The sequence below is a fragment of the Haliotis asinina genome, chromosome 1 (assembly GCF_037392515.1).
Source record: "Haliotis asinina isolate JCU_RB_2024 chromosome 1, JCU_Hal_asi_v2, whole genome shotgun sequence".
Taxonomy (NCBI): domain Eukaryota; kingdom Metazoa; phylum Mollusca; class Gastropoda; order Lepetellida; family Haliotidae; genus Haliotis; species Haliotis asinina.
Window position 1 is genome coordinate 54,829,743 of NC_090280.1, and position 140,995 is coordinate 54,970,737.

At 39.2% G+C, this 140,995-nt stretch overlaps 8 protein-coding genes and 1 pseudogene across 9 annotated transcripts; 6 read left to right on the forward strand and 3 right to left on the reverse strand.

The window, feature by feature from the left end:
* LOC137273875 (gustatory and pheromone receptor 39a-like) overlaps nt 1-1,164 on the forward strand; it is a 4,678-nt pseudogene extending 3,514 nt beyond the window's left edge.
* Nucleotides 1,165-5,999: 4,835 nt separating this feature from the next.
* Nucleotides 6,000-8,473, forward strand: LOC137285883 (uncharacterized). The gene is made up of 4 exons (XM_067817764.1): nt 6,000-7,055; nt 7,846-7,914; nt 8,048-8,137; nt 8,324-8,473. The coding sequence occupies exons 1-4, from the start codon at nt 6,000-6,002 to the stop codon at nt 8,471-8,473; spliced, it is 1,365 nt and encodes a 454-aa protein (XP_067673865.1).
* Nucleotides 8,474-19,700: 11,227 nt separating this feature from the next.
* Nucleotides 19,701-24,530, forward strand: LOC137285867 (uncharacterized). Its single transcript, XM_067817763.1, has 4 exons — nt 19,701-20,747; nt 23,913-23,981; nt 24,106-24,195; nt 24,381-24,530. Exons 1-4 carry the CDS (start codon nt 19,701-19,703, stop codon nt 24,528-24,530), a joined length of 1,356 nt encoding a protein of 451 aa, XP_067673864.1.
* A 15,698-nt stretch (nt 24,531-40,228) lies between these two features.
* LOC137285933 (uncharacterized) lies at nt 40,229-42,757 on the reverse strand. The gene is made up of 4 exons (XM_067817767.1): nt 41,702-42,757; nt 40,942-41,010; nt 40,522-40,611; nt 40,229-40,378 (listed from the first exon to the last, which is right to left on the reverse strand). The coding sequence occupies exons 1-4, from the start codon at nt 42,755-42,757 to the stop codon at nt 40,229-40,231; spliced, it is 1,365 nt and encodes a 454-aa protein (XP_067673868.1).
* Nucleotides 42,758-57,902: 15,145 nt separating this feature from the next.
* LOC137294095 (zinc finger protein 658B-like) lies at nt 57,903-72,202 on the forward strand. Of its 2 annotated transcripts, XM_067825048.1 has the most exons (3): nt 57,903-58,080; nt 58,572-58,713; nt 69,849-72,202. In XM_067825048.1, the coding sequence occupies exon 3, from the start codon at nt 70,328-70,330 to the stop codon at nt 71,573-71,575; it is 1,248 nt and encodes a 415-aa protein (XP_067681149.1). In that variant the 5' UTR covers nt 57,903-58,080; nt 58,572-58,713; nt 69,849-70,327; the 3' UTR covers nt 71,576-72,202. The 2 variants fall into 2 exon arrangements, with proteins under 2 accessions (XP_067681149.1, XP_067681157.1); XM_067825056.1 differs by lacking the exons at nt 57,903-58,080; nt 58,572-58,713 and adding an exon at nt 59,017-59,074.
* A 5,534-nt stretch (nt 72,203-77,736) lies between these two features.
* Nucleotides 77,737-105,783, forward strand: LOC137294134 (medium-chain acyl-CoA ligase ACSF2, mitochondrial-like). Its single transcript, XM_067825116.1, has 18 exons — nt 77,737-77,852; nt 79,721-79,901; nt 90,912-91,046; nt 93,042-93,092; nt 93,331-93,407; nt 93,831-93,872; nt 94,589-94,712; nt 95,366-95,461; nt 95,999-96,171; nt 96,956-97,047; nt 97,568-97,638; nt 97,892-97,999; nt 98,729-98,877; nt 99,236-99,383; nt 100,774-100,826; nt 102,056-102,113; nt 102,913-102,984; nt 104,833-105,783. Exons 1-18 carry the CDS (start codon nt 77,818-77,820, stop codon nt 104,887-104,889), a joined length of 1,722 nt encoding a protein of 573 aa, XP_067681217.1. The 5' UTR covers nt 77,737-77,817; the 3' UTR covers nt 104,890-105,783.
* A 6,212-nt stretch (nt 105,784-111,995) lies between these two features.
* LOC137281067 (uncharacterized) lies at nt 111,996-114,414 on the reverse strand. Its single transcript, XM_067812213.1, has 3 exons — nt 114,107-114,414; nt 113,470-113,544; nt 111,996-112,734 (listed from the first exon to the last, which is right to left on the reverse strand). The coding sequence occupies exons 1-3, from the start codon at nt 114,387-114,389 to the stop codon at nt 112,268-112,270; spliced, it is 825 nt and encodes a 274-aa protein (XP_067668314.1). The 5' UTR covers nt 114,390-114,414; the 3' UTR covers nt 111,996-112,267.
* Nucleotides 114,415-117,356: 2,942 nt separating this feature from the next.
* LOC137294382 (uncharacterized) lies at nt 117,357-121,663 on the reverse strand. The gene is made up of 3 exons (XM_067825388.1): nt 121,344-121,663; nt 119,551-119,616; nt 117,357-119,230 (listed from the first exon to the last, which is right to left on the reverse strand). The coding sequence occupies exons 1-3, from the start codon at nt 121,600-121,602 to the stop codon at nt 118,764-118,766; spliced, it is 792 nt and encodes a 263-aa protein (XP_067681489.1). The 5' UTR covers nt 121,603-121,663; the 3' UTR covers nt 117,357-118,763.
* A 17,560-nt stretch (nt 121,664-139,223) lies between these two features.
* LOC137273903 (uncharacterized) lies at nt 139,224-140,162 on the forward strand. The gene has a single exon (XM_067806806.1). It carries the CDS (start codon nt 139,224-139,226, stop codon nt 140,160-140,162), a length of 939 nt encoding a protein of 312 aa, XP_067662907.1.
* Nucleotides 140,163-140,995: the final 833 nt, after the last annotated feature.

The window sequence follows — 140,995 nt, forward strand, 5'->3', positions numbered from 1 at the left end:
TGATATGATAAGTGAAACCCGTTGAAACTGTCATTAAGCAGTTCATGGGTTAATAAATATGCATATAATATCAAAAACCCTGTCAACGAAGGACAGCAAAACTAGCTAGCGTATATCATTCACGTGAAATAACAAGTTAACGTTGGCATACGGGACGAATGTATTTAAATCGTACAGTGGAGTTTATTCAAAGTGGACAGATTTAACATGTTTCATGAGACAGTCCGTTTTATCGATTCTGATTGTTAATGAGAGGTGTCAAACCACAATGACTTGTTTCTTAAATCTTCTGGTCTGTATGTACAATTGTAGGATACGGCATTATTCAAAAATTGCCCAGCAATGTATGGTTTGGTAGAACATTACAGAGCTGGACATTCAGGGGTTTGATGTATTCCACAGTAACATTCACGGACAATTGGAAGCATTTTTTCAGGTCATGCACACACTTCCTGCATTTGTGATCGAACCATTTGATGAATGATTTATCCATAACACAAATGGATCACTGATACTGTCTCCAACGTGTGTTTATTACAGGCACATACTGCTCTTCAATCCATGCTAAAGATCCCAACAAACGACCACAACGAATCAACCATGAGAACAGTGAGTACGAAAATGTCTTCCCAATGCTCGATTTGAGTAAGTGAGTAAGTGACTGAGTGACTGAGTGCACTTTACAATAAATATATTTAATGATGAGCTGAGGTGTTTGAGAGTTTTTCATAACCGAGAACATTTCCGTCACAGGTGAACCAGTTCACAAGCCTACTGACTGGGACAACAATTGGGTACAACGTGTATGGCCTCTTTACTATCGATCAGTCCACCGACTCTGCTCAGTGTAAGTGGAGAAGATTTCAAAAAAGTAGCAAACATGAACTTTGTTTCACGTGGAAATGTTTTTGGTATTTTCCTCATGTTTATATACAAAATATTTGACAATATGTTTCTGTAGATTTGTAATTTACCGGTCATGGGTGCTTGATGAATACTTTCGTATTGTTACAGATTATTGGAACTTTGGTAACCTACGTTGTGGTGGTTCTGCAGTTTCATCAACCGGACTCTCAGACAAGCCTCAGCACATTGTGTCGAGATCTACTAGCTAATGTTACTCTACTGTTGGAGGATATTCTCAAAGGATCATCGGGTTCATAAACGTTTTATCATCGTCTCTCAACATGGATCCACTGCCGTCCTGAGGTTTCAAAACGTCTGAATTATGCTCTATATGTGTAATGGAACATCACCCTATGTAAAACCGTTTTCTGCCTTTTTTGTTCTGTTTGTGTGACGTGTTATTCTCAGTTGTTACATGCCGTGGTTCACGCGTCAGACAGCTAAGAAACTGTATGCTGGACAATGTGTAATCATGAACAGACAGCTGTGCGTGTGTCCTCATTGATGGAGCATATTGAACACACGAGTCATACAGATGAATGTTAGTCTTGCTGTCAACGGTTAAATAGGTTGTTCGTAAAGTTACTGATGATATATTTCTATAGATGTCAAAATATTTGCTTTCAGGAACATGTAAACGCATACAGTGTTGAAATGTTTCTCGTGTGAAAATGTGTATTAAAAACCAGATCTTTCCATAGAATTCCTATAAGACAGGCTCAATTTAGATTCCTGTACTCTGTTTTCCCATTTTAAACATTTTGCATTAGTCTCTATTTTAGGTCTGAAAACGAAAAGGTATCTGTGTGGCTTATTTATTTTGGTGTTAGTTTCACTATGTTTTTACAAATGCTTTAATTCAGATTCGCAGAATTAACACAGGTTTCTGATCTTGTTTATGGAAACAAAACCAATGTGCAATTATGAGGGGTCTTCCTTGCAAGTTATCTTCACAATGATATCAAAAGCGTTGTCTGGAGCTGAGTAACGTCTCGGAAGAATTTTTGTTTAACGCTACCGTCAGTTGACCGATGTTCAAATGACTCTGATGAATGTATCTAAATATCCTACAGAATTTCGCAGCAGGATAGATAACACCTGAATTTGTCGGAGAAGCGGAGAAGATGTATTCACATATGTTATGAGGACGTGTTATTTTTGTGTGTGTAAAGTTATGTCTCATTAATCAACTTTTAATTGTTATGGATTTGAACTCAATTCATTTACTTGTAGCACTTAAGAGACCTACGACTTGTCTAACATTAAACTTTCACGCCTGTCAACAATCTTCAATCAGTGCACCCGTCTTTACTTGGGAATGTCGATAATGGGCGAGTTACATTGTATAGTCATTCATTGTAAACTTGTTTATTATTTATTCAAGATATTATTGCGCATTACAGATTGTCTGTGATCTATGTTGGTGGTTTAAAGGAGAATTACGAGCCTTTTAGCTCAGTAATTTCAAAACCGTAACACATATGAGACAAGAAAAGACGAAGAAAGTCTTCTACTCCAAACACCGTTTAATGGATGTTCAACCGTTACTTACATAGGGACATATACATTCCCGAGACCATTATCGCTGTTAACTGTTGTGTTCCTCTGAGGATTTATCAATGTAAAATTGACTGGAACTATTCCGGGCCCGGAGTCATGACAAACTTCACCACTGGTCATACAGGTCACAGGTCAAGCGGCATTTAGGGTAGACCTCATGTAAGGAAGAATCGCAAAGCGAGTAACACTAGAACTGTAGCTACACGGCGTTGAGTGAAGTTTCTTAGAACTAAATTGTCAACCAAAAGATATATTTACACACACACGAAAGTCACAGCTGACTTCCTAGACATATATTAGCGAAATGTACGAGTTTAGTGTTCTCTGGAAAGCCACAAACAACTATCCTAATACATGAACAGATGAGTATGAAATTAGTCTGTTCAACTGTTTGCGTAGCGCAAACGAAAGTGATAGATATGATGGCCCCTGAATCCAATCATTTCATACTCAGGAAAACTCATGTTCCAGTATATGTTTGTGTGTAAGTTATTGAACGTCGTACTCGGCAATGTTAAAATGTTTCAAAACGTTCCATGGAGGAAGTTCACATAGATAGTCCGGAACCATATGGTTTACCATTTCGTAAAATAGTGTTAATTTAGAAATTTGTGTATATATATGGCTATGGATGTCAAAAGGTCACGTTATGGAGCATTGCTAATTATATGCAGCATCCAAACGTTGTTAAAATCTAACTTCTTAACATGTAAACCATTATAAAGATATAACCGTACATTGCTCTCGGTATTAAAAACAAGACAGGAATCCTCCGTCCGGCGTTATCTGTCGGCACATCAAACAAACCGGACAGGTGGGACTAGCCCTAGCTGCTGTACACTATTTGTATGTCCGCCTGAGAATTAAGGACGAGAATCACATCGATTCCGTTCTTACAGCAATTTAGTGTCGTGTCATTCCAGATGACCTCAAAACTAAAGAACGAATCAAGCTATTGATTCATAACATTATATTTGATTGGAATTTTCGATACATTTACGATTGTTAAGTCTATTTTTATTTAGTAATGTTGTGTTTTGTAATTAGAGGTAGTAAAACGGGTTTATGATAGCTGTAAAGTCGACATGTGAGGATGCTTTGCAAGAACATCGCAAGTAACATCGCCATTAATTTTGCGTAGGTAAGCTTTCAATAACGAACAAACACGAAACTTCCGGAAGTACTAGTGTACCGTTTCGTTGCAACTGGTAACTTGAGAAGATGCTGCGGAAAACCTTCTAAGAGTTTGTGTGAGATAAACCTGGTTGTTTGACTAAGACACAGTAGTGGACATCTACCAATTTGCAAACCGAAGTGTAGAGGTGCCTTTCATTTCAAGCGCCTTGACAACGTTGTGTGGCATGTCCACATGAGACATGAAAACGACATTGTCTTTGTCGAGGATTCCGAGACAATTTTCTTACATTTTCACAACCTTTCATACATTTTCACAACATTTGTGGCCACAAATTAACAGGAAGGCAAACCGTTTGTGTGATGTTAACAACAGGAATGTTTTAAATAGTCTCAGTACTAATCTAACCATTCATATGCATATGGAGTGGTGGCTTTCGGTCAGCAGTCGACGGTGATGTATCTTACACTATTGGTTCAGAATCAGGAGCTTTAACCTTAACAAAAGCTGACACCTGGTTTTTATAATTACGGAACATATAACGGTTAAACTATTTAAAACATTTGTGTTAATATTATTTACGTTTTTATATTTGTTTTCTTGCTAATGAAACACTCAGACGATCTTTGTGCTTTTTTTTCGATTGAACATTTTGCTGTGTTTGTGACGTAATGTGTACATACAATCATATCATTCTGTCATTTGCGGATGTAAACAATTGAGTTTATTGTTAAATGCACTATCAAAAGCAGATGAGACAATTGCAATAATTTGTTGTTGTAATGGTAGGTGTCTTTTGTGTCGTTTAAGTTTGTGGGCAAACGAAAATCGTTCCAGACGCAAATTAGTATAAATGCTCAGTGGAATATCGAGACGTTATTATATGCTAGCGACATAAAGAAACCGTGCATTGTCAAAATATCATCCCACTTGATAAGTACGATAACGTAAAAGTACATATAAACTATAATGGAGGGATCATGAGACCACAACAAGTTGGGAGAATTTCAACTCAAAATGACGTCACGAGTCCAGAAGCGGGATAGGAGTCAAAAGACCATGTCACAAGCTCAATAACGGGTATGTCCACCATTGGCATTGAGAACACCCGTGCATCCACGACGTATAGAGTCAATAAAACGTTCCAGGAAGTCCTGTGGGATATCACGCCAGATTCTCTCAAGTTTTGTTGCAAGGTCAAGGATGTTATCTGGCGGATGAGGGAGATGGCGTAGACGTCGATCCATCTCGTCCCAAACAGGCTCTATTGGGGAGAGATCCGGTGAATTTGCAGACCAAGGCAGTAAGTCAAAGTTGTGGTGTTGCAAGAAATTTATAGCAAAACCTGCCGTATGAGGGCGGGCATTGCCATGTTGGAATGTTATCCCAGGGCCAGGATTCAGTCGCATGTAACATGCAAACCAACCATTCTTTCTGCATATACCTTTCCAAAAACCGACCGAATATTTATTGTTTCACAACATATACCATATATACACATATATCATGTTTTCTTCTTTTACACACACACAAACACACACACATACACACACACACACACATACACACACACACACACACATATATATATACCCCATGTATAAGTATGAATGAATGTCCATGTGTGTGTGTTGTTTTGTAAACTAAAGCAATACAGCATTGTAGCTATTCTCCACACTAATTGTATATTGATTATGTATTTCAGGTTTGGCATTTCTTATCCTATCCGATGACATGGACACCATTATAAAATATTTTCGTAAATTTCCTCTAAGTTATTTTTCTTTCAATCCCAAATATGCTCCATTTGCATTGCTGTTACCGTCAGACATCCCAGAGACAAAATTGCATTAAATCAAGCTTGGATGAAGTGTTAGAGTGAAAGTAAATATCACAAGACCTTCCTACAAAATTAATACTTTATCAGGAAGCATCTATGTACACATGTATTACCATAACAAGCACATAACTAGTCAGTATTGTTTTTGCTGAGTCATTTCATTTGACATTTGTCGCACTTGAACCTAATATTAAATAGTGCTCCATCAAACATCATTTTAACTGAACTTGATGCACGTTCGTGTTCATGTCATATTTCACTGACAAAATGTATATCCACAATGTGTTTGATATTTGTGCAAAACATTTGCTTTTGGTTGTGATCGATTTGTCTATCCTATATTCATAAGTAATTTTTTCACTTACACCACACCAGTACTTCGAAGTGGAAAGTACACAAGCAGCACTGCATCATGCATACATACTGAGTACATTCCATTTGCTGAGTCAGTTATATTAACTTAACATCACCTCATTCAGCGGTAAAAGTCGGTATTTGACGTGACAGAATCAGACTTCTGACTGGACTAACGTGAAAGCTACAGTTCTGTCAGTAATCATGTCTCGTGTTCAGCCACACCATGCATCGATTTCGTCTGATGAGAACAAAGAAACAACGATGTCCAAGTCTGTTCTACACATTCTGAACCCAGTGCTAACCTTCATGCGTATTTGTGGAGCATGCACTGGTCCAAATGTTACTGTGGAGAATATTGCATGCAGTGACTACCGTTTCAGGCTTCGTCACAAAAAGAACTGGTTCCAACTACTTTATTGCGTTTTCGGAAACTCGTATATTTGGATTTTCACCGGAATGCTCGCTTATAAACTTGTATTTTTTAAACCAATGTCAAGAGAATGGATCATAGCTTTCCAATTTCTGGCTATGAATATCACAACATCTAGTGCTTATACATGGTCCTCAATGAACTTTCGGGATGGATCTTATCAATCTTGGGTGAAGGATTTCTACTTGTATGAACAAAGCTACGGTGTTCATGAAAATATGAAAAATATGGTTAAGAAAAGTAGGATACTTGTAGCGCTTGTGATGTTCTTTGGGATTTGTATACCTGGTTTCATGTCAACGTATGCCCTGTCCATCCGCGAAGTTGGAGATATTGTATGTGTTGTCGATGGAACTTTGAGTTGGTGGAACTATTTAATACCAGTGATCAATTATTTCATTTTGTGTACTACACTGTCGAGCTCTGCTATTCAGTTAGTGATTGGATCATACTGTCTGTGTTCGGAACTTGACGTGATAAACACCAATATGGAACGATGCGTTGACCAATACATAAAGCGTCAAGAAAGCCAGAGAATCCAGTCACAAACTGCACCTGATTGCCACAATGAAAGAAACGAAGAACTGAAGGACATAATAGGAAGACATAAGCACATGAGCAGTTTAATATCTAGATTTGGTAACTTCATTGCCTTCTACGTGTGTATAGGATTGTTCATGTCACTCCCTCTGTCATGCTTTTCACTTTATGTCATTATGACACGCGTGGAATCACAAAGTAATGTTGCTCTGTGTACCTTTATCCTGCTGGTCACTGGCCTGGGATGCATCACTTTTTCCATACTAGGCGCGACAGTGAACGTAAAGGTGAGTATGTAGATTGACTTGGTGATCCTATGGGACTAAGTTATGATGCACTTTTGTTTAGACACCTGTGGCAGGACCGCTTCTCACATTCATGCCACTTTCCTATAAATGATATCATTGAGTCATCATTACTTGCCACTTGAATATTTCCATTTACACCGATTAAACATTCCAAACATGGTTAATCACAAAATCATGTCTAACGGTTTTCTGATGGACCGAAGTTGCTAAAGTTTAAATGAACATATGTAATTTAACTGATAGTACGAATGTGGGAACGTAGGTTGGGATTGTTAGCCTCAAATTTTGAAGTCCGTTATTTATTTTTCTAGATCCATTAAGTCGACCTCTTGCAAAGGATAATTTGCTAATATATGTTAAGAACATTGCGTAGTAAGGGAGTCAGTAAAGATTCAAATCACATCGGCAATAGGTCAGCCATATCCGGACTGAAACTAATTCTAAATTGAATATATATGCATATAATATCTAAACCCCGTCAATGTCTTCTTTCTTTATCCTTGTTTTGTGATCTGTGTGTACAATTGTAGGATACTTCATCGTTCGATGTTTCTGTGGCAATGTATGGTTTGGTAGACAGTTTTGGGAACAGTACAGATCTAGACATTCAGGGGTTTGATACATTACATAGTAACATTCACAGACAATTGGAAGCACGTTTTCAGGTCATGCACACACGTCCTGCATTTCTGATTGAACCATTCGATGAATAATTTATCCATAACATAAATGGATCACTGTTACTGTTTCCAACGTGTGTTCATTACAGGCACATACTGCTCTTCAATGCATGCTGAAGATCCCAACAAACGACCTCAGCGAATCAACCATGAGTGCAGTAAGTACAAACAATCTTGACAATGCTAGATTTGATTGAGTAAAGTGACTGAGTGCACTTTACAATAAATATACTTAATGTTGAGCTGAGGTTTTTGAGATTGTTTTCATAACTGAGAACATTTCCGTCACAGGTGAACCAGTTCACAAGCCTACTGACTGGGACAACAATTGGGTACAACGTGTATGGCCTCTTTACTATCAGTCCACCGACTCTGCTGACTGTAAGTGGATTTCTATGGGGTTTTCATAAGATGATTTCAAAAAAGAGCAAACATGAACTTTATTTCACGTGGAAATTTTGGGTATTTTTCTCATGTTTATATACTGAAGTTTGGACAAAAATGTTTCTGTAGATTTGTAATTTAACGGACGTAGGTTACAAGCTGCATGATTCCGTATTGTTACAGATTGTTGGAACTTTGGTAACCTACGTTGTGGTGGTTCTGCAGTTTCGTCAACCGGACTCTCAGACAAGCCTCAGCATTTTGTGTCAAGATCTACTGCCTAATGTTACCCTACTGTTGGGGGATATTCGTAAAGGATCATCGGGTTCATAAACGTTTTCACATCGTCTCTCAACGTGGACCTACTAACGTCCTGAGGTTTCAAAACGTCTGAATTATGCTCTATATGTGTAATGGAACATCACCCTATGTAAAACCGTTTTCTGCCATTTTGTTCTCTGTTTGTGTGACGTGTTACTCTCAGTAACAACTGTTTAGGAGCTCTGAAATGGTAAAGAGATATGTATGACGCCGTGGTTCACACGTCAGACAGCTAAGCAGCTTTGTGCTGGACAATGCGGCCTGGATAATTTGTAATCATGAACAGACAGCTTTGTGTGTGTCCTTATAGGTGGATCATATTGAACACACGAATGAAACTGATCAGTCTTAATGTTGTCAATGGTTAAATAGGTTGTCCGTAAAGTTTTTGATGACATATTTCTTCATGAGAATCGATGTCAACACATGTTTGCTTCAGGAACATGTAAACGCATACATTGTCGAAATGTTTCTCAAATAAACATGTGCATAAAAACCATTCGGCGTGATTCCTGCACTCTGTGTTTTCCCATTTTAAACATTTTGCATTTGAGTGAAGTCATCTGAATGTTACATTATTGTTCTTGACAAAAATTGTACACCTTTCAGAGAATAAGTAATTCCTATCAGCATGTTTACAGGTTGTGAACTGACTTAGAACTGGTATTAATGTATTATTGGTATTAAGTTTAATTGTCATCTGTCAATTCGAATGTCAAATATACTTACGCACAGTTGACACAGGTTTCTCATCACGTTTATTCACACAAAAACGTTCTGTAGTTATGGTGGGTCTTGGTGGCAAGTATCATCAGCGTTGTGTGGAGCTGAGTAACTTCTCAACAGAATGTTTGTTTAACACTACCGTCTGTTGACCAATGATTCTGTTGAATACAACTAAGTATCCTACAGAACTGCCCAACAGGATGGATGACACCTGAACCTGTAGGAGAAGCGAAAAAAATGCATTCACATATGTTATGAACGTGCATTTGTGTGTGTAAATTTATGTTAAAAAGTAAGCAAAATAATTTTTAGCTATTATGGATTTGAACTCACTTCTTGTACTTGTAGCACTTACGAGATCTACCACTAATCTAACATTAAACTTTCTTCGCTGTCAACAATTGCAATCTTCAATCACTGCACCTGCTTTGACTGGGGAATGTCGATAATGGGTGAGTTAATAGGTTAGATTTTGATAGACGTGTATAGTCATTAATTGTAACTTTGTTTATTATTTATTCAATATAATAATGCACATTATCGATTGTCTACGTTCTATTTCGCTGGTCAATCACAAGTCTTATCTCAAGACAAGAAAAGGTGAGAAAATGCCCAAGTCTTCTACTATAAACACCTTATAACAGATGTTCAACCGTTACTTTATACAGGGACAGATACATTTCAGGTCACGGGTCAATTGACATTCAGAATAGAGGGACCAGACTTCATGTAAGGAAGCATCGCAAAGAGAAAACACTAGAAATGTAGATACAAGGCATTTAAGGAAAGGTTCTTAGAATTAAATTGTCAACCAAAAGATATATTTATACATACACGAAAGCCACAGGTGAGTTTGTAAAGATATAATGGCGAAATGTGCGATTTTAGTGTTCTCTAAAGAGCCACAAACAACTACCTTACTCCACGAAATGGTACGCATGAAATTCTTCTGTTCAGCAGCTAATAGCGCAAATGGAAGTGACTGATGCGATGGCACCAAGCCCCTGTATCTAGTAATAGTCAATTCATACTCAGGAAAACAAATACATGTTTGTGTGCAACTTGTTAAACGCCGAACTTGACCATGTTAAAATATTTCAGTGGATTCATTTTACCATTATGAATTTCCGAATGCTGACACAAAAGATCAATGCATTTAATCAACGCCAGAAAACATTGTTCAAAATAGTCCTCAGAACGAAACGAGTGGATCAACAATACCGGTAACATGCTTTACTCGAGACACATTCTTTCATGTCACATGACTCCTGCGAAGGAATATTTGGATCCGTGCATCGTACTTCTCTGTCAACGCAAGCATTGGAGCATTAGGAACCATTTGGAATTTTGAAACGTGTGAGACACATATGCGTATAGTTCCATGCACGAATGTTGTTTGAAATGTTGCAACAAACCCATACCTGCTTACTGTCGACCTGAAATACAGTGTCGTCGTCCATCACCTGACAGTTGAGATGCGATATGTTAAATGTTTACAATTTAATAACAACTAATTTGGAGACATAGTTGCTCACATAGTTTCATCCCAAAAGGTTCTTTGTGCTCGAATGCTTGCTTTGTCATGATGATCAGTAGAAATCTTAAAAATGAAATTTTGTTGAAGCGTCTTACATTGATAGACGTAGAGGCATTATGGAATCTAAGGGAGAATGTGTAGACTGACGATGATGATCGTATGTACATGGCTCATTACAATCTCAGAGAGTAACAATTAACTCTAAACTGAACATTAAGAATGAAAAATGGTTTTAGATGAAGCATGTTCTGATACACATGAAGCATAATACAAACATATTGTAACTTCACGATACAACTGACCGTCACTATGTCCAAGATGATACACTATATGAAAACATTTATGAACATGATGATGCGTTGCGCATATCTTCCAACAACCGAGTAACATTATCCACTAGGTCCTGGCACAATGATCTAAGACTTGTCTGAGAGTCCAGTGAACGAAACTGCAGAACCACCACAACGTAGGTCACCAAAGTTCCAACTATCTGTAACAAGATCAAAGCATAAAGTTTGAACACTTCACTCTAATTGTAACGAAGGTCTACAGAAACACTAGTCACAGTTCCAGGTAAAGTTCATTTTATGTCTGTTTTCTTTTGAGATCGTCTGATAAAATCATGTATAAATCAACTTACACTGAGGACAGTCGGTGGGCTGATAGTAAAGAGGCCATACACATTGTAACCATTGTCCCAGTTAGCAGGCTTGTCAACTGGTTCTCCTGGGACAAAGTTATCACCGTTTTGAAAATAATCTGAAACTCCTCAAATCATTGTGTGCAATAAGAAGCTGAAATCACATCGAATATATTTCGGTTAATATGATTGCTGAATGACTATCACCATCCACTGGCACACAAGAAATGACAGAGTACTGTCATGCGTAAAAAGAGCAAAGGACTCAACCAGTGATTTTTGTTTTGTCCAATATATATTTTGAAAAAAAACCAACAGAATATTACTAAAATCAGTTTTTACGGGAAACGAGCTTTAAAGTTCAAAGCAGAATGAACAAAGAAAACCGTACAAGAACACATGCACTGAAATCTAAATTCCGAATTCCTAAATTCTTTGTACTCACTGTTCTCATGATTGTTTCGCTGATGTGAACTGTCGGGATCTCTAGCATGTGAGCACACTCACTCACTCATTTTATCATCAGCCTAGCAGAGAAAACACTGAAGAAACGCTCTTGATCCACGTAAAAACAGAGAAAGTTTGACCAATAGTAATCTCATGCCAAGACCATTCGGTTACAAGACAGGTCTCATATTTTAAATTCAGTGATAGTGCAACACAATTATAGCAGTTAATCTATTAATATAATCAGGTTAATCTATGGTGATATTGTCAAAAGCGTTTATAAAAGCGTTAGGAAAAGATTTATTAAGTCACATTCTCATTGACCAACAACAGTCAATGTTACTGTGGCAATGCTTGTGAAAATTTTTCATCACTTCCTAATGGAATGTAAATTTTGCAACATTCAAAGAGAGATATTAATGTTAAATCTAAAAAGTAGAGTAAAACATGACTTTCCAATCACACTGCCACTGATATTATATGGAAGTCCTGATAAGACACCTGAACAGAATAAATACGTTTTTAAATGTGTGCAAACTTATATTCAACAGTCAAAACTTTTTGTGCGATTACATAAATTACGTTACTTTCATTTTCACATCTCTTCTCTCTATTCTTTTCTAAGATGTATATATTTAAAACTGTACGTATTTTAAGTTGGATACCTTGGATACCTTGTCCCCAATCTCGTTCACATTTGGGAATATGTTTAAATCAACAATGTAAATTAATCTATAGAAACATGTTTACGACAAGTTAAACATTTTTTAAAAAATTGTCGAATCTACCCTTGCTTCCCATCAATACAGTCAGCAGTCTGATTAAGTCACACCAAACGCCGACCTTTATCGACAAACGAGGTAATGTTAAATTGCTATTACTGACTCTGAAAAATATCTCTTATGGAAATAGGATGGCAAATTGATCAGAACATATAAGTGTTTTGAAGTAGGCTATTTTGTAATCTCGTAGTATTTGCGCTCACTCTAACACTCCATCTGGATCCATGTAATACACGTTTGTCCCTTGGGTGCCTGGCAGTAATATCAAGTCCTTTGGAGCACATTGACGACTGATCATGAATGAGCAATAACTTACACTGAATGAAAGAAAGTGGTTTCGCGTTGTCACGTGTACAAACAAAAAGTGTGGGGACACTCTTAAATTTGATTGTCAGATATATACATGGTGACGTCATTTAAACTCTCAGACAAATGCAACCTTGTCTGTGCTTCATGGACACTTTAAATGGCATGTTGGAACTTGCACTGAAGAGACCGATTCAATAGTTATTGACTGCGTCAAATGAAACATTATTGAAAAAAGCAAAATACAGGGTGCTCAAACACAAAAGCACCATGTTTGATTGGGTGAATCGGTTCTTCTAAAATAATCTTTTATATACAAAGGACATCTCCCACATTCACCATAGACCACACATGTTGGTGTTGACTGCCCAACACAAAGAAACCTTTTACACGCTAGTAGATGTATTTTTTCGATGCTTTCAAAACGCTGGAATCGCAATATGTCGGATATGTAGAGTAAGGTAAGCTGTATTTGTGAATCAAATATCTTAAAAAATATTTTAGGTGTCAACATGCCAAAGTTAGGCACAACTGTCAATGAACTAATTAATGCTTTACTTGCTCGCAATGCCAGTTCAGCAAATCAACTTTTTCAAATTAATGGTTGTATTAAACATAAAACCTAGATATGTGTACTGATTTCTTAAACTTGATTATCAAAACTCCATCTTTCATTTGATCATATGTGTTTTATCAAGGTTCACGGATACGTTCCATGTCTTTGTGTAACGTCCTAAAATATTTCATTGTGTCTGAAGTCCAACAACTGATTCTGATAGAAGAATAACATCATCGGCATATTAGATCCAGAAACACTTGGACACCATGCTTTCCATTTGCAACGATTTCGTAGTATAAGTCATTGATAAAAAGGATAGGGCTGAGAACACAAAACCTTGTCTCAGTCAAAATGGTCAATGAAATCATCACCGCAGCATACGCAAGTTTTCACATTATCAGAACATTGCTTTCAGAACATAGTATATTTTCCCTTTAAGCCCAGAATTAACTAAACAGTACCAAAGTTTTGTACGATCAACAGAATCGAAAGCTCTCCGAAAATCAACAAAAGCAACATATAACTTCCGCTTTTGGAAGCATTTTTCTACTTGGACAAGCACAGTAAATATATGATCTGACGTTAAGTATTTTTCTAAAACCTACATGCGATTCAAGAATAACACCTTTCATATTTGTCCATTTTGATAGTCGTATTTAGAACAGTATTACAAGCTTAACCGAGAATATTCATAAGGGAGATACCTCTTATTATCAGGATTGGTACAATGCCCCTTTTTATGTATAAGGTTTAAAGTTTAACAGTGTGACAAGGGAAATTTACTGAGAGAGCCTTTCTTAGATTAGCGTAGACTTTTATGTATCATGTCATTTATATTGCATCTCGCGTGAATCCGAACCTATTCTCAAGTAAACTACAGATTCGACGAATCATAACCTTAGTCAAATGTTCAGTATCAACCTGGATCATTTCATCCATTCGTCCTGCGAGTTAATGTCACAGAGTGTCGCAGTTGGTTAACAGTGATGTTCGGGTCGTCTGAGGATATGACCGATGCGAGCCATAATGCAGTGGCTCTGTTCTCTTCTCATGGTGTGGTTATGTCATCCCGAAACGAAGTGACGTTCGTGATAGGCTTGCCAATTCGTAAACAGACAACAACTGGTCAGTGCCTTTTAATGTTAGGGGCAATTTTACCTATTACACGTAGTCTGTGTCATAAAGTGGTATTTCACGACTGTAATAAAGTAATAAAATGGAGTTAAAATAGCCATGAACTAAGCAAAAAACATTCACTCTAACGTGACATTTAAACATTTGCAATTGGAACTCTCTCCTTAGTCTGATTTCTCGCATCCCATAGCAAGTGGCATCAGTCATCAAGGGGTAACGGCTGGTTAAACTGTTAGTACCGAAAAAATAAAAGTTAACAGAAGTAAATGTTTACCGTGACTTTGCAACTGGATATTTGCAAACATGCAGCAGGAGAACTTCTAACAGACTGCAAGTTCCATTTGGTTTTATGACTGTGATGAAGTAGTGGAAATCTGATTATTGACACCTTGTAAAATCGAAGAGCTAAGGTGCTTTGACTTCTTAGTGATTTCACGCCCCTGTACTCCGGCGTGCAACAGAAGAGTAACTGTGGTTTTTACTGTGGTTATTGGTGAAATGTGTGGTCAACTTCAAATCTGTCGATAGAATTGACATTTTTGATAGTCTTTGTGACTTTGTGTCTGCAAAGTGTACTAAATTAAAGCACATTTGCTGGCATTTTCTAGAGACTCCTAAAAAAGGCTGGATTGGTGGGGATGGAATTTTGAGACATGAAACAGGATACCATTGTCTGTGTCTAGGTAAACCGATTCCGAGTCAGTTTTCTTGCATTTCACAACCTCATTGAAGACAGCCTTCAGTGAATGCAAGTGTTGTATGTGATGTTTCCAGCAGGAATGTTGGAAATAGCCTCTGTGCCCCTCTAACTGTCTACATTAATGTATTAATGTTGAGTAAAGGCTTTCCATCAGCGTTCGACGGTGATGTATCCTCCGTAATTGGGTCATAAGCAGATATACCAAACGACATCGAATAGCTTCAACTTTTTCATGATTAGGAAACCCATAATGTCTATACATTTACTTTAACATATTTCTTCAGGCTGATGATATTTTTGCCCAAAGCAGAAGATCTTTCGGCTTTGCGCTATTAAGTATTTTCATGCGTTTGTCAAGTAATGTGTGCATATGATCATCTGTTTCCGTGAATTGCGCATGTGAACAGTTGAGATAATTATCGCTGAATGCATACTGGAAAACAGATGTGCAATTCCCCACAGATAGACTCAATAGCCCGCCATTGTATCGGTAGGTGTGTTTGGTGTCTCCCAGGATTGAGGGTAAACGAAAGTTGTTCCAAATCACAAACTGGTATGAATGCAGAGTAGAAAATCAGAAACGTTATTATGCACAGATTAATAGATAAATTAACCAATCACAGTCACGTATATACTGAAAACATGACAGATGATGAAATGTAAGAATATATTAGTTACTTCTTCGTGTACATGTGTTCATAAAAAACATGTGATAAAAAATTGCAAGTGGTTCAGTCGCATGGGACATGCTGACCAAATACACTCTTTTGGTATATATTTCCAAGAACCGAACATATATTGTTTCATTCATTGTTCGCGTGTCTCTGCAAAACACAGTTCAGTTCGTAAAATTATAATAACTGTTTTGGTTCAAGAGACTTCATTGTTAGCAAAATCACATCCCTTCTATGTGTCAGTGAGGGAGAGTTCACGACGACTGTATGAGCAGTATCAAGATGGAAAAGTGAGTAAAGAACTACGTTTAGTACCGGATGACAGACCACACAGCCAATAGTTACCCCCACTTCGTATATCATTTGTTGTCATCTAGAGGACCAACTCCTGGTACTAAACAATACATCGGACTTTAGGTGGCAGGCTGTTATCTACAAAATCGTGTTTTATATTCATCAGAATTTATATTTCTCTTAGTTTGCACAAACTCAATGTCTGCAAAACGTTGCCTTTCATTCTGATAAATTTGCTTGTCCTATATCCATTCGTGGCGTTTTTCAAGTCCATCATGCTTTAAGCTCGAGGAGTCATGTAAATGCACAGCACGGAACCATCCATGTCCCTTGACTACGTTCAAATTCCAATGTAGATCAACTTAACATCTCTCCATTCCTCGATAAAAGTCGGCATTTGACAGGACATGATCAGACTGCAGGCTGGAATGACGTGGAGGAAGAGGTCTATCTACATTCATGTCGTCTCGTGTTCAGCCACAGCATGTATCCACTTCGCCTGAGAAGACCAAAGAACCAACTAACCCCAGGTTTGTTCTACACATCCTTAATCCAATGATAACCAGCGAATCAAGTCAATCTGTCCAGATTCCTCAATACAAGTCGGCATCTGACGTGATATAATCAACCTCTTGGCAGGAATGAAGCAAGAAGACTCTCTACAATTACTCGTATTATGTCTCGTGTTCAGCCACAGCATGTAATACCTTCCTTCGATGGGAACAAAGAAACTACTAACCCCAGGTCTGTTCTACACATCCTTAACCCAATGATAACCTTGATGTCTCTTTGTGGAGTATGCACTGGTGTAAGTGTTACTGTGGAGAACACTGGGTGTAGTAACAACCGTTTCATACTGCTGCACTGGTCCATGTGTTACTGTTACTGTATTTTGTGACTTCACAGAGAGAACTGGCTCCAGACACCTCAGTGCGTTCTCGGAAACTCGTATATTTGGATTTTCATTGGAATACTTGCTTCTAAACTTCCCTTCTTTGAACGAGTGTCAAGAGAATGGAGTATCGCTTTTCAATTCCTGGCTCTCAATATTGCAGCATCTAGCACTTGTACATGGTCCTCACTGAACTTTCGGGATTGATCACATCAATCTTGGGTGAAGGATTTTTATTTGTGTGAACAATGTTATGGTGAAAATAGGAAAATATGCTGTTCCCATCAGTTTACTATCGAGACAGGTAGATACATAAATAAGCCTAGATATTACAGGTTATGTAATATGTATGATAATTGATATATTGAAGACGAGTATCACTTCATTTTAGTGTGTACTGCGTACAACTCTTTGCGCACTGCACTAAATGCATTCCTACCAAGTTTTATCCATATCCTTCTCTGCTGAATTTGAATACATTGATGTCCTCAAATAACACATCTGTCATCAGTCATGTAGCAATGATTATCTATCATGCTGTAAAGCACCGTCAATCAAATATGGCTGCAAGCAAGTAATGTTGTGTTATGGACCAATTGCCTACACACATTCCGCGAATAAAGAATAAAGAAAATATGAAAAGGAAACATGGTTAAGTAAAGTAGGATACTTGTAGCGTTTGTGATATTCACTGGAATTTGTATGTCAAGCTATGCCCACGCCATCCGCGAGGTTGGAGAAATTCCATTTGTTGTCAACGAAGCTTAGTGGTGGTGGAACTATTTGATATCAGTTATCAATTATTTCATTCATTTCATCATAACAACTTGGGAGAATGTCGATTGAAAAATCAATCAATGACGTCACGAGCTCAGTAACGGGTATGTCCACTATCGGCATTAAGAACAGCAGTGCATCGACGACGGATAGAGCCAATCAAACATGCAAGGAAGGCTTGTGGGATGTCACACCAGATTCTCTCAAGTTTTGTTGCATGGTCAAGGATGTTATCTGGCGGATGAGGGGGACGGTGTAAACTTCGATCCGTCTCGTCCGAAACATGTTATCTCGGGGAGAGATCCGGTGAATTTACAGGCCAAAGCAGTAAGTCAACATTGTGGTGTTGCAAGAAATTCATAGCCACCCTTGCCGTATGAGGGGGGGCATTGTAAAGTTGGAATGTTATCCCAGGGCCATGACCCAGGGTAGAAAAGGAACTGCCACAGGTCGAAGAATCTGATCCCTGTAGCCCACACCAGTTACATTGCCCCGAACAATCACCGAAGGAGATCGGTGGATCACCGAAGGATCGTCTGGCGGGACGTCGTGGTCTGATCCCGTGATGACGTTAACGTTGTCGAACTTTGCTGGGATGATACGCGGAAGTTCTGGGATGGTCCGGGCAGTCATCACTGCAGTCTGAAACCTGTGGCAAAGATGGGACACCCTTATCCATCTGTCCTGTCTTGGCGTTGTTACACGTGGACGTCCAGAATGTGGAAGATCGATTCGTGTTCTGGTACCGTCTCACCAGTGCAAAAATGGTGTTCCGGTGGCAGTGGACATGTGCAGCCACTTGTCTTTGAAACATTCCCCCAAGGACCATAACAAAGGTCTCATGACGTTGTGCAAACGTTAGCCTTGGCATACTATGCGTTTGAATAGTCGTTAAATGTTTTGAACGATCGCAAGAGCAGGGGTTGATCTTTCCAAAGTGACTGTATTGTGTGGCATTCATTTGCTCTGTTTCTTTTTACGGGATGCACGTCTCAAGGACAAAACCACTGACGTCACTTAACGTGGCATGTGCATGCACGTTGGATACATGTCACTAATCTCTGAGTTTGAATCCTTAAGTGTCTACACAGGTTTGATAAATTTAGATTGTTTGTGTCTGTGTGTTATGTTTTCTTATATTTCATGTACTTTATTGTTCTTTCAATCCTCAATATGCTCCATTTGCATTGCTGTTACCGTCAGACATCACAAAGATAAAAGTGCATTAAATAACGCTTGGATGAAGTGTTAAAGTGAAAGTAAATATCGCAAGACCTTATTAAAAATATTACTTTATCAGGAAGCATCTATGTATACATATACTAACATATCAAGCATATACCTAGTCGGCATTGTTTTTGCTGAGTCATTTCATTTGACATTTCTCGCGCTTGAACCAAATGTCAAATAGTGCTCCATCAAAGATCATTTTAACTCAACTTGATGCACATACGTGTTCATGTCATATTTCACTGACGAAATGTAATCCACAATGTGTTCGATATTTCTGCAAAACAATGGCTTTTGATTCTGATCGCTTTGTTTATCCTATATTCATACGAGGACTGTTTTACTTACACCACGCTATTACTTCGAAGTGGAATGTACACAAGCACCACTGCATCATGCATACATACTGAGTACATTTCATTTGCTGAGTCAGTTATATCAACTTAACATCACCTCATTCAGCGGTAAAAGTCGGTATTTGACGTGACAGAATCAGACTTCTGACTGGATTAAAGTGATAACTAGAGTTCTGTAAGTAACCATGTCTCGTGTTCAGCCACAGCATGCATCGATTTCGTCTGATGAGACAATGATGTCCACGTCTGTTCTACACATCCTCAACCCAGTGCTAACCTTCATGCGTATTTGTGGAGCATGCACTGGTCCAAATGTTACTGTGGAGAATATTGCATGCAGTGACTACCGTTTCAGGCTTAGTCACAAAAAGAACTGGTTCCAAATACTTCACTGCATTTTCGGAAACTCGTATATTTGGATTTTCACCGGAATGCTTGCTTATAAACTTGTATTTTTTGAACCAATGTCAAAAGAATGGATTATAGCTTTCCAATTTCTGGCTATGAATATCATAGCATCTAGTGGTTATACATGGTCCTCGATGAACTTTCGAGATGGATCTTATCAATCTTGGGTGAAGGATTTCTACTTGTATGAACAAAGGTACGGTGTTCATGAAAATATGAAACATATGGTTAAGAAAAGTAGGATACTTGTAGCGCTTGTGATGTTCTTTGGGATTTGTATACCTGGTTTCATGTCAACCTACGCCCTGGCCATCCGCGAAGTTGGAGAAATTGTATGTATTGTCGATGGAGCTTTGAGTTGGTTGAACTATTTAATATCAGTGATCAATTATTTCATTTTGTGCGCTTCAGTCTCGAGCTCTGTTATTCGGGTAGTCATTGGATCATACTGTCTGTGTTCGGAACTTGATGTGATAAACACCATTTTTGAACGATGCGTTGACCAATACATACAGTGTCAAGAAAGCCAGAGAATCCAGTCACAAACTGCACCTGATTGCCACAATGAAAGAAACGAAGAATTGAAGGACATAATAGGACGGCATAAGCACATCTGCAGTTTAATATCTAGATTTGGTAACTTCATTGCCTTCGACCTGTGTACAGGATTGTTCATGTCACTTCCGCTGTCATGCTTTTCAGTTTATGTCATTATGACACGCGTGGAATCACAAAGTAATGTTGCTCTGTGTACCTTTATCCTGCTCGGCTGTGGCCTGGAATGCATCTCTTTATCCATAATAGGCGTGACAGTGAACGTAAAGGTGAGTATGTAGACTGACTTTGTGATCCTATAGGACTAAATTATAATGCACTTATGTCTAGACACCTGTGGCAGGACCGTTTCACGCATTCATGCCACTTTCCTATGAATGATATCGCATTGTGTCATCATTACTTTCCACTTTCCATTTATACCACAAAATCACGTCTAACCGTTTTCTCATAGACCGAGGTTTATCGATGTTGAGGTTTTAACGGACAGTTTCAATGAATGCATCGAAGACATCAACTGGTAGTACTGATAGTAAACTGAATATGTATAGGAGAAAGCACGAGGTCAGAGTTGAAAATCCGAGGACGAGTAGCGTAGCGTCCTAGGATTTTCACCGACGATCAGGGTTCACAATCCCTACCACACCCGAGGATGAGTGGTTTCTCCAACTTATCAACCGTCACGTGACATATGCTATTTCATAATAAATAGGCAATACACGTCATTTGATTCGTAACAACTCGTGTCATTCCGGCAAACCGGTCGAGGGAAGGTGCACTGAGGGATTAACACTGAATGCGCATGCTTCAACCTCAGTCACGTGCACGTCACCTGCTACATGCACAGAATTACTTTCGCCTTACGGTCGTGAAGGATGGAACTACAGACAAGTCAAACAGCGAAAGAGAACTTTTCTCACGCAGAATTCTTTTCAAATGTATTCCGAAGATATTGGTAAGACTAATGACAACGACGATTTCAACTTTCGGTTAAGAGAACCTTTATGCGAACAAGAACTATAAGCTGAGATACAAAGTTCTGTGTCAAAACGAACGAACATGAAAATCAATTAGGCACTCGCCATTCTTAGAAGACGGCAGGAGGAAAGACAACATAGATGCATGGACGAAAACATTGCTTTGTCTGAGAGTTAACCCTTGTAAGGAAATTTACTAGAGACATCTGCCAGCGATATTAACACTGTACTTAGCTACTTTGTTTTCGAGGCACGTAAACAAGGCGGTGGTTATTATCCATCCACCACGCTGTATGGATTGTTTGCTGCGTTTGCATCTGTTCTGAAAACGAATGGCTCATTCTTCAAACTATTTGAAGACGACGAATTTCAGGACGCCCGTAATGCTCTTGACGCTGCAATGAAAGAGAGGTCTGCCATGGGACTGGGGTCAACTACTCGGAAATCAACAGAAGTTATCTCATTCACAGAGGAAAACATCTTATGGGACCTAAATATTCTCTGTGACGATACTCCCCAGAAGCTTCTCGATACGGTACTATACCTTATAGGTGAGTACACGTTTACTGGTATTGAATTGACAATTTATACAGTTCTCAAACAACAAATGATATATCAGACGCAGTATACCCCATTTGGTTTGTACCTAACCGTGCCCCAATTTTTTCAGTGTTAAGTAATTAGTTCACGACATACCCATAGTTTGTTAGTTTAATTCATTAAACCATCCCATAAATATTTTATATCGGTTTTATGGAATGTTGTGTTGAACTTAAATGTTACAATTTTAAATTTTACAGGGCTACCCTTTGCGCTGACGGGTAGAAAAAAGAACATCGAAGTCTGGGAATGGTTAGCAACCCTCAGATTACAGGCCCCGATACTCACGGTAGTAGTAGACATTTTCTGCTCTATATCGAAGACCAACTCAGGTGGACTGAAGCAGAGGAAATTAAAGGGGAAACAATTACGGGCCTATGAGAATACCGACTAACCAGCTAGATGCTATGTCCGCATATACGAGAAGTACAAATCTTTTTGGTGAGTTTCAATACCGTTTTGTCATGTAACGTTTGGACGAAAGTCGATTTTGCAATTAAATTTTATTGAGCAAGTATGTTATTATTTATTTTCCATACGCTTTCAGCCCAAAACGCCTAGATGGGAAGGATGCGTTCTATCTAACTCCACTGAAAATAATCCAAAGAAAAGGAATTGTTTCACGGGATTCTGGTTGGTCATAACACGCTCCAAGATTCTGTCAAGCGCATCTGTAGAGCAGCCGGTATTAGAGGGAAGAAAAGCAACCATTCTCTGATGGCAACTGCCGCCACACGATTGTCCCAAAGCAGACTATATGCGAACAGACAGATGTTTTTTTTTATATCAAGCATGAGTGTACGTTTAAAACTACATTTTTCGTACCTTGATAGTTGCAGTTTCATTTCAAAGTAATAATATGTCGGTTAGTTTGCATACTAGTATAAGCAAGCAAAAATAAAAAAAACACTGTTCATATTTTATTATTTCATCATTTTTTTAGGTCACAGAAGTGGCGCTGTTCGTCTATACAAACGAACACATGACGACCAGAGAGCGACTGTGAGCTGTCATATCCCGGAAGGTGGAGGAGAAATGTCAAAATGAAAAACCTGAGAAGAATGGAGACAGCCAAGAAGTAAAACACTCAGCTCGAAAGGATTGTGAAACTGAAGTCCGCTGTGTTACTCTTACTTTCGATTTTATTTGAAACAATGGCAATAAAATTCTGAGAGTTAGTTTTGTTTTGTTACAGTGAGGGTTTACAATTTTGCAATCCCTCTTACGAGGGTTCACGATGTAATTGTAATCCCTGGTATCAGGGTACACGATACAATTGTAATCCCTCGTACCTCTAATGTGGGGTTTCTGAAAGCTAAGCCATGTGATATGATAATTATGAAACCCGTTGAAAGAGTCTTTAAGGAGTTCATAGGTTGATAAATATGCATATAATATCAAAACCCTGTCAACGAAGGACAGCAAAACTAGCTAGCGTATATCATTAACGTGAAATAACAAGTTAACGTTGGCATACAGGACGAATGTATTTAAATTAGTTTATTCAAAGTGGACAGATTTAACATGTTTCATGAGACAGCCCGTTTTATCGATTCTGATTGTTAATGAGAGGTTTCAAACCACAATGACTTGTTTCTTGATTCTTTTGGTCTGTATGTACAATTGTAGGATACGGCATTATTCAAAATTTGCCCAGCAATGTATGGTTTGGTAGAACATTACAGAGCTAGACATTCAGGGGTTTGGTATATTCCACAGTAACAGTCACAGATAATTGGAAGCATTTTTTCAGGTCATGCACACACTCCCTGCATTTGTGATCGAACCATTTGATGAATGATTTGTACATAACACAAATGTACCACTGTTACTGTCTCTAACGTGTGTTTATTACAGGCACATACTGCTCTTCAATCCATGCTAAAGATCCCTACAGACGACCTCAACGAATCAACCATGAGAGCAGTGAGTACAAAAATGTCTCCCCAACGCTAAATTTGAGTGAGTGAGTGGATTATACCATAAATATATTGAATGATGAGCTGAAGCGTTTGAGATATTTTCATAACCGAGAACATTTCCGTCACAGGTGAACCAGTTCACAAGCCTACTGACTGGGACAACAGTTGGGTACAACGTGTATGGCCTCTTTACTATCAGTCCACCGACTCTGCTCAGTGTAAGTGGATTTCTATGGGGTTTTCATAAGATTTCATAAAAGAGCAAACATGAACTTTATTTCACGTGGAAATGTTTTTGGTATTTTTCTCATGTTTATATACTGAAGTTTGGACAAAAATGTTTCTGTAGATTTGTAATTTAACGGACATGGGTTACAAACTGCATGCTTCCGTATTGTTACAGATTGTTGGAACTTTGGTAACCTACGTTGTGGTGGCTGTGCAGTTTCGTCAACCGGACTCTCAGACAAGCCTCAGCACATTGTGTCAAGATCTACTGGTTAATGTTACTCTACTGTTGGAGGATATTCGCAACGGATCATCGGGTTCATAAACGTTTTAACATCGTCTCTCAACGTGGACTTACTAACGTCCTGAGGTTTCAAAACGTCTGAATTATGCTCTATATGTGTAATGGAACATGACCCTATGTAAAACCGTTTTCTGCCTTTTTGTTCTGTTTGTGTGACGTGTTACTCTCAGGAGCCCTGAAATGACAATGAGTTACGTGTGACGCCGACACGCATCAGACAGCTAAGAAGCTGTGTGTTGGACAATGTGTAATCATGAACAGACAGCTGTGTGTGTGTCCTATTGATGGAGCTTATTCAACGCACGAGTCATACAGATGAATGTTAGTGTTGTTGTCAATGGTTAAATAGGTTGTTCATAAAGTTACTTATGATATATTTCTATAGATGTCAACACGTTTGCTTTCAGGAACACGTGTAAACGCATAAAGTGTTGAAATGTTGAAAATGTGTCTTAAAAACATGTGACCAGATCTTTCACCAGAGTTAATATCAACTGATATTCCTATAAGACAGGCTCAATTTAGATTCCTATACTCGTTTTCCCATTTTATACATTTAGAATTCGAGTGAAGTCATCTGAATGTTACATACTTATTCTCGACACAAATTGTACACCTAGAGAGAATAAGTAATTAATATCAGCCTGTTTACTTTACTTGTCGTCTGTAAAAAGCCACCTTTGAATAGTCGCTATTTTTTGTCGGAACACGAAAAGGTAGCTGTGTGGCTCATTTATTTTGGTGTTAGTTTCACTATGTTTTGACAAATGCTTTAATTCAGATTCGCAGAACTGACACAGGTTTCTGATTTTGTTTATGGAAACAAAACCAATGAGCAATTATGACCGGTGTTGGTTGCAAGTGATGTTCACAATATTATCAAAAAACACGTCACAATTTAATTCTGGACTCACAAAAGTCCAGAAACTCTCAGCACTGTGGCCACTCTCTCACAAGCGATTTCGCAAAATTAAACAGGCAGCTGTTATGTATGTGTGCTAAGGATGAAAAAAATGAAATAAATTTTTTTCGAAAACTCAAAATTTAAACTCGCTCGCCCATGGGCGAACAGTGGCCAATGGGTAGGCCCATGGGCGAAAGTGTTTCATTTCATCCAGAATGAATGTTTTGGAGGTTGTAAATGAATGAAAAAATGTTAATAAGTATCATGATAAGTATTTCAGCTTGTTGTGATTTGACTCTGCTAACTGACAGCGATTTTAAAAAATCTCGCCCATTTGTGAAAAACATATTGGCCCATGGATGAGAATAATTGATTTCATTGAAACTACATGGTTTTTTCCAGGCTTTGCAGTTTTTCAATAAATGAACGTGTATTTATTAGTGTCTTAACACGAAATTAAGCTTATTTTGACTTAATTCGGCTAATTAAGAGTGATTTTTCAAAACGTCTCGCCCATGGGCGAAAACCATTTGGCCCATGGGTGAGAATATTTACTTTTACTCAAAATACACCTTTTCCCATGTTTTGGAGGTTGTGAATGGATGAAAGTATGTTCACAAGTATCATGTCACAAAATTCAACTCATTTTGAATTAATTCCGTTAATTTAGAGCTATTTAACAAAATCTCATCCATGGGCGAAAAACATTTTGGCCCATGGGCGAGAATATTTTCTTTTACCCCAAACACATCTTTTCCAATATTTGGAGGATGTAAATGAATGAAAGTACATTTATGAGTATCATGACAGAAATTTCAACTCATTTTGACTTAATTCCTCTAAATGAGAGCAATTTTGAAAACTCTCGCCCATGGGAGAAAGACATTTTGGCCCATGGGCGAGAATATTTGCCTTCACTCAAAATACATCTTTTCCTGTGGTTTGGAGGTTGTAAATGAATGAGGATATATTTATGAGTACCATGGTACAAAATCCAACTCATTATTACTTAATTCTGCTAACTGAGACCGATTTTCAAAAACATCTCGCCCATGGGTGAAAAACATTGGGCCCATGAGCGAAAATATTTCCTTTTCACACCAAATACATCTTTTCTAATGTTTTGGAGGATGTAAATGAATTAAAGTGCTATTATGAGTATCATGACACAAAATTCAACTGATTTTGACTTAATTTTACGAATTCAGGAAGATTTTTTAAAAATATGCCAGAATAATCACTTTTACTCAAAATACATCTTTTCCTGTGTTTTGGAGGTTGTAAATGAATGAGGATATATTTATATGTATCATGGCACAAAATCCAACTCATTTTGACTTATTTCTGCTAATTTGTAACAAGTACAAGAATCTGGACTTCCACTTAAATTTTCATAGCTTTTTTTATTGTCTTGGAGGTTGTAAATATATGAATGAAAGTGTGTTTATAATTATCACGACAAAAAAAATGAAATCATTCCGGTCATAATTCGACTAATCTCTCTCGTGGACGAAAATATTTTCGTTTGCTTGTTTTCTTTATTTTGCAAACATATGGCTTAAAAATAGATGAAATTCTAATGACAATTCGGTTTAATTTCGTGAGTTTAGTTTTATGTCGCACTCAGTAATATCCCAGCAATATGGCGGCGGCTTGTAGATAATCGAGTTTGGATCAGACAATCCAGTGATCAACAGCATGAGCATCGACCTGCACAATTGGGAACTGATGACATGTGTCAACCAAGTCAACGAGTCTGACCACCCGATCCCGTTAGTCGCCTCTTACGGCACGCATAGTCGCCTTTTATGGCAAGCATGGGTTGTTGAAGCCCTTTACTTCCAGCATAAGAATACTAAGCCTTGAGATTCTTTTGAATTTAGGTATTCTATAAATATACCAAAATTCAACCTATATCTATGAAGTTGAAGTTATTTATGAAAGCCCTAATCAAGAGTGACCAAACTCCAGTAACTATGCTGGGACACATTAATAAACGGTGTTGTGAGATCTTTAAACTGTATTGAAATATGTCTTGCCAATTCCGCTGACATTCACCAATTGTACCTACCTAGTAGTTTTATGTGTACCTACCCAGTTTAGTATGTTTCGTTTTAATAGTGTGGTCTCCATTTTTAGTAATTCCCGTTTGCCCGTCCCGGCTTTTCTTCGTCCGAGGTTTTATGGGGTATTCTCCTATTTGTCAGACCAGAAATTATCTACAACAGGGGTAGGTCACTCGCTTGTTTTCTTTACCATTTGTACTAATTAGTATGCGCCTCCTCATGCTCCAATGCACACAGTGACCTGATTCGTCTCCATCGCAACTTAGGCTGCGTTTAACAGTACTTCTGCCAGTTTACTGTATCAGTCGAAATCTTACAATGAATGAATGAATGAATGAATGAATGAATGAATGAATGAAGAGCAAGAAGTATATGTGAATGAATGAAAGAAATAAAGAAAGAAGTGCATATGTGAATGAATGAGAAAGATATAATAAAAGAAAGAAGTACATAATAAAAATTATGTGAATGAATGAAAGAATAAATGATACACCACGGCCATCCCTTCCAAAACATGCTAAAGAACGCAAAACTATAGTTAGATCACATGTGTTAACATCAGCTTGTTATTGTCTCCCTGGTCAGACGTAACAATTGTCAGACAGGTTAAAACAACAAACTATCTGGCTGACTGCACAGCTGCCTGTTGACGTAGTATACCCACATCACCTACTTTTCCTGCGTAACCTTCATCTACATCACCACCCTTAAAGGTCACATGCAACCAAAAAATCAAACATAATTAAAACACATTTATCACTTATTCGTGACATATAATATACATTGCTGCTTTTAAAAAACAAATAAACACAATTATAAGCGTATAATCGCGGTTCAAAAGTGCAATATTTTGTACTTTGGCTTACTTCCCCCGAAACGAAGCCCTCGGGAGACCGAACCCAGTCATAGCGGGTGGATATGCATTCAAGTGTAACGACGGCTTCCGATTGGCTGTTTCATTTGCTGATATGCTGAGGGTTCATTGTGTGTACAGAAAGATGATCTGTTTGATGGGCATTTTAGTCACAAGAAAGTAAGATTCTTTATGGATAACAACTTCTTTTTGTGTACTTGATGCGTCGTTTCAGTATGGATTCATTTACTGTTGTCAAACAAAATCATATACACGAAAAGAAGCCGTTATCCATGAAGAATGTATATAGAGATGTTGGGTTTGGAAAATACATGTTCTCTGAATTTGCACTCGATCCAATAAAAAATCATGTCAGTAGAGATAGTAAACTACTGCGTGGCTGGAATCTGTCATTCGTCCAAGTACAAAGCAGGACTTGAAACTGACAAGAGTTTGCACCAGTTTCCGTCAGATCCAGTCATCCGAAAAAAATGAATGTAGTTCGTTTGCAACCCACAGACATAAAAACGTCATGTGTATCACACGTGCCTAATTACATAATGTGGCAGACACGGGACTCGGGTGCACGAGTCATAAATCAACTTATTTTCTTTAAGTCGTATAGTCTGATAGGTGTTAAGTTCAAATTGCACGTGGTCAATGACTGAAGCTGTGTATTGCATGTTGTCTTTAGCAGACAGGCAGACAGACATATAGGTGTGAATAAACCAGACATTGAGCTTTCTCTGTGACAGAGACTGCTTACCACAATTAGCAAGTTGTTTTACGTAACGAGTAGATTAATTACTTGTTTGTGTACACATCCAAAATTAGACTACTGCTCACGACCTCAGACGCTGGGCATGCATACTGTTTCAAGCTCCGCGAACCTATTCACTGCGCATGCGTCATGGACGCAGCGCATCACAGCTGTTGAAACCAGTTTTCCCCCCAGCGCTGGGGGGAATTTAGTGAAACGTTTGAACTCCGATTTCGCGGGCTTTTTTTTCATCGCGTTTTTTTCAACTTTATAGGTTGAATTGGCATTTTTTATGATTTGTTTCGGTAAGTGCATACAGAGAGGTACCAGAATCTGCAAACTTGTGTTTTACGTTGCATGTGACCTTTAATATATTGAGCAGAGAGCACAGAAGGCCCTATAGCTGTAACCACTGAACCGTGGCGTCTCTCTGCTCCCAAGTTCCCAAGTGGGGATGTGCTTCTCTACCTCTTCCATTAATCTTAATACATTTAACAAGCTCAACGCATGCATCTTTTTATTAAAATGTGATGTTATACATAATCATAAGAGTATTTTTATGTATTATTCAGTTGATAAATTATTATTTTATGATATATATATATATATATATATATATATATATATATATATATATATATATATATATATATATATATATATATATATATATATATATATATATATATATATATATGACACGCTGGACAGGTCTAGGGCATTTTGTGTTAATTTACCATTCTCATTTTCATAATGCTTAAAAAAGACACTCATTAATCTCATTAATCTATCACAGAGTTTTGTCATTCCTTCACTCCAACATGGTTGCTAAATCCCCTAAGATCATAGTATATCGACTCTGCCATACCCAATTCACCTAATCCTGAGAAATCAACCAGCCATGACATACCCACATCGCCTAATTAATTTTCAGTACCTATCGAGTTAAAAATACATAAAATGGGAGGACGCCTTGTTAACTAATGGGAGTGAGTCTTGTATGGAGTACCCTCACTCTCACAAACCCACGTATTGAGGAGAAGTGGCCGTGTTTGTCGGGGGTTTTTCTGGCTTTGCTAAATAAATCGTACATAAACATGTAAAATATTTTGCTTTGATTCTGTAACTACCCACATTATGACATTGAGACCATTTTGATTTATCGAGTAAAATACGATTGAATAGTTTTGAGTTTGAATCTTGCCACTTTAGCGCTCTATCTTTTTAAATGGGGCGTGCATACTAATATTTAGGTGTTTTTTAGTATTCCATCTATTTGTTTAAATTAACTGATTTACCTGTTTTTGCTTTGTTTGGGTTTTCTATTGCAAGTGGCCCAGCGAGTGAGTCTGCTTTGATACCTGTAAATTCTTCTGACGTTTGACGAGCGGGACGTAAACAAGAACATATATGGAGCCCCTGCGTCAATACGTATTAAAGTGTTTGAAACATTATTCTAGACCATTATTTGTACACAACTGATGAAATGTACCTGAAAGATCAAGGTTCATAAGAACGTACAGGGCACATTTCTCCTACCCCATTTAAGAATGTCCAATTCTGATTGGTTCACGTAGCCTTGCGAGGGAGAATAGATCATTAAGTTTTACCCCGCCACGTGAGAAAAGCCTGCATCCAGTCAGTGAACTGTAAAGCAGTGGTTCGAATCGACTATAGTTAGTACCATGTTAATATAATACATGGTTTCAGCTTGTTTTGATGCTCTATTTACATAAAGTGATATTTAAACATTCGTTATGGTAAATACGGTGTAGCAATGTGATGAAGAGTATGCGGGTTTTCTTCATCCCATTTCATCCTCTTTTGGTTCACACCCGGATTGTCGATTGTTTTATCAAATACACAACAGGACTGTCGAAAAGCAGTGGAGTGTGACAGTGCTCAACACTGTTCTAATGACACCCGGAGCGTCGACTACCTTGGAGAACTTGTGCCCGAGAATGCCCGAGAATAGCAGAAGACTCGTCTCTACGCTAATTAACGAGCAAAACACATACACAAAGACTGCGGTGAAAGAATGAGCTGTGGAACCAATTCCTGAATGATAGTCGTCGCACGAACAGTAGTCGAGAAAGTTGAAAGAATAAAGAAGAACTTGACAGAAGGCTTCAGCGTCTCAACGAGCAGCTCCAAAGACAAGAGATTTCCGTAATGAGCTGTGCTCATCAGACTGTCTGTCTCGCTCATAGTGACCACATTACTGTACTTTATAACGTATTTGGTTTTCCTTCATGTCCGGAGCGTCGAACGCCATAGTGTTGACACCTGATTACCTCCTTACGTAATACCCGAAACATCGAATTTACAAAAATTTCAATTCAATTTTAAGGTTCCCTCCCATTACGACTACTCTGCAACTGGACTACTCATTAAATACACAAACTTAATGGACGACTGATTTCTAATTACTACCTGTCACCCCTATCATGCGACTCTTGGATCAGTTCATTTTCAACAAAAATATAAACACACGTGTAATCTCATGTTTATTTTACATACAACACATTACACATTTATCACACATTTATCACATAGCGCATTTAATTTGTCGCATAGCCAAAATAGTCATCACTGAATGTTGCTAGGTACAGGTATATCATGTGCACAGTGTTCAGTCTAATTTCAGCAATCTTCCTGCAGCGTCCACGAACTCCAAGGGTGTCTTCTGGTTGTTCTGCAGCTGGGTCTTCAGGTTCTGCAGACGAGTGTCCAGTTGAACATACTTCCTCTTCCTGGGTGGAGGGTTGGCACCATGTTTGGTTCAGGTGATGGTGCCAACCCTCTAGGTGGTTGTTTGTTCTCGGCCCTTCAGTGTTGTTGTGGTTCCAGACAGCAATGGGGAATCTACCACCGAAGTCCACCCAGTTGTTCACGATGTAGTCTTTAAACTGCTCGCACTTGGCATGACCAATAGGGCCGTCATTCATGCAGTCCACCCACACATCTTGGACATTCCCTGCAGGCAACAGTGCCAGTGCAGCAGCACGGCGAACCAAACGTCCAACTTCAGGGTTGTCCTTATAGGCACGTACAAGTTCCAAGTCCTGCACCTTTCTCCAGACACACTGGGAGTAGTGGAAATAACAACCTCGGACTGTGGTGGTAGGAAACTCTGCGTGAATAGCCTGGTGCACAGGATACTCGAAGTCTACCTGGATGACGTCTGGGCTGAGGGGTCTTCCTACTTCCCCAGGCAAGTCGTTTGTTTAAGGAGTAAGAGGATTAGGAGGCATGGTCGACAAGATTTCTTTGTTTAACTAATCCCACACGGCCTTCACCAATAGAGGGAGTGATTTCTGTTCAGATATGACATTGCTGTTCTCCATAGGTCTCTATTTTCTCCACACATCTCCATGTTGTTGTATTTTTGTGTGTTTTGTAACTCTGGGACTGGTGAACAAGCTTTAAAGTACCTCACCCATACAACATATAATACAAAATGTAAATGAAGCATGTGTCGTCATCCATATGAACCATCATATAATAACATATGCATGCATATCATTACATCAAATACATCTATCATATAAGTAAACATGAAAAATAGAATTATGGTTTGATGTGTCTGACTAGCTCTTTGTAGAAACACTGAACATTTGTGAGAAGGTTTTTGACAAGTTAATTAGTTTCCTGTTAAAAAATTAAAAATCAAGCTTTGTGTTTTATGATAAAATCGTGGATGGATTCAACTATTTTCTGGTTTTCACAGTGAATAAGTTCTTTTCCGTTCACCGAAGTCATCATAGACCACGGTGAGAAAAGGTCGATCTTCAAGCAGTAAGGAAGACCATGATAGCGTATGGAGTGCGTGTGTCTTGGTCATCTCCTACGTTACCCCCTCCCCGAATCCACACCCCATCAGGGCGTGTAGGACTTGTCTCGGTGGCTAAAAAGGGACTCCTATAACCCCATATACCCCTAATCACAATGCTATAATTTGTCGTTTTTGTGTATCCGGTTTTGTGTATTCTGTAATATTGTATAGTACTGGTGAAGTGTTGATCAAAGCAATATTTTGCTTGCTAAACGAACCACATTCTTTGAGAATCAAAATATGTTTTAAGCACATTTCCAAAATTGAAATGCAGCATGCACACAATAACTAAATTGGAAGGAATATCGTGCCGGACAAGGTTTTCCAGAGCACCTGCACATAAATGTCAATGTCTTTCAAAGACTAATATGTGCAGGTCTTGCAAAAGGACAAAGCAGGTATGCTTGACAAAGTTCTTGCAAAGGAGGTTTATACACAACACCAAAACCAACCGGTCAGCTCGACGCCTTATAAAACAATCAATTCGAGATTTCCTTTGAATGTGAGATATTTGGCTGCGCGTCTTGCGCAATCAGTCTTTTTCATCCATATGCACTCACGAACACCTGTTCATTTCAAAGTTGGTGTCCCCTTATGACCTAATGTGATCCATGGATGAATTTTGTATATGACAAGTAAAATACACTTGAAAGCGGCAGCTGTTATACTCCAATAAACAAGACCAGCGGACGAGACATGACTTTTTCGGCGCAAATTGTCGTAGGCGCTTTGCGGAAATTACGTAAGTGAACGCGGAAGAAACAGAAAGCGTCATCGTTCCGCTCAGTTTCCATTGTCTTTGCGAGTTATGCTGAGATACTCAACAAACTGAGATAAAAGTCAAAATGGTGAAAAAGTGGAAATCAGTGTGTGGATTAGAACTTGAAAATCACTCATGAAGTCTCTGACAAAGTAATATCTGTTCAGGTCATGATCATTTGAAAAAAAAATACGAAAGTTCTATGGATATACAACTTCTTATAAGGTAAGCAGCATTTCGGCGTAGCTGTTAAACTCGTTATCAAGAAAGGGATATCTTACAGGTAGTCCTGTAAGTTAAACCTTTGTTTTGGGTCGAGGTCAAAATCGTTTGGTGTAGTGACAACGGTGTTGTTTTCTGGGATTAGACACGGATTTTCTTTATAAAAAGTAAAATGTGTGTCCTCAGGAAACGAAATAAGACACGTGTACCAGAATGTAAGTGAATCGATGTTAGCGAGTTCAATCAGTAACTTCAGTTAATAAAATGGGCTTTCCGTTCACTCCTTCCATTAGTAATGAGTTATTTAGTTTCTTGGTAACATTGCTTGCAAGGTGAATGTTGAAAATGACAGTTTTCAGGATCATTTTAACAACTTCAGTTATGGCAATCAGTTATGGCTTCAGTAAAGCTGCTATGCTTCACGTTTCGTCCTACTTATTTTACGGGAAGATACCTTTGTGTAAACAGCTATATGTTCATTTTGAGAACTGGTAAAAAGGGAGAATATATCTCGTGAAAAAGAATTTTGAAAGACTGCAGATCAACAGTTCCAGTTGTCTCAACAACATAATTTCTAAAATACTTAGAGACCACAATCACGAAAGCCAAAGTAAATCTGTTCGAGTGTAGCAAAAATAGTGAAAATTTATTTAAAAAATAGAAAAGTAAACGCAAAGTCAATCTTGATTACATTACGTATTCCTCATAGCCCGATATAATGATTACACACTAATAGTATGGATACGTTAATCTATAGTTAAAACTAATCTCCTCAAGTAATCGGGTCTGGATTGGCAAGCATAAACACACATATCAATGCCGCTCCATACCAATAATATAATTACATAACATACATGATAACAACACTTCATGTTCCGCTCGTCAAACGTCAGAATAAATTTACAGTTATCAAAGCAGACTAACAGGCCCACTAGCAGTAAAAAACGAAACAAAACAAAAACAAATAAATTAATAAATCCAAATGAATAGATGGAATACTAAAAACCACCAAAATATGCACGTCCCCTTTAAAAAGGTAGAGTGCAAAAGTGGCAAACCGGTAATATATGCCAAGATTCAAACTCAAAACTATACAATCGTATTTTACTCGATAAATCAGAATGGTCTCAATGTCATAATGTGGGTAGTTACAGAATCGAAGCAAAATATTGTACATATATGCATCATGAAATAATAATTTATCAACTGAATAACACATAAAAAATACTCTTATGATATGTATAACATCACATTTGAGTAAAAACATGCATGCGTTGAGCTTGTTAAATGTTTTAAAGATTAATGGAAGAGGTAGAAAAGGACACCCCCACTTGGGAACTTGGGAGCAGAGAGACGCCACGGTTCAGTGGTTACAGCTATAGGGCCTTCTGTGCTCTCTGGTCAATATATTAAGGGTGGTGATGTTGATGAAGGTTACGCAGGAAAAGTAGGTGATGTGGGTATACTACGTCAACAGGCAGCTGTGCAGTCAACCAGATAGTTTGTTGTTTTAACCTGTCTGACAATTGTTACGTCTGACCAGGGAGACAATAACAAGCTGATGTTAACACATGTGATCTAACGATAGTTTTGCGTTCTTTAGCATGTTTTGGAAGGGATGGCCGTGGTGTATCATTTATACTTTCATTCATTCACATATGTACTTCTTTCTTTTATTATTTCTTTCATTCATTCACATATACTTCTTGCTCTTCATTCCTTCCTTCCTTCATTTCTTCATTCATTCATTCATTGCAAGATTTCGACTGACTCAGTAAACTGGCAGAAGTACCGTTAAACGCAGCCTAAGTTGCGATGGAGATGAATCAGGTCACTGTGTGCATTGGAGCATGAGGAGACCCATACTAATTAGTACAAATGGTAAAGAAAACAAGCGAGTGACCTACCCCTGTTGTAGATTATTTCTGGTCTGACAAATAAATAGGAGAATACCCCATAAAACCTCGGACGAAGATAAGCCGGGACGGGCAAACGGGAATTACTAAAAATGGAGACCACACTATTAAAACGAAACGTGCTGAACTGGGTAGGTACACTTAAAACTACTAGGTAGGTACATTTGGTGAATGTCAGCGGAATTGGCAAGACATATTTCAATACAGTTTAAAGATCTCACAACACCGTTTATTAATGTGTCCCAGCATAGTCACTGGAGTTTGGTCACTCTTGATTAGGGCTTTCACAAATAACTTCAACTTCATAGATATAGGTTGAATTTTGGTATATTTATAGAATACCTAAATTCAAAAGAATCTCAAGGCTTAGTATTCTAAGTGTATTGTATATGTTGCTGGAAGTAAAGCTCTGTGTTCGGGACCCGTGAAGATCTGGAGTAGAAGAGGGCTTCAACAACCCATGCTTGCCATAAAAGGCGACCATGCTTGTCGTAGGAGGCGACTAACGGGATCGGGTGGTCAGGCTCGCTGACTTTTGCTGACACATGTCATCAGTTCCCAAGGTGCAGGTCGATACTCATGCTGTTGATCACTGGATTGTCTGATCCAAACTCGATTATCTACAAGCTGCCGCCATATTGCTGGGATATTACTGAGTGCGACATAAAACTAAACTCACGAAATTAAACCGAATTGTCATTAGAATTTCATCTATTTTTAAACCATATGTTTGCAAAATAAAGAAAACGAGCAAACGAAAATATTTTCGTCCACGAGAGAGATTAGTCGAATTAAGACCGGAATGATTTCATTTTTTTGTCGTGATAATTATAAACACACTTTCATTCATAAATTTACAACCCCCAAGACAATAAAAAAAAACTTTGAGTAAAAGTGATTATTTTGGCATATTTTTAACTCGCAAAAGTAAGTCAAAATCAGTTGAATTTGGTGTCATGATACTCACAATGGCACTTTCATACATTTACATCCTCCAAAACATTAGAAAAGACGTATTTGGAGTGAAAAGGAAATATTTTCGCTCATGGGCCCAATGTTTTTCGCCCATGGGCGAGATGTTTTTGAAAATCGGTCTCAATTAGCAGAATTAAGTAATAATGAGTTGGATTTTGTGCCATGATACTCATATATACATGCTCATTCATTTACACCTCCAAACCACAGGAAAAGATGTATTTTGAGTGAAGGCAAATATGCTCGCCCATGGGCCAAAATGTCTTTCTCCCATGGGCGACAGTTTTCAAAATTGCTCTCATTTAGAGGAATTAAGTCAAAATGAGTTGAAATTTGTCATGATACTCATAAATGTACTTTCATTCATTTACATCCTCCAAATATTGGAAAAGATGTGTAAAAGAAAATATTCTCGCCCATGGGCCAAAATGTTTTTCGCCGATGGGTGAGATTTTGTTAAATAGCTCTAAATTAACGGAATTAATTCAAAATGAGTTGAATTTTGTGACATGATACTTACGAACATACTTTCATCCATTCACAACCTCCAAAACATGGGAAAAGGTGTATTTTGAGTAAAAGTATATATTCTCACCCATGGGCCAAATGGTTTTCGCCCATGGGTGAGGCATTTTGAAAAATCACTCTTAATTAGCCGAATTAAGTCAAAATAAGCTTAATTTCGTGTCAAGACAATAATAAATACACGTTCATTCATTGAAAAGCTGCAAAGCCTGGAAAAAACATGTAGTTTCAATGAAATTAATTATTCTCATCCATGGGCCAATATGTTTTTCACCCATGGGCGAGATTTTTTAAAATCGCTGTCAGTTAGCAGAGTCAAGTCACAACAAGCTGAAATTTGTGTCATGATACTTATCAACATTTTTTCATTCATTTACAACCTCCAAAACATTCATTCTGGATGAAATGAAACACTTTCGCCCATGGCCCTGCCCATGGGCCTACCCATTGGCCACTGTTCGCCCATGGGCGTGCCCATGGGCGAGCGAGTTTAAATTTTGAGTTTTCGAAAAGATTTTGTTTCATTTTTTCATCCTTAGCACATATACATAACAGCTGCCTGTTTAATTTTGCGAAATCCCTTGTGAGAGAGTGGCCACAGCGCTGAGAGTTTCTGGACTTTTGTGAGTCCAGAATTAAATTGTGACGTGTTAAAAGCGTTGTCTGGAGCTGAGTAACGTCTCGGAAGAATGTTTGTTTAACACTACCGTCAGTGGACCAATGTTCAAATGACTCTGATGAATGTATCTAAATATCCTACAGAATTTCGCAACAGGATAGATAACACCTAAACGTGTCGGAGAAGCGGAGAAGATGTATTCACATATGTTATGAGGACGTGTTATTTTTGTGTGTGTAAAGTTATGTCTCATTAATCAACTTTTAATTGTTATGGATTTGCACTCAATTCTTTTACTTGTAGCACTTAAGAGACCTACAACTCGTCTAACATTAAACTTTCACGGCTGCCAACAATTTTCAATCAGTGCAGCTGTTTTTACTTGGGAATGTCGATAATGGGCGAGTTATGTTTGTATAGTCAAACATTGTAAACTTGTTTATTAATTAATCAAGATATTATTGCGCATTGTAGATTGTCTGTGATCTATTTTGCTTGTTTAAAGGAGAATCACAAGCCTTTTATCTCAGTAATTTCAAAACCATAACACATATGAGACAAGAAAAGACGAAGGCAGTCTTCTACTACAAACACCGTTTAATGGATCTTCAACCGTTACTTACACAGGGACAGATACATTGTCGAGACCATCCTCGCGGTTAACTGTTTTGTTTCTCTGAGGTTTAATCAATGTAAAATTGACAGGAACTATTCCGGAGCTGGAGTCATGACAAACTTCACCACTGGTTATACAGGTCACAGGTCAAGCGGCATTCAGAATAGACTGCATGTAAGGAAAAATCGCAAAGCGAGTAACACTAGAACTGTAGATACACGGCGTTGAGTGAAATGTTCCTAAAATTAAATTGTCAACCAAAAGATATATTTACACACACACGAAAGTCACAGATGACTTTGTAGACATATATTGGGGAAGTGTGCGAGTTTAGTCTTCTCTAGAAAGCTACAAACAGCTACCCTAATCCATGAACGGATGAGCATGAAAGTATTCTGTTCAACTGTTTGCGAACCGCAAACGGAAGTGAAAGATGTGATGGCAGCCTCTGAATCCAGAAATAGTCAGTTCATACTCAGGAAAACTCATGTCTCGGTACATGTTTCTGTGTAAGTTGTTAAACGCCGTACTCGGCAATGTCAAAATGTTTCAGTGCGTTCATATCATCATGAATTTCCGAATGCAGTCACAAAATATAAATGCATGGGAAATCAACGCCAGGGTCCATCATCTGACACTTGAGATGTGTTCAATGTGTACAACGAATAACCACTAATTTGGAGACATAGCTGCTCACATGGTTTCATCCCAAAAGGTTCCTTTGCTCGAATGCTTGCTTTATCATGATGATCAGAAGAAATCTTAAAAATGAACTTCTGTTGAAGCGTCTTACATTGATAGACGTAGAGGCATTATGGAATCTAAGACAAAATGTGTAGACTGACGACCACACAGTCCGCGGCCAAGAGTCCCAGATATCAACAATGTCGAGGACTTGATATATGTTATTTGATTTGAAATAGGCACTTTACTAATTTCTCTTGGTTGATGAAAATTAATTTCCCTCACTTAAAAACTGCATTTTTTTCAAATGATATGGGAACGATGACATAAACGAGTTTCAATTAGCCCAGAAATGCTTGACATCGGGTGAGCCAAGCATTACAGAAGCAAAAGTGTGGATTGAAGTCACTGACTTATGGAATGTACAAATTCGTGTGGCATATCATAAATGTCTCACGATAAAATCATATTGCTAGACCTTGCCATTTAGGTATTTACTGTTGAAAAATGTGTACATTGACGCCATTCCACATAATTCCTTAGTTTAGTAGTAATGCCCAACAGACATCTACTATAAACAGGTAACATGAAAAACTGTATGAGCAGACTAGGCGTCTGGCTTTATCTGTTGGCAATTAGATGCCTGACTTTGAATGTGTGGGTTTGAATCCAGGATGGGACTAAGCCAAAAGAAAGTATTAGAATCTGTACTTCACAAACACTGCAATCCAAACTATAACATAAGTTGTATTTGACTACTAAGTGGCCCCTTACAATCTCAGAGATCCTAAACAGATACTTTATTAGTCGTTCCCATAAGAAGCTGAGAGTAACAAGTAACTCTAAATAAGAACATTAAGAAGGAAAAAAAGGTTTTTGATGAAGCATGTTCCGATACACATGAAGTATAATTCAAACATATTGTAACGTCAAGATACAACTGAGCATCACTGGGTCCAAGATGATAAACTATTATGAAAATGTTTATGAACATGATGATGCGTTGTGCATATCCTCCAACAACCGAGTAACATTAGCCATTAAGTCTTGGCACAATGAGCTAAGACTTGTCTGAGAGTCCGGTGGACGAAACTGCAGAACCACCACAACGTAGGTCACCAAAGTTCCAACTATCTGTAACAAGATCAAAGTATCCAGTTTGAAGACTTCACTCTAATTGTAACGAAGGTCTACAGAAACACTTTTCCTGGTAAAAGTCATTTAATGTCTGTTTTCTTTTGAGATCTTCTGAGAAAATACTATATGAATCAACTTACACTGAGGACAGTCGGTGGGCTGATAGTAAAGAGGCCATACACATTGTAACCAATTGTTGTCCCGGATAGCAGGCTTGTGAACTGATTCACCTGTGACAAAGATGTCTCCATTATGAAAATAATCTGAAACTCCACAGCTCAACATGATGGTAAAATCACATTGAATATATTTCAGTTAATATGATTGCTGAATAACGAAGCACAAACTATCACCATACACTGGCACACAAGAAATGACAGTATAGCCATGTATAAAAAGAGCATAAGACTCCGGTATATACTTTGAAACAAAAACAACATAATATTTACTAAAATCAGTTTGAACGGGAAACGAGTTTTAAAGTTCAAAGCAGAATGAACAAAGGAAACACACAAGAACGCACACACTGAAATATTAATTCAGACTTTCGTTGTACTCACTGCTCTTATGGTTGTTTCGTTGAGGTGAACCGTCGGGATCTGTAGCATGTGTTTTAGAGCAGCATGTGCCTGTTATGAACACACGTGAAAGAGAGAAACAGTAATCCGTTTATGTTATGACATTTCATTTATCGAAAGGGTCAATTACAAATGCAGCAAGTGAGTACCTATTACTACCAGTTATCCGCACACGATTTGACGCCCCTAGTTAACGAATCAGATTCCATAGCAAAGGCGCTGTCTTAGGAATCATTAATGCTCAATCTGATATCCGCTGCGAGATTTAAATATATTCTTGCTGTATGGCAACGTTAATCTGGTCTTGGCGTTACACAATGTGCTTGACTTAAATGACAAATTAGCCTTCACAGGAGGCCGACAAACTGGAACTACAACATCAAACGATGCTCCTCGAATGTGAGGCTAACAATCTCCAGTCTACGTTCCTTCATTTGTACCATTAGTTGAACATCTCCCATAAGTTCACTGAATCTGTCCACCACACCCAAACATCGATCAGTTTCGTGATGCGAGGAAATGTGAGACACGGAGATTCTAATCTCCGATGTACCAACAGAAGAGACCGTAATGCAAAACCGCTACGTTATGGTGGATAACCGGAAGAGTGACTCAAAACGATATTATCCAGGAGAATCTGACAAGAATGCCAGAAGAGGTCCTGCCATATATACACTTGTTTAGACAAACAAAGGCTATAATTTAATTCCACAGGGTTCACATAGTCAGTCTAGATACTAACCTTTACGTTTACTCTCACGCCTACGATGGACATGACGATACATCCCCAGCTGCAAAAGACCAGGATACATGCACACAGAATAACATTAGTTTGTGATTCCATGCGTGTCATAATGACATACAATGAAAAGCATGACAGCGGGAGTGACATGAAGAATCCAGCAAACTGCATGTAGGCAATGGAGTCACCAAATGCAGATATTAATCTACAGATACGCTTGTGTCGTCCTATTATGATCCTCATTTGCTCATTCTTTTCATTGTGACACCCAGACACACATTTTGATTGGAATATGTGGCTTTCTTGATGCTTTATGTATTCTTCAACACATCGTTCCATAATGGTGTTTATCACGTCAAGTTCCGAACAAAGAGGGTAGGATCCAATCCCTGACCGAGTACCTAAACTCGATACTATTATGAACAAAATCAAATAATTGATTACAGTTGTCAAATAGTTCCACCAACCCCAAGATCTGTCAACAACACACAACATTATTCCGACTTCGGGGATGATAAGGGCATAGGTGAACAGAACCAGTACCACCAAAATCCCAGTGGACATCACAAACCCTACAATTATCCGACTTTTCTTAACCATGTCTTCCATATTTTCATGAACACCGTAACATTGTTCATACAAGTAGAAATCCTTCACCCAAGATTGATAAGATCCATCCCGAAAATTCAGTAAAGACCATGTACAAACACTAGATGCTGTGATATTCAAAACCAGTAATTGAAAAACTATAATCCATTCACTTGACATCGTTACAAGTAGTGCAAGTCTATAGACAAGTGTCCCGGTGTAAAGCCAAAGATAACAGTTTAGGAAGACGCAGTACAGTGTATGGAACCACCCATCTTTGTGAAGCAGCCTGAAACGGTCGTCGCTACATCCAATATTCTCCACAGTAACACGTTGACCAATGCACACTCCACAAACACGCATCAAGGTTATCACTGAGTTAAGGAGATGTAGAACGGATCTGGGATTAGTAGTTTCTTTGCTCCCATCAGAAGAAGGCGTTTCATGCTGTGGCTGAACACGAGACATAATGATTGTAGAGAGTTCTCTTGCTTCAATTCGACAGGGAGTTTGATTCTATCACATCAAATGCCGACTTTTATTGGGGAATCTGTAGTGGTTTAGCGAATGTGAATGGCTCAGCAAATGAGATGCACTCAGTGTGTGTTTTTTCTTCTTTTTTAATGTAGTGCTGCTTGCTTACATTGCACTTCGAAGTAATAACGTGGCGAGCATGATGGTCGCCAAGTATGGATGTAGGATAGGCGAATCGAGCAATGTTTTGCAGAAATTGATTTTTGAGGTGCTGAGAGAAACATTCTGATGAATTAATAGCACGATTTATAGATAACACAAAACTGATATAGAACACGAACGCGCGTCAAAATGAAGTGAAATGATCTTTGCGGTGTATTATTTGCATTAGGTTCAAGTGCCACAAATGTCAAATGAAAGGACTCAGCAAAGACAATGCCGACAATACATTTGCTTGATGTGGAAATACATGAATATACACCCAACTAGTACATGCTCAAGGCGCTGGGGTGTTCCCTTGATCAACGGATGTCTTTGAATCCTGCATTCGTTTAACCAACTCAGATATCTGGGGATTATTCAACTCATGCAACCTGTTAAGCACTGCGAGTTATCACACAGCCTCAGCTTCACAGCTGGGTAGACCGTTCACACATAGTCACAGTATTTTGTCCTGTGGTACTATGCTCGTAACACATGTTCGTGTGTCCACCTCTGGTTGCCTATCATCGAATGAATGGGTCCCTTAAGTGCACAGGTTGATGGGGGATGTGACAACACTGAAAGAACCGGGAAGTAACGTTAGCTCCAAGGTTTACATTTATGCTTCCAGATAAAATATTAATGTTGTAATTTGGTCTTGTGATACGAGGGGATGTCAATAAGTTTTGAGCCTTGAGCATTTTTCATACCGAGGTGTCATGGTGCGACATTGAACCTGGGGGTGTAGCTGATGTGATGTATAAGTTTGGGTATCCTTCTCTCAGAAGTTATTGAACAGCTCACATTGACAGAAAGAGACCCCCTCACGGCAGTGAAAATGAATAAAATTGAGTATAGAGCAGTAATTAAGTTTTTAGTTCTTGAAGGAAAATCGGTGAAGAACATTGAAGAAAGGCTTTCAGCAGTTTATGGGAAGTCTCCCCTTCATCTGCTACCATCAAACGATGGGTCAATGAATTTAAGCATGGTAGAGAGAGTCTTGAAGATGACCCCCGTCCAGGTCGCGCAACAACAAGCACTAATCAGGAAAACATTGACAGAGTGCATAGATTTGTGCTGGAAAATCGTCGAATCACACTCCACGAGTTAGAGGAGACCACAGGCATTTCACACGGATCCATCGAGACAATTCTTCATGAACATCTCGTCATGTCTAAGGCGTGCGCAAGATGGGTGCCAAGAATGCTTACAGATGAAATGAAGCAAACAAGGGTCACCATAAACAACTCCATGTTAACCAGATACAACAAGAATCCAGGAGGTTTTCTCTTTAGGCTAGTAACTTGTGATGAAACCTGGATCCACCACTATGATCCTGAGAGCAAACAAGAATCCATGGAATGGAAACATGTCACTTCTCCCAGGACCAAAAAGTTCAAAGCCTCCAGATCAGTGCAGAAGGTAATGGCGACAGTCAATCAAGGAGAAGCGCCGGGGCAAGATCAGACGTGATATTCTTCTGCATCAAGACAATGCTCCAGTACACACCTCTCGCTTTGCAGCCGCTGCTGTCCAGTAATGCGGGTACGAAATCCCCCCTACTCTCCAGACCTGGCACCAAGTGTTTACCATCTGTTCCCAAATCTCAAGAAACTCTTGTGTGGTCGTAGGTTTCAGGATGATAATGAGCTTATCGCTGCTACTGAGGCTTGGTTTGAGAACCAAAATGGCGCCTTCTACAGAGATGGCATCAGCGACTGGCAGAAAAGATGGAACAAGTGTCTTGACTCACAAGGGGACTATGTTGAAAAATAAATGTGGTTCATACCAATATTTTGTATGCAAGGCTCAAAACTTACTGACATCCCCTCGTATGTATTTTCACTCATCTTTACACATACTTCACCTTGGCTTAATTTCATCTCTTGAATGTCTCACCGTAATATCATGTCAAATGGAATCCACAAACGACTGAATGAACAATACATAACGTGGAATGTCAGAAAATGGTTTCAAAACAGATTTAGCATTATTACATACAATGTGAAATGCAAAACATGAGGAAAATACAGATTGTAGACTCTCTAGAAAATGGATCGCATAGGTGTATTGTTACGAATTTCACCTGTAATTCTGGACGAATTTCAGGTCAGTCATTGCAACTAAAGATGGAAAGGAGTTGCTATGACAACTGAGATCCACAGACGTGGTATTCCGATGTACCTATCTGGAACTGCACAGGTAATCCGATGTCGATCGCTTCAGGCAGATCCTGGCTGGAGTTTTAATGGGGAAACGTTTTAATGGGGAAAGTATAACAATCTTACACTCATTTTGAAAAAATGAATATTTCAACTTTGTACGTATCAACATCGTCGTTGCTTTTTTGTTATTGAATCTTATATCAGAAACAATAACTTGCGTTTTTTTGCATGAAGTAAGGTAATATTATGCACTAGATGTCCCAAAGAAATATCGATTTCAAAAGACGGACTGCAGGATCACAACATGTGCAAACTGTTTGGGTTCTTTTCATTTATTTCATAATTTTATTAATTCACTCTGTGAGAACAGGTTTTGTGTATCCAGGAGTGCACATGTGACATTAAACCTATTAATCTCTGGTTGTCGCTCTTCTGTGTTCAGGAACCTGCAATATCCAATACGTGGGTTTTCAAAATGGAAAGAAACGGGACTGAGACACATGTATGTGCACATGTATAAAACAATCAACTGACAGAGGTCACAATAATAGACCCAGCCAGTTGTGACACGGTCATGCAATTCATTAGTATTCTTTACTTACAGATGCTGATACCTGTTCCAAAACCTATCTCCCTGTAAACATGGCAATACCATTAAGGAAAGTTTTACATTGGAATATGTGTGAAGAGAAGATATGCTAAAACGCTACCGTTGTTTTGAAATTACCGTCACCAATCAAACTCGTCTAGGTAGAGAGGGACAATATCTTTGAGCCTGACCACTCCGTGCATTCATTTGCCTCCTGTGAACTCAAGACACAACTCCGTTCCACTTCTGGTACCCGGAATTCCGATCGCTGCGGGGGAGAAACTACCACTGTAGAGGAAAGGACACTGTTTACACCTCACGATTCTGTAGTGCACATTTTTATTTAATTTTAAAAAAAAAACAACAACATATAAATAAATAAATACAACTTACATTAGTCATCATATTTGATGACATTGCTTAAATCACGTCGAAAGGATTTGGTTAAAGGAATAGTGGCATGCCTAATGGAAAAACGCAAGAACACATGTGGGGAATCAAACCGGGAACTTCGAGAGAGTGAGAGTGAGTGAGTAAATTTAGTTTTACGTCGCACTCAGCAATATTCCAGCTATATGACGGCGGTCTGTAAATACTCGAGTCTGGATCAGAAACTCCAGTGATCAACAACATGATCATCGATCTGTACAACTGGGAACCGATGACATGTGTCAACCAAGTCAGCGAGCCTGACCACCCGATCCCGTTAGTCACCTCTTACGACGAGGGTCGTCGCCTTTCATGGCAAGTATGGGTTAGGGCAATATCTCGACAAAGCAGTCGGCTACGTACTGTTTTTTGATAAATTGTCGTCCACTGCCATCCACTGTCATCCTCATCCTGACTATTGTAAATCGTTCTGTACACTGAGGCAATGAACAAATACTGTTTGTACTCGTCCGGGGTCATAAGATCGCAAACGGATGTTGAATGGTACAGTAGACTACCCTGTGGCATCTAGCAGCACAGTGAGCATTTTCTTTGCCTCTAAAACATAAGCTGGAGAGTAGTTTGCCTTTCCTCTACTAAACCAGATACAATTAGTTGCATCTAAAGTTCTGATCTTAGTGCAAAATTTGAAACATTAATACCTTCAATGCATTATAGAAAGAGGAGCTATGTGGAAACCTAAATTACCGTATTTCTACCCACTCGGCACTAACCCATTTAATTCAGGCCTCGGAAACACATAAACCGGGTCCCTCACGAAAACAGAGCTTCTGCGGAAATATCGTCTGTACCAGGGGATTTACCATTCTTAATGTGTTTAATTGAATTCATTATTTCTTCGTCAGAGATCTCAGTACCTAATAGATCATCATAGTTTCTGCACACGTCGCCGTTACCAACATCTTGACTGCCTTAAAACAGGCATGTTTATCAAATTGTGAATTTTCAAGGTAATTTGGAGTTCAGGGGATCCTAATAAGCAAACGATGTGTCGGCTGATGTGTTTGCAGATGCATAGTTAGTATCACGATGTTTCTTTGTTTATTTCCAGAGGTCTTTACACATTTTACTTTTCACAGCATTAGCAATTTCGTTAGTTGTACTCTTTTCATAGGTTACATAATTCGTTAAAATATTTTGTAGTTTCAAGGTAATGTTTGTACTGCCGTGTGTCATTCGTTGTTCTAGATCTATCTGAACGTTCGTACTTTTATACGTTTAGGTCCTCGCATTCACTACACGATATCGTTGGCAGCCTATGAACGTAAAGGCCATCACCATTCTCCTATCTCTCCGAGTCTGCATGAGGGTCCGGTTGCTTGTCGTATGCACGAGCTGCCTACATCTCTGTTGAGCCGCCTACGGCGCCCAGTCTCGGTTGAGCTGTCACATCATCTGCATGTGGGTGTGGTCTCGTGTCGTCTGAACGAAGCTGGCTCCCATTCTTTTGTGCAGTCACTACGCCCAGTCTCAGGAGGGTAAGCTGAGCTCTCCCATCGTCTGCCTGGCTGAGGCTCGCTGCTCAGGATCGGTCGACTGGTCCTGTCGTTTGGACTAGACACGCCTCCCGATTTCAAAAGTGTTCTTTGGACAAAATCATATGCCATTTAGTATCACATCATACGAAACCTAGCGGACACCCCCCTTCTGCCAATAGTCTTTTACTTATTCACCAAGAATTTTCCTCGTCTGTCTCACAAACTGGAAAATGTCTGGTGATACCCGGCATTTTCTGTTACTCTTCAGATTAGCCCTTGCTGACTGCAAAATGCTGTCACTGTGTTTGTGAGAAGAGAGTTTGACAATGATAGGATGGGGCATGGGCTTGTCGAACCTGTGTGCACGTTCTACACCAATGTCTGGTTTTTCGCTGTTGGTGAATTTCAGGATTTCATGTATAAACGTTTTAGGTTTCTCTTCGCTCTCATTCCAGTTTTCCTGGTTGATTGAATAGATTATATTAAGTATTAACAATAACGTGAGCTCGAATCCGTCTAACGACACGTTTGATGTATTATGATAGTGTTTCAGGTCACCGCGTAAATAGTGAGTAAGCACTGCACTGTAATGCACTTCCTTGATCTTGGACAAAGACGTACATTTAAACAGTAATATTTGTTTGTAGTTAACTCCTCACTTCCCGACAAACCAGGTACACGCGATGAACAAAGGAGCAGAGCTTGTATTTTTGTCGCCTCTTAAGTTGCCTGTAAGTATTCACGTGTTATAAGGGGCAGTGGCGTAGCGTAGTGGTTACGGCGTTCGTTCGTCACGCCGAAGACCCGGGTTCGATTCCCCACATGTGTACAATGTGTCAAGTCCATTTTCTGGTGTCCTCGCCGTGTTATTACCGGAAACAAAGATCATATCTGATCAATGTGATCATGCTGAAGTCCAGATGAGAGTTGGGTTAAACGTGGTCTACAACAGGCTCAGTTATTTACAGCCAACGTCATGCACCTAAAACATAAAAGTTTCACATTATATATATATATGTATATATATATGTGTGTGTGTGTGTGTGTGTGTGTGTGTGTGTGTGTGTGTGTGTGTGTGTGTAAAATTCTACCATCACTTCAGTAAATATTGGATTGTGCTTGGTTAATCAAGGTCATTCAGAGGTAGATAATCACGTTATAAACCTCTGATTTTCCAACATTTAAGTTTGTGTTTAAAATCGGAATAAGGCGGTTATGTTCTCCCACACAGATTTCATTTGGTGTTAGATGCAAATTGGGAGATAAACGACCTGTGTTGGAAAATCATAATAATTATAATAGCTCTAAACGCGTTCGGTTTTAAATCAAAGTTAGAGCTATTATAATTTCGTTATATACCTCTGATTTTCCAACACAGTATGTTTATCTCCCAATTTGCATCTAACACCAAATGAAATCTGTTTGGGAGAATAACGTACACTTATTGTGTCCCTGCGTTGACGTTCAATATGTCCAGAGAAGAAGTCATCTATATTAAGTGAGCTATTTCCTGAGGACATTGTATATGGCACTAGTATGCACGGTATTTACACATTTTACTTATAAGGCAACTCTCACAGAATTGTTGAGCGTGTGACAAGGTAACGATAGCCTGACCGTACTGCCAAGTGAAATGCGATTACTGCCGTGAATACTAAGTGGACAACATTTCGGCATTCCTGAGCATTCAGGTTACAGTCAGTGCTCGTGAGAATATTGAACCACAGAACCACATTATGAATATGGACAACATACTCTTGCACTATCTCGATCACCTAGACAACCAATTTGTCCTTTTGTCGCCTTCAAATTCGTGAAACAAAGACGTTGTTACTTTCGAGGGTCGTGTTCACAAAAGTGGCTGTAGAACAGACGAAAGTATAAGCCATATCGACTTACATCATCAATCACGATTATTTTTTATCGATCATTAATTAAACATTTACTGCTATTTACTCGTTTTACATCATTCTCTTCATCTGCCCTCCGTTCGTGGTATTTAAACACTTTGAAAATCAAAATGCAAATTTCATTCGGGGTCACAAGCTTCCGACCTGACGTTCATTTGCGATACGAGTATGATTCAAAACAGCAAATTGGCATTTTACATTTCTTCTTCGCAATCATATTCATAATTTGTAAATAGGATGTTTTTTACGACATGGTACATGATACAGTTAGGACACATGAACAGTTCTCGAACACCTCACTTTCATGTCAAACTGCTAGTACATCAAGACGTCTTGTCACTCCAACGTTCTGAAGTGAAGTATGTCAGAGGCATACAACTCGAATACAAATACAACTATTTGAAGAGTGTTCATACAATGTATGCCCCGAAATGTTAATGTGGACATCTGAATTGACTGTTACAGTCAATACGCACAGAACGCAATGAAGTAATTAGGTGAAGCGAAATAGGGTTTAACGTCGTACGTAGAATATTTCGCTCCCCTGTCAACGTGCGTGCGTGCGTGCGTGCGTGCGTGCGTGCGTGCGTGCGTGCGTGCGTGCGTGCGTGCGTGCGTGCGTTAAGCATGAATACCCAACCCACATTACACTGGTTCCAAGCCGACCAGCCCTTGTTGTACCCATTAACGCCGAGCGCCAGGAGGGGACCAACAAGTACCATATGTTAACGTAGTTTAGTGTATCTCGGCCAAGGCTCGAATGCGCGACTTTCCACCCTCTCATAAAGTAATTAATCATGAGGGACACAAAGTGTTTAATGTTTAAACAAATATGCATGTATGTGTATATACAAGCTCCAAGATTCGCCAATATCTCTTATACATCAACATGGGGAGATGGTGGTGTTACATTATGTATTGTAGAAGGTAAGCTGCAAGACTCTCAGTGCCACCGTTGTGTCATTTAAACAAAAGGTAAACGACAACCTTCATAGAAGACTATTGTCGGCACCATTGTCCACAGCATTCTGAAGAAGGAGAATGCTGCTTGTACTGTGCCTCTCATATATGTTCATCTTACGTTTAACATGTGCACTCTTTGCTTTGGCAACGAATACAGCTTTTCCTCACAAGCAGCCATTTGGCATAAAGATGTGTGAGCTGTTATGTCGACACATCGGTGGATGTACATATTATACATTTGAATCATCACAACTACAATGTCAGTTGATGAACAACAGCACCGACGTGGACAAGCGTGTACATCGAGTCGTTTTCAACGCTATGGTACGTACGTGCTTAGGGTGTGAAAGGTGCAGGAGGTATAGAATGAGTAGCATTAATAATATTGCATGGAATATATTAATTCCCTTTTTAATAGGTGTGCCTAATTATTATTCAATTCATTTCATTTGCAAGGATGAGGAGGCGCCTCAGTGTCGCTGGAAGTCGAGACTTGTACGCATTAAGGCGGAGATACGATGCATTGAAGCAAAGCGTAAGTAAACATAACTACGAGCAAATAAGCAATAGGTGTAATATATTTATGAAAGAGACGTGCACACTATTAATCGTTATATTAACTATTCCTGCCATTCTCACTCATCGCATTCTGGCCTCAATGGATGCCAACTTGGCACAAAAGGATTATTCCACGTTCTATTGACACACGAAAAAAAATTGTACTTGTACTTAAATCTGCAACAGCTGCAGCGTTTATACTGTATCACTGCTTCATGCCCGTGATCGAATCTGGGACCAGACAAACCACTGCGTTATTATGTCAATAATATGTATGTTGGTGTTGCAAACTGATCTTAAATTGTTCTCTGTCATTAAATAGATCATTTCCCTGAGCTCCGAGGTATCTCACATAAACAGGAATCATATCATCAATCTCAGTATTACTGAACTCTCAAAAGAATACACGGTAGGTAAATAATATTTGCCATTTCAGCCGTTGAAATCACAACTGAAGAAACTACTGGGAAGACATCGTTTCAGCGAATTTTAGTAGCATCCTACGGTGAGGAAAGGGAAACTGCTCTCTACCAGGTCTTCACCCAAACAAACACCATCGGAAAGTATACGTTCTTCAGTTCCAAATCGATATCTGCCCTAGCGTACATCTCAAAATCCAGGAAGATACTAGTAGGCCTCATGAAGGCAAAGAAAATACTCACTTTGCCGCTAGATGCCACAGGGCAGTCTACTCTAGCTGGCAACATCCGTGCGCGATCTATAGCCCCAGATGAAGATAAACAGTATTTGTTTATTGCTTCAACATACAGACGTTGTACAGTAGTCAGGATGACAATGGATGGCAGTCGACGAAAATCTATCAAAGAAATAGGACGCGACTCAAAGCACTGCGGCCATATCGCCCTAGATTGTAGATCTGACAGGGTGTATGCTTGTTACGAGAGAAGGATTGTTTCATTCGCGTACAATGGTTCAGACTATAAAGACCTCATGTGGCTTTTGGAAACAAGTGGTGCTTTGGCTTTAGACATGGCTGAGAATGCGATCTACTATATCAATAAGTTTGCAATTGTAAGGCGGTCACTTATAAATGATGAAGAAAGGAAACTGACTGCACTACACCCAGCACCGTGGAATATATTGTACCATGACAACACCATCTATGTTAGCTCAGAAAAGCCCAACAAGTATATATCTGTATTCAAACTACCCCGTGAGGTGTTTCTAAAGGACATATATGTTGCACATGATTCTCGCGCAGGTCGACTGTTGTGTATGATTCCATAACCAGAAGGATGCGGAGTGGCCTTGTGGTTAAAGCGTTCGCTAGTCACTGTTGTGTATGATTCCATAACCAGAAGGATGCAGAGTGGCCTTGTGGTTTAAGCGTTCGCTAGTCACTGTTGTGTATGATTCCATAACCAGAAGGATGCAGAGTGGCCTTGTGGTTAAAGCGTTCGCTAGTCACTGTTGTGTATGATTCCATAACTAGAAGGATGCAGAGTGGCCTTGTGGTTAAAGCGTTCGCTAGTCACTGTTGTGTATGATTCCATAACCAGAAGGATGCGGAGTGGCCTTGTGGTTAAAGCGTTCGCTAGTCACTGTTGTGTATGATTCCATAACCAGAAGGATGCGGAGTGGCCTTGTGGTTAAAGCGTTCGCTAGTCACTGTTGTGTATGATTCCATAACCAGAAGGATGCGGAGTGGCCTTGTGGTTAAAGCGTTCGCTAGTCACTGTTGTGTATGATTCCATAACCAGAAGGATGCGGAGTGGCCTTGTGGTTAAAGCGTTCGCTAGTCACTGTTGTGTATGATTCCATAACTAGAAGGATGCAGAGTGGCCTTGTGGTTAAAGCGTTCGCTAGTCACGCCGAAGACCACACACACACACACACACACACACACACACACACACACACACACACACACACACACACACACCGAACACACACCGAACACACACACACACCGAACACACACGCACATAAATAAACACATAAATAAATGCGTTTCACATATATCACTTCGACTTCAATCAGATAACGTCAACATATATGATAACTAATGTAATTTGGACATAAAAACAATGATATCGCTTTTATGTTTTGCGTCTTGCGTCTTCATTTTACATGTGCTTTTCCATGTGTAATATGCTACTCAGCTCTTTTGAGTAGCAGTATTCTTTCTTCTACAATGGCAGTTTCGCCCCAACATTGACTAGTGGAAAATGGCGACAACATTCGGAAACCATAAGAATTCTGGGTAACAGAAGTGATCCCCAGCTGTCTCTAGAGGTCATAGGAGGGGACTCCAATCAAAAATCATCTCAGTAGAGAAGGTGAACTACTGCGTGGCTGAAAATTCGTCCAAGTACAAAGCAGGATTTGAAACTGACAAGACAGTTTGCAAAAGTTTGATCCAGTCATCCAAGAAAAAAATGGATGTAGTTTGTTTACAACCCACAGACATAAAAACATGTCATGTGTACATGTATCGCACCTTCCTAATTACATAATGTGGCAGAGACAGGACTCGGGTGCACGAGTCACAAATCAATTATTTTGTTTATAGCGTGTAGGTGTTAAGTTCAAATTGCACGTGGTCAATGATTGAAGCTGTGTATTGCATATTGTCCTTAGCAGGCAGGCAGGCAGACATATAGGTGTTAATAAACCTTTGAGCTTTCTCTAGCTGTGACAGAGGCTGCTTACCACAATCAACATTTTTTTATGTAACGAGTAGATTATGTACTTGTTTGTGTACACAACCAAGATTAGACTACTGCTCACAACCTCATACTCCGGGCATGCATACTGTTTCAAGCTACGCGCACCTATTCACTGCGCTGGGGGAAACTTAGTAAGTCGTTTGAACTCCTATTTTACGGGGTTTTTTTCAACTTTATAGGTTGAATTGGCATTTTGTTCCGGTAAGTGCATACCAAAAGATACTGTTGGATCCACTTGTGGGAATTCCAAAGCATTTGTAAAAGTGGTTTTATCGTTACAAGACATACAGTTTACCCTCTTTTCCTGGTTCGTCAAACTAACGAGTGTCCACGAGGTCGGAGATTGATTGGTTGACACATTGTTTCAATGACATTCCGGAGCCTTGAGCACTTGTCATTGTCGTATGTGCATCATCACGCTGAGATATCCTATATTGACAGGATTATCATTTATATCTAAAACACATCTTAAGCTCCGAGATGATGCCTTAGACTAATTTCTTGTAATTGCCACGCTGAAAACGATTCAGTTTTGCCGTCGTTATACTTTTCTGTTTTCACCAGTACCGCTCTCAGCAGCATGGCAGGGCGGTCACCTTGAATGTTGTCCCTTGTGCTCATCTGATCGAAATGAATGCACCGTTTGTGGTATTGTACAAGGTCAGGTAATTTCGTACCTGTGAAGGTGGTTGTGAGGGGTTTTTTTCTTTCGGTTCCACCGCAAGTATTCTCGACAGTCGTCAGCCGAGTCTCAGGGTGTCTATGCCGTTGTTGATTAACATTACCGTACCGTTTGAATCGTTTATATCAAGTTAAGCTCCCACGGGTTTGAAGTCTTTGTCGCCTAGCGAGCATTTGCTGGAGTAACCTTCAGTTAAGTGGTTGCATATGCCACTGAGGAACAGCTACTTGTTGCTGTCGTTGATGTTGGTCCATGGTGGGAGGTAGGTGATATCATAGAGTTGGACGGAGTGTTCTTGGCATTTTTGTGGGCTCGCATGTCATCCTTCATCAATCGTATAGAGGTGATAGTGTACAACTTTTTCCTGATGGCTTTCTCTTCCTGATGCAAACACATGAGAAATGTTTCAGCCTCATCAGGGTCTGTATGTTTTCCTGTGGCATCAGACGACCACATAGCCAAACTCACAGGCCTCGTACTCCTGCAGTTTATGCATGAACCTTCTATCCATGAATGGGCTGATAGTGTCCCTCATTTTGAAGAAGGCTTCGAAGTCGGCGTAGATGACATAAGGCAAGGGCATTTAATTTTTGGGGTTGGAGAATTTTAAGACGTTGTTGGGGTTGGGCATGTCAATTCTAACAGCCATATCTGCCTCACACCTAGGCAGTCCTCCCGATGTGATTCTAATTAATCGGCTCTAGGGAAACCATGCAGACACTGCTCACAAAGTGGGTTTTCTCTTTTTTTTTTGTTTCAATTGATCGATTGATTGTACAACAGTCTGCTTAAATGTTTATCATTGTGTAGTGACATTTGCCTGTCAGAAATAAATTAATTCTGCGCACATCATTGGGCATGGAGCTGATTAGGTGCATTATAGTCTTATTACCGTCGTGCCCGATGATGTTGACAGACACATTGTTCAGTCTTTCAAATCTGACCCAGTAGGAAATGGGTGTGGGTTTTGTTAAGCCATCCCAGTTAAACCTGTTGTCTGTGGGATAGCTCAAAGATCTTTTTGAATTCACCTTGGTTAGGAATGAGATAGCTCTCACTGAATAGATTGTACAATCATCATATTTATTCTTAACGTTGACTTCTTCTTGCTTTTCCTTATAGTAAGCTGGTAGGTCCAGCTACATCCCACAGGTAAAGTCAATGTTCTGGTGGAATTGGAAGGACATACGACACTATATATACTGGTGTAAATCTGGGTCATAGTCGACCCTATAGTCTCTGGGATCTCAGCCCTGAGCTATGACTCATATCTTGCATATATAGCTTATTGATCAGCAGGCATTTTCTGCATTTTATCTGGAGTGATAGTTTTGCCAAGATATTGTGTGGCCATGCCACCTAATGCCAGCTTCACCAGTCTATCCTGCTTATCAACGCTTTTATCATCCGTCACCATTTGTTCAAGCAGTTCGTTGCACTCCATTGTATAATTTAACAAACGATTTTTAATTGTGATAAAATTATAAGCAACACATATGAAACATAGCGAGATGAAAGTTAAAGGGGCACTGATGCGGAGCAAATAATGTTTCTCGCCAACAGTCTAATTACGAAACCAAAGTGCAAATTGGTCAGCGTCTGCTCCCTCGACCGTGACGGACAAAGGGACTGGGCTTTTGTCCACCTTAGCAGAATTTCTTCACCTAAGCAGTCAGGAGGCCGGATACCCATCATTTGCCATTATTTAAAAATATCCATGGTATTCCTTGTCTGATTGTAACAAAATATCCCAGCAGTGTGTTTTTTTCGGATGCTTGGATGGTGTAGTGATTGATCGAATTTGATCCTATTTCTGTGTTTCTAACCTCGATATTTAATCATGTTATGTGAAAATATGATGTCTACAGGCACATAGGAAGCCATTTGTTTTAGTCCGAAAGATTGCAAAGCTTTATATTCAGATAGTTTTGAGTGTTGGTTCAGCTGTGATAGCAAATATCACACGTAAATTTTGGTAGCTATGGTAGCTACCCTGGTTTATTATTTATGATAACAAAAACACACAGTTGATTTATTTGAATTCGTAAACTAAAAACGATGACTTTGCCTTTGGTAGAGAAATTTGAAAATCGTCTTAGGTTAAAAAAACCCCAACCTTATTACACCTATTTACCCAAGTACACAGCAAATGCCTGTATGTATTCCTTATGTAACATAGTTCCTTTGGTATCCTCAGAACAGTTTCGGCCCATAAGTGTTTTCAGGCTGCATCTTCCTTGCTGTAACTCGTGTTTGATGGTGTAAACCTACACGTGTTATTTGTCATCATTCTCTGGATGGTCAGTTAATGAATTTATAACAGGTATAATTAGTAGTAACACCACTCAGGTAACTCAACAAGGTTCCCATTTGGCATTTTTCCTGTCTGGAGTAAATACTCAACATTATAAATTAAGGTCTGTAGTGGCAAATGTATTGTATGTTATGTAATATGTGCATGTAAGTGATGCAAGAGGGTTTATCAGCTGAGTTACAAAAACAAACATCGATCAAAGGATTAACTGATAACACAATGATTGATTAATTACTTTTATCTTCTACAGCGGATTTGTCAAAAGGCAGTGTGCGTAGATGTACTAATCCATACTGAGTACACCCTGTCGTAAAGTGCGAGTGTAAAAACAACATCCTCCCTTCAAAGAACTAACCATGATTGCGTTGATTAATTGATTGCTCATTACAGGTAAACTATATTACTTACAATGGCGGACATCATACAATTAGTTGCCCGGTGTGCTATCTTGGGTGACCAATGAGAAATTTATCAGGTTTTCACCAGTGTGAAAGACGTGAAACGATGTGTTACTTTTTCGCATCTCAGACTGTTGTAAGACACACGACACAGAGCAGGATTATTTACCAGCTGCAGATGAATGGAATATTGTTCTTTTATGTGGATATTGATAGATATATTCCTGAACAAGGTAGTAGCCTGACATTGTTGCTATAAAATTAGTCCGTTTTACATTCATTATTTGCATTTTGTTTTAATTTATTTGCTGTAGCATTCAGCAGAATCTATATGACAGAAAACACACACTAGATCGCGTATGTGAGTGAAATAGGATCCACATTGGCAATCTATAACAATGTATAAATGTTGCTGTCATGTTAGAAATTTACTATAAGTATGAGCAGACTGTGTGTTCTTTTATCAATTTTCAAAATCATACAAATATGGCAATAAACTAATTAGGGTTATGCGACAAAATACAGAGACGTTATTTTTCTGTCCTAATAGTTTTTTACCATTTCTACCACTGGCAGATGATTAACCTTCAAAGCGTTTCATTTGTTTTCATAATACATTTGTAATGAAGTAAAAATGACTTCACCTTAGTTGATCTGTCTATAATTAAACTCTCAATTGCGCATACGGACTGCGCAGCAGAGGTCACGAACCAGTCACGAATTCTGGGATATCATCCGGGTACTCACAGGAGAAAAACAATAACAAAAGTTTACACCAGTCCCTGGAAATTGCTCCGCATCAGTGCCCCTTCAAGTTAAACACAATGAGAACTTCAAAAATCGGCATGTAACATGAAACTATGAATTCTTTCGCTGAGATCGAGTGACCGGGAAATATTGGCTTCTGACCAGGAAAGTGGTAGGGAGATGAAAAGTTGTATACACACCTCCATCCGGAGAAGTTATGGCTGACTAAAGCTTTATTTACGAAATACAGCGGCTTTGGTAGAAAGTGATCTCATACCCTCATTGTATATACTACTCAGTAATAAGATGCAAGGTACATTTTGACTTTTTAAATCTGCATTGTGCATAGTTAACATCATAGCAATGATTTGGCGATGAGTGATCTCTGAACCCTGTGTTATGGCAGTGTGCACTCCCTGATCTCACACACACAGAGAGAGAGAGAGAGAGAGAGAGAGAGAGAGAGAGAGAGAGAGAGAGAGAGAGAGAGAGAGAGAGAGAGAGAGAGAGAGAGAGAGAGAGAGAGAGAGAGAGAGAGAGAGAGAGAGAGAGAGAGAGAGAGAGAGAGAGAAACAGACTGGCCCCCGGCATCTGTTAAGGTGTCAGCCTGGTTCCCTGTATCTTCTGCGCTGGCGTGAAATTGTCTTTGCTTTAATGACACAGCCGCCAGGGGACCAGGTCGTTGAGGAAACCTCTCTTCTTCTGGAAACAGCTTCAGCCGCGTCGCGAGGGAAATTCGGGGTCGTCCCTGTTTCACAGTTTCACTCTGACGCCGAGAGGTCGTACATTGTGGTGACACTCGAACGTAAGTAAATGCAGCAGAGGTGAGACTTCTGACACTAAACTTTTACGAAGAAAAACATTTATGGTCATGTAATTTGAAGCCAGTGGAATAAGGGAGGTCACCCATTTTGTACATCCCGTAACATGGCATATCGGGGACCGGTTACTTTATATATAATATATACCTAGATATTAGGGGTGAGGGATCATTCACATCGGACATACTTCTCCGAAAATCATTAGAAGTAATGGTCGGATATATTCAGTAACTTGCCCTATGTCTCAGATAAAAGGTCTACTCAAAAACTAGTTCATGTGAATAAACGGAAAGGTTAAGAGTTCCTTCCCTTCCCCTACACTCTGTCTTCCGCAGATAAACAGAGGTAACACTAAGTGTTTCAACCCTACTTATTGTACTTAATTTGGGACTGTTAGTTGTTTTGTGAGCCCCCTAGTAAGTGTTGTGTTAGGCTTTGTTAATAATGGAAGTGTATATCAATGTATTTATATTTACTTGGGATGGGGGAACGGTAGGAACTCTAACCGTTCGGGCTTCCATTTGCATAGCATTTCAAGCCTCCAAGTAATGGTTTGCTGATATGATATTATCATATCAAGAGTTGCCAGTCATCACAGAAACGTATTTATATTTAAGTTTTATGATGTAATATTATGATGGTGTAGAAATTAAGGACCATTCAGAATATATGGCAGATGGGTTATGATGAGTTTTATGGAGTTGCATGTAGATTGTGAACGACAACCCACCTCCCAACACCTGCACACAAATTATTGTACATGTACGTAGTACAAAGTAAGCGACCCCCAGCTTGTTGTACAAAATCCTCTCCTCCTATCACCATTCAAAGACATACCGCAACAAACAGTTCACACACTGCAGTTAGCTTACTATCACTGTTTCCCTCAAGATGCTGAAAGTGACTTCAAACCTGACTAGTGCATTAACTCATTAAGGCAGAGAGCTGCATATATGCAGCAAATTAATTAGCTTCTCACAGCGAGAGCCGCGTATTGGGGGTAATAAAAAGCACCTCTTATTCAGCGAGAGCCGCACATTGGGGGTTATGAAAAGCACCTCTCATTCAGCGAGAGCCGCGTATTGGGGGTTTTACATTTTTAATCGTACAATACCTATAATTTCAATCAATTTAGCAGTAATGATCAAAGATTAGCCTTTCTTACGAGAGAGATTACTTTCTGTGTTAATCAGAAGAACTATTAATGTGTTTTGATAACAATTGCTTGCAATGTCGGGGGCTTATACAGTCAAATGTCTGCAAGAAAAGGGATTATGAGATGTTGTTACAGGAGGTACGTGTTTGTTACTCGTCATTGGGAGTGAATACTAAGATACTATGTTTGCACATTGATTGAATTAACGGTGACATGGTTACGAAACCTTCTTCTAAACTAAATCATTCATTCATTCATTGTAATAGTTCATATAATGAATTGTAGACATAAATAGCAATACTGTATTACACTCATGTTTGTATAGATTTGAAATAAACCAAGTTACTGATTTAGACCTAATTCATTTGCGACTATTGATTTTTAAAGTTGACAATAATACATAATCGAATATGAAGTGATAGCTCTTGCATCTACTCATAATATACATATATAGTACACATAAACCATACGAAGGTAACTAGGGTATTTTGTTCAAGCCGTTTCATGCTTATTTGAAATGTGATTTTTCAATGCAATTTACACAAGCATTGTGTAAGAAACGTTTGTATTTGATCTCTGTAATTATCTTATCCAGTGTAATGATCACGTGTATCAGATCCATCGTCAATAAAAGGAGGAGAATATATCAGTTACGCAATTGATGCGTATAATCATTCAATCAGACAACACTAAATATATGAACACCTCTTTCAACCTCAAAATAACAGCCTCTGGTCGAATGCATGTCCAGGTAAACTTTTGTCCTGTGACAAGTGTAAAACAAACTTATGCGCTGTTACATCATTGGACAACCTGTCTTGTGGAGTCATGCCCATTGCCAATCTTCTGAACCTCGTTTGCTTTCAAAACAAATATAAGTATGCCCATCTTCATAAATATTTGGAGAGATTCAACTACAAGTGTATACATCACAATAAATCAGTATCGTGTTACCTTTTTGAATTCTATAATACACGTACTTGAATTATGATATTTATTCAAAACAATGTACAGATTATATTGAAATGTTCAGCAAGTCATTATGTTTGATGTACAAGTAGTGTGCGCAAAAAGTATACGCAAATAAATACTATCTCTACTCAATGATTGGATTGGGTTATCCGGGGTAAAAATAATCGGATTGTAGCGCTTTGAGCGCTTAGAACAAAATAAACTCGTCAAAGTGCGTGTTAGTCCTATGTGTACATTTCAGGCATCCTTACGATTATGTATGTTCATGATACACAAAGTTTTTCATGATAGCTAGAGTTGAAAAAGCCGAAATCTAGCATATCGATTGGTCAACGATCTAACCAATAGTCAATCTGTATCCAAGCTGTCTAGTGACCGAACGTACTCTTCAGAAATTTAGCCCACGCCCCATCACCTGTCATTTCCAATGTGACAGGTATCTCATGATACGATTGGTCATAGATAACAAATCAGGGACTATATTGAACAGTTAAGACACAAAACGTCCTATTCGGGAACTTTGATGACGCCCATCCTATGACCCTTTGTCTAATGTATGTGCAAGGAATAGCATTATACAATATGCATTCATGTATGTTCGTATATTTCCTGCGTTAAATCTAGATGAACCAAAGCGACAAACTGAATCTGTTATATGTAAGTCACAGACTAGCTTATTAGTACTTTCCTTAAAATATTCAGCATACACTAGCAATGTATCAGCAAAAACGCTTCTTTCATAGATTATTATGCATGTGCGCAAATTCTTCTTTACTGCCATTGACATAGATGTTTTGAACAATTTAATCTCTCACAATGATATGAGAGGGACGTCGTTTGGTTGAAGTATGTCTTACATACAATGAAACGGACTGGCAAACGTCGAGACATCAAATGCAGATGTTCAAGCTGTGATGTGTTTTTGTTCGTTGACTGTTTTGAGGCCTACCATAGAGACTTTTTCTAAGGACGATAACGCTTTATGCACTAGTTGTACAAATGGTACTGTATACCATTCTTGTCAGTTGTTGGGCACAATGTGTTAAGCTCGCGCGATACTGCTGGAATATAGCTAAAATCGCTGTAAAACTAAATTCACTCATTCTCTTCAATTGTTGCATTTCAGTCGTTATTCTTTTACATTTCCAAAATACTAAGACGTGTGTTCACCATCTGAGAACGAATACACTCATCATAGTGTCAGTCTACTCCCATATGTCTTATGTGTTTCTTTCATACATCATTACAGTAACTGATGTTATGTTTACAATACACAAATTGTTGCATGATAGTTGATACAGCCGAAACACAACATAGCCATTGGTCAACAATAAAGCCAATAATCAATCTGTACCCTATCACTTTGAGTGTCCAAACGTGCTCTTCAGAAATTTAGGCCACGCCCCATCACCTTGTCCTTCCTATGTGACAGGTTCTCACGATACGATTGGTCAAAGTATCAGCCAATATAATGAGTAACTGAGATATAATGCGTTACATTCGGGATATTTTATCCCTTCACACGACGGGAAGCTTTGTTTAGCATCGAGTAATGATAAATGTATCATGCAGTATGTATGTGTATGAGTGGTGATGTGTGTTTGCAGCGTTAAGTTAAGATGAACAAAGTGACAAACTATAAATCTCTATATGTTCCATGTTACTTACACACCTATTGATACTTTCCTTGAAATAGTCCATAAGCACGAGCAATGTATTGGCAAAAACTGTAGACGATTATAATGCAAGCACACACACACACCCCCCCCCCCCCCCTCTTTTGAAACTCTATTATAAATAATATATTATAATTCAGTCCATACGATGAGAGAGACAGGAGGAATTTGTATATTTGTTCATCTCGTACGTACAAAGACCGCGTAGGTGTTGATAAAAATACAGCACACACTGGCAAAGGGGTATGAGAGACACAGGTAATAAATTACATGAAATGCTGTAATATATGTATTCACATCGGCCTCTTTTCCATTTACACCTTTACAACACAATTAAATAATCAGTACTTGTTTGTGAGACTAGACAGTTTCCTGTCATATCCGAGACCTGCCTGGGAAATCAGGCATGATTAGCTCTAATTAGCCTCGTCGCAGCAATCAGGCAGTCAGCGAGGGGTGCCAGGTGTTGGGCAGTGGAGCGGCTCCAGGGCTCTATGAGTTAATACCATGCTAGCACTCTACCCACCTCATACATTTAACCCCGGGTATTCTTTTTGTTAAATTTAGTAATGTTAACTCATTTTATTCAGAATTAGCCCAAAACGTGTTATTTTTTAATTATCATCAGCCCAGAAAACATATTCAGCCTTGCATAAACTGTAGGTAGGTTTTAAAGGTGTTATCCCACTTCTGGTCAAGTGCATATGAGTATGTTAATAGTTAAAATGTAAACTATTGACCTGGTACAATCAGAAACTGCTCAGAAGTTGAAGTTCCATTTACTTATCCAAAGGAAATCTAAATTCTAAAAAACCGTAGGGTCAAAGGCATTATCCCATTTCTGGTCAAGGGCACATGACTAGTAATGATAATTTGATGTTTGAAATGTTATTTGGTAATAGTATCATCAACCCTTAGGACATATTGATATTCCAGTAAAAGTTTCATCAGATATATAATGAATAGAGAGATATATGCTTAATAACACATGTGTATTGTTTCGTGAAACTCCTTACATAGAAGGGTGAGGATCTGTTTAGTTTAAAGGCGCACTCAGCAATATTCCAGCCATATGGTGGCAGTCTGTACAGAATCGAGTCTGGGCCAGACAATCCAGTGATCAACAACATGAGCATCGATCTGCGCATCCGGGAACCGATGACATGTCAACCAAGTCAACGAGCCTGACCACCCGATCCCGTTAGTGGCCTCTTACGACAAGCACAGCAGCCTTTTATAGCAAGCATGGGTTGCTGAAGGCCTATTCTACCCCAGGACCTTCACGGGTCCCTATCATAGTAACTTTGAGATATGGTGAAGGTATGGCATCGGAGAAACTTTGAAAGACATTTTGTCAGTTATACCTCCATTTGCAGTTTTCCATTTACCGAGAGTTGGGCATAGTGAGGATGATCAGTGTTGTGAAATGAGTAGTTTGGACTGATTGGCTGGTATTCTTCAATAAAATATTGGTTATGCAGGTCATTAGCATGTGGACACTTGTATTTGTTCCCCAGGGGAGGTAAGTGTAAATGTATAGGGGTATCCAACTTAACCCAGTGCAAAGCACCAACCATAGGAATGTTCCATAATAGACAGTAGAATAATGAGTAGTAATTGGTTCAGTTATCAAAAACATGCACACAAATGAATACAAATGTGGCCCAGCAGCTTATAGACCAGCTGACACATGAAGGTCCGGGATAGAATAGGCCTTTCGCAAAGCATGCTTGCCACAAATGGTGACTCTGCTGGTCCGGTTTGCAGATGTGGTTGACATATGTCATCGGCTTCCAGTTGAGCAGATCAATGCTCATGATGTTGATCACTGGATTGTCTGGTCCAGACGCAATTATTTACAGACTGCCGCCATATAGCTTGAATATTACTGTGTGTGGTGTAAAACTGAACTCACTCACTCTAGACCAGGTACTAACGTAAGCTTCTTCAGCAGATAGTTGCAGGGGTCGAAAACGGTAGAATCACAGAGATAGGTTTCTGTATTGTAACTCATGTTCCCTCAACACAAGGTGGGATAATACTTTAACTCTGCATTATTCAGGCAATGATTCAGCTTACCCTGTAGATGGTGGTAGTAAATCACGTACTGTCCATCTCCCATTGGTATTATTACAATGATGCCATATTTTCCTGACTCCATCAGGAATATTATGTTTATGTCATACTGCCTAATCTCTATTGGGAATATTGTTGTCATACTAATGTTGTGATATTGATGTCATACATTCCTTACTCAATGTATTACACTGACTTTACACTACCCAGCTTCCACTGGCTATATTGCATGGATGTCATACTGTCCAGCTTCCATTGCCTCTATTACATAGATGTCATACTGTCCAGCTTGCATTGGCTATATTACATGGATGTCATACTGTCCAGATTCCATTGGCTGTATTGCATGGATGTCATACTGTCCAGCTTGCATTGGTTATATTACATGGATGTTACACTGTCCAGCCTGCATTGGCTATATTACATGGATGTTACACTGTCCAGCCTGCATTGGCTCTATTACATTGATGTCATACTTTCCAGCTTCCATTGGCTCTATTACATGGATGTCATACTTTCCAGCTTCCACTGGGTATATTACATGGATGTCATACTTTCCAGATTCCATTGGCTGTATTGCATAGATGTCATACTGTCCAGCTTCCATTGGCTCTGTTACATTGATGTCATACTGTCCAGCTTCCAATGGCTCTATTACATGGATGTCATACTTTCCAGCTTCCACTGGCTATATTACATGGATGTCATACTGTCCAGATTCCATTGGCTGTATTGCATGGATGTCATACTGTCCAGCTTCCATTGGCTATATTACATGGACGTTATACTGTCCAGCTCCCATTGGATAAAATTATATAGATGTCATACTGTCCAGCTTTCATTGGCTATATTACATGGATGTCATACTGTCCAGCTTCCATTGGCTATATAACATGGATGTCATACTGTGCGTGTTCCATTGGTTATATTACATAGATGTAGGGCACGGTGGTGGGCGCCAGGCTAGTGATCCGTCAAGGTTGCGGTGTTGGGATCAAGCCCACCTGTGACCAGGTGTAAAAAACCTTGGAGCCAACTTTGTGTGCACACACTTTCACTGTTGTCACAACCCCTAGTGTACAGTTCATGACCCTGTGCACTTTAAAGAACCCTTGAATTGGTTGGTATATGACCAGATGGTGGCTACATGAATGCGTCCAAACACCTAGTTGGTATATGACAGCAATGTGTAGTGAACTTGGACAAAGTGCTGTGGCTATGTGTCCCAGTCCATCCAGCTGTCAGTGTGTACCTCATTAGGATGAGAAGGCCACAACTCGGTGCGCCTAGTGGCTGCTCGAGTTGAAACTGATAATACACAACTGATACAAAGTGCCATTGAGGTTGACATCCAGTGATCGAGGGAAACAAATACTAGCTCCTCTTGCATACACTACTGAGTGGATAAGTGCGCTATATAAATTGATCATGATGATGATGATAATGATGATGATTCATTTGTAGTATTTCATTGACATCCTTCCTTTCTGACTCCATCAAGAATATTATGCTTATATTGCTGAGGTTATTATTTGAAATGTAACAGTCTGTTTGGATCAAACTGATATTGATGAATCACAATGTTGCATTCTGAGGAATGTGTGATGCAGTATATCCAATAGTATATCATTGTGTGGTGTAAGTTATGTATCCAATATACCATTCTCTCTTCATTCTGTGCAGTGTAAGTTATACATCAGCTATACCCTTTCCATCTTTCGTTCTGTGTGGTGTAAGCTGTATATTCAATATACCTTCCCATCCTTCATTCTGTGTGGTGTAAGCTATATATTCGATATATTCTTTCCATCTTTCCCTCTGTTTGGTGTAGGATATATATCCAGTATACACTTCCCAACTTTCATTCTGTTTGGTGTGGGATATATATGCAGTATACACTTCCCAACTTTCATTCTGTGTGGTTTAATTTTATATCCTATATAGCCTTGCCACACTTCTGTGTGGTGTAAGTATTTACATCAGATATACCCTTCCCAGCTTTCATTTTGTGTTGTGTAAGTTATGTATCCAATATACTTTTCCTGTCTTTCGATCTAAGTGTACTCGTGAACATCAAGGGTAGAATAGGTCTTCAGCAAACTATGCTTGCCACAAAAGGTGACTATACAGGTTGTAAGCATGGTAAGAGGCAACTAATGGGATCAGGTGGTCAGACTCAATGACTTGCTTGACACGTGTCCTCAGTTCCCAGATTGATGTTCCTGCTGTTGATCACTGGATTGTTTGGTCCATACTTGATTATTTTTAGACTGCCAGCTGGAGTATTGCTGAGTATGGCGTAGAACTCGACTCACTCACTCAAAATGGAGGGAGGGGCTTCATTTCCAGAGCACAGCTCAAAAACCATTTTGACAGGAGTAAATGTGTCGGAGTTGGTTAACATAATAACGAACATCTTGTAGCCACTGGTTTGCGAGTTCATTGTCCCTTGAAATGACCCCGACTGACCAGTAATCACATGCGTCTTCGTCTGGTTTGGGCACAGACACGACTAAACTGGAATTTGCGCACATGGCAACGTGTCATTTGGTCTGACGAGTCGAGGTTCAATCTGTACGTTGCTGACGGATGCTTACGGGTCAGACGTCTTCCCAACACAGCACTGAATGCTCAAAACATACTGACAACAGTAGCTAGAGATGGTGGGTCAGTCATGGTGTGGGCAGCCTTCTGTCATGGCCAGAAAGTAGATATCAAAGTCATCCAAGGTACAACGAATGCAGAGAAGTATGGTCGTGACATCATCGAGAACACTCTCCTGCCGTTTTTGCATGCCAATCCTCACGTTGATTACCTCTACCAGGATGACAATGCCCGCCCCCATCGTGATGGGAAGATCACTGACCTCAAAAGGCAGCACAACATCGAATCCCTTGACTTGCCAAGTGTCAGTCCGGATCTTAATCCAATAGATCACATCTGGGATGCCATTGGGAGGAGCATTTCCTCAAAAGATCGGCCCCTGACCAACTTTCACGAACTCAGACAGGTTGTCATAGACGAATGGAACAATCTGCCAATGCAGTTCCCGCGTAATCTGGTGGTATCAATGAGACAGAGTTGTCAAGAGGTAGTTCAGGCTTGTGGTGGAGACACCCACTACTGACGCTAAAGATACACTCCCTAGAAACGTTAACAGTGGGTTTCATTACAGGACATGATTGACTTCCATGTGACATGATGGAATTTGCAAAGTGCTGACATTTCTTTAACAAAATGTGCATACTTTTTAGACAACACTTTTTTGTTGATTTGACGTTATCTTTCTGAAATGGAATAAATGATCTCGATTATTTTCAACACACATTTTTATCACTGAAGTAGGGCACAAGATGATTAAGCATGTATTGGGAAATCATTTTAGACTAGTACATGTTAATTGTCATACTTATCGAAACATGTAGAAATAGGCCTTGTCTCAAAATACAGGTGTTGCTTCACTTTTTACCATGAGTATATATATACATGAGCATTAATTAGGCACCACCAAAAATAATTGTTGATTGTAACTAAAACGAATCAAAACAGAGAAGTCAGCCAATTATATCTAAACACACATGCAGTTAGCATGGAATTTACATGCTGACTCAAATGCATGCTTTTCATGCTAAAGTTCTGTCATAGTTCAAGCGACTGAGAGGTATAAAAAGGTGAAATGAAGTATTCTCACTGCTTTCTTATCGACACATCAATAAGTGAACAGTATTGAAATTAAACTTTTTTGGACTTGCCGAGGTGTAGGCTTTCTGAAAATACTAGATGTCAGATTATTGGTATATAATCTGAGGACATGGCGCATTGGTTTAATGAAAGTGGCTTTCTTCTTCATGTTACTGATGGCCGTTGGTAAGTTTGGAGAAGGAGTAATGAGGCTTATCAACAGCGGATGATCCATGCAGCTGAACCCTTTGGCGATGGCTGTTATATGGTGTGGGGGTGTATCTCCTATGACTGTAAGCTGAATCTTATCACCATTTAAGGGAGACTCAATGGTCAGAGATACCAACAGAAAGTACTGGAAGCTGCTGTTTTCCCACATTTTGAAACCACCCCCCTCGCCAGTCGGTCAGTATTTATGGACGATAATCACTCCAGAGCTGTTATCACATACTTGCAGAATAATGCAGTTGACAAATTACCTTAGCCCTGATATCAACCCAATTGAGCATTTATTGGACCATCTGGGGTCAAGTTCAAGTAAGGGATGTACCTGTTCAAAATCTATAAGAATTAGCCTAGGTTCTTCATGACTACTGACAGAGGATTCCAGTGATGTGCATTCAGCATTTGATTTCCAGCATGAGGAGGAGGGTTGCAGCAGTTATCCATGCGAGGGGAGGATACACCAAGTACTGATGTCACCACTGATGTTACTGTTGGCTTAGGATTGAACAGTGAATGTATTTTGAGAACTTTGTGTACGTTGGACCACAAACATCATGTAACCATGGTTTTGGACATGGATTATTTATAACCTTTTCAGTGCCCCCATATGTCCGTCAATAAATTACAGCCAAAAGTAGCGGCAGTGTTGGTAGTTAGTGGATTGACACTTTAGATGGTTCAGTTAACGAAATTATAACCAGCTGCAGGTGTTTGGTTTCCATATCATGAATGACCAGTGTATTTCCACAGAAACGATTCAAACTTAGTCTAAAAACACATCAAGTAACTCTCAGATGATTTGTACTTTCAAATATGTAGGGGCGGGGGGGATATGTCATCTTCTGATGACTCTTGTTTTATAAAATGATCATTTGTACAGTAAAATTTGATATGGGGAGATAACTTTTTCCCAAATGTAACGGATAAATATCACATTTGTTCAGGGGAGATATGTGAGTGCGGCAGTATGATTAGAAGCAAGATGATGGGTAACATTCCTATTGTCTTACACGCTCCAGTCACATCATATCACATATGGTATGCACACAATCAAAGGTATCCGATCTCTTTAAGTATGTAGCATCAGTAAAAGTGTGTATATTAGTTCTGAATTCATTTCATTGTCAATGTCCATTGAGAAGATAATTATACATCCTACCATTGGCATTTTACACACTGAATGTTCAAAGTCATGTAATTGTTTTGTCTGTTGGAAGACCTTTTGAAAATATCAGGTTCGTTATCATGGAACATGTCATACCATCATATTACACTGTGTATGGTAACTAACCTAGTTGTTATTAGAGTCTGACAATGTTTCTTTTGTTTTCAGTAAACACCATAACATCTACAGGTTAAAGATGGATGCTCAAGTCACAGAATCCTTTCCCTACCTCTGAAACAAATGAAATTTGGTAAAGCTATTTGCTGGAAACAAGATCTCAAGACACATTGTATTGACACCTTGGAAATAGGTGATCTCAAGAAAAATCATGTTATTGGAACCCAGGAAATAAATGATCTCATTAAAAGACCAGTTGTTGAAACACTGGAAACTGGTGATCTCAGAAAACGCCTCCATTATTGGAACCCTCAAAATAGTTTCCAAATGGTTTGAGGAGTCATGGAAAACCAACAAAGCAGTCTCAAAGTGTGATGGAATGTCGGAAAACGTTCACTGTCGGCTAATATCCAAACACCTGTGAAGAATTCTTGTGAAATCAAGCCATGTGAATGTGTTGAATGTGGGAATAAATTGACATAATCAGATACTCTTAAGGTACATATGCTGATTCACAGTGGTAAAACACGATGAATGTGGAAGAAAATCTGAAAAATAATGTAAAAAACAATATGAAGATTCACAGTGAGATCAAACCTAATGAATGTGTTGAATGTGGGAAAACATTTACACACTCTGGTAACCTTCAGGCACACATGAGGATTCACACTGGAATTAAACCTTATCAGTGTGATCAGTGTGGGAAAACATTTACAGAATTGGGTCATCTGCAGAAACACATGAGGATTCACACCGGAATCAACCCTTATGAATGTGTCGCATGTGGGAAAAAATTTGCACATTCAAGTAGTCTACAGACACACATGAAAATTCACACTGGAGTGAAGCCTTATGAATGTGTTGAATGTAAGAAAACATTTACACAGTTAGGTAGTCTGCAGAGACACATGAGGATTCACACTGGAATCAAACCTCATCAGTGCATTGTGTGTCAGAAAACATTTACACAATCACAACATTTGCAGACCCACCTGAAGATGCACAGTGGCATCAAGCCTTATGAATGTGTTGAATGTGGGAAAACATTTGCACAGTCAAGTAGTTTGCAGGCACACATGAGGATGCACAGTGGAATCAAGCCTTATGAATGTGTTGAATGTGGGAAAACATTTACACAGTCAAATAATCTGAAGGCACACATGAGGATTCACAGTGGAATCAAGCCTTATGAATGTGGTGAATGTGGGAAAACATTTACAGGATTGGGTCATCTGCAGAACCATATGACAATTCATAGTGGAATCAAACCTTATGAATGTGTCGAATGTGGGAAAAAATTTGCACGCTCAAGTAGTCTGCAGATACATATGAGGATTCACAGTGGAATTAGGCCTTATGAATGTGTTGAATGTGGAAAAAAATTTACACAATCATGTAGTCTGCAGACACACATGAAAATTCATAGTGGAATCAAACCTCATCAGTGCAATGTGTGCCAGAAAACATTTACACTATCAATTCATTTGCAGTCACACCTGAGGAGTCACAGTGGAATCAAGCCTTATGAATGTGTTGAATGTGGGAAAACATTTGCACAGTCAAATAATCTGACGGTACACATGAGGATTCACAGTGGGATCAAACCTTATGAATGTGTTGAATGTGGGAAAATATTTGCACAGTCAAATAATCTGAAGGTACACATGAGGATTCACAGTGGAATCAAGCCTTATGAATGTGTTGAATGTGGAAAGAAATTTGCACATTCAAATAGTCTGCAAACACACATGAGGATTCACCGTGGAATCAAGCAGTAAGGATTGATTACTGTTTTGGGTTTCGAAAATGATGTTCCCCTGCAGTCATCCTACGTAGGTATCCAAGGTGGAATCCCATCTTATCAATGTGTTGATTGTGAAAAACATTTGCATGGTCAGATACTCTCAATATAATCAACTGATTGTTGAGTTTTACTGTTATACATATATTTCAGTGAATATATTTCTTCATACACTTTTATATTTTTGACAAAGTATTCATTTCAGCAGAAGTCTGTGAAAGTCCAAGTGCATAAGTTTTTCTTGTTTATAGCCCCGCAGATCAAGCACAGAAGCAGTCAGTTAGCAAATGCATCTGCACCAACCTCAGACTAACTGATCAAAAACAAAATTAGTGAGCTGTGTCGGTGCTGGCCTTTCTTCTAAAGTACTTCTCTAGGTCAAGTGCCGACACATATTCTCATCCCAGCAGGTGCATTTTTTACCACCAACTTTTGTTGAACAAAATCAAGATTACCATCATACGAGTTGACCATTGCTACACCACAAAGGAAATAAAGTCTTGTTAGGTAATTACCGTTTTTCCATTTACCTCATGTTGTAAACTTTGTCAGCATATGGTAATCCACCTTAGACACACTTTCTGGAATAAACCCATAGAACTCAGCTGTCTCCTTTCTTGTGTCAAATTAAGAAGCATTACAACTTAATTCTTGTCAACCTCGTTATTTCTTTGTAAATATCATCAAGAAAAGGTCACAGTTAATTTGACACATTCCTACGATACTGAAGCTCTTTAGGAAATACTTTCCATTGTAAATGCTAGTTCAAGATAACTGTTCCTGTAAGCAGTTAAGGTACATACTCTGTTATACCACACATTGCTTATTTTCAGATGCTAATTCAAGATAACCGATTAATTCTTTGGCACTATCTAGTGATGTCTATGCACTTTGCGCTGTATGCTCCACAGTCTTTATGTCTTTCATGCACATACAAAACATTCTTTTCATTGCTTCCACACACGTGTGTATCTCTAGTCTAGATCTGTATATGTATGTTAGATTCTCATTCAGTAGCCTAGATTCCAGTAGCATAGTCACGAAAGCAGTTCAAAGAAATGTAAACAATTATTTTGAGCAATGATGACATTGTAGGTAAGTCATTTTATTCTGTATTTTACGAATACAATAGTTCGCGAAGGAATATCATTCAAGTAGATTTGCCTCCGATATATGCCCATAGAATAGATTAAAACAGCCAGCATTTGTATTTTGATATTTCACCAACATGAATAAGTACTAGTGTTTTAGTAATGATATAAAATGTTCTGTTTGGTTTGTGATTGTATGTCGTACAGAACAGTTTATTCTCGAATCACATTACGGTAGTCATTAGAATATGGTATTGTCTTCTACAAATATCCATTCAAATGCAGGTTAAAGTATGCAATTACAATTTTCATTTCCTCTTATTTAACTCCATGATTTTAAGAAATATGCATAGTCAAACACAACAATGTCGTCATACAACGTAATTACATAGTCATTAAATAAAGTTATTGTTTTCTGTGAAGCAGAACAAATTCCGACATCTCTTGTTTGAGTAAAGCAGTAGTACATGTATTTTCCCACATTTGCCGAACTCCATATACATCGAAATTGCACATCCAGTATGGGCATTTCGCGCTGTTTAACGCATGTGCTCATTGCATGTATTGTGACAACTGAATTTTACTTACACTAGTTGCAAATTCTTACCGTAGTTATTTCATTAAGTGCGATATACCTTTTCAGTCATAAATCCATTCCTCCATGTGTCGGCGTGGTGGGCGGGCTGGCCAAAGTACTAGACTAGTAATCCAGCGAGCATGAGGTGTTGGATCAAGCCCATCTGTGATCGGGTGTAAGAACCTTTGGACATCCTTGTGTGCACTCTATCAGTGTTGTCAACCCGTGAAGGTCCAGGCTAGTATATTGGCCTTCAGTACCCCATGCTTGTGGTACGAGGCGAATTACGGGATCGGGTGGTCAGGCTCAGTGAACTGGTTGACACATGTTATCGGTTGCTAGTTGCACAAATTAATGATCATGCTGTTGATCACTGGAGTGTCTGGTGCAGACTCGATTATTTGTGACCGCCACCGTATTGCTGGATCGTTGCTGAGTGCAACGGTATACAAGCCTGTGCACTTAAAAGAACCCACGAATCCGCTGGTATATGACCACATGAAAACGTGGAAACACCTAGTTGCGGGTACACCAACATGCAACTTGGACAAAGTACTGTGACTATGTGTCCCAGTCCACCAAGCTGTGAATGGATATCTCGTAACTTGGCTTGCCGTCTGGCAGCAAGAGTTGTCTGCTCCCCAGAGTTGAGATTAAGATGTGCCTTTGAGGTTGAGATTGACATCCGGTGATCGAGGGAAAACACCAGCACCTCGAGCATGGATAGGTGCACTATATAAATATATATAATGATAATAATAATAACTTCCAGGGATCACCCAAACATTCTCCTTTGCGCCTTTCAACTAAATCTGTGAAAAGTAACAAACTCACCATTGTTCTCAGTGCCCTTTTTTGTACCTCCCGATCTCATGGCGCAGATCAGGAGAGTGCCAGGTTCTACTTGGGGAGCACAGCCCACCTGACACTCTGGGTAATGCAGAAGCCTGCAGTATTGAGGGAGTCTACATATTCTCCGGATAGTTCTTGATGTGTTCAAAAAGGCAGCGTTTCCTGGGACAAGTCCTATTCGCTGTCTGGGCTGCACCATAAAAGACTCAGCTTGTCGTAAGAGGCGACTAACGGGATCGGGTGGTCAGGCTCGCTGACTTGGTTGACGCATGTCATCGGTTCCCAATTGCGCACATCGATGCTCCTGTTGTTGATCATTGGATTGTCTGGTCCAGACTCGATTATTTACAGACCGCCGCCATATAGCTGGAATATTGCTGAGTGCGGCGTAAAACTAAACTCCCTCACTCACTCACTCTGGGCTGCATGTAGATGGTGCCACTGCCTGAGCCAATGATGAGCCTTATCAGCCTGACTGTGCCAGGACCACCCAAACCCTCTACACTGCATAATTATCTAAAGCTGTAAAACAGTCATGAATCCCTGCAGTAGTTAACGAACTAGGCGCAACATGCCGTAATTAAATTGTTAGGCGCATCACTCGTATACTCCACTGAAACTGTTGATATATATATTTTATGTTATTTATCATTATCTTATTTACTCAAGGAAATTGTTTCTGCAAGCAGTTACTACACATACTTGTGACACACATTGCATATAGAATCTGACTTGTATTGAAATTGTAATAGGATATCACCGATTATTTATGCGTGTCATTGTTATGTATGAATTGATGCCTCTGGAATGGAATGTTACACACATAAACCCAAACAACTCACAGCTGTCTCCTTTCTTGGTCCAAGACTCGCTTATTCACCAAACAAAGGTCCGACAGCACTTTTAGCATACTCAACGCTGAAGGTCTTGATTACATTGCAAGGTCTAAGTTATTGTGTTGATCTAGGGTAACCTGTGTCAATTCAATGCATACAGTCCAAACTGACATAACTTGGAGAAGGTGGAGGTGAACCAAGACACACATCTTCAATGAGTATTCCACTACAGTTGTACCTCTCCATTTCATTGAGTGAGTTTTGTTTTACACCACTTTGGGCAATATTACAGCCATAGGTATGGCAGGGGACACCAGAAATATGCTTGTCACATCTTATCCATGTGGGGAATCGAACCCGGGCCTTCTGCCCAACGCTACTATTGCGTTTAGTATCAATCTAACATGTAATGAGATGCATAATCATTACCACGATTGCAATATTTACTCTTAAAGGTCACATGCAAGGCAAAACACAACTTTACAGATTCTACCATATTTTGGTATTGGACTTACAAGAAGCAATTATCAAAAATGCAAATTCAACATAGAAAATTAACGCGATGAAAAAAACGCGAAATCGGAGTTAAAACGATTCACTAATTTCATGCCAGGTTGAGTGAAAAGTGGTTTCAACGGCTATGCAACGCTGTACAGTGATTAGATCCGCGCGGCTTTAACCAAGAAACCTGGATGGTTTACTCCCAAGAAGGCAACTCGTAAAAAAACAGCGATGCGTACAAGGGTAATCGCCGTGGTCAACGTTGGAGAACAAAAGATATTTCCAGACTTTTCTTTATCTTTTCATATGCTGCTTTTTTGGGGCTTGCAGGAAGTTTAAGAAAGTGTAGCACTTACTAATATCATTGTTTAAATATACTCAGTCTGAAAACTGAAATGTTTAGATTCATGGCCATGTCAAGTTTGATAATCAGCCTCTGTCACAGACAAAAGTCAATATCTGTAGTATTGACGCCTGTGTGTCTCCCTGCCCGGCTACAAGTGGCAGTATGCAATACACAACATCGCATGCACTGGGCGTATACAATTTGAACTAACACCTATCAGGCGATACACCATAAATGGCGTGTGCACCTGAGTTGGTCTGTCTGTCACATTATGTCATTACACAGACAGGCAGACATGACACATGTACATATGACATGTTAAGATGTCTGCTGATTGCAAACAAACTGCATCCATTTTTCTCAGATGACTTAATCCGTCAGACACAAGGTCAATTTCCAGCCACGCAGTCGTTCACCATCTCAGTATTTGTTCATTGGATCGAACGCAAATGCAGAAAAAAATGAGCATGTATTTACAAACCCTACCCCTCTATCTACACGTGTACCTGAGTGTATCGGCAAATGAACCAGCCAGTGAAAATCCTCGGTACACTTGAATGCTTGCTCACCCGCTCACTCCGGGTTCGGTATCTCTGCTGTTTGGTTTCGAGGTTAGTAAAACCAAATACAAAATACTGCACGTTTTGCTGCATGTAAACTATAAGTAGTTAAACCAGGGAGCCTATGTAGAGTATCCCTGGCCTCTGGAGGTCATAAGAGACGACCAAACTGACGGAGTGATCAGACTCCAAGATATTGTCCTACTAAACTCAGATGACATGGATTGTTATTTGGACTATTTACTGTATTGTAGTAGTAGTAGCAGCAGCAGTAGTAGTAGTAGGAGGAGGAGGAGGAGGAGGAACAGCAGCAACAACAGCAGCAGCAGTAGTAATAGTAGTAGTGGTGGTATTAGCAAAAGTAGTAGTAGTGTGAAAATGCGAGAATGTGAGTAAATCTGATTTCTATTCACACACTTCCAACGGTTACTTATCGTTGACGAAAGCTTATGAAACGGAAAGTATTTTTCAGAACTTATTTCAAACACCGAATAGTCTGTTCTTGTCTAGTCTAGTGGAAATATGCTGACAGTGACGTTAAACAACAAACACACTTTACTGCCTGCTCTTCACCCTCATTCCAAACTGGAACGTTCATAAAAGACATTGTCAAGTAAACGAAGTCACCGTAAAATACTACTATGGTCGTGGACAGGACCTCAAACCGGTCCCATCTTTCCGTCAGGGTGATGAAGCGAGTGAGTAAAGTTTAGTGTCAGTGACACTATTCTGTCTATATACCCACACAATCAGTGATATTACCCTGTCAATATACCCACACAATCAGTGATATTACCCTGTCAATATACCCACACAATCAGTGATATTACCCTGTCAATATACCCACACAATCAGTGATATTACCCTGTCAATATACCCACACAATCAGTGATATTACCCTGTCAATATACCCACACAATCTGTGATATTACCCTGTCAATATACCCACACAATCAGTGATATTACCCTGTCAATATACGTACACAGTGCAAGTGAGACAACCCTGTCAATATACCAGCGCAGTCGGTGGCACTAACTTATCAATATACCCACTCGGTCAGTGGTACTACTCTGTCAATATAACCACACAGTCAGTGACGCTACCCAATCAATATACCCACTCGGTCAAAATACCAACACAGTCAGTGATAAGGCGTCAACGATTCGTTTTCAAAGTCGTTTCTCGAAATGTTCAAAATATACAGTGTTTGAATACGATTTGCTGTACAAAACAGCCAACTCTGAACAAGCTTAAGCGCAAAGTCAAATAGTATCGACATCTGTCTTATGACAATTTTAACTCAATCGTCCATGGATAGTCACGTGCTAGAAGATAATAAACCCAACGCTAGCGCAGTGATATAGCTTTGCTGGACCTCCTTGCACCATATCAGTGTGCAGAAGACAAAACAGCAGCGATCGTTTTGCGTCTCGGGGCATCTTACCCACTCAAAGAATGGCTTTTACCCTGGACCTCGAAAAACTCAACAGGTGCGATGGTACTTTTAAATTGTCCGGCAAATATTACATAGTGGATGTGGAGAGAATTGTAGCTTTTATTGGCTTCACATGTCACGCAGTTACACACCCAAATGAATTCAAGCGAGTCGAAAGAGGTAGTGAAACATTTTTTGGGATGTGGATTTGGTTCTTAATGTGGCATCAGTTGCGTGGATTTTTGCAGAATCCTTTTTGTCCACCCAATACAGCTAGAGTAATCTGACTACAGTGTTGAACTCTCAAATCCAGTCGCTAACCTATACTGAACAGCATAAGAATAGCTGCTCTGGCGTTTGATCAAGTTTTTAAATAGAGGACACACACATTAAAGCTTACCTTTATGAGATTTCATTTTTTCGAAAATTGCTTTTTTTTGCTGTCAGTATACTTTGCATGTCTTTTCCGAATACTATTTTTGGACATATTTTCAGGTAAGAAATTTGTTTCATCAGACTTTTCTTTTTCTTTGGGATAGCAGTTGTGATTGTGATTACTAATATAATTAAGAGTATTTGATAAAACATGCACACAATCAAATCTTGTAATCCAAACAACAAAGCAGTTATTGCAATTGTAAATATATTGAAGGAAATCCACATTCTGTGAATAGTCAATTTCTTTGTTGCAATGAGTGCGACGTTTCGGTGAAGGTATTAACACAGTTATCAAGCAAGTGATACAAAGAGTTATAACAAGTAGAATATTTATACATAAGTGCATAGTGAGTATGTGTTACAATCAGATTGTAAAATCAGTAAATTCGTGAAACGACTAAATATTTCAGTCATTGCGTGAAATGACTAGGAGGACCATCCATTTTGTGTCATTTTATCAATATACTTAGGTCATTTCATGAAATGTCACTCAATAACGTAATCTGAAAAAAGTAGACCACAATTTCAATAACACTTGTTGCCACTAACAGGTAAAACCATTGTGACAGCGACTGTTGTGCTCAAGCTTGGCTTTGAAGCATTTACACTTGTTTGCTTGGCACTTGCTATGTCAAGAGCAGTCACACCTCACAAACCCCTGTCCACCACATACAGATGAAATGAGATTTTATGAAATGGCTGAAGCATATTGATATGTTGTAACACAAAATGACGCGAAGTGGCTGACCCTCTAAGTCATTTCACGAAATGACTGAAGTATATTGATTGTTGTGACACAAAATGACGCGAAGTGGCTGACCCTCTTAGTCATTTCACGAAATGACTGAAGTATATTGATTGTTATGACACAAAATGACGCTAAGTGGCTGACCCTCGTGGTCATTTCACGAAATGACTGATTTCAAAATGTGACTGTAACATGTATACATTTGACAAGGTTGATACACACTGGGTAGCTAATTTGTGATTTGAGCAAAGTAGGTTGATGCAGAGCGTGATTTAAAAAAATGTGCAGAATGAGTTTATACAACAGATGAGTGACAGTGCAGTGATATGGTAATTAGTAAGTTAGAGAGAGAACGTTACATATTGATTGGTTGTGGTCACTTTACCTATTATAAATTCTGAAATGCCTGTAAAGATGCACAAATATTGTACATTTATGACTTCACACTTGTTGGAAGGGGTGCTATTGTACCTCCACGGTTAAATCTTTTATCTGGCTTCCGGAAGGCCTGGGATCGAATCTATGTATGGGTACTGTTTCTTAAAAACTAGTTCATATTTTATTCTGAAAGTGTTCTTTAATCTACTCTCAGCCATCGTTACACTTACGCACCCGCATCCACACACACACACGCTGACATATACGCAGACACAAACACAGAGAGGGGTGGGAGGCTGGGGCTGGGTTTGTGGTGGTAAGAGATCAGTAATAAATGAAAGTAACCATTGTACCTTCAGTGACTGTGTCCCAGGAAAGAACCTTCAGATGAGCTATTACCACGGTGCCTGTGGGGAGCCTCTTTCTGGATGGACCATCCCGCAACTCGTGGAGGCTGCAGCCAGTGGATGCCCCTCCCGTATACTGTACCGGGTACTGGAGTACAACCAGGCAATCACTGCCAAACAGTTACTGGAAAAGGTAGGAGGATTGAAGTTGCAATATTGTACAGAAAAAGGGGTATACGAATTAAATTCCTGTAACAATGCTGGGAATAAAGGTGTTGAATAACATACTCAAGATAATATAGATCTACTTTTTGAAACAGCCAGCTCATACTCAACACGAGCATGCATGTTTTCTACACCTGTGGTTAGAACTCCATTTCAAATGCATAGCACACGTTTGATGTCGAGTTAAAATTGGCCATAACCTCTCAATGGTAATGACCTAAAGTCAGCTAATACGTCACAATATAATTCTGGACTCACAAAAGTCCAGAAACTCTCAGCACTGTGGCCACTCTCTCACAAGGCATTTGGCAAAATTAAACAGGCAGCTGTTATGTATATGTGCTAAGGATGAAAAAATGAAAACATTTTTTTTCGAAAACTCAAAATTTAAACTCGCTCGCCCATGGGCACGCCCATGGGCGAACAGTGGCCAATGGGTAGGCCCATGGGCGAAAGTGTTTAATTTCATCCATAATAAATGTTTTGGAGGTTGTAAGTGAATGAAAAAATGTTAATAAGTATCATGACACAAATTTCAGCTTGTTGTGACTTGACTCTGCTAACTGACAGCGATTTAAACAAATCTCGCCCATGGGTGAAAAACATATTGGCCCATGAACGAGAATAATTAATGTCATTGAAAACTACATGTTTATTTTCAGGCTTTGCAGTTTTTCAATAAATGAACGTGTATTTATTAGTGTCGTGACACGAAATTAAACTTATTTTGACTTAATTAGGCTAATTTAGAGTGATTTTTCAAAAAATCTCGCCCATGGGCGAAAACCATTTGGCCCATGGGTGAGAATATTTACTTTTACTCAAAATACACCTTTTCCCATGTTTTGGAGGTTGTGAATGGATGAAAGTATGTTCATAAGTATCATGTCACAAAATTCAACTCATTTTGAATTAATTCCGTTAATTTAGAGCTATTTAACAAAATCTCACCCATGGGCGAAAAATATTTTGGCCCATGGGCAAGAATATTTCCTTTTACCCCAAACACATCTTTTCCAATATTTGGAGGATGTAAATGAATGAAAGTACATTTATGAGTATCATGACAGAAATTTCAACTCATTTTGACTTAATTCCTCTAAATGAGAGCAATTTTGAAAACTCTCGCCCATGGGAGAAAGACATTTTGGCCCATGGGCGAGAATATTTGCCTTCACGCAAAATACATCTTTTCCTGTGGTTTGGAGGTTGTAAATGAATGAGGATATATTTATGAGTATCATGGCACAAAATCCAACTCATTATGACTTAATTCTGCTAATTGAGACCGATTTTCACAAAAACATCTCGCCCATGGGCGAAAAACATTGGGCCCATGAGCGAGAATATTTCCTTTTCACTCCAAATACATCTTTTCTAATGTTTTGGAGGATGTAAATGAATGAAAGTACCATTGTGAGTATCATGACACCAAATTCAACTGATTTTGACTTACTTTTGCGAATTCAGGAAGATTTTTAAAAAATATGCCAGAATAATTACTTTTACTCAAAATACATCTTTTCCTGTGTTTTGGAGGTTGTAAATGAATGAGGATATATTTGTAAGTATCATGGCACAAAATTCAACTCATTTTGACTTAATTCCTCTAAATGAGAGCAATTTTGAAAACTCTCGCCCATGGGAGAAAGACATTGGGCGAGAATATTTGCCTTCACGCAAAATACATCTTTTCCTGTGGTTTGGAGGTTGTAAATGAATGAGGATATATTTATGAGTATCATGGCACAAAATCCAACTCATTCCGCTAAATTGTAACAAGTACAAGAATCTGGACTTCCACTTAAATTTTCATAGTTTTTTTTATTGCCTTGGAGGTTGTAAATATATGAATGAAAGTGTGTTTATAAGTATCATGACAAAAAAATTGAAATCATACCGGTCTTAATTCGACTAATCTCGCTCGTGGACGAAAATATTTTCGTTTGCTTGTTTTCTTTATTTGCAAAAGTTTAGTTTTATGTCGCACTGAGTAATATCCCAGCAATATGGCGGCGGTTTGTAGATAATCGAGTTTGGATTAGACCATCCTGTGATCAACAGCATGAGCATCGACCTGCACAATTGGGAACTGATGACATGTGTCAACCAAGTCAGCGAGCCTGACCACCCGACCCCGTTAGTCGCCTCTTATGACAAGCATAGTCGCCTTTAATGGCAAGCATGGGTTGTTGAAGCCCTTTACTTCCAGCAACATATACAGTACACTTAGAATACTAAGCCTTGAGATTCTTTTGAATTTAGGTATTCTATAAACATAACAAAATTCAACCTATATCTATGAAGTTGAAGTTTACTGTATCAGTCGAAATCTTACAATGAATGAATGAATGAATGAAGAGCAAGAAGTATATGTGAATGAATGAAAGAAATAATAAAAGAAAGAAGTGCATATGTGAATGAATGAGAAAGATATAATAAAAGAAAGAAGTACATATGTGAATGAATGAAAGAATAAATGATACACCACGGCCATCCCTTCCAAAACATGCTAAAAAACGCAAAACTATCGTTAGATCACATGTGTTAACATCAGCTTGTTATTGTCTCCCTGGTCAGACGTAACAATTGTCAGACAGGTTAAAACAACAAACTATCTGGTTGACTGCACAGCGGCCTGTTGACGTAGTATACCCACATCACCTACTTTTCCTGCGTAACCTTCATCTACATCACCACCCTTAATATATTGACCAGAGAGCACAGAAGGCCCTATAGCTGTAACCACTGAACCGTGGCGTCTCTGTGCTCCCAAGTTCCCAAGTGGGGGTGTCCTTTTCTACCTATTCCATTAATCTTTAAAACATCTAACAAGCTCAACGCATGTATCTTTTTATTAAAATGTGATGTTATACATAATCATAAGAGTATTTTTTATGTATTATTCAGTTGATAAATTATTATTTTATGATACATATATGTATGACACGCTGGACAGGTCTAGGGCATTTTGTGTTAATTTATCATTCCCATTTTCATAATGCTTAAAAAAAGACACTCATTAATCTATCACAGAGTTTTGTCATTCCTTCACTCCAACATGGTTGTTAAATCCCCTATGATCATAGTCTATCGACTCTCCCATACCCAATTCACCTAATCCTGAGAAATCAACCAGTCATGACATACCCACATCGCCTAATTAATTTTCCGTACCTATCGAGTTAAAAATACATAAAATGGGAGGACGCCTTGTTAACTAATGGGAGTGAGCCTTGTAGGGAGTACCCTCACTCTCACAAACCCACATATTGAGGAGAAGCGGCCGTGTTTGTCGGGGATTTTTCTGGCTTTGCTAAATAAATTGTACATAAACATGTAAAATATTTTGCTTTGATCCTGTAACTACCCACATTGTGACATTGAGACCATTTTGATTTATCGAGTAAAATACGATTGAATAGTTTTGAGTTTGAATCTTGCCACTTTAGTGCTCTATCTTTTTAAATGGGGCGTGCATACTAATATTTAGGTGGTTTTTAGTATTCCATCTATTTGTTTAAATTAATTGATTTATCTGTTTTTGCTTTGTTTTGTTTTTTCACTGCTAGTGGCCCAGCGAGTGAGTCTGCTTTGATACCTGTAAACTTATTCTGACGTTTGACGAGCGGGGCGTATTTGTACACAACTGATGAAATGTACCTGAAAGATCAAGGTTCATAAGAACGTACAGGGCACATTTCTCCTACCCCATTTAAGAATTCCATTTCTGATTGGTTCACGTGGCCTTGCGAGGGAGAATAGATCATTAAGTTTTACCCCGCCACGTGGGAAAAGCCTGCATCCACGGCAGTCAGTGAACTGTAAAGCAGTGGTTCGAATCGACTATAGTTAGTACCATGTTAATATAATACATGGTTTCAGCTTGTTTTGATGCTCTATTTACATAAAGTGATATTTAAACATTCGTTATGGTAAATACGGTGGCACAATGTGATGAAGAGTATGCGGGTTTTCTTCATCCCATTTCATCCACCGATGAGAATGGTGGTATCCTCTTTTGGTTCACACCAGGATTGTCGAATGTTTTATCAAATACACAACAGGACTGTCGAAAAGCTGTGGAGTGTGACAGTGCTCAACACTGTTCTAATGACACCCGGAGCGTCGACTGCCTTGGAGAACTTGTGCCCGAGAATAGCAGAAGACTCGTCTCTACGCTGATTAACGAGCTAAAACACATACACAAAGACATCGGTGAAAGAATGAGCTGTGGAACTAATTCCTGAATGATAGTCGTCGCACGAACAGTCGTCGAGAAAGTTGGCGTCATCGTGAATCGAGGGTCTGTGAGCAATGTAAACTGCATATTGTGACACAGTAGCCACAATAAAGAATAAAGAACTTGACAGAAGACTTCAGCGTCTCAACGAGCAGCTCCAAAGACAAGAGATTCCCATAATGAGCTGTGCTCGTCAGATGGTCTACCTCGCTCATATTGACCACATTACTGTACTTTATAACGTATTTGGTTTTCCTTCATGTCCGGGGCGTCGAACGCCATAGTGTTGACACCTGATTACCTCCTTACGTACTACCCGAAACATCGAATTTACAAAATTTTCAATTCAGTCTTAGACAGCCCAGGCAAGTTGTTTGTTTAAAGAGTAAGAGGATGAGGAGGCATGGTCGACTAGATTTCTTTGTTTAACTAATCCCACACGGCCTTCACCTATAGAGGGAATGATTTCTGTTCAGTTATGACATTTATGTTCTCCATAGGTCTTTATTTTCTCCACACATCTCCATGTTGTTGTATATTTGTGTGTCTTGTAACTCTGATTGGGACTGGTGAACAAGCGTTACAGTACCTCACCCATACAGCATATAATACAAAATATAAATGAAGCATGTGTCGTCATCCATATGAACTATCATATAATAACATATGCATACATATCATTACATCAAATACAACTATCATATAAGTAAACATGAAAAATAGAGTTATAGTTTGTTGTGTCTGACTAGCTCTTTGTAGAAACACTGAACATTTGTCAGAAGGTTTTTGACAAGTTAATTAGTTTCCTGTTAAAAAAAATAAAAATCAAGCTTTGTGTTTTATGATAAAATCGTGGACGGATTCAACTATTTTTACTGGTTTTCACAGTGAATAAGTTCTTTTCCGTTCATAGACCACAGTGAGAAAAGGTCCATCTTCAAGCAGTAAGGAAGACCATGATAGCGTATGGAGTGCGTGAGTCTTGGTCATCTCCTCCGTTACCCCCTCCCCCGAATCCACACCCCACCAGGACGTGTAGAACTTGTCTCGGTGGATAAAAAGGGACTCCTATAACCCCATATACCCCTAATCACAATGCTATAATTTGTCGTTTTTGTGTATCCGGTTTTGTGTATTCTGTAATATTGTATAGTACTGGTGAAGTGTTAATCAAAGCAATATTTTGCTGGCCAAACGAACCACATTCTTTGAGAATCAAAATATGTTTTAAGCACATTTCCAAAATTGAAATGCAGCATGCACACAATAATTAAATTGGAAGGAATATCGTGCCGGACAAGGTTTTCCAGAGCACATGCACATAAATGTCAATGTCTTTCAAAGACTAATATGTGCAGGTCTTGCAAAAGGACAAAGCAGGTATGCTTGACTGAGTTCTTGCAAAGGAGGTTTATACACAACAACAAAACCAACTGGTCAGCTCGACGCCTTATAAAACAATCAATTCGAGATTTCCTTTCTCGATGTTAGCGAGTTCAATCAGTGACTTCAGTTAATAAAATGGGCTTTCAGTTCACCCCTTCCATTAGTAATGAGTTATTTAGTTTCTTGATGAAATTGCTTGCAAGGTGAACGTTGGAAATGACAGTTTTCAGGATCATTTTAACAACTTCAGTTATGGCAAATGCGCTGCTATGCTTCACGTTTCGTCCTACTAATTTTACGGGAAGATACCTCTATGTAAACGGTTATATGTTCATTTTGACAAATGGTAAAAAGGGAGAATATATCTCGTGAAAATGAATTTTGAAAGACTGCAGATCAACAGTTCCAGTTCTCTAAACAACATAATTTCTAAAATACTTAGAGACCACAATCACGAAAGCCAAAGTAAATCTTTTCGAGTGTAGCAAAAATAGTGCAAATTTATTAAAAAAGTAGAAAAGTAAACGCAAAGTCAATCTTGATAAGCCCGATATAATGATTACACACTAATAGTATGGATACGTTAATCTATAGTTTAAACTAATCTCCTCAAGTAATCGGGACTGGATTGGCAAGCATAAACATACATATCAATGCCGCTCCATACCAATAATATAATTACATAACATACATGATAACAACATTTCATGTTCCGCTCATCAAACGTCAGAATATATTTACAGTTATCAAAGCAGACTAACAGGCCCACTAGCAGTAAAAACAAAACAAAACAAAACAAAACAAAACAAAACAAAACAAAACAAAACAAAACAAAAACAAAAACAAAAACAAAAACAAATAAATTAATAAATCCAAATGAATAGATGGAATACTAAAAACCACCAAAATATGCACGCCCCATTTAAAAAGGTAGAGTGCAAAAGTGGCAAACCGGTAATATATGCCAAGATTCAAACTCAAAACTATACAATCGTATTTTACTCGATAAATCAGAATGGTCTCAATGTCATAATGTGGGTAGTTACAGAATCAAAGCAAAATATTGTACATATATGTATCATGAAATAATAATATATCAACTGAATAATACATTAAAAAATACTCTTATGTTTATGTATAACATCACTTTTTAATAAAAAGATACATGCGTTGAGCTTGTTAGATGTTTTAAAGATTAATGGAATAGGTAGAAAAGGACACCCCCACTTGGGAACTTGGGAGCACAGAGACGCCACGGTTCAGTGGTTACAGCTATAGGGCCTTCTGTGCTCTCTGGTCAATATATTAAGGGTGGTGATGTAGATGAAGGTTACGCAGGAAAAGTAGGTGATGTGGGTATACTACGTCAACAGGCCGCTGTGCAGTCAACCAGATAGTTTGTTGTTTTAACCTGTCTGACAATTGTTACGTCTGACCAGGGAGACAATAACAAGCTGATGTTAACACATGTGATCTAACGATAGTTTTGCGTTTTTTAGCATGTTTTGGAAGGGATGGCCGTGGTGTATCATTTATTCTTTCATTCATTCACATATGTACTTCTTTCTTTTATTATATCTTTCTCATTCATTCACATATGCACTTCTTTCTTTTATTATTTCTTTCATTCATTCACATATACTTCTTGCTCTTCATTCATTCATTCATTGTAAGATTTCGACTGATACAGTAAACTGACTGAAGTACTGTTAAACGCAGCCTAAGTTGCGATGGAAACGAATCAGGTCATTGTGTGCATTGGAGCATGACGAGGCGCATAAAATTAGTACAAATGGTAAAGAAAACAAGCGAGCGACCTACCCCTGTTGTAGATTATTTCTGGTCTGACAAATAGGAGAATACCCCATAAAACCTCGGACGAAGAAAAACTGGGACGGGCAAACGGGAATTACTAAAAATGGAGACCACACTATTAAAGCGAAACATGCTAAACTGGGTAAGTACACTTAAAACTACTAGGTAGGTACATTTGGTGAATGTCAGTGGAATTGACAAGACATATTTCAATACAGTTTAAAGATCTCACAACACCGTTTATTAATGTGTCCCAGCATAGTCACTGGAGTTTGGTCACTCTTGATTAGGGCTTTCACAAATAACTTCAACTTCATAGATATAGGTTGAATTTTGTTATATTTATAGAATACCTAAATTCAAAAGAATCTCAAGGCTTAGTATTCTAAGTGTACTGTATATGTTGCTGGAAGTAAAGGGCTTCAACAACCCATGCTTGCCACAAAAGGCGACTATGCTTGTCATAAGAGGCGACTAACGGGATCGGGTGGTCAGGCTCGCTGACTTGATTGACACATGTCATCAGTTCCCAATTGTGCAGGTCGATGCTCATGCTGTTGATCACTGGATGGTCTAATCCAAAGTCGATTATCTACAAACCGCCGCCATATTGCTGGGATATTACTCAGTGCGACATAAAACTAAACTCACGAAATTAAACTGAATTCTCATTAGAATTTCATCTATTTTTAAACCATATGTTTGCAAAATAAAGAAAACAAGCAAACGAAAATATTTTCGTCCACGAGCGAGATTAGTCGAATTAAGACCGGTATGATTTCATTTTTTTTGTCATGATACTTATAAACACACTTATTCATATATTTACAACCTCCAAGACAATAAAAAAAACTATGAAAATTTAAGTGGAAGTCCAGATTCTTGTACTTGTTACAAATTAGCGGAATTAAGTCAAAATGAGTTGAATTTTGCACCTTGATACTTACAAATATATCCTCATTCATTTACAACCTCCAAAACACAGGAAAAGATGTATTTTGAGTAAAAGTGATTATTCTGGCATATTTTTTAAAAATCTTCCTGAATTCGCAAAAGTAAGTCAAAATCAGTTGAATTTGGTGTCATGATACTCACAATGGTACTTTCATTCATTTACATCCTCCAAAACATTAGAAAAGATGTATTTGAAGTGAAAAGGAAATATTCTCGCTCATGGGCCCAATGTTTTTCGCCCATGGGCGAGATGTTTTGTGAAAATCGGTCTCAATTAGCAGAATTAAGTTATAATGAGTTGGATTTTGTGCCATGATACTCATAAATATATCCTCATTCATTTACAACCTCCAAACCACAGGAAAAGATGTATTTTGCGTGAAGGCAAATATTCTCGCCCATGGGCCAAAATGTCTTTCTCCCATGGGCGAGAGTTTTCAAAATTGCTCTCATTTAGAGGAATTAAGTCAAAATGAGTTGAAATTTCTGTCATGATACTCATAAATGTACTTTCATTCATTTACATCCTCCAAATATTGGAAAAGATGTGTTTGGGGTAAAAGGAAATATTCTTGCCCATGGGCCAAAATATTTTTCGCCCATGGGTGAGATTTTGTTAAATAGCTCTAAATTAACGGAATTAATTCAAAATGAGTTGAATTTTGTGACATGATACTTATGAACATACTTTCATCCATTCACAACCTCCAAAACATGGGAAAAGGTGTATTTTGAGTAAAAGTAAATATTCTCACCCATGGGCCAAATGGTTTTCGCCCATGGGCGAGATTTTTTGAAAAATCACTCTAAATTAGCCTAATTAAGTCAAAATAAGTTTAATTTCGTGTCACGACACTAATAAATACACGTTCATTTATTGAAAAACTGCAAAGCCTGAAAATAAACATGTAGTTTCAATGACATTAATTATTCTCGTCCATGGGCCAATATGTTTTTCACCCATGGGCGAGATTTGTTTAAATCGCTGTCAGTTAGCAGAGTCAAGTCACAACAAGCTGAAATTTGTGTCGTGATACTTATTAACATTTTTTCATTCATTTACAACCTCCAAAACATTTATTATGGATGAAATTAAACACTTTCGCCCATGGGCCTACCCATTGGTCACTGTTCGCCCATGGGCGAGCGAGTTTAAATTTTGAGTTTTCGAGAAAAAATGTTTTCATTTTTTCATCCTTAGCACATATACATAACAGCTGCCTGTTTAATTTTGCCAAATGCCTTGTGAGAGAGTGGCCACAGTGCTGAGAGTTTCTGGACTTTTGTGAGTCCAGAATTAAATTGTGACGTGTTAGTCTGCTGCTCATGAATCACGATTCTCCTTGTTGTAAGTCCAAAGTAGACAATTATATTGATAGCAAGATTTTTTGTGTGTTTTACAGACGTTTCGGCTCAGGTCCACACACTGTTGTAGGGTAAAGGTTGAAGGTGATGATTAGATAGGGTTTCCCTGCTAGTCATATCACCCAACGTTTTTATCGAAACGTTATTTTTCAGATTGTTGAATAAATAATCATTGATCTTAGTTTACACTTTCACCGAATCACAAAGCCGAAGTATTTTACAGCAGCCATACAAGACGTAAAATATATGCACCAATGGTGTCACTAACGATGGTACAACTATGTACGATTATGCATCTGTCAGGTGATGTTCGCACCTGTCCTACAACTCGGTGTAAGATAAACAATCCCTGACTAACACTCCTGTAGTAATCTCTGTGTCACTATCGGCACCGTGTATGTTGCTTTTCTAAGTATTGCTCTCTCCATTAAACAAAGACTGTATGCTATTACATGTACTTTTTGGACATAAACTAAGCACAAAATGCAAATGATAGTTTTTTACTTGTCAATTATACAAGTTGAAAGTGTGAATACATCTAAAAGGCGGCACGAGCAGTGGTGATACAAATACAATGACAACACGCCATAACTGTGGTTATCAATCCCTGTGTCAGTAACGACACCGTGGATGCTATTTTTCAAAGCATTGCGCTCTCCGTAAACAAAGAATATATGACATTACTTGTATTGTTTGTGAAGTCAACGCAAAATGAGAATGGCACTTTACGTCCATTGTCTCGTTGAGACAGTAAATTCATAAAAAATCCGAACAACCAAACCATCCATATGAAAGGTAAAATAGAAAACCACCTACATTCTGCACTTAACTGAGTTTACAGATCAAGTACTCCAAAGGAATTACAACGCCAGTACGTGACAGTTCATGAGACGGAATATTATTAAATAGTATTAGGCTGCATAAAAAAATTAATGTTTCTCAGGCACAATTTTTCAAAAGTGACGAGAGCGGCAGAACTATTTTTTATTTTTTGATAGAAAAAAGTGATGAGGGAGGAACACATTCTTTTTTCTCTCTCTCAGAAATACAGCTTGGAAAGTTTAGCACGTGTCACAAAAAAGAAATTATTTTGACGCGCCAGTGCCCGAGAAACATGTCACCTTTTTATTTAGCCTTATTTAATTTTTCTACGGTATATGTATCATGAATTCATTTATATGTGATGCATTTCGTGAATGATGTCCTCTGTTGAAGGCAAACTCATTTTCCAAAGGCTTGATATCGGAAGGTGTTGTGAAGGGCGATGTGGTGTTTTGTGTCGGGTTAGATACCATCGATTTCTACCCCATTATGCATGCAGTGTTCGCTATAGGAGCAGTGTTTTTTAACGTAAGTATGTCACATGCAGCACAATAACTAATAAGACGAATGAACAATCAATCTTTAAAGTGCCTACTGACTCTGAAAATAGGTCTTATTTATTGCCGCTATTTAAAGATGACATGTGAGCAAATTTAATTACACTGTATAGCGTGCCATGTGTTATTCTATGACACAAAAGGATCGGGTATGAGATGCAATATGACGAAACGTGAAATAATATTTCCCATTCCAATTTCAAACCTTTATTCGAATAAATTGCCTTGATGGCACAAGGGCATAAGTCGTCATCTTGACGACTTATGCCCTTGTGCCATCACCATCTTCACGGCTTAGATATAGATATGGATAGATAGATAATTATATAGATAATAGATAGATAGATAGATAGATAGATAGATATAGACACATTCGAGATGGCAGACAGACAAAACAAAACAACATCTCGACGTCTTTCGCTTACAAGAGATCATATCATAGATGTATCTTATATTTGTATAAATGGCACCATTCCTCGAGATGTTTTTGCAGATAATAATTGCGTAAACTTTGTTTATTAGGAAGTGTGGTAAGTTGAGTAGGTAACTATAGTGTCCTCTACGTATCTATTGCTTTGCAATGGAAAATATGCTCGGTCAAATTAAAAAAAGTCACTAATTTTCATAAATTTGTTGAGAATGATAAATTTGATAACTGACAGTTGTAATGAATATTGACGGTGAAGAGGGTGACGTCATTGTCAGAGACGACATGGCGCACATCAGTGCTCTCGTCCAACGATCTGTAGCACATGCAAACGAGTTTTGAACCAAAAGTGTGTTTTCACGAGCCATTTGTCACGTGACCACACGAGACACGTGCTTTTGTGCTCACGTACGCACGGGAGAGTGGCAAACCTGGAAAAAAGGTTTTAAATTGAAATGATGAATTTCAATGCCACGACTGCCAAATGTTCAGCATGAACGTGACGTTTGCATGCTATACACGGGTACGTCCGTCTCTGACGTTGCGAGGGTGATGCTATACAGTCGCCAGACAATCCATTATGTACGGACATGGCTGCAATTATCGGGTTCCACAACTGACCGTCCCTGTCTTGCCAGACACATGTGACGTCACCAGCAGAAGACCGCAATATTGCGTTCACCTTCGAAAACGATTTGTCTCTGTAACATCCACCAGAAATGAACTGTCCCATGGCCGCTCACCTTCATGTATGGAGGCCATATCGTGGTCCCATTTTGACACCCTAACACCGACGTCAGCGGCACTTGAGCTGGGCTCAGAGGCAGTGAAAGACTGATGTCTTTACTGATAAACCCATATTCGCTCTACGATTCGCTGATGGCAGGATCAGAGTGTGGAGGAGATCTGGCGAACGTCATGTCCACTGTTTTGTACAGGAAGCGGACAGATTCGGAGCCGGAAGTGTTACGGTTTCGGGTGTCTTTTGAGGGCATGTCCCTTCCCGACTGCTTCTTTATCCAAGGAAGCAATATACTGCAGGATATCGTGATCAAGTGCTAACTACGGAGCTTTTACAATTCAAGGCTGCTCATGCCCCAGGCCTGGGCTTTCAAAACGATAGAGCCAGACTTCACACGGCAAGCTTGATAAAGAATTTCCTCCGGAACGCGGGCATCAGTGTCATGGAGTGGCCGTTAAAGTCTCTAAACCTTGAATCCCATCGAACACGTCTGGGATGCGCTGGGTAGACGTCTCCGAGAAGTACCAATATTCAAACTGGCGACCGTAAAACAGGTGTAAAATTTTAATTTGGCTGAGTTCATAATGATATCATCTACCATGCAGATGGAGTACATACTTGACACATTCTCTCGTCATTTGTTTTATCAAGCCAACCGCCCGTCGCAATAGCTAAACTATGGATACCTGTTCTAAATCTCATTAAAGACAAAGAAATACGTTTTTGAAAGAAATATGCATACTCATTAGAAAATGGCTTCGAGTGTCTAACTTATCGTAATCATGTTTCCTTATCAGGGCTTTCTCTATGCACCGAAAGCGGTAGAACTGGCTCGGCTGATTAACACCGTAAGTGACGCGGCTTCCACTAAAGAGTTTAAGCATATATGTCGTCAATGTTCCACCGTTTCCACTCTAAGGTGTCTCTTCAATACAACCCTTGCACTTAAAGGTATATTATAAATCTCTTAAGGTAACAGCAAATGAAACAGGTCGTGCAACAGAACATTATATATTAAATGTGTAACGCAATGCCATGTTGATAGCCTACGTTCAAACTATGTTTCTGTGCAATTCTCCTCCACAGGTAAAACCTAAACTGCTCATTTGTGGAAAGAAGGAGATCTCGACTGTTGAAGAAGCTATTGGGAATATTCCTGATAGGTATGTCTATCCAGTTTGCTTCACTTTTGAAAATGCAAATGTATATCCTCCCTGTTTCTTTTCAGTGCAGATTTCCGTCCCTTGGGTGTGCAGGATCCTAAAAATCGAAAATCAAGATTTGTTTTTGTTGGCGGTCTGCGGTTCATTAGTAGAATACCTACCCACGTTTCACGAACTGATACATGTTGATCCCCTCGCATGCCTCATGAGAAGTATCTTACCATTCCTATTCAATGAATGGAGAGATACCTCGACACATTAATCTTCTAGTGACATAACGGTGGGTTATAACAAGGTTGGGTATTCTCTATAGTTAGGTACTAGTATGTCTTATACCGAAACCATAATATATATAACAATGTACTATAGAATTTTAGGAGAGGTACGACATCCAGTTTATTGGTATCTTTTCCACCTTTTCAGGAGCTGGGACTGTTTCTGTGTTTCATTTGACAGTAACAATACGTGGGTATCAATAACGTCGTTATAAATAATTTTCCCTGTGTTCAAGATTAATTGTAAACAGTTTTGACATCTTTTTGCAAGAGTTGTCTTGACTGACTTTGATCTTGACACATATGAATGTATGCATTGGGACGGTATTGATCAGACACAATTCAATTTGTTAATGTCTCTGTTTACAAAAAGGGTAAAACATTCCTAATTCAACTAGATCTGAGTATATAGGACGGAAACTCTTTTCCGAAACCTCCCAGCACACACGTGGCCCGTGTTACCTTCCAAAAATATGGACAATCGTGTTTGGATGTGGTTCAGTTCAAGATCAAAATCCTTCCAAGATATTAGCGGAAAGCTGGGTCAGTTGCACGATTTCGACTGCAACATGAGCAGTGAGTGAGTGAATTTAGTTTTACGCCGCTTTCGGCAACTTTCCAGTAACATCACGGAGGTGGACACCAGATACTAGGTTCTCACATTGTACTCATGTGAGGAATCGAGGGTCTTTGGTGTGACAATCGAGTGCTTTAACCGCTAGGTCCCATGAGCCACCTGCAAACATTATATGCTACATGGCGTTCCGAACGCTGAACTAATGTAGATAGGTGTTACTAAGTTTATAAGATTGTTTTGTTGTTTCGATGTTGCTACCCTAAGTCTCAACAAATGGATTATTGTTGGTCGTATTGTGCACATTTCTTATGCTACCGCCCATATTTCAGACCGGCAAATTTATGTAGCCTCAAGGAGCTATTAAAGAATGGAGAGGCCGTGACAGATGAACAGTTACAATCATACAAACGTCATATTTCCCTCGACGATAATGCGTGGATATTGGCCTCATCTGTATGTATCTTCAAATTTCCTCATTTATCACACCTTCAGTACATAGCTTCATGATATTAAATGTATGGCTTTATATATGTGTACGTTATCAAAAGTACAAATAATATTTACACATAATATCGTCATGGCTCTCGATATGGACGGGACAAGATTCAAATCGACCCAGATTCGGCTAAGAATCTATTATGACTGAAGGTGACTCTTCAACTGTGGTGCACATGCATGTATAGCTATCAGATGCACATTGATAAAGATACATTATATCGGCAGCATCCTGCTTATGTCCTCTCTTGTTCGGGATGTACTTAAACCAGACCACCGTCTGTCAATGGTCATCTTTACAGAGAGTGAGCGAGTGAGTTTAGTTTTATGCCGCACTCAGCAATATTCCAAAACGTGGTCTGCAAATAATCGCGTCTGGATCAAACAATCCTGTGATTAACGTCACGAGCATCGATCTACGTAATTGGGTTACGATGACATGGGGCCAGCCAAGTCAGCGAGGTTGACCACCCGATCCCCATAGTCGCCTCTTACGACAAGTGTATTCGCCTTTTACGACAAGCATGGGTTACTGAAGACCATTTCTAACCCGGATCTGCACCGGTCGGTACCTTTACAAACTTTATACAAGAATAATTTGCATGTTTCAGGGAACGACAGGACAACCGAAACTTGTGTATCATGGGCATCATGCTTTGGTTAATTTTGCTAAGTTCTCCATCATCAGAAAGAATCCCAAGAAGAAGGTTTGTTCTTAGCACTGCGAGGTTGAAACTATTACGTCGTCTGAAATGGAGGTATTCGCCCCCTCAAAGTATACTATCAAAAAAAGAAACGCATAAGCCAGAAATCTGTACTTAGCACTGCGAGGTGGAAACTATTACGTCGTCTGAAATGGAGGTATTCGCCCCCTCAAAGTATACTATCAAAAAAAGAAACGCATAAGCCAGAAATCTGTTCTTAGCACTGCGAGGTGGAAACTATTACGTCGTCTGAAATGGAGGTATTCGCCCCCTCAAAGTATACTATCAAAAAAAGAAACGCATAACCCAGGAATCCGCTGTGAAAATATTGTATTATTTTCAAACATGCATAACTCGTCCACAAACAGGCTTTAGTACATGAAGTTTTGTATCAGGTCAAAAGAGGGACATGTCTATACAACCATGTGGATAATTATACATAACGGAAACGTAGAGTGGCATGGTCGCGAACCCTCTGAACCACCTCTAGATCCGCCAATTAGTATTTCACCTCATACTTGTTGCTCTGCTATATTTCAGCCGCAGGTCGAAGCATGGCTCAACGCTATTAACGATGACTTACTTCCGGTCAGCCAGGCCCTGGCCATTTTGTTCCACTGGAGACTTGACCACGTGGGCGTCATGCTGCCGAGCAGTGTAGATTACACAGATGAGGGTGTACAGAGACTCAAGGAGATTATTGAACAAGAGAAGTGTGTACTGTCTTTCTGAAATACAAAGAATGTATAAGACGAAGACTGAATTGTAATACTTAATTGCTGACGTGGTTGTTTGCACCGTCACCCCAAAGAATGTAGATCACTGCACTAGGTGGAAAGATATACTGAGAGGAAGATATAAGGGATGACATGAAAGTACTTTAATTTTTTTCAGGTTTCTTCACGAGCTATGCGTTACAAATCTTGTGAAGAAACCTGGGAAAATATAAGGGAACACTTGGGCTTTCATGTCATCCCTTATTTTCCGTTGTTTTCCCTGAGTAAAAGTTCAACAAGGAAAAACAACCGTGGTTCTCTTTTTGGTAATGGCGACGTTGAATACTACGTTCAACGAGTGGAGTAAATGAATGTTGTGACTGTTGAAGTCCACACGTACGTGGCAGTTCATCCAATATGAAGGAGTTCTCTTACTCAGATCACTTATTCGCATCCACAAGGACTGATCAGTCCATCAGACGGTAGGATTAATCTTCAAGCAGATAACCTATTCCATCCACACACTGGCAGTCCTTCAGTAGGTAGGAGTAATCTTCATCCATATCACCTGTTCTCATCCACATATACTGGTCAGTCCATCAATACCTAGGAGTGATCATCATCCAGATCACCTGTTCGCATCCACATATATACTGGTCAGTCCATCAATACCTGGGAGTAATCTTCATCCAGATCACCTATTCTATTGTCGCTATCACTGTCCAGTTATGGGGACAATCATGACCAAATGAGGTGTATTTACATTTGACAATGGGTTTAGGATCACAACGTTATCTTTGATGCCGTTCTGGATTGTTGGTTTGCTGAAGCAAGCTGCAGCCTCACGAACCAGTCTGTCGTCGCTCCGTGCGGGTAACTCTTCCTGTCATCCCATTTCTTTTCAAACACTATACTCTGACATTACACACTGTATTTACAGCGTGAATTGTTTTATTGAACGAATTTTATTCTGCAGAAAATTAGCCTTTCTTAAAACATTCCATAATGCTTGCCTTTTGTCAGTAGTTTCATATTTGAAAACCATGAGGACGTGGACTGTTGTGGATGATATCTTTTTTGTTGTTGTTTTCAATGAGGCTTCAGAGTTAGTAAGTCTTGCCTGCTATGGTGTCCCCCGGTGTGATATTAATACAATAGTAAAACTAACAGTAAAACTAGATTCACTGTAAATTCATTTTCATTACACTATTACAAAACATATACAGAAAAAAATGAAAATGATTGTTTCTCAGGAAAGACCATCCCTTCGTATGTTGTTCAGTTAAAATGAAAAACCTTCTATAGCGCGACCATTTTTTCTGATTTTTTCCACTTTTTATATTTTACTTTAAACGTTGCAATTTTGTACCAAGAGGAACTATTTTTGTTGTAGGTTTACTTGTTACTCAAGCTGTAAGCCAAAAGGTTCGACGAATAATAGCAGAAGAATATTCGGATTTCGTCGTACGTTGAATTACATTTCTCTTATATTGAGTGTGATTATATATGTTCCATACATATAATAATGATATTTGAAGTACTCATCAAGAAGAATGAAATAAATACAAACGCATCATCTAAAGTCCGATCAAAGTTGTGATGTCCAGGTTCTGGAACAAACTGGCGTTACTCATTATCAATAAAGAATGCAATAAAAGGATGTTATCGCCATTATATAATGTTGAGGAAGTTTCATTATGTATAACGTTCTGTTCAGGTAGGTTTCGGGGCAACCGAGTTTCTGACAGCGACCACTACATCACCAGACATGACGACAAAGGAGCAGTTCATAACCTCTGCGGGTTACGCTATGCCGCATGTCGAGGTATATATGATGTCTGTGACAAAATACCACCGAATAGTTCTCAGCAGTCAGCAGATAAGTTGTTCCCTTGGTCGGTGTTTAACGACGCACTCAATATTCTACCTATATGACGTTTATTCTCAGCAATATTCCAGCTACATGTTGATTATCGAATCTGGGCCAGACAATCCAGTGATCAACATCACGAGCATCGATCCATACAAGTGGGATACGATGACACGTGTTAACCAAATCAGGGAGGGTAATCAAAACCCGATCCCGCCAGTCGCCTATTACGGTTGGTGAAGGTCAGTTCTATCTTCACAGGTGATACCAAATATGAATCTCACCAGGCAACCTTGTATCACTGCACCACAACAAAGAGGGACGACGGCAGGTTCATTGATTTTGCTGTGTAAGAGCGCGTTATAAAGTTTTATTTAAGCAGGCATCTTCTTCTGTGGCAAGTAATATTGCAAAATTGCCGCAGCATGGCCTTATCATTAATGCGTCCGCTCGTAAGACTAAAGACACGAGTTTGACTTCCCACATGGTTACAACTTGTGAAGCCCATTTCTGGTGTAGTAATATTGGTGAAATATTGCTTACGTCGCGTATATACTCACTCACTAGCAACAGTGACAATCCACCCGTATGACTTGCGTATTCTTGTACCGTCCATGTACCACATCTCACTTTTACACACACAAAAAAAAATATCCATATGATTTGTTCCAATTGTGCTTGTAGGTTAAGGTGTTAAGTGATGATGGTGACATCCTCCCGATCAATACCACAGGAGAACTGAGCTTCCGAGGCTGGCCACTGTTTAACGGCTATCATAGCAGTTCCACAAATACCAAGCGGGTCGTTGACGCACGGAACTGGTTCCACTCGGGGTAATCCGTTTGAATAGGATACTGTTTGTAATGCAGAGATATTAAGCACATTAACTACAGTCATGCATGGTTGTGTCAAAATACGCACGCCAAATACTGTTTGTGTGTGTTGTTTGCGAACACTGCAGTTTGATCCCTGTGCGTCCGTTCTTTGTTCATTATTCAAACACTGTGTTGAATAGACGGCTTAATATATTTGTAGCCAAGGCCTCTTAAAATTCAACACACAAGTGTCTGATTGAAATTCATAGTATTCTTATGTGAAGAGGAATGAGAGGCGGATGAGGTAATTTGTTAACCATATCCGACAGTAGATTGACGTGTTAGATAATACAGGAATGCTTCTTGTCTCGCTCAGTGATCTTGGAAAGATGGATTCGACTGGTCATATCGAAGTGCTTGGTCGTAAATCAGACTGCATCAGGTTCAAAAAAAAGGGCGACGTAGTTTACCCTGAAGTTGTAGAAGCTGCAGCGAGACAACACGAGAAAGTGCTGGACGTGAAGGTACAGAAGTGACCTGTCAGAGATAATTGGTAGTCCACATCGAGATCATTGGCTAGAGTAGAATTACTGGTAGTTAAGGTGAATGTGACAGATAGTTGACATCAGCATTATGATTTCCATGATCATGTATGGTCTTCATGCAGAGGCTATTTTCTAGCTTGATCAGTAATGATGAAATGATCAAGGTAAACTAACGTCGGCGTTATTGGGAAGAAGTCGCCAAACGTCGCCATTGTGAAAATAAAGAAGTTGATCATCCTTGAAACTTGTTCCTTCACCTTAAGAAGTCTACAACTAGAATGAATATGTCAAGATGGTTGGTACAACAGACAGATCATAGATAGCCTAGACTTGCTGTATTATTAAAACAAATGTCTGCATGTTGTTTATCCACAAGAACGCGTTCATGTACATGACACTAATTTCTGAAAACCACTCAAAGAAACTCATGCATTACTGGGGTCTTTGAATGGCGTTTAAAAAGATACACATTACGAAGAGATGATGTCAACTTCTTGTTATAAGTAACACAACGTTTCGGAATATAACTTTACTCCTGCTGCCGGTAGAGACGAAGAGATGATGTCAACTTCTTGTTATAAGTAACACAACGTTTCGGAATATAACTTTACTCCTGCTGCCGGTAGAGGACGAAGGAACAAGGATATGCTCAGAAATGTTGTGTTCCTCATAACAAAGAAGTTGGCATCCATAAAATCTACTTCCTCAGTGTACTCTTGTTCAGTACTACTATCAGAAACGACTCTTGTCAAGGGACCACCAACCAAGTTAGCGCCATAGTTCGATTTTCATGATTGATAAAAGTAGGAAAACCCTTTCGGTAATCAATGAAGGAAAAGGCATGGTAATTACCCTGATAAACGTCTTGTCTTTCCACTATGAACATTGCAGGTTTAGGCAGAGACCCATCCTCGATGATCTAGGACACTACCCATCCATTGTCTTATGATAAGTACACTGGACCCCATTCGCTTCAATAGCCAGACTCTAAAATGACATTACAGGCAAAGAAACATAGTCTGGGCTGAATAAAAGTGGGGATGGAGAGGTGACATCGTTTCTGACATAGAGCTTGTCACCGACCCAGGGTTATTGTACATCATAAAACAACTGAGATATAATATATTGGATAGTCACGCATGGAGATACGCGAGTGCCACTGGTATTTATGCTTTCAAACTCTTCTAACGTTCCAGGGACGGTGGGGCTGCCTTGTAGTTGAAGGGTTCGCTCGTCACGCAGAAGACCCGGGTTCGATTCCCCACATGGGTATAATGTGTGAAGCTCATTTCTCATGTCCCCCGCCGTTATATTGCTCGATATTGCTGAAAGTGGCATAAAACCAAACTCACTCACTCTATCGTTTCAGGTCATAGGATTGAGCGAAGACAAATTTGGTGCAACAATTGTTGCTTGCGTCATGTAAGTACTTAAAAACACGGACACTATATTTTGAATGTTTATTCTCCTATACTGTAATGTCTTGAAACCGCCATGAGGTACGCGTTGATAATGCGAAATGGGTTCGAAAGTGCCGCGATAGTTGCTGTGAAAGAAGTCCAATAGAGGCTCGACACTGGTGCGATGGTTTCGCGTTAATGCCACGAAGTTACATGAGATGCCTGTGAATATATATACAACCAATGTATTAAGGGAGCTTTCAAACTCATGTCACTATCTTTATTCATATCTCGCTTTTGTTCAAACGAGATAAATAAACTATATTATTTATTGTTGAAATCTTTCAGTAGAAAGTAATGGATGAGATCCTTTTGTTATGAGAAATATGAGAACATTTTGTGACTTATGGCGTTGTTTCACCTCCTAAGTAGCAAGTTGATAAACACACGCGAACATTTTCATCTTTTGATACATATCAGTTTCTTCTTTTTGTCTTATATTTACAATGAGATGTAAACCGATTTGCCACATTTACTGCACGATGAATCTCCTGGAAATTCCCTATCTGAATCCTTTCATCACAAGGAATACACTAAGAAGGCTTGTCTTCATCTGTGTTCAGCAGATAAAAAATGATAAAACACATCTGAAACATGACTGAAGTGTGTTTGTGAACATATGTAAATGTTCAGGCATTAGGACCGGACCAGCAACCCACGCTTGTCGTAAGAGGCGACTAATGGGATCGGGTGGTCAGCAGGGGCGGATACACCATTTTGAAAAAGTGGGATGCACCCAATTGATAAAGTGGGGCGCACAGTTCATTTTTACGAGAGTTTCCAAGGTTATTTAGTAACCTTTCACAAAAAAGGGCGGTGCACATCCCTGCACACACAGCCCACTCCCTACCCAACCCCACGCCACTCTGGATTTGCCTATGATCATCTCGCTGAACTGGTGTTTGACACGTATCACCTTATCCCAATTGCGAAGATCGGTACTCATGATGTTGATTACTGGAATGTCTTGTCCAGATTTGATTATTTACAGACCACCCGTAAATACCTGGAATATTGCTGAGTGCGGAGTTAAGCAACAACCAACCAACCAGAAACAAGAATTGCGATGCTGAGTTCATAGATCGAGAATTATATTTATATACAAAAACAATACCAGTGTGAATATTTGTCTATGATTATTTTATAGCCAGTTATATTTATACTGTCTGTCTGCATGTATATATGTTACAGATTACGCAAGGATACTGTGGCCAGCAGCGAGGATATAAAGGCATTTTTGTTGACTAAGGTCAGTTTGTCCTAAGTTATACCCACTTCCGGTTTCGTTGCCATTGTTTCATTGTTTGTTTAACGTGTAGGCGTTCTGGCTGTTACACCCAAACCTTTAACGCATGTGTGTGGGAGCATTTTGGAGAAAGTGTGAAGCATCTTTTACAAATCATATCCAACAAACACAAAACATGTTTTCGCGTACAAGATACTCTGAAGAAACCAATACAAAATACTGACTGAAGTGAATAAAGAATGCCATCTGCAAACCTCAGGCATCTGCAATTTGACAGCTCAGTTGTCATTTACAGCTAATTGTGCCTGTCTTCGCTTTGACGTTATTATGCTTGAGCGATAGACATATGTTGGTTATTACAGAAGTGTTAATAACCGTGCCAAAAACTCAATAAAACCTTCTTCTAGTCTCAATTATACCCAAATGGATGAAATCAAGTTTGAAATAAATGTCGAGACTTCAGATACAGCTTTTTCCATGCGAGGTGCTTTCCTTACATTATCCACAGAATCAGTGAATTTAAAACATCGTCCGTAATGTTTTGTGTCTAATTGCAAATAACCCATCCTTTCAATTTGTCAATGCAGAAGAGTTTCTCCACATACGGTTTGGATCTGCTTTTAAAAGTAAACAATCACTTTTCATTGAAAAAGAATTTAAATGCTGGATGACTGTCACTAACACGTGATTGCTTCGTCAAGACTCCAATTTTTACAGAGATCCGATGCATGCGAGTGCTGCACTATCCAGAAAGATATTATAAACTCCCTCACCCTCTCGCTTTTTACATATTTACTTTCAGTTGCATGAAAACTACCAACCAGACCATGTCCTATTCTTTGATGACTTTCCAAAAGTTGGAGCACGAAAGAAGGTAAGTAAAGTCAGTGAAACTGAAACTGGGAGTTGCAAAACATGTCTGCCATTTGCGCCGAGAATAATTCAGATTATTCAGGTAAGAGTTGTGATGTTGTGACAAGGAATATGTCCCAAATAAATATCTATCTGTCGTCCTCTATATCCACCTGTGTTATCACTGTTACTATCTTATTCAGACAGAACGTGGTTATGAATCACCTTGAGATACCTCAGTTATCACAGACAGCTTGAGAAGAAAAAAATGTTTCTGAGTTATATGATTGTCCATGTAGATGCATTTCAAGATTCAAATTCAATGAACAGGGCATTAGGACAGGCCTGTTTATGTAAATGTGATTGTGGCTTGTTTCTCTGCCTTCTATCTATATTTCCTAAATGTAATTGTGGCTTGTTTCTCTGCCTTCTATCTATATTTCCTATATGTAATTGTGGCTTGTTTCTCTGCCTTCTATCTATATTTCCTAAATGTAATTGTGGCTTGTTTCTCTGCCTTCTATCTATATTTCCTATATGTGATTGTGGCTTGTTTCTCTGCCTTCTATCTATATTTCCTATATGTGATTGTGGCTTGTTTCTCTGCCTTCTATCTATATTTCCTATATGTGATTGTGGCTTGTTTCTCTGCCTTCTATCTATATTTCCTAAATGTAATTGTGGCTTGTTTCTCTGCCTTCTATCTATATTTCCTATATGTAATTGTGGCTTGTTTCTCTGCCTTCTATCTATATTTCCTAAATGTAATTGTGGCTTGTTTCTCTGCCTTCTATCTATATTTCCTAAATGTAATTGTGGCTTGTTTCTCTGCCTTCTATCTATATTTCCTAAATGTAATTGTGGCTTGTTTCTCTGCCGTCTATCTATATTTCCTATATGTGATTGTGGCTTGTTTCTCTGCCTTCTATCTATATTTCCTAAATGTGATTGTGGCTTGTTTCTCTGCCTTCTATCTATATTTCCTATATGTAATTGTGGCTTGTTTCTCTGCCTTCTATCTATATTTCCTATATGTGATTGTGGCTTGTTTCTCTGCCTTCTATCTATATTTCCTAAATGTAATTGTGGCTTGTTTCTCTGCCTTCTATCTATATTTCCTATATGTGATTGTGGCTTGTTTCTCTGCCTTCTATCTATATTTCCTATATGTGATTGTGGCTTGTTTCTCTGCCTTCTATCTATATTTCCTAAATGTGATTGTGGCTTGTTTCTCTGCCTTCTATCTATATTTCCTATATGTGATTGTGGCTTGTTTCTCTGCCTTCTATCTATATTTCCTAAATGTGATTGTGGCTTGTTTCTCTGCCTTCTATCTATATTTCCTATATGTGATTGTGGCTTGTTTCTCTGCCTTCAATCTATATTTCCTATATGTGATTGTGGCTTGTTTCTCTGCCTTCTATCTATATTTCTTATATGTGATTGTGGCTTGTTTCTCTGCCTTCTATCTATATTTCCTATATGTGATTGTGGCTTGTTTCTCTGCCTTCTATCTATGTTTCTTACATGTGATTGTGGCTTGTTTCTCTGCCTTCTATCTATATTTCCTAAATGTAATTGTGGCTTGTTTCTCTGCCTTCTATCTATATTTCCTATATGTGATTGTGGCTTGTTTCTCTGCCTTCTATCTATATTTCCTATATGTGATTGTGGCTTGTTTCTCTGCCATCTATCTATATTTCCTATATGTGATTGTGGCTTGTTTCTCTGCCTTCTATCTATATTTCCTATATGTGATTTTGGCTTGTTTCTCTGCCTTCTATTTATATTTCCTATATGTGATTGTGGCTTGTTTCTCTGCCTTCTATCTATATTTCCTATATGTGATTGTGGCTTGTTTCGTCCCCAGGTGTCCCGACCTCAGCTGACCGAGATTGTCAAGATGAGGATCATACCTGAGATATGAGCGCATCCGCCAACTTTGTCATATCGTGACACTGACACTTTTCCTGTTCACACATCATAGAAACCGTCAAGATGAGACTCATTTCTGATATATTAGCGCATGCGCAAAGTGTACTATATTGTGGCATTGCTGTTCTACTGTTCTTGTTCATAGCTAACGGAAATTTTACATTTATGCACCGAAGAAGGTATCTTACCAGATAACAAGATCCTGACATGCCGCCTGTTTCATCTATCTTTCAGTTCTGACCGACTTTACAGACAGGCAGACAGACAGACAGACAGACAACTAACAGTGCAAGCTCATATACTTGCATTCATGACGAGATTTCGTGAGTTTACCATGTACCTTGGATGTTGCAGACGTTCGATAACTGTATTGTGAAGACGTTTGTCTATCTTTGTAGCTGTGGGCATAAAATAACTTCACAGCCTATATATTCTGTATGAGCGAACACATAACATCTGTACGTGCGAGATAACATTTTATGACTTAATCGTATTAATAGTCAATACCCTTACTGATGTATACATTGTACATGAGCTGATTAATAGCCACATCCTGGAATCGAACCCCTACTCTCGGATAACTCGATTAGATGAGCTCGTGAATACAAATCCCGGATGGGACTGTTGATCAAAAAGTACCAATTTACAGAGAAAATGTGATCCCGAACACTGCTGCAGTTTCTCCAAGGCACTGTGCAATCAATACTGTCACACGTGGACGTATGAACTGGTATGTGGCTTCACCCGTGTATATGTGAACTGTTATTTACTCAATACCGTACTGTACACGTGAACGTGAATTATTTGTTGACAACCTTTGAACTTTCAGTTACGTTTATAATAGTTGATTTTTAGTAAATAAAAGCAACTTGGGAAAGATTAAAAATAATCTGTGTAGCTTTCGTTCAATGTATGGAAAATCACTGATATATATTTGGAAATAGTTGAGTCCAAAAGTATAAATAGATGTCAGCATTATCGTTCTCTATGTTCACCTCATACGCGGACAAGGGTTATCAATGAGGTACGTTATCATTGTTACCATTGTTATCATTGTTATCAAAATACCGAATAAGGTAACTTACTTCAGGGGCGAAACCTCATTCCTTACGCTATGCTAGTAGTTCTGTAATTTGAACTGAGTGAGTGAGTGATCACAAGCAGCTCAGTTAGGTTACCACACAAGGGACCATTGGGACTTACGGTACTTCTACCTGCCTGGTACCCATTTACAGCACTGCTCTGTCGACAGGCAAATATGAGAGACTAGTGTTATACATCATCATATATTCATGTACTGGCACACATACATTCAAAGATAAATGCAACACCAAGTAATTACTCACATAGGTTTATTTTGTCTCAGTACTAGTCCATCTCTCTGATTACAACTTCAACACAAGACAAGGCAGAACACGGGGAACTGAGTAATCTTTCTCTTATACCGATTATACTCGATTTTCTGTCTCTATTCTGTCATGATATCTGTCATAAGTAAAACTGCAATGACATTTAACAGCATATCTGTGACAGAGTCACTTTTCCTGCCCTAAATTTTCATACCAACGTGAAACCCTTTTCTATCTTCCCTTTCCACCGCTGAGGAAATTTATTTAATCTTTCTTTATCTCTGGCCTTAGCATATAAGTTACATAAGACCTTCAATCATAGTCCAATCGAATTTAGTCGGTGTCTGGTACAGATATCTGTCTGTGTTATCTACTAGTGAAACATACATTGAATATCTAGGCCACAGCAAGTATTTCCCCGTGTACGTTAATATCCTCACCCGACAAGCACGCATACAATATGTATCGTTACACGATGTCATTTAGAAAGTGGTCAAAGGCAACATATGTCATATTTGGGATTTCACTTTCTTTGTAAAGTATAAATTCTAGTACTATTTTGGTTGAGTCCCACCCCGGATTCGAACCCGCACCCTCAGAGTCAGGCACCCAATCGTCAGCACACAAAGTCAACCGCCCAGCCCGCTCAGCCAGTCATATACTTCTAGTGGAAGTCGCGGTGTCTGAGCGGGCTAGGCGGCTGACTGGCGATTAGGTGCCTGACTCTGAGGGCGTGGGTTCGAATCCCGGATGGGACTCAACCCCCAAAAGTACTAGATTTTGTACTTTACTGAAAAAGTAAAACCCCAAATAAGACAGATGTTGCAATATGTATCGTAGTAACTGTTAATCCTATGATACAGTCATAGCCATCCACTGGCGACAACGTTGTCCCACGTTACCATAATTACTAGTACATGTATATAAATTACATTTGGTGAATTAGAAAGCCACCATTCCGGATGTTGTTTGTGTAAAGATTTAAAGAATGCCGATCCTGGTATCTGGCATGTTTCAGTAGCATTGTATATTATTAGCTGTATGTTGTTAATATATGTACGCATAAGCTGTATATAGAATCCTAGACGATTTAAGTTCCACAATGAATGGACATATTAGCTTAATGAATTTTCGTATTTCTTCCCACACTTCATCATTATTGCTGAGATGAGAAACATATTAAATAAAACGGAAGGCCTTGAAAATCACGTAAAAGTACATAGTAGGTTGTCAGTACAGGTCATGGTACCTTTGTTGACACCATGAGGCGTCTTTACTTATCTCTGACCTATATCTGTGCCGATGAAGCAAGGTGATTGGTTGTGGGGGCTGTTTCTGAAGTTGATAACACTGAGTGAGTGTGGCCGTACGTCACAATCACTAGACTTTGAGTGAGTGTAGTTTTACGCGGCTCTTAGCAATATTCCACAAGTGGGTTTCACACATTGTACCCATTTAGGGAATCGAACCTGTCTGACGAGCGATGCTTTAGCGACTAGGCTACCTCACCGCCATTTCAAACTAAGTACAACGTGAAGACTTTGACTATTATCTTACCATAAGCCTGTGGATCATAGTCCCCTCGAAGGTTAGAAACAAGCACTACGGTTTAGCGACACCCCTCTAGAAGGGGCGTAATTAGAAAGCACAACGACTTTGGTGTACACGTATCTCTTTACATCCTGTCACAAGTGAAACTTGCAGTCTCCGCATGTATTTCTCCTTGTATATGGGCGCTGGGATACCCAAGTGGTTGAATACCCAAGCGTTCGCTCCTCACACCGATAACAATGGGTCGATTTCCCACATTAGTGGTACCTAGTATGGTGATCTTCCTTCAGTTTTTGGCCTGTTTTTACTTTGAAGTGTCCTCTAGAGTTAAACTATTTTAGATCATATTAACTCACTCACTGTTTCAGATATAATTATGGTCATTATAATATATAGTTTTAAATTCGAATCTGTGATTATCAAGTTATTTTACTGTCCTTCGTTCACGGGTTTTTACAATTTACCATTAATTACTGTGTATAAAATTCATTGTCCTCGTCACGATATGGCTGAAATATTGCCGATGTGACGATAGATCTCAACTCGCTCACTTACTTTGTGTCCATTTCGGGTTTCCCCCGCAGTGATATTACTGAAATATTGCTAAAAGCGTTCCAAAATTAAATTAACTCGATCACTCACTCGCTCATTCTCCATGTGTATCAACAGACGCATCCAAAAGTGGAACAAGCACTTATGCAATGTTAATGCCAGGTGTCAATGCAGGTGTTAATGCAGGTGTTAATACCAGGTGTTAATGCAGGTGTTAATGCAGGTGTTAATACCAGGTGTTAATGCAGGTGTTAATACCGGGTGTTAATGCAGGTGTTAATGCAGGTGTTAATGCAGGTGTCAATGCAGGTGTTAATGTCAGGTGTTAATGTCAGGTGTCAATGCAGGTGTTAATGCCAGGTGTTAATGCCAGGTGTTAATGCCAGCTGATGACGACATCCCTGTCCCATGTTACAGTAAATTACTTTTGGAGATTACAAAGTAGCCATGCGTGAATCACAGTAGGGTATACATTGACTAAAAGTGACCGTACATCATCAGTGACGTGTTTTTCACCCGCTTAATAACGCTAATAACTTGTACATGTCAGTTACTAAATTTAGAAATAATTCGGATCTTAATGATTAATCATTATTTGATTTTATGTTTCATATGGACATGTAGCATCCTTTGCATGTTCTTGAATGAATCATTTGTCAGGGGCATAGTATCTCGGGGAATCACGATTACGACTGAAATTTGATCGATGTATTTTGGCGTTACATATACGCAATGGAGAAAATAACAGCAATATCAGGTTGATTTTTACAAAATCAAATTAAAATTATACATTAGCATTCATCCTTTCGGGACATGCACTTTGTATGGAAACATCTGACCAGAGCAATATATCTTTTGACATTCTGTGAAATGTTTGTTGTTTTAGTCGAGAATATGACAGCTTCCCTCGAGAAGCGATTGGTGGCGATGGTTCCCGCAAATTCGTTCTCTTTGTGTGTGAGTTTAGTTTTACGCCGCTTTCAGCAAATATCTCAGCAAATATTCCAAATATTCACGGTGGAGGACACCAGAAATCGGCTTCATACATTGTTCCCATGTTGGGATTCGAACAAAGGTCATAGGCTTGATATTGATAACATGCACTGGTCTGCTAGAAGCTTCATAAACACATGCATAAGCTGTATCCACATAAAATAAGCTACGACCACTCTGCAGATTACACAGCCGTGAGAGCACCTGTTACCATTTTATCACTTCGGATGTCCTGTACCATGACGTTTTACTAAGTGACTAGTGGCGGTGGGATGTCCTAATGATTAAAACGATTGCTCGTCGCGCTGAAGGCCAGAGTTCGATTCCCCCCATGGGTGCAATGTGTCAAGCCCATTTCTGGTGTCCTCCCAGAATATTGCTGAATATAAAACTAAACTAAGTCACTCACTCACTCACTCACTCACTCACTCGTCTGACGTCAGTATTACCCCATCTCACGGACTTGTGTTTTCTGCCCTTTAGATGGTGATGCCAGCGGAAGACCTTCTAGCTCTGTTAACTTAACGCAGTCCTGAACGAATCCTTCGTGCTGGTTTGTTTGTTTGTTTGTTTGTTTGTTTGTTTGTTTGGTTGGTTGGTTGGTTGTTTAACGCCGTGACCCGTGAAGGTCCCGGGGTAGAATAGGCCTTCAGCAACCCATGCTTGCCATAAAAGGTGACTCAGCTTGTCGTAAGAGGCGACTAACGGGATCGGGTGGTCAGGCTCGCTGACTTGGTTGACACATGTCATCGATTCCCCATTGCGCAGATCGATGCTCATGTTGTTGATCACTGGATTGTCTGGTCCAGACTCGATTATTTACAGACCGCCGCCATATAGCTGTAATATTGCTGAGTGCGGTGTAATACTAAACTCACTCACTCACTTTAACGCCGCACTCAGCAATTGTACAGCAATATCGCGGTTACAACAATAAATACAACCAGTACCTGCAAGTGCACACGTTCCCCACTGAGGTGCCGTAAGTCCCAGACAAGAGAATGTGCGTGTGTGTGTGTGTGTGCGTGTGCGTACGTGAGTGAGTGCGTATACCTATCAGTTTTTGTTATATTTTAAGCATCATGTATTTGGGAATGAGAATACAGAAGCTACTTGAATAGCAGGTGTAACTGATGATAGTGCGATAAATCGTAATAACATCACTTAAAACACGAAATCGCACGTCGAGTTGCAAGTGGTCACAGAATATTTGAAGCGATCTGCAAATCACTATGTGAACAAGATGATCAGAGTTGTCTCCCTTACCTCTTGAGGCAGATTCCGTTTCCCAGAACTGTCTCCAAATTGAAATAACAAATTACTCTAGACATCTATACGCAAACAGTGCTGCGTGAAATCTACGATATCCAAAAATGATAACAGTTTATATACAATCCCAAATAAGACACGCATAGCCGATTTGTATTTTTTAAAATCTCTTAATTACCTATTGTGCTTAAACAATCGTCAAAATATGTAACAAAAGTGTTGATAACATAATTTGACACAACTGGACAAGTGAAAAATCGATTTTACCTAAAATTGTTGATTGTTGTGCAGCAAAGAGCATGCACTGTCTGGCAATGAAAATCCAGATTACTTTTGGAATTTGCATTCGTTGTGAAGGAGTTTTAAGGTCAAATCACAACGTCACGTCTTAACTCTGCGACAGGGAGCGTCGCCTCTGAAAGAATGCATGCTTGAGATTACCAGTCTTCTGGCGTCTGAATGTTCGCCTGAGCAAGTTATCATGGCAAGCTCCGGCAATGTTCCATGGCGATGTTCAGTGTCGCAGAGCCAAGATGTGGTATAACAATCATCTCAAATTGGATTAAAGTATCATAAAGTAAGTCATCCTGAGTTATCTCCCTTTATGAGCGTGATCACTGAACAAAATGAAGTTTATTGAATTTAGTTTGTTATATTCCTGTTGGTTTTTAAAGGGGTCTTAAGGATGCTAAATTCGGCATCCCTGAAACACGCTATTTACAAGGGCCTTACAGTCCCTTCGTATATCGCTTAAAACATGTAGCTAATAGTACTAGCACTGCACGGGTTATACTGATTGTGGCTGGACTTCATTAGATATATGTAAAACCTCTCTGTGGTGTAGAACCCTTGTAATCAGGCTTGGAATCGAGTTACGTACTCATTCGCATATTAACATTGCAGTTTGCTTTGTAGCAACAAGTTAATAAGCTGAGATAGGTCGTCCTTCCTGGCATGAGACAACCAGACATGTGGCGGAATCTAGTAGTAGTAGTAGTAGTAGTAGTAGTAGTAGTAGTAGTAGTAGTAGTAGTAGTAGCAGCAGCAGTAGTAGTAGTAGTAGTAGTAGTAGTAGTAGTAGTAGTAGTAGTAGTAGTAGTAGTAGTAGTAGTAGTAGTAGTAGTAGTAGTAGTAGTAGTAGTAGTAGTAGTAGTAGTAGTAGTAGTAGTAGTAGTAGTTATATGTCCACAAACACATGGGCATGTGTAGTACTAGCACTTCCGGAAAAGGTGGTCTGGAGGCCTGAGGGTCGGCGTCGATTTCATGTCAACAGAAAAAACAATCCCTCCTTCTTGTCCGTTTTAAGACTTTGCATTAATGGAGCAAGTGAGTCAACCCTTGATAACAAAAAAAATGCAAATCTTGTACAAATAATAAAACATGATGAAGAATTATTGCTTTTATTAGAGATTGGTACCTGCATGGTATAGATACTTCATCGCCTTTCAGCTATCGCTCAATAGCATGCTGATACACGATGCCCCAGGAAAGGATCTCAAGGTGTTCTTTGAAACCTGCAGCCAATTGTGGATGAAGCACTCAGGCAGATCAACTGATAAGTTATAATATGGCGACATGTTGCAATGTGCATACTTTTTTTGGTATGTATGTAAACACCAACTTTATGTGGCATATATCCAGTTATTAACATGACGATTAAATTGTGCATAAGGCACAAGGAACAAAGAACCCAGTCTTGTATGGTGGACACGGCAGAGCTCCACACTGGTACTCCACGTTGAACAACAAACGGCCGTTATGATCCTGGTAACTTCCTTCGATCGCCTTTGGTTCTGAATCAAGGCAGATGTAATCAGCATTACCAGCATCTGCGTGTTTTGGACCAACCAGGAACCCCCAGTACTCTGTGTGCCATCCTTCCATGCACTCGTGTCTCCCAGGAACCAAGATGGCGTTGGACCGTGTCAGGCTCACACAGACAGAGCATGGCGCATCTTCGTTGGTAAGGTCTGTCCTCCATATCTGTTCATATTCCGCCCCATACAAGAAGTTGACTTTGCTTGTTGTTTTAGTGAATGTTCGAGTGAACTGGGGATCCGAGTGAGCACAAAGCATGTTTGAGCCCGAGCCTTTATGCGTAAAATGACCGCCAACGGTAAATCCTGTAATAGAAATATATATTGAGGTCAGTGCACAAGAAACGCGGCCTTGACTATTCTGAAATTCCATTTTGTAAGAAAAGCAAAACATCTGTGAACATCATATGAACGTACACCTGAAACTCCCTGATGACTCCAGGTATTCGGATAGTGGAGAAACACAATCCAATCACCTAAACAAAAGGGGCGGTGGGATAGCTTAGTAGTTTGCTCGTCACTCCGAAAACCCTGGTTCGATTCCCCACATGGAATTATTAAGCCCATTTGTGGTATTCTCCGACGTGATATTGCTGGAATATTGTTAAAGGCAGTGCAAAACTACACTCGTTCACTGACAAACAGAAGAATTATTGTTCAGACGTAATTTTAGTTGAGTGTCAAGGCAGTGAGTAAATTTGTTTGATAAAAGCGACAAACCTCATCAGCATACACGTACGTCTATACTGTCAACACCAGGTATATTCAGTCTCCATTATACACTACGGAAAAGCCTGTTCAAGCGTATTTGTGTTCAACATAGTAACTATAATGGCAGCAAAAGTCAGGTAACTCTTGGTTTTTTAGGTCAAGTTCTTAAATAGAAGTCATGAAATGAACGCTTACTTTCATGACGCTTCACATTTTCGAAACTTGATGTTAAGTATATTTACATATTTTTTACTTCGAATCAGGGCACCAACGCTATTGGTGGTTAAGGATTCTCCAAGAGATTGTGAATGACAATAGGTAAATACTTACCATTATAAGCAGTCTCCGTTCCTTCTGGACAAGTATCATGACCCCAGCGAGTGAACACCGCGCCACCATGATGTCCTAAATAAATACATAGCAAATATAAAGTCATTTAACGCATCACAGACCACAGTCCACTCGTCAACAAAATAAAAGAAACACTTTCCAGTTTCAAAAGAACCAAGACTAAGTTGATTGACCATTGGTTTGTTATTGTCGCAAATACATGCAAAGCAGAACAATTCGTTTTGCAGAGTGGTGTCCCATGCCAGAAACCTGCTATCACGTTCACAATATACAGGTAAATAGCGCCATCTAATATAGATAAAAGACAAGATGTAAGACATATTGTACAATTTCACGCCTTGTGTTTATAGTTCCGGCAGATGAGCGAGAATGTCTGTATGGCTTTGACGCTTGATAGACAAGACACATAATGAATGCATATTTCTAAATGATCATTGCTGAAAACATAATTATGTTGAAACAATTATGTTCAATCTGCACATAGGTAAAATATATGAGACGAATACTGACATCCATTTAATTATCATTATAAACGTAGTGTGAATCATGTTAAAGTGTTTTCTAACAGCACCACCTTTTAAACCTGTTAGACTTTATTATGTTGATCCGTACCTACCAGTTACAGGTATCTTATTGGTGTAGTCTCCTCCACCTCCTCCTACTCCTCCACCTCCTCCTCTCAGGCTCGCCCTCATACGTGTTTCAGCACTGCCCATTAATTTCAAACTCTCAGCAAAAATTCCTGACATTGCATCCATATGCCTCGATAAGTTTCTAGTCATCGCTTGTGTTTCTTGTATAGCAGTTTTCATCTGTTTCGTGGTTATGGCCGACTTACAGAGTGATTTACGCACGGTGCACAGGAGAAGGACAAGAACGACTGAAGTTAAGAAAGCCATGACGGTTTTACAAATATACTAACTTAAATCAACGGACTGAGCTGTTGACGATGTGCAGAATACTGCAAGTCTTAGATATGTGAAGACTGATTGTCAAGCCATCACATCCACTGCAGCCGTGTTCAGCTTGAGAAGTTACTTATGTAATCCGCTAATTTGCTGTAAGGTGTAACTTACGGCCATTTAACAGCAGAAGGTTGTGGGTGTTCTATTCTGAACCAAATAAACCATTGGTCGCTGTTATGAGCACAGTTGTGGTATGTGAATACATAGTGAATCTAATTGGTCTAGTTACGTGGTTCAGGTAGGTCTCGTTCAATGGGCATAGATTTTTGGAGAGCTTTACTCGCTACAAAATATTGCCATCATTGCAACTTCTCATCCCAACCTATTTCTATTCTGCTGTAAGTGATATTTTTAAAGCCTTCTATGTATATAGATGTGTTTATAAAGTTATCACATGGATAGTGTATTTCATTTCGTCAAGCTGATAAAGGTTACGTCATATTTATGTCGTGATATTAAACATTTGAATATCATAACATCCCTAGACAATAACGTCTTTGTGAGTGCTGTTGGTGACGAAATCCACCTGACTGCCCTGAAGATATACACAGGTCTTCTGATATCAGCATCTGCATGATATCCCACTGAAGACACTGATTCCATCACATCGAAGAATCAAGGTCGAATTTAGCCATGGTATAGAGGCTGATATACCACCCATCAAAAGTTTAGACACACTAGTGTAAATGTTGCCACTTACGTCAGTCAGCTGTTCTAAACTAGATTTGGCATAATATTCCATACTGTTCAAAGTGGACTGTTCATGAGTGCCCCGTTAAGTAAACAAACAAACAAATATATTTTTATTGCTTTTCACCATGTTTCTGTTTAACTACTTGACCCCTCATTTCATGTTATTACCCCAAGCGCTTTGTTTTCTTCTAACGTCTTATCCCAATGACCTTGATGTGATACAGTTTACTAAACATCAAGGCATTAAGACAATCGAGTGATTGACATCATGAACATCGATCCACCGAATTTGAATACGATGACATGCATTCAACCAAGCCTCCGAGCATAATCATCCACACTCGCCTTTTTCGACAAGCATGCATAGTTCGATAGAAACCAATTTTCGCACCAGTAATTCCCACCTTGTGGGGAACGTTCGACTTCTATTTCCCAAGTCCTTGTACAGTAGTGTACTGCTCATCATGGTTCAAAGGGTGTTGTATTCGTGTGGCATGCTGTACATGAAAGGAAAGGGTTTGAATCCAAGTGTCGTCATTGTTATAAACTCCTAATCACATCTGGCAGTTCCATTTATTTGAAGACCAAATATTATAACAGGTCACGTTGACATTAATTTTTACTCACTAAACCATTGTGCCGAAAGAGGTGTTTGCGCATGTATGCTTATGGAAACGAATAAGAGAACACATGAAAGTATAAGAGTTCCTTAATTCTCTTCCAGGTGTCTTCATAAGGTGTGCCTTGCACTTTGCACTTATACTTTCATGTGTTCCCTCATTCGTTTCCATGAGTATATACCTCTTCAGGGTTGCACGTGAGCATGTTAGGTGGTGGTGTGTTTGGATAAAGGGCACAATCCATTCCTCTGAACAGCGGGGTAACCTGATGGTTCAAGCGTTCGCTCGTCACAGCGAAATCCGTCCATTCCACACACACGGGTACAATGTATGAAGTCCTTTTCTGTTGTCCCAAACAATGATATTGACGGAATATTGCTAAAAGAGAAGTAAAACCATGCTCACTAAGTATGATCGTGTTTGTGACAGTGGTACAATTTTTTCATGTACATCCATTAGTTGCGATGACAGATGTGTGTGTATCTTGGTAACCCCTTGTTCATGATACTGGATGGTATCTTGGTAACCCCTTGTTCATGATGCTGGAAGGTATCTTGGTAGCCCCTCGTTCATGATGCTGGATGGTATCTTGGTAACCACTCGTTCATGATGCTGGAAGGTATCTTGGTAACCACTCGTTCATGATGCTGGAAGGTATCTTGGTAACCCCTTGTTCATGATGCTGGAAGGTATCTTGGTAGCCCCTTGTTCATGATGCTGGAAGGTATCTTGGTGACCCCTTGTTCATGATACTGGAAGGTATCTTGGTAACCCCTCGTTCATGATGCTGGAAGGTATCTTGGTAACCCCTTGTTCATGATGCTGGATGGTATCTTGGTAGCCCATTGTTCATGATGCTGGAAGGTATCTTGGTAGCCCCTCGTTCATGATGCTGGATGGTATCTTGGTAACCCCTTGTTCATGATGCTGGATGGTATCTTGGTAACCCCTTTTTCATGATGCTGGAAGGTATCTTGGTAACCCCTTGTTCATGATACTGGAAGGTATCTTGGTAACCCCTTGTTCATGATGCTGGAAGGTATCTTGGTAACCCCTCGTTCATAATGCTGGAAGGTATGTCAGTATACCTTCTAGTGACGATGGTAAATACTGACGTTTATTGACGCTTGTCAATGATAGCCCTAACATTTAAACGCCTCTTGATATACCCTTGCAAATGACAATGGTACAAATGTGTGTTCACATCCGGTTCCTGGAGAGTGAATGTGTATTTTCAGCTAAGATTTGTTTATGTGAGTATGCCCTCATTAGAGATGATGGTAAACATGTAGGTTGGTACACCGTTGTCATGACAATTGTGACTATTTATGCCCACATTGCCTCAATTGTGACAATGGTGACTATTAATGCTCACATCGCCTTATTCGTGACAGTGGTGACTATTTATTCTCACATCGAGTTGTTCGTGACTGTGGTGACTGTTTATACTCACATCGCCTTATTCGTAACGATGGTGACTACTAATGCTTTTACAGTATTGCTCGTGACGATTCTGTAGGTTCATATGTAAATTATAAGCAACAAATTTCCAGCGTGATCTATGCAGTCTATGATTACACGACAAGACTTATCTTGGAGACATCAAGCTTTTTATTACATGACGATGTATCTTTAAACAAAACATAAAATTTCAGTTTTAATGTCACAAAATCGAATTCTTACAACATCATCCCGCAGTCTCCCAAAAAAGAAACGCATACGTGATATTGATGGATGAAACTTCAAGTATTTTTAAAACTTAGTGTTTGATTGTTATACTTTCGCCATAATGATACTAGAAACCGATGCGCTGTACGAAAGCGCGTTTTCGTTTGAAAGTGTCAGCTAGAATGAAAATGTCATGGAGAACAAATGAGTTCGCAATATGCACGCGCAGTTCTGAGGAACTGCGAACAGGGACATTGTATATAAAACCCATTTGTTCACCATAAAGGGACGAATATCGTTATGTCGCGACTCACTGCTGTAAATCGAAACATTCTTGCGTTGCGTTCTTGCGTTGCACGTCATCTGCGACGTGAATACATGTTCACCAAGCACCATCAGTTGTTCACTGGACCGATATCATCATACCAATTCTGCGAAAGATAGGCCTTGAAGTTGTAGACATCGGATTACCGCTGCAGTGCAGCTTAGGTACATCCGGATAATTCATTTGCGTCGGCGCAAACCATTCTTAGTTGCTTACAAGAAAACTCTACTTTGGCCTTTTGCTGCAACGACTACATCGGGTCCATTAGTGGTTCAATGACGCACATGTTAGCAGACAATGAATCTTTTGCACTGTGAAATTTGGCTGGGACTGATCCAGAATTAAGTCAAATTTAATTCAAGCAAAGTTAGCAGATTAACTCATGCCACACCTGACATCTTTCTGATTTCTTCCCAAATCAAGCAACCCTTATGGGTTATTGATACTTGCTCTTTGGAAACGATAAATTCAGCAGAAGACTTACTTAAGGAAATTGAACGGTATATTCCTCACTCAAACATTTCCAGAAGAAACAATAATTTTGAAAGCGATGTTTCCACTCTTCCTAGTATTTCATCGTCAATAACTATTTAACCAAAACATATTGCTGTGTGTGTCGGTATGTCTGTATGTAAGTATGTATATGTGTGTTTGTATGTACGTCTGTGTGCGTGCGTGCGTTTTCTTCTATATGCTTATATAACAGGATGGCAGATTAAATTTGTGACAACACACCTTGGCGTTTCATTTTTGGGAGAATATATTGCAATGAATGGTTAAAACACAAATGTTAAAATACTTTGATTGGGATATACAAAGTATGACAAATATCAGTTTACCAAGCATACTGTCTGGTATACATCTTGCCTCAAATGTCAATTTTCCAAGGAAAAGGATTTTCCAATGTATGCTATGCAGGGTGTAAGAAATGTCAGCTTATTAAGGATACTGTCAAATACATAACATATGGCCAAATGCTCTGAAGCGTCTTTGGGAATTCGTTCACTTAGTGCAGAGAGCACAGGGAACAAAGTACCCACTTTTGTATGGAGGACATGGCAGAGCTCCACACTGACTCTCAACATTGAACAACCAACGTCCGTCATGGCTTTGATAGCCGCCTTCAATGGCGGTTGGTTCTGAATCAAGGCAAATATGCTGAGAATTTCCATTATCATCGTGTTTTGGACCAACCAGGAACCCCCAGTACTCCGTGTCCCAACCTTCCATACACTCGTGTCTTCCGGGAACCAAGATGGCGGATGTTCCGGTGGCACTTAGGCACACAGCGCATGGAGCGTCCTGGTCCGTGAGATCCGTTTTCCAGATCCCTTCATACTCTGCTCCATACAGAAAATTGTAGAGACTCGTGTTTGTGGCGAAGGTTCTGTCAAACTGTGGCTCGGAATGAGTGCACATAATACTGGAACCGGCTCCAACATGGGAATGGTGTCCTCCCACCATGAAACCTGAAACACGTGATATCATAAAAATATTTCAGAGAGTGCAGATTACAGTTTTATTTCCAAATAACCTGTTAGTATCCATTCCTGCATGTGGCAACCAGAAAGAGCAAACCGCTATCTCGGGTTATGATGACGAGCCAAATCAACTCCTAATTGCCAAGCAAACACGGAGTGCCTCAAACCATGGCACCACTGCCATTTTCGCGTAACAATCCCTGTTATTGCACAATGTAATGGCAACTGATAAGTACACCATAACGGCAGCTACATTCAAACCATCAGATCCCTGATATTTTGTGGAAAGCAGATGTGTAAATTCATACCACTGAATGCAAGATAGGATCCTTCCGGGCACCTGTCATGTCCCCATCGTGTGTAGATGGCACCGCCTACAAGAAGTACATACTTGTATATAAACCAATAAAACAACATTAAGTATATATTTGTATATAAACTAACAAAACAACAATGAGTATATACTTATATATAAACCAATAAAACAACATTAAGTATATACTTGTATATAAACTAATAAAACAAAATTTAGTATATACTTGTATATAAGCTGATAACACAACAGCTAGTATATATTTGTATACAAACCAATAGAAAACATGAAGAATATAGGAGTACATAAAACAATAAATTTGTGTTAGGTATATACATGTGCTTGTATATGAATATAAAAACAACAACCTTTGCTATATACTTGTTTATAAACCAATAAAACAGCGTTAAGTACATATCTGTATGTGAGCCAATAAAAACATTAAGCATATACTTGTAAATATACAAAGAAAACAGTGTTAGGTATATATGCTTGTGTATAAATCTAAAATAACGTTTGGTATATACGTGTATATAAACCAATAAAACAGTGTTAAGTACATACCTGTATGTGATCCAATGACAAAAAGTGTATGTTTGTATATGAACCAACAAGTATTAGATACATTCTTGTATATAAAAAAGTAAAACAGCTTTAAGTACATATTTGTATTTAAACCAATAAAACAACGTTAGATCATACTTACAAATAACCCAATTGTGGGACGTAAGGCATACATGTATACTTCTATATAAACCGATACATCAACATTCGATATACACTTACGTTGATAAACACTATACACCTACACTAATGAAACGACGTTGGGTATATAACTGTATATAAACTAACTAAGAAACATGTAAGAAGATACATGTACAGTATTAACCAATAAAAGAACTCTGTGTATGCCTTCTAATTACCAAGATGCAAGTAACGGTATCGAGTTTTCAAATTTCGGAAAAAAACATTTCCATAATCATGTGAAATTGATTTGGTTGAACGAATTCGAATAGACCCAACATCATATATTACCGTTATTATGCCCGTCAGGAGCCATCTTTCACAAACACATGCACGGGAACGTCAATAGTTTCGTTATGTATTTTCTAGAATGGTGACGATGATTGTCATCAAATCTGAAATGTCCTCTTCATTTCCACATTAAAAACTATTTAGACAACTTTACTAAGGACTTGAATGCAATCTTGTTTAAACAACTTTGAACTTGTAGTATTAAAAATATACTGGACAGTATACTCAGTAGTGAAACATAAGCGCCATGCAGGCACTTTCGTTTACAAAAAAACAGTCTAGGTTCGCTCATTTAGACAACCACCTTCGATTATCTGCCATTAGGGGAGATCACTAAGTTAGATGCACATCCAGCAATGTTTGGAATCATTCGATGCTGAAGTATGCCAAATTTGGAGCTTTGGCAGCAAAGCAAACAACTGCAAGAGCATTGTTCACATGAAGGATTGTGAAAGGTCTTGTGGCGTTTCTCTCTTTACCTACAGTGAGTGAATGAGTGGGGTTAGCAATATTCCAGCTATATGGCGTCGGTCTGTAAATAATCGAGTCGGGACCATACAATCCAACGATCAACAAAATGAGCATCGATCTGCGGATTTGGGAACCTATAACGTGTCAAACATGTCATCGAGCCCGACACCCTGATCCCCCTCTTACGACAAGCATGGGTTACTGAAGGCTAATATGCTAACCCGTATCCTCATGGGTATTTACCTGTATAGCTATTATCCAGAAGGCGTTATGTTAACCTACCATGTTTAGTTTTGTTGTCCACGTGTCCACCCGCCATTCCCACCATGTGACGCATGCGAATCTCGGCGCTGTTCATCAGTCTCACGTTCTCACTAAACATGGCCGACATCGCCTCCATCTGCTGTGTCAAGTTCTCGGCCATTGCCTGCGTATCCTGCAAATTGGTCTTCATTTCAGCTGCACTCGGAGCAGTTGAAGCGGACCCTACCATGATGCATACAAGCATAAAGGCAAGAAATCTATAGAAACACGCCATCATTAGTTTAACCGACACCAACTGCAGATGATATGAACTGTCTCAAGCATCTCATGTATTCCATAGTCCAGACAGGTGGGGACGAGTTCACTATACACAGGATGCAGATGATAGGGATATCATTTACGTCATTCATCTCATTTATCGCTAACTGATGTCCGTAGTCCTCTCAGAGATGATCAGATGGACATGAATGCTGTGGTCTCAGTGATGAACATGGCATGAAGGAACTTTTGAAGAATTAGTACAAGACGTTAAGCCGTCGACTGGCAGTTTTCATCAGTTGAGAATGTGGGAAATGAAATATATATCTAAACATACATGGTATCCAGTCATCAGTGAGATCAGGGTAAATGCATAGGCATATTATGGTAATGGTCTCCTCATATATTCAATGCATCCCTTCATAAAAAAATGAACAGCCTCTAATATTAAATGAACATGTAGACAAAATATGTATAACAACACAAAAAGTATTCAGCCCTTGTGAAAACAGTGCAGTTTCCTTAACGAGTTACTGACCTGGATACAACCGCTCTTTGAACAATAATTATCTCAAATGCATAAAGGTCTGTCAACTTAAAGTATTAGGAAAGCTCAGGGCAATTCGGGTCTCAGGCGTGTACCACATTGGAGACCCGATGAGGCGTACACAAACCATAATCGGACGGGGATTCGTACTCCCAAAAATGGGTTTCTGATAGGTTCAAGGGACTCAACTCTGCAAAGCGAGTTGAGGTGTGTTAGCAGCAATAGAAGTAGTAGTAGTAGTAGTAGTAGTATACGTAGTAGCAGTAGCAGTAGCAGTAGCAGTAGCAGTCGACATAACAGACGTAGTAGAAGTTGAAGTAGAGTGAGTAGTAGATGTAGTAGTACTAGCAATAAACGTTGTAGTAGTAGTAGTAAGGGTTGTAGTAGAAGTAGTAGTAGTAGTAGCAGCAGCAGTAGTAGTAGCAGCAACAGCAGCAGCAGCAGTGGTAGTAGCAGCAGCAGTAGTAGTAGTAGCAGTAGTAGTAGCAGTAGTAAGGGTTGTAGTACAAGTGGTTGTAGAAGTTGAAGTAGTAGCTTTGTAACAATAATAGTAGATGTAGCAATAGACGAAGTAGTAGTGATAATAGCAGTAGTAGTGGTGGTGGTGGTAGTAGTAGTAGCAGCAGCAGCAGCAGCAGTAGTAGTAGTAGTAGCAGCAGCAGCAGCAGCAGCAGCAGCAGCAGCAGTAGTAGTAGCAGCAGCAGCAGCAGCAGCAGCAGCAGCAGCAGCAGCAGTAGTAGTAGTAGTAGTAGTAGTAGTAGTAGTAGCAGGTATTTCGTTCGGTTTCTGCGTGTAACTGATACTGGTTATTTCTCTTGTAAACACAGGACTTCCTCACCAATAATAAATCTGCAGTACTCCGAAGTTCTCATGAGTTTCCTTGCATGAATGTTGACATCAGGATCACATCTCATCTCTCGTCATACTGGCCATAGGTCACAAGTGACGTCTTTCTGCAATCTGTATGTTCCCTTCACTTCAACAGAGCTTCATTCAGTGATAACACTACGTTGTTTATAAACATTGCATGTTTGTAAAAATGTGACACGATTACACTCCAAGCACTGACAGAAATATCATCTCCAAGGACTTGACATATGTTGGCATGTCGAGAAGATCCATGCATTCACCATCATGATTTTATGCATCAAAACAGAAATACTGAAATCAACACACGTGTGTGTGCTTCCATGATTAGAATGTTCAGTTTAGGTCCATTTGACAGTTAATGGTAACACTTATAACATATTTTACACCTTCAGCAAGCGTCAGAAATAACCGCTAGGCCAGTAGCCTGATGCTAGGTAAAAATCTACCCCGGGCTAGTAACACTAGAATGACGGTAGCCCCGTTTGCTAGAGTAAATTTTCAGTCTGTGAAAAATTCTCATTTGCAAATTTCGCTATGGTCTCGTTTCCACCTTGACTGACTGACAGAGTGCTTAGCAAGACTGTTACTGTTTGAAGAGCTATAAAGAGCTGAAGAGCTGGGCCTAGATTTTCGAAGATCTCTTAGCGCTAATATAGTCGTAAGTTAATGTATGGCACTTACGACTATCTTAGATTAACAGAACTTCGAAAATCTAGACTCTGAAATTTGTTCTGAATCACCTGGTCCTGACAATTTGTAACACTGATGTTTAACTTTGAACTTTATGAAAGAAATAAGTAAGTGAACGGTTGAGAATGTCTTACAAGGACACTGAGAAAAATAAACAACTTTAACGTTCAATGTTGTGTTACATCCTGTATCCTGTTCATTTTTAAACGCTTACGTGTATTCTTTTACGCGCAAAAACGTAATCTTCAGGTAAGTGCACGTATTAGTTTTCAGAGTTTTATATGTCCATTTCCCCCCTCCCTTCAGTCACCATGATTGAAATATAGCAGCAACCGACAATCATGTAATCCATAGGTAAGCTAAACATTATATAGGTACTCGGCGGAAACAGAAGAAGGAGTTACCTTTAAACAAAATCGACACCCATGCTTCCTTTCGACAACGTCTTAAAGCTTATTTGTTCTGCGCATTAAATAACGCTGCAATATATCGCTTACAGTCGATGGTCAACTCGGGTTTTATAGCAATGATTGTTGAGGAATAACGTTTCAGAACTTGTCATCCCGAAAACAGGAGATACCATGTTCACAAATTTTTCAAGACAGTGACTTGGTGAGTTTATGGAGTGCATGTAACCCGCTGGAATGATAAACTGTCGTTCAAATGAAGTAAACACCCAATTCTTTGATGAAATATATTCCTAAAAACAGTATTGATATTTTTATAAGGAGTTTTGATTCTGTCTTGTCTCAAACATTGTGAAAGTGTTTCCAAAACATCACAGATATCGTACCCAGTTACAACATTGCTCTCAAAATATTCATGTTTTGTTGGGAATACTCCCAAAACACGAGGTGTGTACTTTCTTATGTACGTCAGTACATTTTAAGTTGTTCACTGGTCGCGAGAGGGCCATGGCCATGATTGTTTATGTTCCTCAAGCCCGCAGGGCCGAGGGGCCAGTAAAAACGTATTTATCTTACCGAACACCTGAAATTTAATTTTGAATCGCCATCTTGCAGACGACACAAGGTAACAGATATAGAGTTATCTCCCTTGAATCGATTTTCAATCGCAAACCATGGGTAATTTCTGTGCATGATGCGTGATTCAATGTTGTTCGAGATAACACGTTGCACCCTGTTGCCTGCTCACGTAGAATCAATTATCTGCATTTTCATACGTTATACTGATCTTCAGATAACGTACTTAACCTTATTCAGGCCTCTACATTTCCCATGCTTTCTGTCAGAGTGATTTTGGATTAGTATCTTATACCTTCTGATACGTTCCTGAAACCTTACCCGTGAAGATCCGGACTAGAGTTGATCTTCAGTAACCCATACTTGTAAGATGCGACTAAATGAATGTGGTGGCCAGGCTCGCTGACGTGATTGACACATGTTATCATATCTCATTTGCGCATATTGGTGTTCATGCTGCCGATCACTGGATTGTATGATCCAGACACGATTATTTACAGACCTCGCCAAATAGCTGGAATATTAACGACTATTGCGTAAAACTGACCTCACTCACTCAGTCCTAAAACCTAGTTTTTGAGCTGTATCTTAATAGCGTTGCATTTCAGACGATCGACAGCCACACGTGTTACGGCAAGGTTTGTTGAGGAATAGCTTCCTGCAACCTCAAAGGAATTTTGAACGGCTGACAGCGAGCGTTTGGGGTTTTTTTCAGGATTACACAAAAAGGATCAGTATGGAGAAACTGGTTTCTAGAGAAACACAACGCCTGAATACAGACAGGGTTTTGTAGCATTCAGCAACCATCATCGTATGAAAAGACTAACAATCGATTGGTAGCGCTCGGCTGAATCATCGTATCGTATCATAATCGTAGTTCGATGCTGACGATCACTGGATTGTCTCCTCCAGAGAAGGTTATTGAGCAACCGCCACCATATTAGTAGAAAGTTATGAGTGCAGCGTTAAACAACAAACAGAAATCACTATGACGAGACGGTTTGGGCGTCAGTACTCGAGAAGCGTCAGATATGACGCTGCTCCGTGCTTGTTTATATTTATGGCGTTTTGGTAGCCTGTGGTTAAAGACCAGAGTTCGATCCCCCACATGGATACAATGTGTTAAGCTCATTTCTAGTGCCCCCAATGGTGATATTGCTCACTCACCCTCTCCATGTATATATTAAAATAAGTGTGAATATGAAAAGTCACCTGAGACCATATTTTAAATCATGGATACTCTTTGTGTGTGTCCAAAAGATGGGCTTGTTGAAGGTCAAATCGGAGATTGATATTGAGAGCAAAGTTCCACCTTCCACGTCATGCCACCGAGTCTCATCTCCAGCAATCTCTACTAGAGAGTATTTATTTGCATGCAGTGGACCTGGGCTGCTTTTCACAAAAGCCTCCTAAATTTAGGAGGTCGTAGGCCATACGACCTTGTTTACGACCCTCTTCCGATCTCCTTTACGACCGTTTCACAAAGACGTCGTATCCATGTCGTACCACGGGGTCCTATATACATGGCGTACATCGTTTAAGATGTACTTTGTTGCATAGTATTTAAAAATAGAAACACAGTTTCAATACCAGTACAAATGCCATGTTTGTAATTATCATATCAGATTATCTTATCGTAATAATTTTATCCTCTCACTAAATTTCATTGAAAATTACAAGATAAAATGTGTAAATCAGTTCCATATAATATTAGCAGTTTAAGTATACAGTTTGAATTAATCGCTGTTCATTAACCATGGTGCCGTTATGTCTACGTTTGATCTACTAACTCTAGTCTTGTGTAAAGGTTTAACCTTGGTCCGTTACACTAAATGTGTCAACTTTCGTAACTTTTATTCAATGAATTAAAAATGTTAACAGAATAAAACCGTATACCCTATATCCACGTGTGATGTGATATTGAACAAGGCTAAAGGTAGATACTAGTTTCATGAAAACATATCTGGACCATACACAAAATATACATTAGTACTGAAAGTGTTATCGGAAACTTTTTACTCTTGTCCATCCGACCTTCACCTCCAAGAAATGGCCTAATATGTACAACAATGTTGACGTATGACATCACAACCAACGACCGATTTCTTACAAAATGGCAGCTTCACTGACAGGGTACACAGGCTTTTGCGAGGACTCATTCCTCGTTTGTGGGATCGTTTGAGCATAAATATGATATGTAAGTACTCAGAATGACTCTGTTTATCAGTGTGTTGTTATATGTTTTCATCGTTTTCAGTGTAAGTAAGAGAAGAAGCCAGAAACACTCATAATTACCGTTCTGTGTAATTTTGTTTCTGTTATGGCGTCACGCTGCAGGAAAATTTTTGACAATTACTTATGAAGTATTAAATCTTTGAATTGTATCTGTTTTTAATTTCCTGCTATGCTATTCTTTTTATGCATACAGGTATTGAGCCATTCAAAGAAATGGAGAGCCGGTTGGATGTCGGAATTTGTTCATAAAATGCTACACTGTAAAACCGGAATTTGTTTGTTTACGTGTCAAATTAGCGCTGTCTTTGTCTTCAACCCAAGTATGTTTCGTTTTATTTTGTCTCTGTTGGCATTGGTGGCAAAAACCAGATGTAATATCATGTTGACATGTATCGGTAATTCAGTGATGCATTTGTCGCAGCTGACTACGGAATATTCGTGATGTAGGATCTCAATACCGGCCTTCGCGAAACGAGTTTTTGTAAACACTATCCAATATAGCGGAAAGCGCACTTAGACGTTCGCGTGAGTATAGTTTCGAAAGCATCACAAACGATTCTAGGTTCATCGGCTGCGTTTCAGATTTATCGTTGGGAATAAAATGAAAAACTGATATCAGTGATCGTTAGCATGTTATTTTTAAATCAAATGATCATACTAATTATCCGAGTTTTTGCATTTGAAATTATACTGTACACCAAATAATGCTTTGAATCATGATCTCAAAATTTCTCAGGTCTTATTAGTTAGCGGGTTTGAATCACTTGCTGTACCACAGTCGTTGACGCAATCTTTGTACTAGTAGTGTTTACGACCTCCTAAAGCATTTACGACAGGTCAATCGGGGTCCTAAATTTGGGGCTGTTTACGACACAATGTAAATGCACGAGGCCTTTGTGAAACGGGGTAAAAAAATTACGAGATGGTCTACGACCTGCTTTACGAGGTACGGTATCGCTGACACAAAGTGATCCATTTGGAAATGCGTTTTCAAACGTCAGTCAATGCGTTTAGTACACTGCAGGGTTGGTCATTTTTCTAAACAGTTGGTGTAGATGCTGATCATAATACTTTTCTGAAGATGCTTGTCCTATTTTACCGTGAAGTGTTAATTTAAAGACACATTTGTGATACTTCATAAATCAAAACTTATCTCAGTTAGTTGAAGGAAACCACAACTTTAGCGCAATATCTTTCAGGAAAACCGGAGCACAACTCGAAAACTTCTTAATATCTTTCAGGAAAACTTGGCAGATATGTGTGGCAGACCACAAAGCGGTGCCTTTTTGCTATTTACAAAGTTTTGGTATTTTCATTTTCCCGGTTTCCATGGAGACAAAAATTCCGACTTAGTTTCAAAATGGGGGGACGTCCTTCGTTTCTGGAGCACAACTTGAAAACCATTTAATACATCTTTCAACAGATCTTGGCAGATATATGAGACAGATCTTGACGTGGTACCTTTTGCTGTTTAAAGATATATGGCATTCATATTTTTCATGATTTCCATGGAAACAATTCAAAACTAGTCTAAAAAAACATCAAGTAACTGTCAGATGACCTGTCCTTTCAAATATGTGGGGCCGGGGGGATATGTTATCTTCTGATGACTCTTTTTGTTAAATCGGGACAGGCTCGACGCCGAGTGAGAGCCTGATCATCTGCAGTAAGTTTATCATCCATCGCATTTGCTACAAAGCTTTGACAAAATTTGGGTACCAAGCTCATGGAGTGATTCATCCAAGGTCTCAGCAGCCGTTGCACTGCCACAACAGGGAAAAGACACACTCGCTACTGGATGAACAATTGTCAGTGCTCTATCTTTATATTTTCTCGGGGCATTTTAAATGTGACGAGACTAAAGAAAATATGCTCTGCCGTCCACCCAATTGTAGAATTAACATGACATTAACTTTGTCAACTAGGACTAAGAGAACAACTTTAGGATCGGAAACCGGACAATTCAGATCAACCCATATATGACATTAACCTCTTCGTACAGTTTGCAGTTAACCAGGAAAACTAAATACAGAGGGAGACGAAACTCCTCGAAACGCCCCTGAACGTATGCCTCAACTCATATGGCGGTAGCTTAGTATTCAAGATTGCGCCCGCTTTATTTTCAACAGCTGATTAAATTCGCTGAGTGCTGTGACAAAAGAAAACCTACGAGGGGATATTGAGTTTTGAGTCTCGTCCTGAAAAAGCAAGATTTTGGAATTCATACTGCTTTATTTTTCAACATAGTCCCCTTCCATCTTCACACACTTCTCCCATCTGGTTTGCGAATTGCTGATTCCTGATCTGAAGAACTCCACATCTTAGTCCCCTTAAAAACCCTCCACAGCAGCGATGTGCTCATCATCATCCTGAAATTTCTGGTCCCGGATGTGTCGCAGTCGCAGAAAGAGGTGGAAGTCTATAGGGGCTAGGTCTGGTGAATAGGAAGGATGAGGTAAAATTTCGTACCTGCACTCGCGCGCAGTTTCCATTGCAGCTCGACTGGTGTGGACTGACACATTGTCCTGGTGAAGAAGAATCCCTCGACGGATCTTTCCTCGCCGTTTTTCTTTAATGGACTGGTGTACCTGCTTCAGAAGGTTAGCATAGTACTCTCCATTCATTGTCGTACCATGAGGCAAGTAGTCGATGTGGATAACACCTCTACTGTCCCCAAAAATAGTTGTCATAACCTTCTTTGGGGGCCTGGTCGATTTGAACTTCTTTGTCCTTGGAGAGGTGACATGTTTCCATTCCATTGACTGCTGCTTGCTCTGAGGGTCATAATGATGAAGCCAGGTTTCATCACAGCTTACAATTCTAAAGTGAAAAATCTTCTGGGTTGGCATGGTAACGAGTCAGCATCGCGCCATTGATGTTGACCCGTGAAAGCTTCATGTCATCAGAAAGTATTCTTGGTACCCATCTTGCACACACCTTGGACGTGTATGCTGTGAATGGATCCACATGAGAGCCCCGTTGCATCTTCCAATTCTTGCAGGGTGATACGACGATTTCCCATCACTAGTTGATGCACAGTGTCAACGTTTGCTTGGGTGGTACTGGTTGAGGGTCGTCCTGGACGGGGGTCATCATCTAAGCTTTCTCTTCCTCGCTGAAACTCTTTCACCCAACGTTTGATGGTTGCAGCAGAAGGGGAAGACTCCTTGTAAACAGCAGTGAGTCACTCTTCAACCTGCTTGGCCGTGTTGCCCTCGAGGACAAGACACTTTATTACTGCTCTATATTCAACCTTGTCCATTGTTCACATTCACTAGGGGTTATGTCTCTTCTATGAGGCACTGCCATTGAAGAAATGAATCCAGCTATATCATCCTACCGGGAATATGTAGCTAGGACACTAATATACGTTAGGTGCCCTGCCCATTACTATTTGTCAAGTATAAATATGCAAGGCTCAGAACCTTTCGATATCCCCTCTTACATGTAGGAGATATGTTAACTATTTTGTCACTTCAGTTTAAGGCAAATAATTGTTATTAGTGTCAGTATTGGGACAGTAGATTTGTTGTAAAGTTATAGTTGATATGTTCAATTCTCGGTATACAGCTAAGAAGGACTAAATTCTATCGCTATAAACTTCTTTCACAAATTCGTTTAATTTTTAGAAGGCAAACATACCTAAGTTGAAAGGAATTTGAAAGCAATAGTCATAGTTTCATGACTTATAACTGAGGGCAAGACACTTTTAGACGAACTTATGAGCTACTAAACTAAGCTCTATGAAAAGAACAAATACTCCAGATGATGAGTGTAACTCGTATCAGAAGGACATTACCACACCCAAGTTGTCAGCTAAAGAATATGATAAATTAGAAAAAGACCTCTCTACAGAAGAAATTAAGAAGGCAGTTTTATCTGTGAAATATAGTAAAAACCCTGGGATCGATGGATACCTTAAAGAATTCTTTAAATTCTTCTAGAAAGATGTGAGCCCATGGATTTATTGAAGAAACTTTTGATAGAAATAGATTAAGAAGTGCAATTAATATGGGATTAATTGCATGCATTCCAAAACCAAATAAAGACATAACGTTACTTAAAAACTGGGGTCCCATCTCACTGCCGAATCCTTTGCACAAAATAATTATCACCCGCATTGCAAACAGACTAAAACACTTTGAACTCTATTATCCATGACAATCAAACAGGTTTTATTCGTGGTAGATGTATAAGTGATAATGTTAGGATGCTTTATGATATTATTTTCGAAACAAAGAGGTTTAACAAAGCAGACTTACTCCTTTTTGAAAGTCTTAATACTTCAGTTCAGATACGACATATCTTTTATAAAATGAACATTGACAAAACTAAAGCGATATGGATAGGCTCAGTGTCAGGCAGTAAACTCACATTAGTCAATGATTGACTGGGACTGAGGAAATTTTGAAGTTTTAGGAATTACACTGAATGCTTCACTCTGTGACCTCTGGGTGATTAACACAAGGAGACTGTTGGAACATATGAATAGGTTGCTTGCTAGTTGGCGAAAAAGGAATCTGATTTTATTTGTGAAAATCACTGTCATTAGAACCCTTGCTTTAGTGTTCCTGCACTTCCTAACAGCATAATCTTCAAATTACTGCTGAGTGATAAAAATAACAAAATTAAAAGAACTGTTACTAGAAATTATCATGAAATAATGAAGGTGACCTCAGAATGATAAACCCAGAGTCTTTTATCAATACCATGAAATTATCATCATTCAAATGTTTTGTAAAGATGAATTAAAACATAAATAACAATAACTGATTGTTTACCTGCATCAGACAACCCTTTTAGGAGAGATGCTCTTTTGGCCTGGGGATATTTTATAGAAAACGCAATCTTGACTTTGAAGATGTGAACCAAATCATGGTTGAACCTCTATGGTTAACTCATCATATTAAATCATCATATATAATAAAGAATTGGTTTGATTGTGGTCTGCACAGTATCAGAGATAATTGTGGTGAAAGTGACTTTAACAGCTTTGAATACAAATTCAGTTGTACAGAATACATAGAACTTCCATTGATTTTCAACGTTTATTACCCAATAACCATGGACGCATACATGGAAAATACATGGAAGCATCTTATTAAAAACACTACACAATTTATGTCAACTGAATATCAACAATATTAATATTGATGTGATTTCTTATGATACAAGCTTAAGGACATTTTAAAACAAAGCTATTGAGAATGATATTTTTTCCAAAATATTAGAACATTGGAACTCTGTTTTCGATCATGGCATCAACTGGAAAGAAGCGTTTGTTGGTTGCAGAAATGTACAAATGATTGCAAGCTATTAGACTTTCAATGCAGATTTATTAAGAGAGTAACACACACACACACACACAAAAAAAGGAGTTATTGAAAATGAGTATGTTGATGATGCTCTATGTATGTTCTATGCTCTTTTTGTAAAACAGACTCTGAAAATAGTTTACATGTGTTTTCTATCAATGTCAGATTGTTTTCAACTTCTGGCTAAAAGTTTAGAATTTCATTCATAACTATTTTAAAAGTAATCTGAAAGTAAGAAACGTGTGCAATGTTTGGGTCAGGCCCAAACACTCACATAGTTACCCTTAATCATATCCAGCTCTTAGCTTTCCCCATCATTTGACAGAGTTCTCACATTACAAAATTACGTAATGATGTAATGACATTAAAAAGGAATGGCCAGGACAGTCGTAAATTACCTTTGAAGCGCCATAAAAAAAGCAAACACAGTATCAAATTCAGCTATCACTCTAACCTCATGTAGTGTCGCTGTGAAGTATGTATAGTGAGTGAGTTTAGTTTTACGCCGCTCTTAGCAATATTCCAGGAATATCACGGCGGAGGACACCAGAAGAATGGGCTTCACACATTGTGCCCATGTGGGGAATCGAACCGGTGTCTTTGGCGTAACAATGTAACAATGCGTTTGGCGAACGCGTTAACCTGTAGGTCACCCCACCGCCCCTTATGTATAGTATAAATTAAGTAAGTTGTTAGAACCGGTAGATATCCATTACGCTTATCCATGTATTGAATAACGTAAGTATTCATCACTGAAGTGTTTATTGTCCATATATCATGTCTGCCTAACATATCTATAACTGTATTAATTGGGATAATAAAAATGAATTAAAACAAACAACTATTTGAGTGACTACGGTAAATGTTGCTATGGGCAGCGTGTAATTATATGGAAATTATAAGGACGTTGTAACTTTGTAACGTACAATGAGTACGTTTATGACTTGCGACGTCATCAAAGTGCGACACCGTGTCGTGGAGAAGACCTGGAGACCAGAAGATTCGCCACTTGTCCATGTCCTTCGGCTCTCGCGACATCGACCGCTGTCTTCCCGCATTTGTTCTCGGCGCTGACGTCCACCCTCTCCGAGTTCAGTATCAGCTTCACCATCTCATAATCTCCTTGTCGAGCGGCGTGGTGAAGGACGGTATTACCATCATCATCCCACTCGTTCAGATCCGCCTCTTCAGAAACAAGAAACGCCACGATATCTGTATTTCCTTGCCGGTCTGCATCCATTATCGGTGTCGCGTTATTATCTCCTCTAGTGTTTATGGCTCCCGGATTCCCAGCTAGTTCACGCCTTACCACTTCCAAGTTCCCAGTCCAGACGGCAGGATGGAGGCCGCGAACATTTTGGTGTAAGTTGTCTCTAGATGCCACTGTAACAGAGACTTGTACACTGAGCTTGAGGATGAGTGGTCATAAATGAAATGAAATGAAAGTAAATAAAATGAAGACAAAGGAAAAATTATTATCTGCAAGTTCAACGCAATTAATATTCTATGAAAAAGACAACATTAGGTTTGATCAGAGACCATATAATAGATCTATCATTTCGTCTATGTTTTGATTGAAATACACGTTAAAAATGTTGGGCCATTTCGAGGTTTTAGGGTCTTAGGGTTAGAGTAAGCATGTGGTTTAGGGTTTGGGTGGGGGCTACTGTGAAGGTTTTTTTTATAAATAAACATTTCTTCTTTATTCTAGAATGATAACATAAAACGTGGGTTACGGGCGGAAATCTTTCCCAGACGAGTCAAGTTTAATTCGGAAAAAGTATGTGAAATTGTATGGGCTATTATATTATATGAAATGGAAATTGTTTGTTGCGTTTTGAAGCATTCCTGTTTTATTTTCAGAAAGTTTCTATTCATATATTTTCTGGATTTTGTCGATAATATTGTTGTTACAAGTACTAAAATGGGTACACATACAACTGTAAATAATAGAAGAAACAATGTATTGTATATTTTTTAAACATATTACGTATCACATTAAATTGAAGTGAATGATCAAGAAAAAAACGACGTTAGGTTTGATCACAGACAATATACTAGATCTATTATATCGTCTCTGGTTTGATTGAATTGCACGTTCAAAATGTTGGGCTATCCGGCTTTCGATCACTTGTTGGCATTGAAAGCGTCAACGATCTCAACCCCTTGTGTATTGTATTTAATTTAAATCATTTTCAAATCATTATTTCTTCACGAATTTCGTTCAAATCTGAAATACATGTTATATATAAAATAATATATAATTGCAAAAGTCCGGGTTTTTTTGTATTTTAAAACGTATTGCCCAAACAGCGATTCGAAGCCCTGTGAGTTTAATGTGAATATTCTGTTTACTTGGCTCAGGATGGTTGTTGTTGTTGTTCTGATTATTCGTGGTTCTGGTGGTCCTCCGACGTCGGCCCGCACAATCTAGAACACAGAGAGTGAGTTTAGTCTTATTTTTATGCCGCACTCAGCATGCGCATCAATCTAAGCAATTGGGAATGACATGTGTCAACCACGTCAGCGACACACACACACACACACACACACACACACACACACACACACAAAACGGCACGTCCAGAGGCATCCGACTTCGTGGAAAACCTCACGGAGGTTACCACTAATCCTTGAGACAGTACTCCACAAGAAGAAAGACCAACTCAACGGATGTTTTCCGGAGTGAAACTGAGGACGTCAAGAGAACAAACAACAGAAAGAGGAACACCCCCTGCCAACTTAAGCTACTTGTGGAAGCTTACAATTGTCCCCAAAACCTGGATTATCATCCCGCGTAAATTTGGTAACTTGGCTTGAGGTTACAGCTATGACCAGGTCCTAAGACATTTATTTTCAACGAATTCAAAATTTGCTTGACAAGGCCACTATCCCAGTTATCCAGGTGATGGATTCACTGATGTCGACAGTCGTTCACAAGAAGGACGTTCATTCTAAAGAACTCCTGGAGAACACCAAGGATGCTGTCGGAATGCTTGTGGGCTTGCACAGTGATATCAACAACACGAGGCGAGAGAATTTTAAGCTTCGTGGGCCTTATGAACGGTTGTGTTCAGTGGAAACTGTGACTACGACAAACTTGTTTTGGGATGACCTCCCAAAGAACATAAAGGACATAACGGAGTGCAAAGAACTGAGTAACAAACTATACAATGCTAGCAAACCTAACAGGGGTTTTACTGCTTCACCGTCCTTTTCACTTGGAGCCCACCATGAAACAGATTCAAGTTGTGTCATGCAAAAACCTTTTGGCATGATTAAAATAAACATTTAACTACTGGTAAAAAGTAGGTTGGATTTTCTAACTTGATGAAAACAAACCATAATCTCAATAATTGTAACCGACTTTTAGCCCGTGACTTCACCTTTTTCAAAAATGGCGGCGCCCTGTCTTAAGATAAATGCTATTTAAGTTTCTTTTCACCGACTTACAAAATCAAAATTACTTTTCACTCGTAGTAAACTATGTATTTTATTGACGGGCATTAGGATTTTACATGACAATGCTTATAACATAACAATTTCACTCTTGGAATCGAGGCGGGGGCCGATGTAATATTATTTACGATAATATTGGCACTTCGACCACAACCTCGCGCCTGAGGAAGAAAGCGTCATATTCATGCAAAATTGTTTTGGTCAGCACTGTCTAGTAAGCAGTCTTTATTTTATTAACTCGATGAAACTTGAACTCCCATTTTCTATCCTGGAGGCGTGGAAGGGGGCGAACCATCCGATTAAGTATATACCACAGGCTTCCACAACGCTCGTTTCGCACACACAAACAACCAATTTAAGCACAAACTACGGGGTCCGGTGGAAATCTGTGCATAGTGACACCATCACCCGACCCCAAGGAGCAATTGACGGCAACACAACAATTCGGCATGTCTTTGGTGACGTCGAGAAATCAGCAAAATGACGAGCTTCCTACACATTTCCTATAGAACAAACTGGAAATCATTCCTTCTATTACGTCACTTCCGCTTCTCTGGCGACAGTGTTACATAACCTGTCTGTGTTTCTGTTTAACCTGTTTCGTTTGCGGGCGAGAGAGAAGCAAACGGCGTTTTAGCAACTTTTAAGCGCTTGGTATTAATTAACCACAATTTAAAAAAAAAAAAAATGGTGTTCCGTTTATGACTAACCAGAAGTTAAAAAATTGACTTTTAGTGGTTTAGTGGTCCTTTATTGAAAGAAATCCATGCTGTTGCTATCAATAAAGGTTGTAACATTGATCCTGCTTCTGTCAGGACAGATAATTCAGTCACTCCATTCGATTGACAACAGAAATGTGGATATCTCTAATGCACAGGTTAAGAGGTAACCCTCTTTCAAAATAACATGTTTCGTTGTACTTTGGGAATACATAGTGCAAGACAATGAGTTTCTGAGGTTTCTGAAAGTACGGAATAGGGAGGTGGAACTTAATTATTACACAAGACTTACCTGTAAGGTGAAGTTAAATATTAATTCCACCAACCCATGAAGTACTGAGGACACATGCCTTCCACTCCCGAGAGTGATTCTAGAACATTCTATACGAATGGAATGTCCCCATTCGTCATCACTCGCCCCTTTCCGTTAACTCCAAGAAGAACACTCAAAACTATTCGTGCCATTCCGGCAAGCTTCTTGTAGGTCACGGAAAGAGACGAGTAGTTTAACAAGCATGATTCGGCTTGTCCCGGAATAACACAAGTGTGTCACGAATGGTCTGGTAACTTCCTCTATATGTAAGTAACACACACACACACACACACACACACACACACACACACACACACACACACACACACACACACACACACACACACACACACACACACACTTAGCGGAAAAGTGAACGTTAGATAAATTAAAAAGATCGCTTATTCGAATGGATATCAAGTGCGATGACGTCATCAAGGTTGTGAAATTAAACCCAAAATGGATTATAGTAAATAAATACTGTAATCTGATTGTAAGTGATTTGTTGTTGCGAAGACACAAAACATGTTGGAATGTTTCAATCTAATAAAGACAGACAAAACAGACAATCTGACTCACCTCTGTCAGTATTCTCCTTTGATATCCGGGTGGGTTACAAGGACGCCTGCCAAACACGGTTCCAGTGTACAATGGAGAACTAAGTAAACGGCGGACAAAGTTGACCTGTCACACAACAGCAACACTGCTGAGTACTGAACGACGTTAGACGGAGTTGGTGGACACTCCCAACACTACTGAATACTGAACGACGTTAGACGGAGTTGGTGGACACTCCCAACACTACCCTGAACTGTTTCTTCCTGGTGCTGCTTCTTATATACTCGGTATAGCTCGTGCCTTGCCGTAATCAAGAAGCCGGTTACGCAAGTCACACCATACAGGCCAAGTATTCAGGGTCGACAAACAACGGCACTTGACACTGAAGGCATTGTCATATACCTTACAGTAATACAATGCTCATTGAACTAATCACCAATTCTCACGAAATGTGCACCAATGGTGTAATGTCGTGTCGATGACATTTAAGTTAATTATATGTGCTTTCTTGGGCTTTACTATGACTTTCATCACAAAGTTACACGTAGAGCCACTTATTCATACTCATAGGGTACGTACATTTAGTGTTTAGCACAATACCTATCATTATAAACACCTCGTTTCACTCATTTACCCATGTCGCACAATGGGGGTGTTCTAATAAGTCCTTATCGCTTGATCACTATATTCGCTGTATTTCAGGGGAGACTGTATCATGGAGACCTTCGGTGCATGTAATATTGACAGACATATACCTCTTTCAAACACCTCACCACAAGAAAAAAATGTGTGCGTTGACATGTTGTCCCCAATTTTCTGTAATGTTCGATACATTTTTTTGTTTTGAATTTAAACATGTAAAAAGTACAAAGTAAAAGATACATAATGGTCAAAGAATTTGCAAAATGCTCAACAAATTCATATGTAGGCTGTAATTTCATCCCTTAAAGTTGCTTTTCTTTGTCGCTGTGCCTATAGTTACTGGAAGAGAGGTTTGTTTTAAGCCTGTAATCTACGATACTGGCCTGATGTCAGTATCGCACAGTCTGCAGGTGTCTCCACCCCATGTATGGAATTGATGACCAATATACACATACCTTATGCCCTGATTGGAGTCAAATGACACATTATTTGAAAATGACAAGTTAATGTAATTTTCGTTACCACATTTCAGACCTTGTATCCAAGATCCTGGTTTATGATGGTATGCATGACGAGAATGTTTCCTTGTGCAAATGGGAGTTACATCCCTTTGTGAAAATCGCGGTTTAGAGCGGCCATTACACTTTTACGTGAAGAATACGATTTTGAAAAAGTTGAATGACGGAAGGTGTTCTCTGATTGACTATCGACCAACGAAAAGGTATGTAAAGTTGTCAATGTATATCTGTATACCATCATAGGTTTTTTGTTCATACATAAAGTCCTTTCCTATTTGTAGTTTTTGGAAATATTAGACAGCGCAGCAAGCACACTGATGGTAACGTGATTACGGATGACTGGACTTTTGAAACAAACTTACATCTACACTGTTGAAGGATTATTGGTGAAAGTCCCTTGATTGTGGTTTCGTATAGCCCTTTATGCAATGAACTTAATGTTTTTATATATATGCGGCACAAAGAATGCGTTTATTTATACTACACAGTGTAGTAAGGATGAGTAACGAAGATCACAAATATTTCAGAATAAGGTATTCCCGTCCAATTCCAAAGCTGCAGAGACATGTAAGTCCATATTTCTATGCTGGAACACGTCCTCCAGGCTATTGTCTGTTTTCATTGACGATATTTAGCCTTATATGTACGAAACCTATCAGGTTTTGTTTTGCGTTTTCTAAACAACGAACATTACATGCATGGTAACGAAGCTTACACTTTCGATTGTTTATTCCTTTTGAGTACACAATAACACAAAGTTCACTTAATGCTTACATCTTTGCAGAGGGAACATGGGAAAGACAAGGGCCGAGATTCAGAGAGACTACAGAAGGAGAAAGATAGAGAAAGAAGGGGAGAATTATCACAGAAAGGAGAGAGAACGAATGAGAAAATATTATGTTCCAATATCGGAAAGATCACAGAAAGATGTAAGAAAGAGACGTCAAGATGTCCTGAGGTGGGTTCAGAAGCACAGACAGAAGAAAAGAGAAGTAAAGGAAGGAGATACTGCGGGTCATAATTCTACTGTGAGATCAGAGTTAGAAGAGGATGAAAATCAAGTGAGCAGCACGGTTCCCACTCCAGATCCACTAGTGGTACGGTTACCCTTTGTCTCTCCAGACAGGACCAGGACAAGAACAAGGATTAGCAGGATATCTGCCAGACAGAGGAAACAAATCAACAAGCTCACAGCCATGAATAGAGATTTGATGAGAAAGTATAAAAGGGTCAGCAAGAAGTACGAGAGGACGATGAAGAATATGACAGCTGTCCAAATCGATCCAGTTGCAAGCAAGTCATCTGAATCTTCATCTAATGTTACACCTAGGAAGAGAACTGATGGAGAATTAAGGAACAGCGGCATTAGTCCATCAAAACTGCCTAAAGTTATTGTGAAAAAACTACTCCTGGCCAACGTTGTAAGTGATGAGCTGAAATGTGCCAGGCAGGAGAAAAGGGAAAAAGGGATAAAGGGAAAACAAGTGATTAACCAGATTGTCTCAGGCGAAATTGTGAAGAAATACCGAATGAAACGTGCTCTTAGTCGGAATGTAGGCATGAACAGAAGAACTCTTCGTATTAGCTCCAAAACTTGCTTTGTTCAAAAGAAACGGCGCTTGCAGGTCCTGCATGAAAAGGCAAAGATGTCAGTTGAACACTTTTTGTCTAGGGACGACAACAGTCGACAGATGCCAGGGAAGGCAGACAAAAAGAAAATTGATGATTAAACTAGACAACGTAAAGTATTGACAGACAATCTGAAGAACTTGTTCTTGAAGTACACATCAGAATCACAGGAATGGAAAATGTCCTTTGCTACATTCTGCCGCCTGCGTCCCAGACATTTTTCACTCACAAAGTACACATAAAAAAACAGATGCCTGTGCCAAAAACATCAAAACATGGCTCTGCTTCAGAAAGCTGCTAGAACTGCAGGGGTTGATGTTCCACCTAATCCAGAAGATTATGCCAGAAAGGTTAAGGAGATTGATTTGAATTCTCTCTTGTACTGTATCCAAGAGAGAGATGTTGCCTTCGAGCAGTGGCAAAAAGTTGATTGTGGTGATGGCAAGAAGAGGATGAAAGTGATTGAAAGGCAGCTTAGCAAGACAGACTTTTGTTCCTTTGTCCACAAAAACACTGCTGAGTTTCTCAAACATTCAGTCAGAATAAAGGAGCAGTACAAAGCACTAAATGATCTGAAACAAGAACTTCGTTCGGGACATGTTATTGTCCAGATGGATTTTGCAGAGAATTATACCTGTTATAACGCTGATGAAATCCAGAGTGCTTACTGGAATGCCTGCTCTATCACTCTGCACCCAACTGTGGTATATTACAGATCAGCATCAGGGGAACTGAAACACACGAGCTACATGTTTGTTTCAGATGACATCGGACACAATGCAGGAACTGTCTTCAAAACTCAAGAAGGATATTGGCGATCTTCAGTGGATCCATTATTGGACAGACAGCCCGTCCTCCCAGTATCGCAACAAAACTGTCTTCTTCTTAATATCTGACCACCAAAACTTACTTGGGATACCTGCAACCTGGAACT

What these genes read in the sequence shown, in the direction of transcription:
- LOC137285867 (XM_067817763.1), top strand. Translation starts at nt 19,701, where the DNA reads ATGTCTCGTGTTCAGCCACAGCATGCATCGATTTCGTCTGATGAGACA. An exon ending in ACGAATCAACCATGAGAGCA is followed by an intron (nt 23,982 to 24,105) that starts GTGAGTACAAAA and finishes TTTCCGTCACAG; the next exon opens with GTGAACCAGTTCACAAGCCT. An exon ending in GTCCACCGACTCTGCTCAGT is followed by an intron (nt 24,196 to 24,380) that starts GTAAGTGGATTT and finishes GTATTGTTACAG; the next exon opens with ATTGTTGGAACTTTGGTAAC.
- LOC137285883 (XM_067817764.1), top strand. Translation starts at nt 6,000, where the DNA reads ATGTCTCGTGTTCAGCCACACCATGCATCGATTTCGTCTGATGAGAAC. An exon ending in GCGAATCAACCATGAGTGCA is followed by an intron (nt 7,915 to 8,047) that starts GTAAGTACAAAC and finishes TTTCCGTCACAG; the next exon opens with GTGAACCAGTTCACAAGCCT. An exon ending in GTCCACCGACTCTGCTGACT is followed by an intron (nt 8,138 to 8,323) that starts GTAAGTGGATTT and finishes GTATTGTTACAG; the next exon opens with ATTGTTGGAACTTTGGTAAC.
- LOC137285933 (XM_067817767.1), bottom strand. Translation starts at nt 42,757, where the DNA reads ATGTCTCGTGTTCAGCCACAGCATGAAACGCCTTCTTCTGATGGGAGC. An exon ending in ACGAAACAACCATAAGAGCA is followed by an intron (nt 40,612 to 40,941) that starts GTGAGTACAACG and finishes TCTTTGTCACAG; the next exon opens with GTGAATCAGTTCACAAGCCT. An exon ending in GCCCACCGACTGTCCTCAGT is followed by an intron (nt 40,379 to 40,521) that starts GTAAGTTGATTC and finishes ATCTTGTTACAG; the next exon opens with ATAGTTGGAACTTTGGTGAC.
- LOC137294095 (XM_067825048.1), top strand. Translation starts at nt 70,328, where the DNA reads ATGAATGTGGAAGAAAATCTGAAAAATAATGTAAAAAACAATATGAAG.
- LOC137281067 (XM_067812213.1), bottom strand. Translation starts at nt 114,389, where the DNA reads ATGGCTTTCTTAACTTCAGTCGTTCTTGTCCTTCTCCTGTGCACCGTG. An exon ending in CAATAAGATACCTGTAACTG is followed by an intron (nt 113,545 to 114,106) that starts GTAGGTACGGAT and finishes GTATTTATTTAG; the next exon opens with GACATCATGGTGGCGCGGTG. An exon ending in AACGGAGACTGCTTATAATG is followed by an intron (nt 112,735 to 113,469) that starts GTAAGTATTTAC and finishes TTTCTATTACAG; the next exon opens with GATTTACCGTTGGCGGTCAT.
- LOC137294382 (XM_067825388.1), bottom strand. Translation starts at nt 121,602, where the DNA reads ATGATGGCGTGTTTCTATAGATTTCTTGCCTTTATGCTTGTATGCATC. An exon ending in GGACAACAAAACTAAACATG is followed by an intron (nt 119,617 to 121,343) that starts GTAGGTTAACAT and finishes TACTTCTTGTAG; the next exon opens with GCGGTGCCATCTACACACGA. An exon ending in ATCCTATCTTGCATTCAGTG is followed by an intron (nt 119,231 to 119,550) that starts GTATGAATTTAC and finishes CACGTGTTTCAG; the next exon opens with GTTTCATGGTGGGAGGACAC.
- LOC137294134 (XM_067825116.1), top strand. Translation starts at nt 77,818, where the DNA reads ATGGCTTTTACCCTGGACCTCGAAAAACTCAACAG. An exon ending in GACCTCGAAAAACTCAACAG is followed by an intron (nt 77,853 to 79,720) that starts GTGCGATGGTAC and finishes TTGTACCTTCAG; the next exon opens with TGACTGTGTCCCAGGAAAGA. An exon ending in ACAATTGTTGCTTGCGTCAT is followed by an intron (nt 100,827 to 102,055) that starts GTAAGTACTTAA and finishes TATATGTTACAG; the next exon opens with ATTACGCAAGGATACTGTGG.
- LOC137273903 (XM_067806806.1), top strand. Translation starts at nt 139,224, where the DNA reads ATGGGAAAGACAAGGGCCGAGATTCAGAGAGACTACAGAAGGAGAAAG.